Source organism: Toxotes jaculatrix, chromosome 6 (assembly GCF_017976425.1).
Source record: "Toxotes jaculatrix isolate fToxJac2 chromosome 6, fToxJac2.pri, whole genome shotgun sequence".
Lineage (NCBI taxonomy): Eukaryota > Metazoa > Chordata > Actinopteri > Toxotidae > Toxotes > Toxotes jaculatrix.
Window position 1 is genome coordinate 4,228,232 of NC_054399.1, and position 141,431 is coordinate 4,369,662.

Below are 141,431 nucleotides of genomic sequence, written 5' to 3' on the forward strand. Positions count from 1 at the left end.
ATTGACCTCAAAATGTCATAAAAAACGTCATAGTATAGTATGGCGTTTTTTTCGGCCAAAAAAAGTCAAAATTTTTTTCGACCTCAAAATGTCATAAAAAACGTCATAGTATAGTATGCCGTTTTTTTCGGCCAAAAAAAGTCAAAAAAAAAATTGACCTCAAAATGTCATAAAAAACGTCATAGTATAGTGTGCCGTTTTTTTCGGCCAAAAAAAGTCAAAAAAAAAATTGACCTCAAAATGTCATAAAAAACGTCATAGTATAGTATGGCGTTTTTTTCGGCTAAAAAAAGTCAAAATTTTTTTCGACCTCAGAATATCAAAAAAACGTCATAGTATAGTATAGCGTTTTTTTCGGGCAAAAAAGGTCAAAATTTTTTTCGACCTCAAAATGTCATAAGAAAAGTCATAGTATAGTATGGCGTTTTTTTTGGCCAAAAAAAGTCAAAAAAAAAATTGACCTCAAAATGTCATAAAAAACGTCATAGTATAGTATGACGTTTTTTTCGGCTAAAAAAAGTCAAAATTTTTTTCGACCTCAAAATGTCATAAAAAACGTCATAGTATAGTATGGCGTTTTTTTCGGCCAAAAAAAGTCAAAAAAAAAATTGACCTCAAAATGTCATAAAAAACGTCATAGTATAGTATGGCGTTTTTTTCGGCCAAAAAAAGTCAAAAAAAAAATTGACCTCAAAATGTCATAAAAAACGTCATAGTATAGTATGGCGTTTTTTTCGGCCAAAAAAAGTAAAAAAAAAATTGACCTCAAAATATCATAAAAAACGTCATAGTATAGTATGGCGTTTTTTTCGGCCAAAAAAAGTCAAAATTTTTTTCGACCTCAAAATGTCATAAAAAACATCATAGTATAGTATGGTGTTTTTTTCGGCCAAAAAAAGTCAAAAAAAAAATTGACCTCAAAATGTCATAAAAAACGTCATAGTATAGTATGGCGTTTTTTTCGGCCAAAAAAAGTCAAAAAAAAAATTGACCTCAAAATGTCATAAAAAACGTCATAGTATAGTATGGCGTTTTTTTCGGCCAAAAAAAGTCAAAATTTTTTTTGACCTCAAAATGTCATAAAAAACGTCATAGTATAGTATGGCGTTTTTTTCGGCCAAAAAAAGTTAAAAAAAAAATTGACCTCAAAATGTCATAAAAAACGTCATAGTATAGTATGGCGTTTTTTTCGGCCAAAAAAAGTCAAAAAAAAAATTGACCTCAAAATGTCATAAAAAACGTCATAGTATAGTATGGCGTTTTTTTCGGCCAAAAAAAGTCAAAATTTTTTTCGACCTCAAAATGTCATAAAAAACGTCATAGTATAGTATGGTGTTTTTTTCGGCCAAAAAAAGTCAAAAAAAAAATTGACCTCAAAATGTCATAAAAAACGTCATAGTATAGTATGGCGTTTTTTTCGGCCAAAAAAAGTCAAAAAAAAAATTGACCTCAAAATATCATAAAAAACGTCATAGTATAGTATGGCGTTTTTTTCGGCCAAAAAAAGTCAAAAAAAAAATTGACCTCAAAATATCATAAAAAACGTCATAGTATAGTATGCCGTTTTTTTCGGCCAAAAAAAGTCAAAAAAAAAATTGACCTCAAAATGTCATAAAAAACGTCATAGTATAGTATCCCGTTTTTTTCGGCCAAAAAAAGTCAAAAAAAAAATTGACCTCAAAATGTCATAAAAAACGTCATAGTATAGTATGGCGTTTTTTTCGGCCAAAAAAAGTCAAAATTTTTTTCGACCTCAAAATGTCATAAAAAACATCATAGTATAGTATGGTGTTTTTTTCGGCCAAAAAAAGTCAAAAAAAAAATTGACCTCAAAATGTCATAAAAAACGTCATAGTATAGTATGGCGTTTTTTTCGGCCAAAAAAAGTCAAAAAAAAAATTGACCTCAAAATGTCATAAAAAACGTCATAGTATAGTATGGCGTTTTTTTCGGCTAAAAAAAGTCAAAATTTTTTTCGACCTCAAAATGTCATAAAAAACGTCATAGTATAGTATGGCGTTTTTTTCGGCCAAAAAAAGTCAAAAAAAAAATTGACCTCAAAATGTCATAAAAAACGTCATAGTATAGTATGGCGTTTTTTTCGGCCAAAAAAAGTCAAAATTTTTTTTGACCTCAAAATGTCATAAAAAACGTCATAGTATAGTATGGCGTTTTTTTCGGCCAAAAAAGTAAAAAAAAAAATTGACCTCAAAATGTCATAAAAAACGTCATAGTATAGTATGGCGTTTTTTTCGGCCAAAAAAAGTCAAAATTTTTTTCGACCTCAAAATGTCATAAAAAACGTCATAGTATAGTATGCCGTTTTTTTCGGCCAAAAAAAGTCAAAAAAAAAATTGACCTCAAAATGTCATAAAAAACGTCATAGTATAGTATGGCGTTTTTTTCGGCTAAAAAAAGTCAAAATTTTTTTCGACCTCAAAATATCATAAAAAAACGTCATAGTATAGTATAGCGTTTTTTTCGGGCAAAAAAGGTCAAAATTTTTTTCGACCTCAAAATGTCATAAAAAACGTCATAGTATAGTATGGCGTTTTTTTCGGCCAAAAAAAGTCAAAATTTTTTTCGACCTCAAAATATCATAAAAAAACGTCATAGTATAGTATAGCGTTTTTTTCGGGCAAAAAAGGTCAAAAATTTTTTCGACCTCAAAATGTCATAAAAAACGTCATAGTATAGTATGGCGTTTTTTTCGGCCAAAAAAAGTCAAAAAAAAAATTGACCTCAAAATATCATAAAAAACGTCATAGTATAGTATGCCGTTTTTTTCGGCCAAAAAAAGTCAAAAAAAAAATTGACCTCAAAATGTCATAAAAAACGTCATAGTATAGTATGGCGTTTTTTTCGGCTAAAAAAAGTCAAAATTTTTTTCGACCTCAAAATATCATAAAAAAACGTCATAGTATAGTATAGCGTTTTTTTCGGGCAAAAAAGGTCAAAATTTTTTTCGACCTCAAAATGTCATAAGAAAAGTCATAGTATAGTATGGCGTTTTTTTCGGCCAAAAAAAGTCAAAAAAAAAATTGACCTCAAAATGTCATAAAAAACGTCATAGTATAGTATGGCGTTTTTTTCGGCTAAAAAAAGTCAAAATTTTTTTCGACCTCAAAATGTCATAAAAAACGTCATAGTATAGTATGGCGTTTTTTTCGGCCAAAAAAAGTCAAAAAAAAAATTGACCTCAAAATGTCATAAAAAACGTCATAGTATAGTATGGCCTTTTTTTCGGCCAAAAAAAGTCAAAAAAAAAATTGACCTCAAAATATCATAAAAAACGTCATAGTATAGTATGCCGTTTTTTTCGGCCAAAAAAAGTCAAAAAAAAAATTGACCTCAAAATGTCATAAAAAACGTCATAGTATAGTATGGCGTTTTTTTCGGCCAAAAAAAGTCAAAATTTTTTTCGACCTCAAAATGTCATAAAAAACATCATAGTATAGTATAGCGTTTTTTTCGGGCAAAAAAGGTCAAAATTTTTTTCGACCTCAAAATGTCATAAGAAACGTCATAGTATAGTATGGCGTTTTTTTCGGCCAAAAAAAGTCAAAAAAAAAATTGACCTCAAAATGTCATAAAAAACGTCATAGTATAGTATGGCGTTTTTTTCGGCTAAAAAAAGTCAAAATTTTTTTCGACCTCAAAATGTCATAAAAAACGTCATAGTATAGTATGGCGTTTTTTTCGGCCAAAAAAAGTCAAAAAAAAAATTGACCTCAAAATGTCATAAAAAACGTCATAGTATAGTATGGCGTTTTTTTCGGCCAAAAAAAGTCAAAATTTTTTTCGACCTCAAAATGTCATAAAAAACGTCATAGTATAGTATGGCGTTTTTTTCGGCCAAAAAAAGTCAAAATTTTTTTCGACCTCAAAATGTCATAAAAAACGTCATAGTATAGTATGGCCTTTTTTTCGGCCAAAAAAAGTCAAAAAAAAAATTGACCTCAAAATGTCATAAAAAACGTCATAGTATAGTATGGCGTTTTTTTCGGCCAAAAAAAGTCAAAAAAAAAATTGACCTCAAAATATCATAAAAAACGTCATAGTATAGTATGCCGTTTTTTTCGGCTAAAAAAAGTCAAAAAAAAAATTGACCTCAAAATGTCATAAAAAACGTCATAGTATAGTATGCCGTTTTTTTCGGCTAAAAAAAGTCAAAATTTTTTTCGACCTCAAAATATCATAAAAAAACGTCATAGTATAGTATAGCGTTTTTTTCGGGCAAAAAAGGTCAACATTTTTTTCGACCTCAAAATGTCATAAGAAACGTCATAGTATAGTATGGCGTTTTTTTCGGCCAAAAAAAGTCAAAAAAAAAATTGACCTCAAAATGTCATAAAAAACGTCATAGTATAGTATGGCGTTTTTTTCGGCCAAAAAAAGTCAAAAAAAAAATTGACCTCAAAATATCATAAAAAACGTCATAGTATAGTATGGCGTTTTTTTCGGCCAAAAAAAGTCAAAATTTTTTTCGACCTCAAAATGTCATAAAAAACATCATAGTATAGTATGGCGTTTTTTTCAGCCAAAAAAAGTCAAAATTTTTTTCGACCTCAAAATGTCATAAAAAACGTCATAGTATAGTATGCCGTTTTTTTCGGCCAAAAAAAGTCAAAAAAAAAATTGACCTCAAAATGTCATAAAAAACGTCATAGTATAGTATGGCGTTTTTTTCGGCTAAAAAAAGTCAAAATTTTTTTCGACCTCAAAATGTCATAAAAAACGTCATAGTATAGTATGGCGTTTTTTTCGGCCAAAAAAAGTCAAAAAAAAAATTGACCTCAAAATGTCATAAAAAACGTCATAGTATAGTATGGCCTTTTTTTCGGCCAAAAAAAGTCAAAAAAAAAATTGACCTCAAAATATCATAAAAAACGTCATAGTATAGTATGCCGTTTTTTTCGGCCAAAAAAAGTCAAAAAAAAAATTGACCTCAAAATATCATAAAAAACGTCATAGTATAGTATGCCGTTTTTTTCGGCCAAAAAAAGTCAAAAAAAAAATTGACCTCAAAATGTCATAAAAAACGTCATAGTATAGTATGGCGTTTTTTTCGGCCAAAAAAAGTCAAAAAAAAAATTGACCTCAAAATATCATAAAAAACGTCATAGTATAGTATGCCGTTTTTTTCGGCCAAAAAAAGTCAAAAAAAAAATTGACCTCAAAATATCATAAAAAACGTCATAGTATAGTATGCCGTTTTTTTCGGCCAAAAAAAGTCAAAAAAAAAATTGACCTCAAAATGTCATAAAAAACGTCATAGTATAGTATGGCGTTTTTTTCGGCCAAAAAAAGTCAAAAAAAAAATTGACCTCAAAATATCATAAAAAACGTCATAGTATAGTATGGCGTTTTTTTTCGGCCAAAAAAAGTCAAAATTTTTTTCGACCTCAAAATGTCATAAAAAAACATCATAGTATAGTATGGTGTTTTTTTCGGCCAAAAAAAGTCAAAAAAAAAATTGACCTCAAAATGTCATAAAAAACGTCATAGTATAGTATGGTGTTTTTTTCGGCCAAAAAAAGTCAAAATTTTTTTCGACCTCAAAATGTCATAAAAAACATCATAGTATAGTATAGCGTTTTTTTCGGGCAAAAAAGGTCAAAATTTTTTTCGACCTCAAAATGTCATAAGAAACGTCATAGTATAGTATGGCGTTTTTTTCGGCCAAAAAAAGTCAAAAAAAAAATTGACCTCAAAATGTCATAAAAAACGTCATAGTATAGTATGGCGTTTTTTTCGGCCAAAAAAAGTCAAAATTTTTTTCGACCTCAAAATGTCATAAAAAACGTCATAGTATAGTATGGCGTTTTTTTCGGCCAAAAAAAGTCAAAAAAAAAATTGACCTCAAAATGTCATAAAAAACGTCATAGTATAGTATGGCGTTTTTTTCGGCCAAAAAAAGTCAAAAAAAAAATTGACCTCAAAATATCATAAAAAACGTCATAGTATAGTATGGCGTTTTTTTCGGCCAAAAAAAGTCAAAATTTTTTTCGACCTCAAAATGTCATAAAAAACATCATAGTATAGTATGGCGTTTTTTTTGGCCAAAAAAAGTCAAAAAAAAAATTGACCTCAAAATGTCATAAAAAACGTCATAGTATAGTATGGCGTTTTTTTCGGCCAAAAAAAGTCAAAAAAAAAATTGACCTCAAAATATCATAAAAAACGTCATAGTATAGTATGGCGTTTTTTTCGGCCAAAAAAAGTAAAAAAAAAAATTGACCTCAAAATGTCATAAAAAACGTCATAGTATAGTATGGCGTTTTTTTCGGCCAAAAAAAGTCAAAAAAAAAATTGACCTCAAAATGTCATAAAAAACGTCATAGTATAGTATGGCGTTTTTTTCGGCCAAAAAAAGTCAAAAAAAAAATTGACCTCAAAATGTCATAAAAAACGTCATAGTATAGTATGGCGTTTTTTTCGGCCAAAAAAAGTCAAAATTTTTTTCGACCTCAAAATGTCATAAAAAACATCATAGTATAGTATGGCGTTTTTTTCAGCCAAAAAAAGTCAAAATTTTTTTCGACCTCAAAATGTCATAAAAAACGTCATAGTATAGTATGCCGTTTTTTTCGGCCAAAAAAAGTCAAAAAAAAAATTGACCTCAAAATGTCATAAAAAACGTCATAGTATAGTATGGCGTTTTTTTCGGCTAAAAAAAGTCAAAATTTTTTTCGACCTCAAAATGTCATAAAAAACGTCATAGTATAGTATGGCGTTTTTTTCGGCCAAAAAAAGTCAAAAAAAAAATTGACCTCAAAATGTCATAAAAAACGTCATAGTATAGTATGGCCTTTTTTTCGGCCAAAAAAAGTCAAAAAAAAAATTGACCTCAAAATATCATAAAAAACGTCATAGTATAGTATGCCGTTTTTTTCGGCCAAAAAAAGTCAAAAAAAAAATTGACCTCAAAATATCATAAAAAACGTCATAGTATAGTATGCCGTTTTTTTCGGCCAAAAAAAGTCAAAAAAAAAATTGACCTCAAAATGTCATAAAAAACGTCATAGTATAGTATGGCGTTTTTTTCGGCCAAAAAAAGTCAAAAAAAAAATTGACCTCAAAATATCATAAAAAACGTCATAGTATAGTATGCCGTTTTTTTCGGCCAAAAAAAGTCAAAAAAAAAATTGACCTCAAAATATCATAAAAAACGTCATAGTATAGTATGCCGTTTTTTTCGGCCAAAAAAAGTCAAAAAAAAAATTGACCTCAAAATGTCATAAAAAACGTCATAGTATAGTATGGCGTTTTTTTCGGCCAAAAAAAGTCAAAAAAAAAATTGACCTCAAAATATCATAAAAAACGTCATAGTATAGTATGGCGTTTTTTTTCGGCCAAAAAAAGTCAAAATTTTTTTCGACCTCAAAATGTCATAAAAAAACATCATAGTATAGTATGGTGTTTTTTTCGGCCAAAAAAAGTCAAAAAAAAAATTGACCTCAAAATGTCATAAAAAACGTCATAGTATAGTATGGTGTTTTTTTCGGCCAAAAAAAGTCAAAATTTTTTTCGACCTCAAAATGTCATAAAAAACATCATAGTATAGTATAGCGTTTTTTTCGGGCAAAAAAGGTCAAAATTTTTTTCGACCTCAAAATGTCATAAGAAACGTCATAGTATAGTATGGCGTTTTTTTCGGCCAAAAAAAGTCAAAAAAAAAATTGACCTCAAAATGTCATAAAAAACGTCATAGTATAGTATGGCGTTTTTTTCGGCCAAAAAAAGTCAAAATTTTTTTCGACCTCAAAATGTCATAAAAAACGTCATAGTATAGTATGGCGTTTTTTTCGGCCAAAAAAAGTCAAAAAAAAAATTGACCTCAAAATGTCATAAAAAACGTCATAGTATAGTATGGCGTTTTTTTCGGCCAAAAAAAGTCAAAAAAAAAATTGACCTCAAAATATCATAAAAAACGTCATAGTATAGTATGGCGTTTTTTTCGGCCAAAAAAAGTCAAAATTTTTTTCGACCTCAAAATGTCATAAAAAACATCATAGTATAGTATGGCGTTTTTTTTGGCCAAAAAAAGTCAAAAAAAAAATTGACCTCAAAATGTCATAAAAAACGTCATAGTATAGTATGGCGTTTTTTTCGGCCAAAAAAAGTCAAAAAAAAAATTGACCTCAAAATATCATAAAAAACGTCATAGTATAGTATGGCGTTTTTTTCGGCCAAAAAAAGTAAAAAAAAAAATTGACCTCAAAATGTCATAAAAAACGTCATAGTATAGTATGGCGTTTTTTTCGGCCAAAAAAAGTCAAAAAAAAAATTGACCTCAAAATGTCATAAAAAACGTCATAGTATAGTATGGCGTTTTTTTCGGCCAAAAAAAGTCAAAAAAAAAATTGACCTCAAAATGTCATAAAAAACGTCATAGTATAGTATGGCGTTTTTTTCGGACAAAAAAAGTCAAAATTTTTTTCGACCTCAAAATGTCATAAAAAACGTCATAGTATAGTATGGCGTTTTTTTCGGCCAAAAAAAGTCAAAAAAAAAATTGACCTCAAAATGTCATAAAAAACGTCATAGTATAGTATGGCGTTTTTTTCGGCCAAAAAAAGTCAAAAAAAAAATTGACCTCAAAATGTCATAAAAAACATCATAGTATAGTATGGCGTTTTTTTCGGCCAAAAAAAGTCAAAAAAAAAATTGACCTCAAAATATCATAAAAAACGTCATAGTATAGTATGCCGTTTTTTTCGGCCAAAAAAAGTCAAAATTTTTTTCGACCTCAAAATGTCATAAAAAACGTCATAGTATAGTATGGCGTTTTTTTCGGCCAAAAAAACTCAAAAAAAAAATTGACCTCAAAATGTCATAAAAAACGTCATAGTATAGTATGGCGTTTTTTTCGGCCAAAAAAAGTCAAAAAAAAAATTGACCTCAAAATGTCATAAAAAACGTCATAGTATAGTATGGCGTTTTTTTCGGCCAAAAAAAGTCAAAATTTTTTTTGACCTCAAAATGTCATAAAAAACGTCATAGTATAGTATGCCGTTTTTTTCGGCCAAAAAAAGTCAAAAAAAAAATTGACCTCAAAATGTCATAAAAAACGTCATAGTATAGTATGGCGTTTTTTTCGGCCAAAAAAAGTCAAAAAAAAAATTGACCTCAAAATATCATAAAAAACGTCATAGTATAGTATGGCGTTTTTTTCGGCCAAAAAAAGTCAAAATTTTTTTCGACCTCAAAATGTCATAAAAAACATCATAGTATAGTATGGTGTTTTTTTCGGCCAAAAAAAGTCAAAAAAAAAATTGACCTCAAAATGTCATAAAAAACGTCATAGTATAGTATGGCGTTTTTTTCGGCCAAAAAAAGTCAAAAAAAAAATTGACCTCAAAATATCATAAAAAACGTCATAGTATAGTATGCCGTTTTTTTCGGCCAAAAAAAGTCAAAAAAAAAATTGACCTCAAAATGTCATAAAAAACGTCATAGTATAGTATGGCGTTTTTTTCGGCTAAAAAAAGTCAAAATTTTTTTCGACCTCAAAATGTCATAAAAAACGTCATAGTATAGTATGGCATTTTTTTCGGCCAAAAAAAGTCAAAAAAAAAATTGACCTCAAATATCATAAAAAACGTCATAGTATAGTATGGCGTTTTTTTCAGCCAAAAAAAGTCAAAAAAAAAATTGACCTCAAAATATCATAAAAAACGTCATAGTATAGTATGCCGTTTTTTTCGGCCAAAAAAAGTCAAAAAAAAAATTGACCTCAAAATGTCATAAAAAACGTCATAGTATAGTATGGCGTTTTTTTCGGCTAAAAAAAGTCAAAATTTTTTTCGACCTCAAAATATCATAAAAAAACGTCATAGTATAGTATAGCGTTTTTTTCGGGCAAAAAAGGTCAAAATTTTTTTCGACCTCAAAATGTCATAAGAAAAGTCATAGTATAGTATGGCGTTTTTTTCGGCCAAAAAAAGTCAAAAAAAAAATTGACCTCAAAATGTCATAAAAAACGTCATAGTATAGTATGGCGTTTTTTTCGGCTAAAAAAAGTCAAAATTTTTTTCGACCTCAAAATGTCATAAAAAACGTCATAGTATAGTATGGCGTTTTTTTCGGCCAAAAAAAGTCAAAATTTTTTTCGACCTCAAAATGTCATAAAAAAACATCATAGTATAGTATGGTGTTTTTTTCGGCCAAAAAAACTCAAAAAAAAAATTGACCTCAAAATGTCATAAAAAACGTCATAGTATAGTATGGCGTTTTTTTCGGCCAAAAAAAGTCAAAAAAAAAATTGACCTCAAAATGTCATAAAAAACATCATAGTATAGTATGGCGTTTTTTTCGGCCAAAAAAAGTCAAAAAAAAAATTGACCTCAAAATGTCATAAAAAACGTCATAGTATAGTATGGCGTTTTTTTCGGCCAAAAAAAGTCAAAAAAAAAATTGACCTCAAAATGTCATAAAAAACGTCATAGTATAGTATGGCGTTTTTTTCGGCCAAAAAAAGTCAAAAAAAAAATTGACCTCAAAATGTCATAAAAAACGTCATAGTATAGTATGGCGTTTTTTTCGGCCAAAAAAAGTCAAAATTTTTTTCGACCTCAAAATGTCATAAAAAACATCATAGTATAGTATGGCGTTTTTTTCGGCCAAAAAAAGTCAAAAAAAAAATTGACCTCAAAATGTCATAAAAAACGTCATAGTATAGTATGGCGTTTTTTTCGGCCAAAAAAAGTCAAAAAAAAAAATGACCTCAAAATATCATAAAAAACGTCATAGTATAGTATGGCGTTTTTTTCGGCCAAAAAAAGTCAAAATTTTTTTCGACCTCAAAATGTCATAAAAAACATCATAGTATAGTATGGCGTTTTTTTCGGCCAAAAAAACTCAAAAAAAAAATTGACCTCAAAATGTCATAAAAAACGTCATAGTATAGTATGGCGTTTTTTTCGGCCAAAAAAAGTCAAAAAAAAAATTGACCTCAAAATATCATAAAAAACGTCATAGTATAGTATGCCGTTTTTTTCGGCCAAAAAAAGTCAAAATTTTTTTCGACCTCAAAATGTCATAAAAAACGTCATAGTATAGTATGGCGTTTTTTTTCGGCCAAAAAAAGTCAAAATTTTTTTCGACCTCAAAATGTCATAAAAAACGTCATAGTATAGTATGGCGTTTTTTTCGGCCAAAAAAAGTAAAAAAAAAAAATTGACCTCAAAATGTCATAAAAAACATCATAGTATAGTATGGCGTTTTTTTCGGCCAAAAAAAGTCAAAATTTTTTTCGACCTCAAAATGTCATAAAAAACGTCATAGTATAGTATGGCGTTTTTTTCGGCCAAAAAAAGTCAAAAAAAAAATTGACCTCAAAATGTCATAAAAAACGTCATAGTATAGTATGGCGTTTTTTTCGGCCAAAAAAAGTCAAAAAAAAAATTGACCTCAAAATATCATAAAAAACGTCATAGTATAGTATGCCGTTTTTTTCGGCCAAAAAAAGTCAAAATTTTTTTCGACCTCAAAATGTCATAAAAAACGTCATAGTATAGTATGGCGTTTTTTTCGGCCAAAAAAAGTCAAAATTTTTTTCGACCTCAAAATGTCATAAAAAACGTCATAGTATAGTATGGCGTTTTTTTCGGCCAAAAAAAGTAAAAAAAAAAAATTGACCTCAAAATGTCATAAAAAACATCATAGTATAGTATGGCGTTTTTTTCGGCCAAAAAAAGTCAAAATTTTTTTCGACCTCAAAATGTCATAAAAAACGTCATAGTATAGTATGGCGTTTTTTTCGGCCAAAAAAAGTCAAAATTTTTTTTGACCTCAAAATATCATAAAAAACGTCATAGTATAGTATGCCGTTTTTTTCGGCCAAAAAAAGTCAAAAAAAAAATTGACCTCAAAATGTCATAAAAAACGTCATAGTATAGTATGGCGTTTTTTTCGGCCAAAAAAAGTCAAAATTTTTTTTGACCTCAAAATATCATAAAAAACGTCATAGTATAGTATGCCGTTTTTTTCGGCCAAAAAAAGTCAAAAAAAAAATTGACCTCAAAATGTCATAAAAAACGTCATAGTATAGTATGGCGTTTTTTTCGGCCAAAAAAAGTAAAAAAAAAAATTGACCTCAAAATATCATAAAAAACGTCATAGTATAGTATGCCGTTTTTTTCGGCCAAAAAAAGTCAAAAAAAAAATTGACCTCAAAATGTCATAAAAAACGTCATAGTATAGTATGGCGTTTTTTTCGGCCAAAAAAAGTCAAAAAAAAAATTGACCTCAAAATATCATAAAAAACGTCATAGTATAGTATGCCGTTTTTTTCGGCCAAAAAAAGTCAAAAAAAAAATTGACCTCAAAATGTCATAAAAAACGTCATAGTATAGTATGGCGTTTTTTTCGGCTAAAAAAAGTCAAAATTTTTTTCGACCTCAAAATGTCATAAAAAACGTCATAGTATAGTATGGCGTTTTTTTCGGCCAAAAAAAGTCAAAAAAAAAATTGACCTCAAAATATCATAAAAAACGTCATAGTATAGTATGCCGTTTTTTTCGGCCAAAAAAAGTCAAAAAAAAAATTGACCTCAAAATGTCATAAAAAACGTCATAGTATAGTATGCCGTTTTTTTCGGCCAAAAAAAGTCAAAAAAAAAATTGACCTCAAAATGTCATAAAAAACGTCATAGTATAGTATGGCGTTTTTTTCGGCCAAAAAAAGTCAAAAAAAAAATTGACCTCAAAATATCATAAAAAACGTCATAGTATAGTATGGCGTTTTTTTCGGCCAAAAAAAGTCAAAATTTTTTTCGACCTCAAAATGTCATAAAAAAACATCATAGTATAGTATGGTGTTTTTTTCGGCCAAAAAAAGTCAAAAAAAAAATTGACCTCAAAATGTCATAAAAAACGTCATAGTATAGTATGGCGTTTTTTTCGGCCAAAAAAAGTCAAAATTTTTTTCGACCTCAAAATGTCATAAAAAACATCATAGTATAGTATAGCGTTTTTTTCGGGCAAAAAAGGTCAAAATTTTTTTCGACCTCAAAATGTCATAAAAAACGTCATAGTATAGTATGGCGTTTTTTTCGGCCAAAAAAACTCAAAAAAAAAATTGACCTCAAAATGTCATAAAAAACGTCATAGTATAGTATGGCGTTTTTTTCGGCTAAAAAAAGTCAAAATTTTTTTCGACCTCAAAATGTCATAAAAAACGTCATAGTATAGTATGGCGTTTTTTTCGGCCAAAAAAAGTCAAAAAAAAAATTGACCTCAAAATGTCATAAAAAACGTCATAGTATAGTATGGCGTTTTTTTCGGCTAAAAAAAGTCAAAATTTTTTTCGACCTCAAAATGTCATAAAAAACGTCATAGTATAGTATGGCGTTTTTTTCGGCCAAAAAAAGTCAAAAAAAAAATTGACCTCAAAATATCATAAAAAACGTCATAGTATAGTATGGCGTTTTTTTCGGCCAAAAAAAGTCAAAAAAAAAATTGACCTCAAAATATCATAAAAAACGTCATAGTATAGTATGGCGTTTTTTTCGGCCAAAAAAAGTCAAAAAAAAAATTGACCTCAAAATGTCATAAAAAACGTCATAGTATAGTATGCCGTTTTTTTCGGCCAAAAAAAGTCAAAAAAAAAATTGACCTCAAAATGTCATAAAAAACGTCATAGTATAGTATGGCGTTTTTTTCGGCCAAAAAAAGTCAAAAAAAAAATTGACCTCAAAATATCATAAAAAACGTCATAGTATAGTATGGCGTTTTTTTCGGCCAAAAAAAGTCAAAATTTTTTTCGACCTCAAAATGTCATAAAAAAACATCATAGTATAGTATGGTGTTTTTTTCGGCCAAAAAAAGTCAAAATTTTTTTCGACCTCAAAATGTCATAAAAAACGTCATAGTATAGTATGGCGTTTTTTTCGGCCAAAAAAAGTCAAAATTTTTTTCGACCTCAAAATGTCATAAAAAACATCATAGTATAGTATAGCGTTTTTTTCGGGCAAAAAAGGTCAAAATTTTTTTCGACCTCAAAATGTCATAAAAAACGTCATAGTATAGTATGGCGTTTTTTTCGGCCAAAAAAACTCAAAAAAAAAATTGACCTCAAAATATCATAAAAAACGTCATAGTATAGTATGCCGTTTTTTTCGGCCAAAAAAAGTCAAAAAAAAAATTGACCTCAAAATGTCATAAAAAACGTCATAGTATAGTATGCCGTTTTTTTCGGCCAAAAAAAGTCAAAAAAAAAATTGACCTCAAAATATCATAAAAAACGTCATAGTATAGTATGCCGTTTTTTTCGGCCAAAAAAAGTCAAAAAAAAAATTGACCTCAAAATGTCATAAAAAACGTCATAGTATAGTATGGCGTTTTTTTCGGCCAAAAAAAGTCAAAAAAAAAATTGACCTCAAAATATCATAAAAAACGTCATAGTATAGTATGCCGTTTTTTTCGGCCAAAAAAAGTCAAAATTTTTTTCGACCTCAAAATGTCATAAAAAACATCATAGTATAGTATGGTGTTTTTTTCGGCCAAAAAAAGTCCAAAAAAAAATTGACCTCAAAATGTCATAAAAAACGTCATAGTATAGTATGGCGTTTTTTTCGGCCAAAAAAAGTCAAAATTTTTTTTGACCTCAAAATATCATAAAAAACGTCATAGTATAGTATGGCGTTTTTTTCGGCCAAAAAAAGTCAAAAAAAAAATTGACCTCAAAATGTCATAAAAAACGTCATAGTATAGTATGGCGTTTTTTTTGGCCAAAAAAAGTCAAAATTTTTTTTGACCTCAAAATATCATAAAAAACGTCATAGTATAGTATGCCGTTTTTTTCGGCCAAAAAAAGTCAAAAAAAAAATTGACCTCAAAATGTCATAAAAAACGTCATAGTATAGTATGGCGTTTTTTTCGGCCAAAAAAAGTCAAAAAAAAAATTGACCTCAAAATATCATAAAAAACGTCATAGTATAGTATGCCGTTTTTTTCGGCCAAAAAAAGTCAAAAAAAAAATTGACCTCAAAATGTCATAAAAAACGTCATAGTATAGTATGGCGTTTTTTTCGGCCAAAAAAAGTCAAAAAAAAAATTGACCTCAAAATATCATAAAAAACGTCATAGTATAGTATGCCGTTTTTTTCGGCCAAAAAAAGTCAAAAAAAAAATTGACCTCAAAATGTCATAAAAAACGTCATAGTATAGTATGGCGTTTTTTTCGGCTAAAAAAAGTCAAAATTTTTTTCGACCTCAAAATGTCATAAAAAACGTCATAGTATAGTATGGCGTTTTTTTCGGCCAAAAAAAGTCAAAAAAAAAATTGACCTCAAAATGTCATAAAAAACGTCATAGTATAGTATGGCGTTTTTTTCGGCCAAAAAAAGTCAAAAAAAAAATTGACCTCAAAATATCATAAAAAACGTCATAGTATAGTATGCCGTTTTTTTCGGCCAAAAAAAGTCAAAAAAAAAATTGACCTCAAAATGTCATAAAAAACGTCATAGTATAGTATGCCGTTTTTTTCGGCCAAAAAAAGTCAAAAAAAAAATTGACCTCAAAATGTCATAAAAAACGTCATAGTATAGTATGGCGTTTTTTTCGGCCAAAAAAAGTCAAAAAAAAAATTGACCTCAAAATATCATAAAAAACGTCATAGTATAGTATGGCGTTTTTTTCGGCCAAAAAAAGTCAAAATTTTTTTCGACCTCAAAATATCATAAAAAAACATCATAGTATAGTATGGTGTTTTTTTCGGCCAAAAAAAGTCAAAAAAAAAATTGACCTCAAAATGTCATAAAAAACGTCATAGTATAGTATGGCGTTTTTTTCGGCCAAAAAAAGTCAAAAAAAAAATTGACCTCAAAATGTCATAAAAAACATCATAGTATAGTATAGCGTTTTTTTCGGGCAAAAAAGGTCAAAATTTTTTTCGACCTCAAAATGTCATAAAAAACGTCATAGTATAGTATGGCGTTTTTTTCGGCCAAAAAAAGTCAAAAAAAAAATTGACCTCAAAATATCATAAAAAACGTCATAGTATAGTATGCCGTTTTTTTCGGCCAAAAAAAGTCAAAATTTTTTTCGACCTCAAAATGTCATAAAAAACATCATAGTATAGTATGGTGTTTTTTTCGGCCAAAAAAAGTCAAAAAAAAAATTGACCTCAAAATGTCATAAAAAACGTCATAGTATAGTATGGCGTTTTTTTCGGCCAAAAAAAGTCAAAAAAAAAATTGACCTCAAAATGTCATAAAAAACGTCATAGTATAGTATGGCGTTTTTTTCGGCCAAAAAAAGTCAAAAAAAAAATTGACCTCAAAATATCATAAAAAACGTCATAGTATAGTATGCCGTTTTTTTCGGCCAAAAAAAGTCAAAAAAAAAATTGACCTCAAAATGTCATAAAAAACGTCATAGTATAGTATGGCGTTTTTTTCGGCTAAAAAAAGTCAAAATTTTTTTCGACCTCAAAATGTCATAAAAAACGTCATAGTATAGTATGGCGTTTTTTTCGGCTAAAAAAAGTCAAAATTTTTTTCGACCTCAAAATATCATAAAAAAACGTCATAGTATAGTATAGCGTTTTTTTCGGGCAAAAAAGGTCAAAATTTTTTTCGACCTCAAAATGTCATAAGAAACGTCATAGTATAGTATGGCGTTTTTTTCGGCTAAAAAAAGTCAAAATTTTTTTCGACCTCAAAATGTCATAAAAAACGTCATAGTATAGTATGGCGTTTTTTTCGGCCAAAAAAAGTCAAAAAAAAAATTGACCTCAAAATGTCATAAAAAACATCATAGTATAGTATGGCGTTTTTTTCGGCCAAAAAAAGTCAAAAAAAAAATTGACCTCAAAATATCATAAAAAACGTCATAGTATAGTATGCCGTTTTTTTCGGCCAAAAAAAGTCAAAATTTTTTTCGACCTCAAAATGTCATAAAAAACGTCATAGTATAGTATGGCGTTTTTTTCGGCCAAAAAAAGTCAAAAAAAAAATTGACCTCAAAATGTCATAAAAAACGTCATAGTATAGTATGGCGTTTTTTTCGGCCAAAAAAAGTCAAAATTTTTTTTGACCTCAAAATATCATAAAAAACGTCATAGTATAGTATGCCGTTTTTTTCGGCCAAAAAAAGTCAAAAAAAAAATTGACCTCAAAATGTCATAAAAAACGTCATAGTATAGTATGGCGTTTTTTTCGGCCAAAAAAAGTCAAAAAAAAAATTGACCTCAAAATATCATAAAAAACGTCATAGTATAGTATGGCGTTTTTTTCGGCTAAAAAAAGTCAAAATTTTTTTCGACCTCAAAATGTCATAAAAAACATCATAGTATAGTATAGCGTTTTTTTCGGGCAAAAAAGGTCAAAATTTTTTTCGACCTCAAAATGTCATAAGAAACGTCATAGTATAGTATGGCGTTTTTTTCGGCCAAAAAAAGTCAAAAAAAAAATTGACCTCAAAATGTCATAAAAAACGTCATAGTATAGTATGGCGTTTTTTTCGGCCAAAAAAAGTCAAAATTTTTTTCGACCTCAAAATGTCATAAAAAACGTCATAGTATAGTATGGCGTTTTTTTCGGCTAAAAAAAGTCAAAATTTTTTTCGACCTCAAAATGTCATAAAAAACGTCATAGTATAGTATGGCGTTTTTTTCGGCCAAAAAAAGTCAAAAAAAAAATTGACCTCAAAATATCATAAAAAACGTCATAGTATAGTATGCCGTTTTTTTCGGCCAAAAAAAGTCAAAAAAAAAATTGACCTCAAAATGTCATAAAAAACGTCATAGTATAGTATGGCGTTTCTTTCGGCTAAAAAAAGTCAAAATTTTTTTCGACCTCAAAATATCATAAAAAAACGTCATAGTATAGTATAGCGTTTTTTTCGGGCAAAAAAGGTCAAAATTTTTTTCGACCTCAAAATGTCATAAGAAACGTCATAGTATAGTATGGCGTTTTTTTCGGCCAAAAAAAGTCAAAAAAAAAATTGACCTCAAAATGTCATAAAAAACGTCATAGTATAGTATGGCGTTTTTTTCGGCCAAAAAAAGTCAAAAAAAAAATTGACCTCAAAATATCATAAAAAACGTCATAGTATAGTATGGCGTTTTTTTCGGCCAAAAAAAGTCAAAATTTTTTTCGACCTCAAAATGTCATAAAAAACGTCATAGTATAGTATGGTGTTTTTTTCGGCCAAAAAAACTCAAAAAAAAAATTGACCTCAAAATGTCATAAAAAACGTCATAGTATAGTATGGCGTTTTTTTCGGCCAAAAAAAGTCAAAAAAAAAATTGACCTCAAAATGTCATAAAAAACATCATAGTATAGTATGGCGTTTTTTTCGGCCAAAAAAAGTCAAAAAAAAAATTGACCTCAAAATATCATAAAAAACGTCATAGTATAGTATGCCGTTTTTTTCGGCCAAAAAAAGTCAAAAAAAAAATTGACCTCAAAATGTCATAAAAAACGTCATAGTATAGTATGCCGTTTTTTTCGGCCAAAAAAAGTCAAAAAAAAAATTGACCTCAAAATATCATAAAAAACGTCATAGTATAGTATGCCGTTTTTTTCGGCCAAAAAAAGTCAAAAAAAAAATTGACCTCAAAATGTCATAAAAAACGTCATAGTATAGTATGGCGTTTTTTTCGGCCAAAAAAAGTCAAAAAAAAAATTGACCTCAAAATGTCATAAAAAACGTCATAGTATAGTATGCCGTTTTTTTCGGCCAAAAAAAGTCAAAATTTTTTTCGACCTCAAAATGTCATAAAAAACGTCATAGTATAGTATGGCGTTTTTTTCGGCCAAAAAAAGTCAAAATTTTTTTCGACCTCAAAATGTCATAAAAAACGTCATAGTATAGTATGGCGTTTTTTTCGGCTAAAAAAAGTCAAAATTTTTTTCGACCTCAAAATGTCATAAAAAACGTCATAGTATAGTATGGCGTTTTTTTCGGCCAAAAAAAGTCAAAATTTTTTTCGACCTCAAAATGTCATAAAAAACATCATAGTATAGTATAGCGTTTTTTTCGGGCAAAAAAGGTCAAAATTTTTTTCGACCTCAAAATGTCATAAGAAACGTCATAGTATAGTATGGCGTTTTTTTCGGCCAAAAAAAGTCAAAATTTTTTTCGACCTCAAAATGTCATAAAAAACGTCATAGTATAGTATGGCGTTTTTTTCGGCCAAAAAAAGTCAAAAAAAAAATTGACCTCAAAATGTCATAAAAAACGTCATAGTATAGTATGCCGTTTTTTTCGGCTAAAAAAAGTCAAACATTTTTTTCGACCTCAAAATGTCATAAAAAACGTCATAGTATAGTATGGCGTTTTTTTCGGCCAAAAAAAGTCAAAATTTTTTTCGACCTCAAAATGTCATAAAAAACGTCATAGTATAGTATGGCGTTTTTTTCGGCCAAAAAAAGTCAAAAAAAAAATTGACCTCAAAATGTCATAAAAAACGTCATAGTATAGTATGGCGTTTTTTTCGGCCAAAAAAAGTCAAAAAAAAAATTGACCTCAAAATGTCATAAAAAAACATCATAGTATAGTATGGCGTTTTTTTCGGCCAAAAAAAGTCAAAAAAAAAAATGGACCTCAAAATGTCATAAAAAACGTCATAGTATAGTATGGCGTTTTTTTCGGCCAAAAAAAGTCAAAATTTTTTTCGACCTCAAAATGTCATAAAAAACGTCATAGTATGGCGTTTTTTTCGGCCAAAAAAAGTAAAAAAAAAAATTGACCTCAAAATGTCATAAAAAACGTCATAGTATAGTATGGCGTTTTTTTCGGCCAAAAAAAGTCAAAAAAAAAATTGACCTCAAAATGTCATAAAAAACGTCATAGTATAGTATGGCGTTTTTTTCGGCTAAAAAAAGTCAAAATTTTTTTCGACCTCAAAATGTCATAAAAAACGTCATAGTATAGTATGGCGTTTTTTTCGGCCAAAAAAAGTCAAAAAAAAAATTGACCTCAAAATGTCATAAAAAACGTCATAGTATAGTATGGCGTTTTTTTCGGCCAAAAAAAGTCAAAAAAAAAATTGACCTCAAAATGTCATAAAAAAACATCATAGTATAGTATGGCGTTTTTTTCGGCCAAAAAAAGTCAAAAAAAAAAATGGACCTCAAAATGTCATAAAAAACGTCATAGTATAGTATGGCGTTTTTTTCGGCCAAAAAAAGTCAAAATTTTTTTCGACCTCAAAATGTCATAAAAAACGTCATAGTATAGTATGGCGTTTTTTTCGGCCAAAAAAAGTCAAAAAAAAAATTGACCTCAAAATGTCATAAAAAACGTCATAGTATAGTATGGCGTTTTTTTCGGCCAAAAAAAGTCAAAAAAAAAATTGACCTCAAAATGTCATAAAAAACGTCATAGTATAGTATGGCGTTTTTTTCGGCTAAAAAAAGTCAAAATTTTTTTCGACCTCAAAATGTCATAAAAAACGTCATAGTATAGTATGGCGTTTTTTTCGGCCAAAAAAAGTCAAAAAAAAAATTGACCTCAAAATGTCATAAAAAACGTCATAGTATAGTATGGCGTTTTTTTCGGCCAAAAAAAGTCAAAAAAAAAATTGACCTCAAAATGTCATAAAAAAACGTCATAGTATAGTATGGCGTTTTTTTCGGCCAAAAAAAGTCAAAAAAAAAAATGGACCTCAAAATGTCATAAAAAACGTCATAGTATAGTATGGCGTTTTTTTCGGCCAAAAAAAGTCAAAATTTTTTTCGACCTCAAAATGTCATAAAAAACGTCATAGTATAGTATGGCGTTTTTTTCGGCTAAAAAAAGTCAAAATTTTTTTCGACCTCAAAATGTCATAAAAAACGTCATAGTATAGTATGGCGTTTTTTTCGGCCAAAAAAAGTCAAAAAAAAAATTGACCTCAAAATATCATAAAAAACGTCATAGTATAGTATGCCGTTTTTTTCGGCCCAAAAAAGTCAAAAAAAAAATTGACCTCAAAATGTCATAAAAAACGTCATAGTATAGTATGGCGTTTTTTTCGGCTAAAAAAAGTCAAAATTTTTTTCGACCTCAAAATATCATAAAAAAACGTCATAGTATAGTATAGCGTTTTTTTCGGGCAAAAAAGGTCAAAATTTTTTTCGACCTCAAAATGTCATAAGAAACGTCATAGTATAGTATGGCGTTTTTTTCGGCCAAAAAAAGTCAAAAAAAAAATTGACCTCAAAATGTCATAAAAAACGTCATAGTATAGTATGGCGTTTTTTTCGGCCAAAAAAAGTCAAAAAAAAAATTGACCTCAAAATATCATAAAAAATGTCATAGTATAGTATGGCGTTTTTTTCGGCCAAAAAAAGTCAAAATTTTTTTCGACCTCAAAATGTCATAAAAAACGTCATAGTATAGTATGGTGTTTTTTTCGGCCAAAAAAACTCAAAAAAAAAATTGACCTCAAAATGTCATAAAAAACGTCATAGTATAGTATGGCGTTTTTTTCGGCCAAAAAAAGTCAAAAAAAAAATTGACCTCAAAATGTCATAAAAAACGTCATAGTATAGTATGGCGTTTTTTTCGGCCAAAAAAAGTCAAAATTTTTTTCGACCTCAAAATGTCATAAAAAACGTCATAGTATAGTATGCCGTTTTTTTCGGCCAAAAAAAGTCAAAAAAAAAATTGACCTCAAAATGTCATAAAAAACGTCATAGTATAGTATGGCGTTTTTTTCGTCCAAAAAAAGTCAAAATTTTTTTCGACCTCAAAATATCATAAAAAACGTCATAGTATAGTATGGCGTTTTTTACGGGCAAAAAAAGTCAAAATTTTTTTCGACCTCAAAATGTCATAAAAAACGTCATAGTATAGTATGGCGTTTTTTACGGACAAAAAAAGTCAAAAAAAATTTTGACCTCCAAAAGTCATAAAAAACGACATAGTATAGTAAGGCGTTTTTTTCGGACAAAAAAGTCAAACAAATTTTTGACCTCCAAAAGTCATAAAAAAACGTCATAGTATAGTAAGGCCTTTTTTTCTGACAAATAAAGTCAAAAAAATTTTTGACCTCCAAAAGTCATAAAAAACGTCATAGTATATTAAGGCATTTTTTTTCGGACAAAAAAAGTCAAAAAAATTTTTGACCTCCAAAAGTCATCAAAAACGTCATAGTATAGTAAGGCGTCAAAATCTGACAAAAAAAAGTCAAACTTTTTTTTGACCTCCAAAAGTCATAAAAAACGTCATAGTATAGTAAGGCGTCAAAATCGGACAAAAAAAGTCAACAAAAATTTTGACCTCCAAAAGTCATAAAAAATGTCATAGTATAGTAAGGCGTTTTTTTCGGACAAAAAAAGTCAAAAAAATTTTTGACCTCCAAAAGTCATAAAAAACGTCATAGTATAGTAAGGCGTCAAAATCGGACAAAAAAAGTCAAAATTTTTTTTGACCTCCAAAAGTCATAAAAAATGTCATAGTATAGTAAGGCGTCAAAATCGGACAAAAAAAGTCAAAAAAAATTTTAACCTCCAAAAGTCATAAAAAATGTCATAGTATAGTAAGGCGTTTTATTCGGACAAAAAAAGTCAAAAAAATTTTTGACCTAAAAATGTCATAGTATAGTAAGGCGTTTTTTTCGGACAAAAAAAGTCAAAAAAAATTTTGACCTCCAAAAGTCGTAAAAAACATCATAGTATAGTAAGGTGTCAAAATCGGACAAAAAAAGTCAACAAATATTTTGACCGCCAAAAGTCATAAAAAATGTCATATTATAGTAAGCCGTTTTTTTCGGACAAAAAAAGTCAAATTTTTTTTTGACCTCCAAAAGTCATAAAAAACGTCATAGTATAGTAAGGCGTCAAAATCGGACAAAAAAAGTCAAAAAAATTTTTGACCTCCAAAAGTCATAAAAAACGTCATAGTATAGTAAGGCGTTTTTTTCGGACAAAAAAAGTCAAAAAAAATTTTAACCTCCAAAAGTCATAAAAAATGTCATAGTATAGTAAGGCGTTTTTTTCGGACAAAAAAAGTCAAAAAAATTTTTGACCTAAAAATGTCATAGTATAGTAAGGCGTTTTTTTCGGACAAAAAAAGTCAAAAAAAATTTTGACCTCCAAAAGTCGTAAAAAACATCATAGTATAGTAAGGTGTCAAAATCGGACAAAAAAAGTCAACAAAAATTTTGACCTCCAAAAGTCATAAAAAATGTCATAGTATAGTAAGGCGTTTTTTTCGGACAAAAAAAGTCAAAAATTTTTTTGACCTCCAAAAGTCATAAAAAACGTCATAGTATAGTAAGGCGTTTTTTTCAGACAAAAAAAGTCAAAAAAATTTTTGACCTCCAAAAGTCATAAAAAACATCATAGTATAGTAAGGCGTCAAAATCGGACAAAAAAAGTCAAATTTTTTTGACCTCAAAATGTCATAAAAAACGTCATAGTATAGTAAGGCGTCAAAATCGGACAAAAAAAGTCAACAAAAATTTTGACCTCCAAAAGTCATAAAAAATGTCATAGTATAGTAAGGCGTTTTTTTCGGACAAAAAAAGTCAAAAAAATTTTTGACCTCCAAAAGTCATCAAAAACGTCATAGTATAGTAAGGCGTCAAAATCGGACAAAAAAAGTCAAAATTTTTTTTGACCTCCAAAAGTCATAAAAAATGTCATAGTATAGTAAGGCGTCAAAATCGGACAAAAAAAGTCAAAAAAAATTTTAACCTCCAAAAGTCATAAAAAATGTCATAGTATAGTAAGCCGTTTTTTTCGGACAAAAAAAGTCAAATTTTTTTTTGACCTCCAAAAGTCATAAAAAACGTCATAGTATAGTAAGGCGTCAAAATCGGACAAAAAAAGTCAAAAAAATTTTTGACCTCCAAAAGTCATAAAAAACGTCATAGTATAGTAAGGCGTTTTTTTCGGACAAAAAAAGTCAAAAAAAATTTTAACCTCCAAAAGTCATAAAAAATGTCATAGTATAGTAAGGCGTTTTTTTCGGACAAAAAAAGTCAAAAAAATTTTTGACCTAAAAATGTCATAGTATAGTAAGGCGTTTTTTTCGGACAAAAAAAGTCAAAAAAAATTTTGACCTCCAAAAGTCGTAAAAAACATCATAGTATAGTAAGGTGTCAAAATCGGACAAAAAAAGTCAACAAAAATTTTGACCTCCAAAAGTCATAAAAAATGTCATAGTATAGTAAGGCGTTTTTTTCGGACAAAAAAAGTCAAAATTTTTTTTGACCTCCAAAAGTCATAAAAAACGTCATAGTATAGTAAGGCGTTTTTTTCAGACAAAAAAAGTCAAAAAAATTTTTGACCTCCAAAAGTCATAAAAAACATCATAGTATAGTAAGGCGTCAAAATCGGACAAAAAAAGTCAAATTTTTTTGACCTCAAAATGTCATAAAAAACGTCATAGTATAGTAAGGCGTCAAAATCGGACAAAAAAAGTCAACAAAAATTTTGACCTCCAAAAGTCATAAAAAATGTCATAGTATAGTAAGGCGTTTTTTTCGGACAAAAAAAGTCAAAAAAATTTTTGACCTCCAAAAGTCATCAAAAACGTCATAGTATAGTAAGGCGTCAAAATCGGACAAAAAAAGTCAAAAAAATTTTTGACCTCCAAAAGTCATAAAAAACGTCATAGTATAGTAAGGCGTCAAAATCGGACAAAAAAAGTCAAATTTTTTTTTGACCTCCAAAAGTCATAAAAAACGTCATAGTATAGTAAGGCGTCAAAATCGGACAAAAAAAGTCAAAAAAATTTTTGACCTCCAAAAGTCATAAAAAACGTCATAGTATAGTAGTAATGTCAGGTATTTATGTAGATTAATTATGTGGGAGAAACACCCACTCATACATCCATTTCCTGTGTTTTGGCGAAGGGTCAACTTCTTGTTGCTACCCCACCCACACCGTTTAACTTTGATGAAAGCTTTTGATAACTTTTACTCATCATATTCTGAACCATGACAAAACATTTCAAATGTATCAGATTATGTCCTCACCTCTCTCCTGCTCTTCTCCCCAGAGAAGCACAGCAGTACAGAGCAACAGAAAAGACATGGGCCCCTCCCTGCAGGGGGCACTATGAGTGTATCATCAAATGAGCATATAAATCAGTTGAGAGTTTGAAGGTCATCCTGACTGTAAATTTGGTCAACACTGGATGAAGTATGTGGGAGATACAGGCACAAATACATCAATTTCCTTTCTGTTGGCGAAGCGTCAATTTCATGGCGGTGCCACAGCCACACCATGTAACTTTTATGAGAGCTTATGATAACTACTCATCAGTGTCTTCTGAACCATGAGACAACATTTCAAATGTATCAGATTATGTCCCTAAGAGAACTTCATTAAAATACAATGTGTGGAATGTGGAAAATAGGACTATAAATAATGCATACATCCAGTAGGTGGCGCTATGACTGTATCATCATATTAGCCTATCAATATGTTCAGAATCACATGCTCATCATGCCTGATTTTGTTTGTGTGAGATACAGCCAAAAATACATACATTTCCTGTGTGTTGGCGAAGGGTCATTTTTGCGGCAGCGCCACGGGCAGACCGTGTAACCCACATCAAAACATTTGATAACTTTTTGTCCCTAATGCCTTCTGAGCAATCAGACAATTCCCTAAGAGGAGTTCGTCAAAGTACAGCGAGTGCGAAAGATATTTTCACTGTCGCCATCTTGCGGTTGAATAGTAAAAATGACACACTGTTCTGTCGCTTACGGTCCACATTAAACAACTGCGGCAATGCCAGCCTTATTTTTTTTTTTTTTTTTTTTTTTTTTTGATATGACAAATAACGTACACAACGTGTACAGTAAACAAGAGGCACATGAAAGGTAAAACACCAGGGAATGCTGCTGTTGTCAACATGTCCATGGAAGGTAAGATGCAGAAAAGAAAAAGTTTCCAGCCGACATATAACAAATCAGCAGAGTGTGGTTGGTCTTTTCAGCTTGGTGAGGTATGAACGCTAGACTCGTGTTAGCAAAACCTACGGCGAAAATTTCAGAGAATAAAATAACCAATGCTCTGTGGTGTTCTGACTTGACGCGGCGGAAGTTGTGTTGTGAAACGCGTGCGTGCGTGCGTGCGTATGCGTGTGTATGTGTGTGTGTGTGTGTGTGTGTGTGTAAAGCGGTGCAGTGATGGCAGGGGAAGAGCCGACACTGCTCACAGAGGAATGAGAACTTGTCGGGGATGGCGGACAAACCTCTGTCAGTGTTCGTGAAGCTCTTCGCCGCTGTGTTTTACGGCCTGAGCTCGTTTCTCATTGTCGTGGTGAATAAGAGCGTCCTCACCAACTACAGGTAACGGTTTTCGGTGACGCCTCTGACGGCTGTAGTGGAAAAGCTATCGTGTTAGCTAACCTAGCTACTGGAAGTTGTGTTGGCCCCAATAGCGGAGCCAAACACGGTGCAGCTAATTGGCTAACGGCAACTTAACGGCAACTTAACGGCTAGCGAGTGCACCTTGGTGAACAGAGTTAACACAGAAGGGCTTCACTTATATTAGCATTTTAGCGAGGAGGCTACATTTTAACCAGCCAGTGTTTAGTGCGAGGTTACAGTGTGCTCAGCCTATAACGTTCACTGGAACTAACGGGGACTCAACTCTTTCAGGTTCCCTTCTTCAATATGTGTCGGAATTGGACAAGTAAGTTGAATGATTTTCCTTTTTTTTTAACTTTACCAAATACCATCCTGCAAACGGGTAGAGCTAAAATTAATCTTCAATTGAATGTGTGTGTGTGTGTGTGTGTGTGTAGATGTTGGCCACGGTGATTGTGCTGTGGGTGGGCAAGGCTGCGAGGGTGATCAGCTTCCCGGACTTTGATGAGAGCATACCTCGCAAGGTGAGACCGCCTTTCGTCCTGTTTCGGATTGAAAATTGTCCATCGCAGGCTTCCAGAGTCCCTGTCTCAGGTGTCTTGTTCTGCTGGACAAATAGTTCAAAACACATTCAGTTTACTGTCATTTAATCTTTGGGGTGTTTTGCTTGAAAACAGATTTTATGGAGAATTATTTTCTGCTTATCAGTTTTCTGTTCATGGGTTCATCTGCTGTTTTGGTTCTAAAATAATTTGCAGTGTGGTTCTTTCTGATTACTATACCTATTATGTTTACCTTGCTTTCCAGACATTTCCTCTACCTCTTCTTTATGTGGGAAATCAAATCACTGGTCTGTTTGGAACCAAAAGGCTCAAGTAAGTCCCCCATAGCAAAACTGTCCAGGCTTAATGATGGTTAAAGGGAAGTTCATACAGTTTCATCATGAGCTCACAGGGCATGGCTGTTAATGTTTTTGCCAAGTTAAAGTTTAATCCTTGACTATTTACCATCACAATTTATGTCCTCTTCCACCAGTCTGCCGATGTTTACTGTCCTCAGGAGGTTCTCCATTTTATTCACAATGCTGGCTGAGGGATTTCTGCTCAAGTAAGATTGCACAAAACAGATAACCCACTTTTCTTGTCATTTACTTGGGAAATAGTTAAGAAAACCAAGCCTTTCTCTTTGTGCTGTATTGGTCGCTTTTATTTGCAGCTCAAAGCACTCAGATTGAATTTCATTGCTCCACTGTCTTTGACCTTTGGCAGGAAGAAGTTCTCCAGGCCAGTCCAGCTGACAGTATTTACAATGATCCTCGGGGCGTTTATAGCCGCAAGGTTAGTTTTCCTACATCCAGATGTCCTGGCTGTTAAGCAAAGCAGAATTACCCTGACTACAAAGGGTTGTCCTGTCCTGATATATGCACCCACTTAAGTGATATTGTCTTCAGGGTCAATAAACACATGTTGTACAGCTGTAGTTAAAGGAGCTCTGCTGAAACAGAGCATGCCCACAGCTAAATTGTTAGCGACAGAACGCTTATTTGCCTCCTTGACACTTTCTATCATTTTCTCTCATTTCCCTTCGTAGTGCCGACATGTCTTTTGACCTGCAAGGCTACGTGTTCATTCTCCTGAACGATGTACTGACTGCTGCCAACGGAGCCTATGTGAAGCAAAAATTAGATGCAAAGGTATGAGGCAGCACCATCTGATGAATAGTTACCATTGTTGGGTAGCAGCTGTTTTTGGCCTTGAGCTGATGTTGATGAATTTAGAGAATCCAAACCATCCTTCAGCGTCTGGCTCAAAGGAACTCGGTGTACACAAACACCATGAGTTGGTTCCTTTCACTCTCCACTAACTGGTGTTAATTATCACTCACTGTTAAAACCTGCTCTGCAGTTGTGCTGCTGTATTATCATGCTTTTAAACATTTTCTTGCATTATTTTTAGCAGTCTAGTTAATAACCATTTGACTGTTGAGTCAGAAATAGCTTGTAGCTTGTTTTAGTCCGTTTTTTTTTTTGTCACAGAAGCAGACTGCTCGGCTCTCGCATTACAGAAGCAGAACTGGATCCAGATTTAGTCTGTGATGTCTGTTGAGCACCACCTGCTAGCACTGTGCTAGACAGAGTGGTGTGTGAGAGGGACATTGTGAGGAAGTGAAAGATGGACAGATGAATGCAAACAAGAGGTTCTAGGTAGTGCAGTGGGCTGGCCGTGCATGACATCTGTATGCTAGTTAGTGAGGAATGCACTGAAAGACTTGTGAATAACCCTCTCTGTTCTGGCTCTGCTTATTTTTCGTGTTCCTGTTGCTGCCTGCCCATCTATTTCTGTGCTCTCTCTCACAGGAGTTGGGGAAATATGGATTATTGTATTACAATGCATTATTTATGATAATTCCCACTCTGCTGTTGGCCCATGTGACAGGAGATATGCAGAAGGTAAGCAGTTTGACTCTTCAGTTGTTTGGTCTGCCCCCTGTGTGAGTTCTAGTTCCTGTTATCTTCATTAAAAAAATCAAACATGAAACATCAAATTAAACACCAGCTAAACTATCAAGTTAGGTCCTTGTAGTGAGTTCGCAGCCTTGGTACTAATCAGTTATTACAAGGTTTAATCCAAAATTGAAGTGAGTGCACGTATGTGAAGGCATGGGCGTGTGCTGTAAATATGAGCTGTCTGTTTGTTGGTCAGTGTTGGCAGAGACCTTCTGGTTTGCCCAGCTGGGGCCCAGCAGCCAGAGAGGCACAAAGCTGCTATTATACACCTAGTAGAGTTATTACAGCAGCGCCTACTACTCCCCTTGACTGAATAACCACAGTAGAGATTCAGACTACTGCCTTATAAAGCTTTTGGAGAATTGCTGTTGAATTTGAAAGTACGTAAGTGTTAGTTGCGACAGTGACCTGGCCATCGACTCCCAAAAATGTGATTAACAACTCCTCAGTGCTCAGTCAGTCTTAATTTTCTTTCCTCCACTGAATGCCAGACACATGACATAAGCACCGACTTGAATTTACTATCTAGTTTTAATCCTGTTTTTTTGTATTTTTTATGTGTCTCTGTTTTCACTTGTGATTTTTGCTGTTTCTCGTGATGTTCCTCTCTCATCAGGCAGTGGAATACGACGGTTGGTCTGATGCGTTTTTCCTCACCCAGTTCGTCCTCTCGTGTATCATGGGGTAAGACAGAGGCCAGAGCTTACGTGTGACGTGCATGCTGGCGCACAAGCAAGCAGGGTTGTGTTTAGTGCCAGAATTGAACATCTGGATTATACCAAATTACTGTGCCATTGCAATTATATCATTGGGTGAAATCTAGACTCTAGGCCAAGCGCTTGACTGAGTGTGAAGCTCACAATGACCCTTTGTCTGCTATGTTGTATTAACATTGTGAAATCTGATTTCATGCTTGAACAAATGTCGAGTCATGAGTACATAAGTTGACATTTTGTTTTACAGGTTTGTTCTGATGTATTCCACTGTGCTCTGCACACAGTACAACTCTGCTTTAACAACTACAATCGTGGGCTGCATCAAGGTGAGCTGCATGACCACGTGAAGTAAATGCACTAAAAACGCTAAAACACAAACTTATTTCATATTTTCTCCATTTTGCAGAACGTCCTGGTGACATACATTGGGATGGTGTTCAGTGGAGACTACGTTTTCTCTTGGACTAACTTCATAGGTTTGAATATCAGGTAGGAAATAACAGGGTTTATTTTCAATAACAATAACTGAGTCAGACTGATCCTCCTCCTGTCTGTCAACATGATCTGGTGAATCTCTGGTGAAAAAAGGAAAAGGGTTCATGATGGCACAGATATATTAGCTGTTAATGTGTCACACGGCTGCAGGAATTCATATGTGCTTGCTGAAACCTGTTGAGAAATATAACCAGTTTTATGACTGGTGATGTGCTGCAACATGCTCACTTCAGCGCTGATGTGACACAAATAACAACATGATTTTGTATTTCTCATTTTGCTTGCAACCATCATAAATGTTTATAATAGCCTTCTTTTGAAAACCATATAAACTCATATTGTTCAGTGTTTTACAAAGGAAAAAAAATGTTACCTTACCTTATCAGATGGTTAAATACTTCTTTTCACTTGCATTTTGCCTTGTTTGTCGTCATGTTTGTGTAATACAGTTGATCTCTCTGTGTTGTTGCAGTATCGCGGGCAGCCTGGTGTACTCCTACATCACGTTCACAGAGGAGCAGACCAGCAAAACAAATGACAACAACAAGCTGGACATCAAGGGCAAGGTGGTTGTATGACAGAGACACTGGATTTAATTATTTTTATTCTGAAGAACAGGAAAACTCTATTTTTAGTACGACTTTTATTTATGGAGTATTTTAGTAGCAACGGTGAGAAATGATGATGGGAATGGCTTCATAGAGAAAGCCATGCCTTCACCATTACTCTGCGGCTGCTGCCATGGTTACGAAACCCTCCAGAGGGATTGTGGGTTGATTTTTAGATGGTGTTTTCTTTTTAAACATTTGTATTTTGATACTGTACTCGTGAGCATTGAGGAGAAGGGAAACACAGAACCAATGATATTTATATCACAACATTTCCCGACATTGAGACAAACTGAGCATTAAATGTTGGGATGATGTCATGTTTCCTGAACACAGGAGTGAACAGCTGGGATGATCAGTTGTTTTAAGCTTGGGTGTTTACTGACAAATCATGGGACTATTACTTAATGGTTATTTCAAAGGCACAATCCTTATTTTTTATTGCCTTTTCTGTTTTGCTGTTTACAAGGAATGTAACTTTAGCTGCCTTCTAAGCACAGTGAGATGCACTGGCACTGTCATTATCTGTTATTTCAGTCTTTAGTACAGTTCTTTTGATTGCGCATACACTGTTTTAAGCTTGGTACAGAGAGACGGTAAAGTGATCTAACCTCATCCTTTAAACAACCAAAGTGGATGGGCAGTGGGCTGTCAAGGATTGTGGCTTTAAATGATGTTGCTGCCTATTTTTGGGAGATAATTTAAAGTTAACAGTTTACATTTAGCTCCCTCAGTATTACAGAATGTTTGTTGTGGATACTTAAAGGCTGTAGCTGGTTCTCTCTATGCAGAATTAACAAACAAGGGGAGCCATGTCTTTGACAGTTTTCTCGCACTTTTAACTGAGGTAGCTCCTGCGAAAGGGTGAAACTGAATTGCCTCCTGTTACATTCATATCTTGAATATGAGATTATTGTACCTTCCTGAAACGTACATTTCAGTTTTTTTTTAAGTATTACAAGAGAAACGTGGTTATCTAAGCCTTTTATAGTCAGGTACATTTTTATCTACATCATTTTATATTTATTACTGTTTTTTTAGACTAATATTCATTTTGTAGATGGCGTGGCTTGTGAATTGTTGATGCTGATCTCATTTCAGACAGTAACAAAGGATTTGTAGCTGAAACAGTGATGTATTTTTACATTAAAAAAACCTCTGTTGACACGATGGAGTCCTGGATTTGTTGGTTAGTTTTAAGGTTTGAGTACTTTCATTATAACTATCTACTTCCTCCAATTCCCTGTAATATCAAAATTCTGTCTCATTCCAACTAGTGATACTATGAATATTTAGTAATTATTCAGTTATTTACAGACTTTCTAATGCAGCGCAGTGCTGGATAATTCAGCACAGACCTGAGTCTCTGGGTTTGCAGTGAATCATAAACTACAGTAAAGCAATGGTTCCCCCTTCTGTCATATCTGGAAAAACATGAAATCACATAGGACCAACAGAACTGAATTAGATTTTGGAGTCACTCTGGCTTGTACACCTAAGGCTCCATTCAGGCTTGGATAAAAACTGTCCAACTCTTTCCCGACTCTATTTGTTTCAAAACAAAAATCATTTTATCATCTTTCAGAGTATTCAGAAACTGTTGCAGCAAAATGTGGCTGCTTTTCAGCTCATTCATTCTTTTTTCTATTTCTACCACTAGGAGTCACTGAACTCCAACATTTTCAAATATTACACATAGGTGATTACTGCATACTGACTCACTCTATACAAGCAGACATACACCCCGAGGGCTGTATAAGGCTGCAAAACATGTAAGAAAAAAAAAAAAAGCTAAAAGTCAATTCAGTCTCAGTTGCCGGAGCCAAAACAACAGAAAATAGGTTAAGAAATAACACCTGCACTTTCTGAGTGATTTCTTATTGATCAAAATTTAATAAAATGGGCAGAAGATGGCATGGAGAATTAAGAAAGAAAATTCTTTTATACAAAAAAAATAAACCATACATGACAAAACATACAGACCCACTACCACAAACAGCTCATGACCTCTGACCTCACTGGTCTTCAGGCAATAATAATTATATTCCATTATCTCAAACATTATCATTAAGAAATGAAATCATGTATAAAGATCTGCTAAACATTATATCCAAATACTTTTATGTCAATAAGCAAAACTGTCAAATGACTTGCATTCAAATTTTTTATTAATTTAAACTGGCCGAGCAAACGGGCGACATCATAGAAAAACTGTGTGGACTTCAAAACAGCCACCAAGTAATATTGCATTGTTTTTGCCAGTAACGGGCTCATAAAGCACCTTCATCAGTCCAGTTAGAACAAACAAATACAAAGAAGAAGAAAGGAGTTTCAGAACCCACGTTCTGCTGCCACTGCTCTGCTTAAGGACATGCTTTTTTTTTTAAACTTTGGTGTCATGGATAGAGAAGTTTCACCTAAGAGGGGGTCGATTAGCATAATTTCAACGTGCAAAACGACAACACAGACCACAGATTCAGCGATGTACAACGATGCACTATTTCCAAACAAAGCTCTGACACCTAAGCACTGTACTGCAAGGCCACTCTAGCATGAGTACAACTCAGAAATAACTTCAATTCTAATCATGGCTGCATATTTAGTCTTTCAGCCAGATCATAATCCAGCACATTCAGATTGATGTACAGCACGTGACGAATTCAAGCCACAGACCTGATGTCTTCTTAAAATCGTTCAACAAAATATACAAGATCTGATGGGATTTTCCTGCATGGCAAAATGAAAGGTAGCAACATATATGGAAATCGTCATGGGATGTTAAGGACTCAGTACAGAGACGTCATTCATGTCCTCAAATAGACTTTTTACAGAGCCGGTGAAAGGTCACACAGCTGATATGAGGATAATGAGGCTAGTTACCTTCATATCAACACTGTACTATGACCACCTGCTGCCGTGGCTGTGATTGAACAGTTGTAGCTGTTGTCATGGCTGTATGGGACGGCTACAGCTCTGGCTGTTATAGTGTTGGTTGTTAAGATTCCTATGAAGCCATCCTTAAACACCTGTGCGTGATTTGGCATCTCATATGTCATATATGATAGAAGCACAGGGGTGAAACAAGTGTCTGGCTTCACGATGTTTTCTCGGCCAATGTTAATATATATATTTTATAAAGACTAGCCACAGAACATATACCGCCACAGCTACGTCCATAGCATTAGCCATGCCCACATCACAGCCCCAAGCCCAGCTACAGCTGTGGTCACAGCAGTGGCCGCAAACTGTCAGAGCTCAGGCTTTTGCAATTAATGCTCAAAATAAAGTGTTGCATCATAATGTAAAAGTTATTGTGAGGTAATGTAAAAGTGGTTCAGAAAAAAAAACATTCAACTGTGATTTTCAAGGGGCTCAAAACAGACCCAACTCATCTCACAACAACCATCAAACCTGCTCAGCAAAACTGTCCCCACCACAGGTTTAGGCTCACCGACAGAAGAGTAACAGTGACTTCATTAAACTAAAGCAAAGGTCTACCTGTTGAACAACTCTCACAACTACACCAACCTGCTGTGCAACAACAAATCTAACATCTGCCCATATACATATGAGTACACTGGAACTATTTACAAACACCAATACAACAATCAAATCAGTGGTGCAAGTGTGTTTTGGATGGACTAAAAGCTCTACTGATTGTATGCCATGTAGTGAAAGTGTTCAAACTTTTCCAGGAGAGCCAAAAACAGCACAACCTTTCACTCTGAAAGGAAATGGAGCACAGCCCCACAGGTGCTCTTAAGGTAACATAAGGTAAGCCTGACTAACCTGTGGCACTACACTGTGAACAAGGTATAAAAACTCCACCCAGAACAGGAAGAGCAGGATTGAGCAGCAGTGTCCTTACTAAAGGTACCTCGCTGTTGCTTACAAATAAAAAAAGGTGAAGTGCACTGGGCCACTTTCTGCTTGTGATGCCTCTGATATTACAAACACGAAGATTTTAAAAACATTCACTCACGTTTTAGGTTCCTGTAAGGTACCATGCTGTAATGGTAAAAGTGAAGGGAAATCTCAAGGCACCAGCACGAGGCAGCCACCAGCTCCAGCCACACTGGGTGAAAGGTGAGGCATTACTCACACAGCAGGAACTGATTTGCCTCCCTACAATGTTTAAGAGAGAAGTTCAGTTTTACTGACCACAGCTGTCTCAAAACTGACCAAGAACTGGGGCTGAAATCTATGCATGTGATTATGTCCTTTCATTATTCCCCAACACAAAAGAACATCAGGGCTTACCTGACTTTTTAATCTGATTTCTTATGAAGGCAGAGACGGAAAGAAAGACATTGCGTATTAAATATATAACTTACTGGTTTGATACAAAAAGTTTCTAGATTTGTAAGGGACTGACTATTTTTTAACAATCTGACAGTCCAGCTGCTGTGTGTCAGTATTACAGTGTGACGAGGTTCTCAGCCATGTAACACAGGCTGTAGAAATTGCAGCCTATGCAGCAGAGATTACAAAGGGAGGACAGCAGTCTGTACAGCCACAGGCGACTGCTGAGGTGTCTGTATTTGACATCTGTCTCACACAGCTTGGCGTACGCTTCACGGTTAGACGACAGGCCGATGTCCTGACCCAATCCGCACGCCTGCTCGATGAGGTGCATGTCTGCCATGATCTCCGATGTCATCTGGCCAAACCACTGAGCGTTGACAGCTGCCACCGTCACCGACACAAAGAAGATGAAGATCTGGTCGGGGGGAGCAGAAGCAGAGGTTGAGATGATACTCAAAAACACTGTTTTATTCAGTATGATGATGTGGAACTAACGGCCCACCTGAAAGGCTTCTCTGTCGTTCAGCATGTCGCTGGGGTGATACACAGCGTAGATAGTGAGGTTAAAGAAGGCACAAGCTGAACCCAGGTGGAGGTAGAAAGGGACAAGACGACTCTGAATAAACCCGTATGTGTGTCTATTCAGGTGGTTGTTCATCACAAAGCCTGTGCAGAAATCACAACAACTCATTAGCACTGTCAGAAAACTCACAAAACACTAATTTATTATGCTCTAAGAGTTACTACATTTATATGGACAACAGCATTCTGAAAATAACAAGATAAAGTGGACATTAAGACACTGATGATCTCTTGATCTCTGAATTAAGTCATATACATATACTCAAATGAAGGTGTACCAGTAAGTATTATAATTGTAGTACACACATCTCAATCACACTATGATTATCAAACATATCATGAACAAACAGCAATAAAACTGCTTGGTGCAAGCTATCCTTTGCTTGTTCCCACAAACGCAGCTACAGTGGTGCAACCCAGAAGCAACGTGACAGATATAAGGTTTGTGGTTTAACATCTGAACTTCCTGTTAGTGTTAAACCACAAACCTTATATCTGTCACGTTGCTTCTGTGTTGCACCATTGTAACTGCAACACAGAAGCAACGTGACAAGATATAAGGTTTGTGGTTTAACACTAACAGGAAGTTCAGATGCTGTCAATGTAATGAAGGTTAAGAGGTCATTTTCAGGAAATTATAAAACTGCTGCATGGTGTGTAGGTAAAAATGTGAATGGCATAGTTCTATAAGAAACACAAGCGGACACACGTCCGTAGGTGTAATGGTGGTCATGAAAAAACTGCTTAGAGATCATACAAAGGTGCTTCACCATGATCCTGTTCACATCGGATGTGAAACGGCATTCTGGGTGATTGAGTCATAAGTGGACAAATCTAAATACAGATGCGGTTGCCAAGAAACGCTGAATATCCACTGTGAACTGACCACTTAAGCCACATTCAGTGGTGGCAGGGGACTTCAGTGAAGGACCACTTCAGGCATGATTGTGTTGTACATAACAACAAACTTCCTTACACACATTCTGTACACTACACAAGTTACCAGCCTCTCCCACTCTCTCTCTCTCTCGGCCTGTTAACTCTCACTTGTGTTTCCAAATTTTCTGTATATGTTTTGTACCGGTGCATGTGTGGTACCCACTTGAAATGAAGGTGACCCAAATTTGCATTCCCCAGTAGGTGGAGAGCAGCAGCAGCTGAAACAGCTTGACGGTGAACGTGGGCTCCTGGTCGGTGGGCATGCTTCCTCCTCAGCCTCTCTCTTCTCCAGGTAGGACTCCACTGCAGTCTGCAGCAATGCTTTTAGCCCGGCTGGCCTTGCCTTTTTGACGGGGCTTGATGCGTCACTTCAGAGCCACTGTAAACATAATCAGTATGGCCAACAAGGATGTGACAACATGCGACATATTATAAGCAAACTGGAAAAAAACAAAGTGAGCTAGATCTTTCTGTCCCTGTCACGGCAGTTGTAGATTTCTGATATGCAGACTGAAATTTAAAAGTGTTCTCATCCACACCTTTAGATAAGAACAGCACACCTTTAGTTCCTGGGACAAGGACAGCTTATCAAACCAGCTTCCAAAATAAATTAAACTACCAAAAAGGCTGTTTTTTCTATATCAGTACAGGACAGCGTACGCGAAGTGTTTCTAGATGTTAGACATGTGCCCTAACTGGGCCAGAAACTTCCGCATTGTTGTCAAGGAAACTAGGCTGCTGTCTTGACCTTACCCCGCTGCGCAGACCTCTCTCAGCCCAACAGGAAAATAAAACTGCAGGAGCGAACATCCCACTAACAAGTATCCACAGCACACACGGCTAACTTCAGCTAATTACACTCAAACTCAAGAGTCTTCAGGCTAAAAAAAAACAAAAAAACACACACACACACACACAGCAGTGCTGAATGATGTCCCTCCCAAACAACAACCGACAGCAGCTAACGACTGACCGACGAGACGCCACCAAATCTTCAAAGTCACCTTTTGAAATCGTAACGCCGGCTGTTAGCCGGTCAGGGCTGGGGTACCACCGTGTAAGCACAGTGCGGCTGACAAAGCAGCTATCAGCTAGCTAAAGTTAACTTCGCGTAAAGTTAGCTTCACTTACAGAACTATCCCTGTGGTTCCGCTCCACTGTCCTCTGAGTCAGCCACCGTCGGCCTTATAATCTAAAGCGCTAGCACGGAGTCAGTGCTACAACTACAACCGTGAGAAATCCGAGTTCAGCCTACCTGTGCTGCCCAAGAAAAACTACGAGCAGGTTGTAGCAGATGTCTGACAGTAAACTTGCCCAACCTGCTGACAGCCGCTGCGCCGTCTGCTCACCCTGCGCGTCAGAGAGGAGGAGAAGGCGGAGCGGCAAGTGTCGGGATGTGCACAGGGAAAAATCCCCCCTACAACTCTCAGCAGCAGATACTACTGGTTCCCCCCCAGCCCCAACAGCTTACAGGTAAAACCTGTAGTAGAACACCTGGTCGCTGTATGGAACTGTACGTGAATGAGGAGACTGTAAGCTCAGGGGGTGTTTGGGGGGGTGAGGTGCAGTGGTATGCAGGCTGAGAAGAGGTCAACATGTAGGCACAGTGTAGAAATGCTCTGGTACAAGTCCTGTATTCAAAACTTTAGGTTTAAGTATGAAAATGTCAAAATATATAATCAAAATATAACTTAAGTTTCAAATGTAGAAGTACTCACATTGTTCAGAATGACCCATTTCTAAATGTAAATAATGTTTATCACTGAATTATATTTACTGATTTTGCAGCTGGTAAAGATGGAGTTATTTAAACTAATGTACTAACTGATGTACTGCACTTAATCAATAGTAACATATCAAATTAGGTTATTTACATTTTGTATTAATTATCACTAAAGCTGTGAAATAAATGTTCTCCAATATGAATATATATACAATACACAATGCAATATATATATAATATTCAGAGTCTTAGTCAGACAGGGACAAACAAAAGAGCCAACATTAGGTTTACACTGGGAAGATATTCAAATAAAGTCAAATAATTGTTCAGAGCAGACCAGTTTGCTTTGACTGTGTGCCAACACATTTAAAAAAGAAAGAGAGGGACACACAAGGACAAACAGAAGAAAGTAAAATATTAGGTTTACATTGTGCTGTCATTCATAGACAGTCAAATAAATCTGCTCAGAGCAAATAAATTAGCTTTGACTATGTGTGTGTGTGTGTGTGTGTGTGTGTGTGTGTGTGACAGCTGTGGACCCTTATTGCTATATTGCAGCCCGGTGTTTTAATTTCCTACAACTTTATCATCTATATTTTAAAAAGCAAGAGACTGGCATTATTTGCAGAATAGAGTTTTTAATTAAGTCACCCAACCTTCTCACAGTCCAGGTGATATTTTGTCATCTGGATACCAAAACAGTAGTTATAAGAATAGCAGTATAAGTTACAATATTGTTGTTTGTTTTTCTTGGACTTAAAATTCACTGAAATTTATCAAAAAAGTATGAATTTTAAAATATCTGTGTGACACTGGAGGTTATATGTTCAAAGTTTATGGCACTTGTGTAGTTAAACAGGGAAAAGTTGCCTAACACATCTTTTTTAAAAAGACAGACATTTGGTGCAATATGCTCTCAACAAGTACACGTTCCACATAAGGTTCTGAGTCAAGCTGCACAAGAAATCAGCACATGAATGTAAAAAAAAAAACTGTGTACAGAAGAAGGGAAAAGAGAATACATTCATGTGCTCCTGTTTCACATTGATAGGAGGGCCCTCTGACGACACAGTCTGACTGCCAAAAATAAGTGTTTTAGCTTGTTTTAGCATGTGTGCATAGCTTAATTCCACCATAGAAAATTCTGAGCTGCATCTTTATGTAAAACATTTTTTTGTTTTCGTAGAAACATCCCAAAACTAGTATCTGTCACCAAACGTGATATGCAGACAGTGCCTCTGTGTATCTGTGACACAGGGCTCAGGGCAGGTACCAGCGATGGGCGTCAGTGTCGAGCAGATTTACAGATTTTGTCATAAACCTCGGGAAAGGCCTCCTTACAGCCCAGTTCCTCTCTCAGTCTATGATACAACTGTCCATCAAACATCTCCCAAAACTCCTCTCGGTCCATGTACACATCTGCATACAGCATCTGGAACCTGAGGGAGGCAGATGGCAAACAGATGGTAAATGTGTTGATGAATGTAAATGCAAAAAGAGGGAATGCAGCGTGACTGTCACTGAGAGACTGTCATAAATTGAATGTATCATTAGAGACTTACCCATGCACATCTCTGACAAACTTCTCCAGCTGACGTGTTGATGCTTTAGCTTCAAAGTGTTTGACCTTGGGCTCTCCATAAGCCCCAATATCCACATACAGCTCCTCCTCTTGACCTTTGGGATGAACCATCCCTCTGCCTGGTGGCAACAGGAATGGACACAGCCACAGAGGGTAAACCTGAAATAACACACCACATATGAAGAATTCAATCAGTTCCTGCTATAAACAGAGAGCATCTAGTGGGTTTATCCATAGCTGAGTCTTACATCGATGTCCTGGTGAAAGCACGTGATGGCGTCCTTCAGATGCTTCATGGGTACCAGCATGTCCTGAACCACGTGGTGCTGTTCGTAAAGCCGCCTAATGGTTTCTCCCTGTGTGAGCTTCAACAGAGAGATCTTAGGAGGAACCATCCATCCAAAAAGCCAGCGGAACACCGGGTTGTTGCCGAATGGGATGATGTCCTGAAGAAAAGACACAAATATACACACCCATTTGTACAAACAGGGTAGAAGAAGATGCCTAAGTGACCTTCTGTGATACAATGTGCTTTGTAGTTAGTTGCTGACCTATTAACTGAAACAGATGTAAATGTGTGTATGGATGTATATAACTTCCATAATAGCTGAAATTTTATAAGCAACTGAATATGTAACCGTTAAAATAAATCACTGCTGAATACCACTGAATTTATAGCATTATATGTGCAGAAGATAATTTCAAGTGGAGTAATTTCATAAACTTTTGTGTTCAAAAAGAAAATAGAAAATTTAAGTGGGCAGGGGTTTAAATTGCTCATCTGATCTTGGATCTTCTTGAATCATGTGACTGACAGACTCGATCAATTATCCTGTCTGAATTTCTCTATTCCAGTTTGAGCGACGATTGAGTTTTTTGGCTTCACTTGAATTCTTAGATAAGAATTCAGCTAAATTAATTTAATGAACTTGAAAAATATTTTAATTAATCACATTACCTAAACTAAAACAAAAGCTTTTTTTTTAACTGCACCACCTAAGATGTCCTTCTAGAAAGCCTGTACATTTACTGTTACAATTGCATGACTGATTTAAATCCACTAGAGGGCAGCCACAGCTCAACAATCACTGCCAAACACTTTCTCTCATTGCCATGAATAACACATCAATGATGTCTACGACAAATTGTCGATTAATGGTTAGTCCTACTTCTGCCTGACTTTCCTCTGCACTGTCTGCAAAAACAAAATCCTTTCAAAAGCCCAGAGCTAGCTCCTTTAGATATCTGTCAAACCAATACCATGCATAATTCATCACAACATTTACTGTCACAGACAACAAAGGATGCCAAGCCCTTCTCACTAATGGCTAATGGTGTGTGTATATATGTGGGTACAAAATGTGTGTGTGAGACAGACAGAGCATTAGAGTGTCATAAAGAGAAGTGAGCAAGCAGTTGGTAAGATGATGACAAGCTAAAATGTGGCAGATATACGTCGTCCTTTAATGTAATATTAAAGCTCATGGAAACACAGCCTCTGTAAGTGTGTGTGTTTTGTGCGTACCTGAAGCTCCCAGAAGATGCTGCGTGTGTGTCTGTGGTAGTACTGTCTCAGAGGAATGTACTCTACTCCAGTGTGGTCTCCTTTCAGGTAGCCCTCCACGTGTTTAAAGAACCAGGGTTTGAAGTGCAGGCCGATTCTGTTAATCTGATGTCAGAGGGAAAAGTGAGGTTAAATTTGATAAAACGTCCAATAGTTATACCGCTTATCCTTCAGAGCAGAGGTCTTCAACAGGGGGTCCGTGACCCTTAGGGGGTCCACGGAGGTACTGCAGGGCGGTTGTGAAATTTTTGGTTGATTAGGCAAGTTTTTATATATGGGTATTTTATTTTTCCCCCATTTTTTCCCACAAATTTAAATGTCTTTAAAAACACATTCACACAAATCCAACATATTAGCAAATGGATAAATGGAAGCAGAAGTTGTTATCTTAGATAGATGTTATCTATCTAACATGTGCAAGGTACAGTGAGTAGGATGGCCGTGTCACTGCCGCCCTACTCACTGTAGTGTAGTCCATCACTCGGCTGATGTATAGAGACAAACCGGTGGGAAATTTAGAGTCGCCAGTTAGTATGTATGTCTTTGGACTGTGGGAGTAAGCTGGAGTACCTGGGAGAACCCCACACAGGCACAAGGAAAACCTGCACAGAAAGGCCCAGACCAGCTGCTTACTGCGAAGCAACAGTGCTAAGCATTACACCACCGTGTCGCCCTTGATTAAACATGTGAAACCAAATCTACATACACGCTAACACACACACGCCTTACCTTATCAGGCTCTGCGTGGTCAGTCATGGTTCCCGTCATGATGACAGCGGTGTCCAGGCTGTACTGGATGCCCTCGACAAATGTGTTCTGCTTGTTCTCTGATGCTTCACTGAAGCGTTTACAGATGTTCTCCAGGCCTCTGACCGGCTCGTAGCGCAGCTTCACCCATGGCTTAGCGGGGACTATTTTGATCTCTGCTGCAACCAGGAATCCCAGAGTACCACAGGACCACGGGACGGCGTGGAACAGATCTGAGTTTTCCTCCTGTGTGACAGAAAAATGTTTTTTTCCTGTTTGAACAAGAACAAACAGCTCTGCAGCACACTTGTGGTGATGACTGTGGTCTCTGTTGTCTAATGTTGGGTTATTTGTCTTGCATGATAGCTTTTACAACTAAACCATTAGCAAACCTCACAGCACCAACCACTTTATCTTCTCACTAGGTGGCCACTCCTTTTACTTTACTTGGTGTGAGAACTGTACATGTTACTGTCAAAAACCACACATTTTTCATGCCCGTGTACATACAAACAAACATCACAGTAATTACATCAAAAACAAGCCTCTTTTTGGGCACCATGGATTGTAAAAATCAGTTTAGCCATGATTGTAGAGGAAAACAATCATGTCTCTGTATCAGGGCTTTATTTTCTACTTGCTAGTAGAAAGATTACTAACAACAGTATGTACAGTATTGGGAAACAGTAGATGTGGATTATTATAGTTAGAAGGGGACTGAACACCATCTGTCTAAAGTGCTTGACATTTGTTTTCTCTGGCCAACAGCCGCCTTCGGCTGCCAAGGGGTAAAGTACAGATATTTTGTGAAGATGGTGTTGATAATGTTATCATGGTGATCCCTGCTGTCAGCTTTGTGATGCCAGAAGACCTGAGTCAAGCCAAAAGATAGCTGGCAACCCACTTATCTGACTTCATGCTACAGGCCCGTGGACTCAGAGACACACTACACACACTCAGTACTTGCCTCTGTGCAGCGTACTAAACTGCCATCAGCTAGGACCAGTTCATATGCGACACAGATGTGCTGAAACAGCCCGTAAATATGAGAGGACGACTCGATTCCCGTACCCATCACCAAACCACCTGAGAGAGGAGAGAGTATAAAAGATCTCTTGTTAGTAATTTGATTTCTTTACAGGTGAGACCACCAGAAAACAAACACATGAGCAAAAAGCAGTGTTTGCCTACTGGGAGTGAGTATATCGGAGCCTGTGTGGACATCAGGATAAATGAATGTACTGTGGCCTGATGGAAAAACATTAGATTGTTGATGCACAGTTTATGGCATCAGGAAATCCATTATGAAACCTGATCCAGGGGTGCTTCCAACACTGCAGCCATTTCCTCCCAGTTTCATCTTTTTAGCTACAACATCAATCTTCTAACACAATTAGAGAAGTTGCTGAGGCTCTAAACAGGATACAGTGATTGATGGAAGAGATGCAAGATCACTGAACAACGAGCTGTGGAAATCATCAGTACATGGCTCTATTTCTAGAAACCAGATGATGCCAATCTAGGATGATTCCCCAGAAGATAATGTGCATTGATTGTAATATGGACAACATACCCACGGTGAGATCATCCAGCTCAGGTAGCACTGGCAGTGTCCAGCCAATAGAATTGAGGAGGGCAGTCACCTGACCCATGTTGGCCAGCGGCTCAACTCTCACCACCTAAAAAACAAGGATCACTGTGAGTTAAGATCTGCCACCAGGTGGAGAATATAAAAAAAAATACTTACTAATTACAATTTTTAGTCTTATTTGTGTCACTCCTGTTGGTTAATTGGTAAACTGTAACCACTAGGTTAAATGCTGAGATCTGAGAACACAGCTTTTTTTAGCACAGAACTTTGCTAAAAAGAAGTACAATGGGGCCAGAAACACAGGCAGTCAGATCTTCACACACGTATTAAAAAGCCCATAGGTTATCCATGGAAAAAACAAGTGAATGGAAAAATTATTAACTAATGTGGCCCTTAAAATAAAGTAGTTTAAAAAGGCTGTTTGTTGACTTGTTTTAGGACCTGTATATTCTTCTGTCTTCTGCCCTGTTGAAACAATGTCCCTGTGTGTCCAGATGACAGCAGTGATGTTGGTCAGTATGGCGATATCATAGTCATAAATCAAAGTACTGGACTAATTAAAGAGGAAAAGGGAGAAGTCAAGGGATCACTAACATTATTAAGATTCATCCTCTGTGAACCGTGGATATCTGCACCAAATTTTGTGCCAATCCATGTTTTACAATTTTGACCTGCTGGTGGCACTAGATGTAAAGTCAGGGGATCATCAAGTCAGCAGGGTTCCTCCTCTGGGGGACAATGAATGTCTGCACAACATTTGATGGCAATCCAGCTAATAGTTGTATATCTAGATATTACAGTCTGGACTAAAGTGATGAACCTACAAACCAACAATACCATCCCTAGAGCCTTGCTACTAGCATGACTAAAAAAATAAGACCCCAGTTGTATTAAACCAGAATCATTCTTTCAGTTAAAACTACAAAGCTCATGTTTTTGGAGTCTACTTTTTTTACAGTATAAATTTTGCAATGCCATAGCAGTAAATTCACAGGCACAACTAATAGCACTGGCTAACAATGGCTACATTCCCTTTAGGTTTTACAATTTCACGGCCATGGTGTTGTGCATGATGGCTCACGGTAATGGCTTACTAGGACACTTAATGGAACTGAGCAATTGTTAATGTTATTAATTACGTGTCTGCTTTTCTTACTATGATGAGTGGAAATGTCTGTCAGGAAAAAAGGTCCATGAGCAAAGCTGAGTAGAGATGGTTGAGTGGTTAAGCAGATGGGAGTATGCCTTATTCATATTTAAACATTTGACACATTTGCAAAACATCTGGTAACACAACCCGTGGGCCTCCTCCTACCTGCCTCTTAGTGTCCACCTCCAGGATATCCATCATATTGATCATGATGTTTTTGTGGGTTTTCTTGTATTTCCCCACCCTGAGAGACACAGTGAGCCAGCCGGGTCGACCCGTGCACATGTAGGTCTTAGCCCCCTCCTTCTTCCACTCACGCACCTGAAATGTGTCAGATATGATACAGGGAAGAACATTAAGTATTATTGTCTATTAAGGAACACAGCATACCTGGCTCTTTACCTATACCACTCAGCCATCATCAAGGCTAGCTGTCAATGACTTTCCTGGTATAAAAGACTCAGGTAACGGGACTTGACAGCTCATTTGAACTGTTCAAAGTATGCTGAGTGAACACTAATAACTAATAAACTTGACAAATCCTTCATCCCATTGTGGAGAGCTTGTGTCTTTCCTTCACTGTTTTCTTAGAGTCCAAATAATGGGCTCTCAGGCCTGTGGCTAGATTTATTTACCCATACTTCATGTCAAATCCCTCTCTCCTGACCAAATCCTTTTGGGAAGCAAAGTATTAGGTATCTGACTTGGATGTTCTCACCCCACTGTGTTCCCTGTGGTCTCTCTCTCTTTCAAAGTCAGAATATTATCAGACCTCAAAAAGATGTAAGCTATAAACTGAGCTACATTCAGACTGTCAGTAAACTAAACCTTTACCAACATTTTAACTTTGTTCCAGAGAACATTTAATCGTGTGTCCAGCCTGGAAGCTCAGAGGTCTTGGTTAAATGAAGCAGAACCTTCCTGGGTTTCACACTGTTATAGTTTTAAATGACACAGACACACACCTGTGCACAGAGACACAGTCAGAGGACGGTTTCCTCACCTGTCGCTGGATGTCTCGCACGCGCTGGTCGTGCAGTTTGGGCGCAGAGCACATCTTGAAAATGAGCCATGCCCGCACATAGTAATACACATCAAATATAACGGAGAGCGGCAGCAGGAACAAACAGACAAATATCCACCTCTGATGGACGATCACGTAATCTAGACCTTTAACTTTGATCCACAGCAGGAACATAACGACCAAGCCTCCTAAATACAGCAGCGGATCCATCGCGTCTGGACAGATCAGATCCAAATGTGCACGGACTGTAAACTAAGAGAATCTGGTACAGTTTTTAGTTAAGCTACCTCTGACCACTGGTACATTCTTGTGGGTAAACTCCGCATTGATTATTCCAACCCCAAAACCCGACTCCCGATCACCCCTTCGCTGCGATAGGTGAGTGGGGCTAGGTGGTCGGTCGGCCACTCCCCTGCTCCATACTGACTGGTCAAAACGGCCAAAGGGGAGGGCTCGGGCGCCGGAGCTTCACGTTGATTGGCTTAGCATGTGACTGAAGGGAATTCTAGAGCTGTAGCCTTTCTGTTGTTTAACCAATCATAAAGCAGAGAGGCTGTCACACCATGTGCGCTGGCTCATGGTTCTGTTACAACACTATATCCATATCAGCCACTGAGAAAGAGAAGGGGAGAATAGAGCAAGAGATTATCTCAGGTTTTCTTGAGAGCAAGAAGTGGCATAAGAACTTAAACTTTATCCAACTCAGTGCATGAATATAAGCAAGTTACACATACTCGCAGTCTAGATTCCATCAATCGACTGCCATGAAATCTGATCGCCATTCATGGTTCCCAGAGGATGAATCCTGCTGACTTCTGGTGATCCCCAGACTTTTCATTTATCACCACCATCAGATCAAAATGTTCACGTGTCCAGAACTTTGGTTCATGACTTAATACCTGCAAAACGAAATTCCCATCAGCCTCAGGTGTACCTTGACTAGCAAATGTTAGAATACAAATATATTAAACTACAGAAGTGAACACAGTAAAAATTACAATTTCAGCAAGTAATTGTGAACCAGTTAGCGTGCTGGTGTTAGCATTTAGCTCAAAGCACACTGTATAAATACAACCTTACAAAGCCACTAGACTGCTGAAAACTGAGCCTCCTCAGTCACTCAACTTACCAAGGATCTTAGGTTGCAATGAGGGTTGTTTCAAGACAAAACCGGCCAACACTGAACTCTTATAATTCTGTGACCTAACACAATGATGTTACCAAACATCTTATTTTGGTAAAGGATGGAGGCCTAAATTTTGCTCTGTTTCATGTAGAACATGATGTTTGCAAGGTCCTGATCTGTCACACACACACACACACAGGCATAGGGCTAAAGTGGTACCCTTCAGATACATTAGACAGAGGGAGGGTGGGGCACCAGTAAAGATTTCTTAATGGGCTCTGCCGTCCTCTCGTCCATCTGCCCTGATGATAAACACACAGCTACTCTACATTAGCCTGATGCGCATCAAAGCCTTCACTGTTTTCTTTTTCTTTCTTTTCCAACAAACCATCAATTTTAACACTTTCCCAGAGGAAATCTACAGAGTAAGGACTAACACATGGACCATACGATCATCACTTTTTATCAATAGAGGAGATGGAAACGATGGGAACAAATAAGTAAGATTCAGTGACCTATTCCTTGCCGCATCAGGATTTCTGTAACTGCAGAGTAAATAATTTGGATGTCTGGTCAGTGTTAGAGTGCGTGGGGAGTGCACTCTGTGGGACTATTGGTGTGTGAGTGACTTTATCCAGCCGGTCACAGCCTGCACAGTAACCTCAGGAACAGTTACAGTCCTGGAGGAGGATGCCTTCCCTGCACCACGGAGCTATCTTCATCGGAGCCTTCCTCATTGTGACCGGTGGGTCCACAGCCTTCTTGGCCTCGGCCCAGAGCCGCCTGCAGGCTTTCTCCCTCTGCTGTGTGGTGCTGGGGGTGGTTCTGCTCATCCTGGGGCTCTTCTGGGCAATGAACAGAAAAAATGCCGCAAACTACAACCATGGGGAGTTTGACCCAGACTGCCAACATTATCCGTACGACTTCTTCGTACCCCCGGGGAGCCACTTCCCAGAGTCCCAGTCAGTGTTTCTTCCCAGGTGGGTGAAGTAAAAAAGGCAGTCATTTAAGATATTTGTATAGCTGCTTTGCACAGTTGAAGATGTGTTTGTAAGTACGATCGGTTTTACCCTGAAGCCAGACTCCACCAACTGATGTTACAGAATTACATATATTTTTATACAAACAATAAAAAAATAAAAAATAAGTCAACCCAAGAAATATATTTTAGTCTGCTCTTCCATGTCATCCAATTAATTCTTCCTGACATTGCTCTGTATCTGATCACATCATGGTTCATCACAGTTTTCAGGGTGCTTTTGGGTTAGAGCTGTACATGCACACAAATAACTGTACCAGGGTCTTGCACACAGACCACAACAACTGCACCTTTTCCAAGACTAATTCCTTTCCTTTTATTAAGACTCTTATTCATTTTGACAAATATACATATGAACCTTTAAACTTTAAGCCCTGCCCTTTAAAACCTCCCATAAAAAATGTTCAGGAAAGTTAAATGAGAAGATGGATACCACTCTTATCTGTAGGCTAAATATGAAGGTACAGGTAGGAGTCAATTAGCTAAGCTTAGCATAAAGACTGGAAACACAGATAGGCCTACACAGCTAGCCTGCCTCTGTCCGCAGGAAACAAAAGCTACCTGCTAGCTCTTCAAAAGCAAATTAGCATATCTAATTTGTTTAACATGCTAAGCTAACAGGCTGCAGGCTCCAGTTTTAGTGCACAGGCATGAAAATGGTAATCAATCTTCTCATTTAACTCTCAGCAACAAAGAGTATTCCCCAACTATTCATTTAACTGAGTAGGTAAAGGAGCGCAGTACTCTTGCAGCCTTCATTTTAACCAAATCAGCTGATTAGCTTCTGCTGTCTGGTTAGACACATGCTAGTTAATAAAATAAACTAATAAAGTATTTGGAAAGTAGCCCTGCATATGGCTCATGGTTACAGAGCATGGCTGTAATTCAAAAAAATTTTAGCATCCCACACAGCCAGGACATCCACTGCACCTTCATGAAACTCAATTCCAGTATTTGGCAAGAAATACGACAACTGACATAAAAGTCCATCTGCTATTTAGTATGTGATCTCTACAACTGCTGACACGTGAATTTGTGTTTCTACATGACTGTTTTTACCTGATTTCTTGCTGCCACTTTTTCGGGAGTGTAGGACAATGGAGCGCCACAGGCATGGTGCACGTGGTGAGGAATTTGACTACCCTCCCATGGACTCCGGTGGTTTTAGTCCAACGCCTCATCCTCCTCCTTGGCTGGGACCTCCGCCGCCGTACGAGGTTGCCATCAAGTCCACGTGCAGCTCTACACACCTGCGGCGTGCATACTCAGACACACACCTGGCAACAGAGCCCCTGTTTGGACAGTCAAGAGAGATCAGCTTTGAGGTGTGATGCTGGACGATGTAGATACCCCGCCTCTCTGGGGCTCACTCATACTCTACTGTAGCTGCCTTTTGACAGCAACAAACTTTATCAAACAATTGAAGCATGCTTCTTTCTTGGGTCCTCGCATGATTTCTGTAATTACAATGCAGGGGTTAGCAAATACTCAAAATATATGGTGAACTCAGCCTTATCAGACCAAAGTAAAGTAATGAAACACTTTTTTCTTCTTCTTCATGAAATGCACGGCCACTACAATCCACCATTTCACTGTGTATTCATGAACATTATATACGTGTTTTAAACTATCTTGAAGGGACAGAATATCACGCACAAATTTTGGTTGAGATCAACCTGGTATTCCAAACAGGAAGTTTAAGAAAGAGAGCCTAGGTCAGTCCAAAGGTGACAAAATCCACCTACCAGCACCTCTATAGCTCATTAAATAACACACTGCATCTGGTTTCTTTAATCTGTTCAAACCTTGACGTGTAAAACAACAGGTCATGGTTTTACAGGGGGTTACATGCTGGATAATAAAGACTTTCAGCCCTTATGCTAAGCTAAGCTAACACACAGCAGACATATCAAGCACAGATCACATCTACACACACACAAACACACACACACACACACACACACACACACACACACACACACACACACACACACACACACACACAATTTTTGTTCTTGAACATCTTATTTGCCTGGCAAGACAGTTGGTAGGTGACAGTTACCTCCATGTGGTGGAAATAGTGTTTAAATATCCCTCAGGTTTGCCTCCTTAAACATTTGCTCAAAGAACACAATTATGTTTAATGAACTCTTCTAATTCTTTTATCTTATTTTGACCTACATGATATTTGCAATGAGAGATAATGATGTAAAAGTCAAAATGTACCTACAGGCTGCCATAAATATAAAAGCTAATAAATTCTTGTTTTCTAGTGCAGTGACTAAAGTGTTTTGCAAAGACTCTACCAATACAAATCTGAACTTTATACTAAATTGGTGGTTTCAACTGGAGCTTAAAAACCAGGCAAGGTTCAAGATCACGTTAATCTGCTATATGCAGGATACTTTAAGGGATCAGTTGCCATGACAACAGATGCACACAGGAAATCCAGGATTTCCGTAAAGTTCAGGTCAAAAGATCTGGTTAACTGGATAATCGTCCTTTCTGGGATTCCCCTGGTGATGGCAGAGGAGTGTTTTCTCTATTTTCTAGCCAGGATGTTGTGACCCTTGGGAATCCTCTGGGAAAGGCGAAAACGTCATTCAGAAAAAATGCTTTCCCCATAAGGACTAACATGCTCCACCACAAGACAGATGTGATAATTCATTCGGGGAAACTGGCACCCAGGCCTGCAGAGGTCTTTTAGTTTGTGTGCCACACATGTACTCATCAGCTTGTTGAAGGCAGGGGAACGATGACTCATCTGACCATATGTTTTTCCACTGCTCACCACTAAGTTTTAAATATTACAACTTGACCTATTGCAACCATAGAATCTGTCTGTTTAAAAGGATCACATCAGTGTTTTTCCTTGTTTGTACATTTTTAATATGTTTTTCCTTCTTTCCAGATGTCTGTTGATATCCATGCATGTTGGTGCGATGTGGCAATCAGCCTGTAGAGATTTAAACTTGTTTGGGGAAGGCAATTAAGCACATTAAAAGCATTAGCTGTTTGTAAAACTCCTTTGCCGTGAGATATTCAGGTGCTGGTGGGAGTCCATGATTTTAAAGATTAGAGAAGTGACCACTCCAAATGCATTCCTATGTTGTTTTAAAATCAAATGTTAAAAGTCAAACATGGAAGTTGTGGGGGAAAAAAAGAAGCTGTTTAGCAGCCATCTCTAAAATCTTTTATACTGAAGAACTCACAGCAGGGTATGAATGGACCAACAAGGAAGAATTAAAAAAGTAAATGTCTTTAACTAAAACATGCTCCAAATCAATGTAACTAAAAAAAAAAGTATATTATTCATTGTAAATTATGTAAAAGGTGAAATTTTATTCTTTTTTTCATTATCAACTACCAAGCATTAGATTTTGTTTCACTTATTTTTCAGTTAGAAAATACTGGTGTATGAGGTTTGTTTTGAACACAACAGTGGATGGTGTGGAGGAAGAGGAGGAGTCCCACAGCCTTCATGACCTCTAAAATAAGATGCTGCACTACACTGAACTGAACTGATGACCAGAAGTACACTGTTGTGATCTTTGACAGCACAAGGACAACTGACTTCAGCTGCTCTGATGGACTTGCACGCATGCGCGCGCGCACAAACACGTACACGCACACACACACTACCTACAACATGAGAACTGATAGGAATCACAATTACAAACAGTCCACCCTGTTCCTTTTAAATGAATGAATGTGCATGCTTCTATGACTGATATGTTTTATTCTTGAAAATCTTTTCAAATCTCTTCACGTTTTCAAACCCTGTATGTGTGTATTTAACTTTATTTAATAAAATAGTCACGAGGGAGACGATCTCAGGCGCCTTGTTGTCTCATTCATGGGCTTGTTTTCTAGTCTCACAACACACTTTGAATATTATCTGACAGTGTAGACAGTTTTTCCCTAAATTTAAAGAATCTTAATCCTCTCATCGCTTTGAGAAAGGCTTTTTGTCCCCACACCCTCCCGTTTACACATATTGTAATTTTTACGTGTTATAATGTTTGATAACATGTCTCTGATTAATCAAATGAAAAGCCGAGGTGGCCATGATGGTGCATTTTGGGGTGGGAACACAGAAAATGTGCTGCCCATCTCTGTTTTCACAACCAAGATCAACCTGAAGATCCACGCAGAATGAGAAACCAGACTATGAAGACCGGAGCCACCAGAGACTTATACCCCGGGGCAACCGAAAAATATCCAGGTGAGGGTGGTGGGGTGATCAATTTTAATTATCAGAGGATCTCTGATCAGAAAAGAGAGGAGTAGGAGCAGTAGAGGGTGAATTCATGGGGAGAATTTCCGAGTTGAAGAAGTTAAAAGATACCGGGCAACAAGTTAAAGGCGCATTAAATCCATATTAGAAATCGAGAAATCACGAACTTCCTCGTAAAGCGTTGTGATAATAGATGATAACCACCGCTTCAGTTTATTTCTAATCAATACAGTCTCATCAAGCCAGTTTCCATTTCCTCTTAGAGCCCCCCTCCCATCCCAGGCCAGTAAGGATCATCCCGCTCCACCCCCAGCAGAGCTCCACCTCAGGCAATGGGTGTGTTTTGTTTTGTTTTTGTTTTTTTTGTTTTGTTTTTTTACTTATCAGTTCATATTGAACTGGGACTGTAATTCCGTTCTTGTGCAAATAGCTTGTCCAAACAGCGACAAAGTGACAGTGTAGAGACGGTGCAGCCCGCCCTGCCCTCCATTCCTCGTCACTGAAAAACCCTTCCTCATAAAAAAACACTTCCTCACACCGCACGGATCCTCCTGCTGCCGCTGCTGCTACTGCGCTGCTGTGGGCAGATGAAAACCGAACAGTGCCCGGCCCACATGCGACATCAACTCCTATCCTACTGATTTTCGGTGCCGTAATCAACCCAAACCCGGATCCGCTTCTCCTGCGGGGAGAGAAAAGCAAAGCTTCAGATCAGCAGATAATGAGAGAGGCGCGGCGGGGTCGCAGGATACACGGACTGAAGCGGAGGGACTGTTTTTCCCGGAGTTTTTCAGAGCTCGGGAGGAAGCCACGGGGTCATCATGAGGAGAGCTAAAGTTGGTGAAAAGGAGAAAAGAGATGGTTAAGCTTTCAGCCCACGCATCTGCTGAACAGCTCCTCACCGCGACTTCCTACCAGGTAGAGAGAGGATCGATGTTTATGGCAGCGCGCACACACGCGCAGAGATCGTTTACATGTTGCATGCGTGCGTTGTTGTTTCCCCCTGAAGTCACTTTCCTTCTGTCCCCTTTCTCCATCTATCACTCACCTCCACACACCCAGACACACACTCCCATTCCCAGCCGTAGTCTTGGATGCTGTGTATGAGCCCCCGCCTCTCTCTCCTACAGACTGGCTGCTCCTGAAGTGGAGGTGCAGCTGTACCTGGAAGAGGTGAATTCCTAGAGGGCTCCGGACATGCCGCTTCCCAAGGGATTACTGCTCTGTCTGGGCATTCTGCTGATGACTGCTGGGGGGGTCATAGTCCTGGTCGTGGGCCTGCCCTATAACTCTGCCCCCCTGTTTGGAGTCGGGTTGTTCCTGGGCCTGGGGGGCATGGGCCTGCTGGTCAGTGGACTCTGCATGGCCATGAAGAATCTGCAGGCGGCGGTGCCCGGACACTTCCTACTGCGTCCTCGCACGGGAACTCGCTTCAGCCCACAGCAGGCCCTGGCCATACAAAGGTACTCAAGTAGGGGCGAACACATGCACTGTATAACATAAGAAACACCAAAGTTAAACCAAAGATAAACCAAAGTTGGACAAATTAAAATTCTGATCTGAAGACAGGGCTAGATATAAAATTAGGGCGTTAAAATGCATCCGGAGGGGGGCAAGAAGAAGGTTGGAAACCCCTTGCACAGCGGACAGCAGACTTAGAAAACTCCCTTTTTATTGTTAACAAACCAACCCTGCCTCCTCTTTAAACATTCAAAGCAAATAACTTTTCAGGCCTCCCTTGTGTTGTTCAGGATAAATAAAGGCGTACGGATAAATGCCAGAGCACACCATGCAGGGAGATGAGCTGACAAATGGTGCTGTTGTTGAACAGATCTCTTGGACACATCACCATGTATTAGTTCTTGTGCAAAGTTTGACAAAGAGCAGTGAAGCGCTTCAGCAACTTGAAAACACTGGACCTGTGACACCAAGAATGGGAAAGCACCAGATTTTGTGATTATGGACTGATTATAGAAGTAGGTCATGGAGCAAACAGCAGACACATATGAATGTGGCTGACAGACTGCCCCTGGCATTGTCTGAAGCAATCTCCGATAGCCTGTGAATTTAAACAAGACATGCTCTGCTCATTGTCCAGCCCCATGGAAGAGAGACGCCAGGAGCACTGTTTCCATCATCAGGGCTTTTTCAACCTCGACTCACTGAGCCGACTAAACTCAGAGCGATCAGTATTTGTAATCCTGAACTGTCTTTTAAACGTGAGACTCAGACCGCTGACAAACGATTTACAGATTTGTTTTAGGGATTTGAATGATGAAATAAACCCATCGACGGGATTATAAAATTTGTAAACTAGAGACTGCATATTCAGAGGCAAATGCTGTGAGCGAAGGAGCAGCTGAAGGAGTGAGGACTGTAGGAAGAGGTGTTTTGAAATGAACGAAGGATGGAAGAAACGAGGAAGCACCAAAGCGAGCTGATGTTTAAGCAGCCTGATAATCGGACTGAGTTGCCATTTTGTTTCCCTTCCTTTATTCGAGCTGTGGCAGTTGCTAGGAGCAGTTAATGCTTTTCACATTGAATATTTAAATGATGTTATTACTGTATGTGGATTTAAAACATGTACAGTTGTGTCAGTCTTATAAACACTTGTCGCCATTTTTCTACTGCTACTTTTCATAAATGTGTGGAACCAGCTGATAAGCAGGCAAGAACCGAATTTTTAATTGTGTTAACACTGAAAGGAGCTGAAGTGTAAAATAAACTGTAATTACTGAAACGAGGTGTCTATGTGCTGAAGTATTAGTGCCGAAAGGACTTGAGGTGTAAGATAAAGTGCAGTCACTAAAAGGAGTTGACAATCAATTTAAGGACTAATGTGCAGTTAGTTGAAGTGTTGGTTGAACTGAAATCACTGAAAGAAGCTGTCTGTCAGTTGAAGTGTGAGCACTGAAAGCAATTGGAGTTTTAGGTGAAAAGTAATCCATGAAAGGAGACAGCTGCCAGTGGTAAAAGGAGCAGAAGTGAAAGTTATCGCTAAAAAGTGTCAACACTGAAAGCAGTTGAAGTGTTAGGTGAAATGTAATCACTGAAAGGAGCTGACTGTCAATTGAAGAGTAGGTGCTGGAAAGATTTGAGGTGTAAGTTAGAGTGTAATCGCTAAAAACAGACGACTGTCAGCTGAAGTGTCCGCTAAACTCCTTTTAGTAATTGGTTCTCTTGCGTTCTCTCTTCAGGAGGTTGGACCGAATTCGTCGGGAGATGTCGACGGATTCTGTCAGCCAGAGACCGGAGCCTGAAGCCTCCCTCCCATCCACCCCGCCGCCCTGGACTATGGAGCCGCCTCCGTCCTACGACACGGTGATGAAAAGCCAGGAGGACAACGAGCAGATTTAACCTCTGGCGGACATCTTTACTTCGTGTCAGTGCCTTTTATCTTCGATTCTCAGAGGGAACCTTTAACGAACAGTCGGTGCTATTGGCGATATATTGGTGGCGTATGCGCTGCAGTGGGGCCTCTTGTGTGCCTTAGGAGAGCCATGCCGATCCAAAACACGAGCCAAGGAGCAAGAAGAGACTGCAGCTGGTTAAAGACTTACACACTGAGCCCCAGTGTCGCCACCGTGTGTGTGTGTTGTGATTGATTTTAAACGGAATTGAAATGATCACTGCAACTGCTTCACTCTACATTAAGGGGCCTTTCTCGAGACCAGCAACATGTAACTTTTACAACAAACTTATGGGAATCGTGTCAGCAGATTGGCTGCGGGGCTCCTGTAGACACATAATTAGGATACTTTATTGGCCTGCTTGAATTTATGTGACCTACTACTGTGGATGCATAGCACTCTTCTTCAAACACAATAAAAACTTTCCTCAAGGCTTCTCTTTGGATCTTCGCTCTTTGCCGTCGTGACTTTGCACAAGATTAATTGACGGCTCACTCCGATGCAAAGTGCCTTTAGCAGTGACAGCAGAATGTAAACAGTACAGTGTTATTCATCTTTCAGCTTTGTATCCAGTGTTTGCAGAGTGTCCACTGTTCATTCTGTGTTGTGATGTTTCTATAAACTTGAGTTAATGAATAGCTACAGAGCTCTCTGTGGGTGGTGTTGCTCTTAGAAATAATGGATTGTTGATTTAAAAGAAGGAAGCTCCGGAAAGGTGGGAAAGGGAAACGCAGGCTTATTTACAATCATGTCCAAACCAAGCAAACACAAACAGTCAGCTCAGTGCTGTTCAAAAGCTGAGTTGCGAGTCTCCTTTGTTGCTAGCAGCTCAAGGCAAGGTGACCTATCAGGTACACACACACCTGCAATTTTATACCTGACCTGAGCAGGCTGTCTGCAGGCTGTAATGAGCAGCAGAGTGGAACCCTGACTCCGTTTTCTCCACCCTCACCTTCAAGCCCTGACACACAAAAACACCAGATTGTTTCTCACTGAACTACAGGTGCCTCAGTTCCAAGTTTACATTATCAGGCAGCGATGGCAGAGGGGAAACCGTACCGGTATGGGCTGATAACGGCCGGGTTGTGTGTGGTGGCGGTCGGCCTCTTCATCATGACTCAGGAGCGACCGCACATCTACGGCACAATGGTTGCTCTGGGCATCGCCATGGTGTGTGTTGGGACTGTGTGGAGCCTGTGCCAGTGCTATCCCAAGGTAGATACAGACTGTGTGTGTTGGAAAGAAAGACGGGAAATGGTTAGTATGATTGCTGTCTTGCAAGAATGGATTTGTTAATGGAGACATTGTGTTTGCTAGGTTATTGTGGCTGCACCAATTCAGAGGAAAGGTCTAGAGGATCTAGTGTGCACTTCTGCTGATGGAAAAGATGAAAGGTAATGTCACACACACACACACACACACACACACACACACACTCACAAACACACACACACACACTCACAAACACACACAATGTCCTAATGGCCTACAGACAAGTGGGTGTTCATCAAGGCCTTAATTATCCCCTGTGGTCCCTCTGTGGTGTATCTCAGCATGCTAAGTGACCATCATGTAGTGGGCAAACATGGCGACAGCAGCAGCATAATGTGAAGGGGGGAGTCTCTACTAATGAACTGTAGATCCTAATTTTATCATCTTTATTTGAAAATGAATGGCGATGTAAAGGCAGCAGAGCAGTGGAGCAAGATAAATGAGCGTGTTGACGAAAGAAGAAGTGGAATAGAACAAAAAGGAGCGATAGTGGCCTGAAGGTTGCAGCCGGAAAGGGCAGATTACTTGGAAACATAAGGGTGGAGACCGTTAATAAGTAATGCCCCCCCCCTCCCTTAACAAGGACAGTTAATGTTCCTTTGATTAAAGCACTTAAGCCTCAGTTAGTGAAGTGGCCAGCGGGTGAAAAAGGAGGTTGGACCATGCAGCTCCTACATTTGAGTGTTTGTAATTACATGAACATTCAGCAGTAGGATAAAGACGTGCATGCTCAGCAAAACGCTGCCTCAGATTACCCAAAAAAAAAAAAAAAAAAAGAAAGTAAGGAAATGAGGACAAAATGCTAGAACAACACTTCTATTTCTGTCTCCCCACACCCCAATTCTTTTGATGTAATTTTAGGCATCCTGAGGCTCTGCCAGGTTTCTGTGGCCAAAAGTCGAGTAGCAGCAGACTTCTCCCCCAGGCCCTGAAGAGCCAGTGTCACAGCTGTCCCACGCTGCACCTGGTCTGAGGCACTCGGGAAAGAGACGAGGGTCCTCTGTTTGATGCTTCTCTATGACCTGTTACTGAACGACAGCCTCCCTCAGGCTTCATGCTGTTTGAGTTTGTACAAATAACGGAAGTGACTGATTCTCTATGAACAGTTTTGCACCACTTGCATCATTGTGAAGTGCCTAGAGATTCCCCTGAGACATAAAAAATTCTCTGCTTTGAATAATTGGTCTAGTACTGTATTGTATTTTGACAAAAAAGTTTAATGAACTACTTGTAGATTGTCAAAAGCATATCTGCTCCTTTTGCCTCATTGAAAAATGAATCTGTGAGTTTGCAAACGTCTTTCATTTCAAATCACGAACTCAGACTACCCCCACCCCACCCCACCCCCCTCCGTTCGGCAGATGAATGCGAAAACAAACATACATCAGTCTGCAAAGTGAAGCTCAAACAGCACAGTGAAGTCACACGAAGAAGAACAATGTCTGAGTTCACAAGGAATTAAATAAATGCTGCATGGTAGTTCCAGAAGATGGCACTATTTACTATATGAAGGAAAGACAAAGAAAGAGTAAAGGCACATGCACACGCACGCACACACACACAGATGTATGTATTAGTCAGGAAGACACTGCACTGACAGACACTTTAAGTCCATTAAAACACATTTTTGTGCCCATGATTTCTAGCAACAAAGTATTTCACTTCCATAAGGCTGGAGGACTTGCAAAAAAGAACTGATGCACCAGATATCCTGAAATATCTATCATGGCTTTTAGCCTGTAGTATGGGTCAAGCTCCAAAAATGACTGGATCTACAATTCCCATAATGCAACTCAGCCACATCTTTCATTACACTCTCCCTGCCTGGTAAATGCCCATAACTTTCGAACTTCATGCCACCAGCTTAACTCAGGATTCCTGTTATAATCTAAAGCATTTCACATTAAAGGAGGAATAGTAAAGTACACAGTCCTATAACATGGCTGAAATCACATTCATTTTCTAACCCAGTAAACCCCATCCTCTGTTATATATTCTTCCATGCTTGATATTTTGTTGTCAGGCACCTGTCAGATCAGACAGTGCAGGTACATGAGATCACAATGCACCAAATTAATCTCCTACTATTCCTCTCCACAGTGACAGACCAGAGTCCTGTGTGCTGCAGAGGTCAGATGTTTGGTTTTTGAAGTCTGATTTAGTTGAACTTCAGCTGCAGAACCAGGGGGACAGCAGTGCAGCGTGTGTGTCTGTGCTTGTGCGGCCGTCCCACACACACGAACCACCCTTTGCATTGGAAATACGGTCTTTCCTCTTCACAATGTTGCACTTGCACATTTGATGTGAACCTCATCCAGCTCAATCCAAGGTAACCCCGATGACCCAGAGGACATTATCTGTCCGTTTTCTCAGGGCGAGTAAACTGATCTGCATGTGTAAAATTCGTGGACTGTCCCTTTAAATCCGCTGCATATCTTCACAACAATGCGTTTTATGCAGGTTTTTTTATTCTAACCGTGTTAGTAATAGTTTGAAATGAGTTAAGCTGACAGAGAGCGACGCCATGTAGATGTAGTTTTATACGTCTGAGCGCACCTCAGCCCTGAGACTGATTAATTAAACTATTAGAGATTAAAAAAAAATAACTTACACAGATAAGATCCCTCTCTGACAGCTTGTCTGCGCGCAACCACGCAGCATAATGTGCGTTTGGGAATACACAAGTACTTGCACTTGCATGCATAACTCACACTGTTGACATTAAGTGCGCGTTAAAACAGCATCAACAAATCAACTTGAACTGAGAGGACGTGTTGTCTCAGACTGACATGCGATCATTACAGGGTGGTTTTTGGGGGCGAGCATGAAACATGACTCCTCCACAGTAAGAGGTGTTTTTAACGGAGGAGAATCATTCGATACAAAAGCGGTGGCGTGAGCCCCGGAGACGTCACCAGTCCCCGCCTTGAATTATAAGAATCAATTGTTCGATTTTTTTTCTCCCCCCCTCAAAAAAAAAAAAAAAAAAAAAAAAAAAATCAGAATCGATGGTTGGAGGGTTATCGGGCTGTCAGAAGCAGAGGGCGCGCGGCTGTCGGAGACACCAAAACATCTGGACATCTGTCTCAGACTGAAATAAAAACTCTCCACTTGAGGGTTTGTGTCATTTAGTACTTACCCTGATAATTTTACTGGAAACGGTCCAAGAGGTGTGAAGAATGCGTCGCACCTCAGCTTGGATTGGCTGGGCGCTGTGTCTGTGCGCATCTTTGGCCATGGGCGCGCAGGACTACCCCGAGGACGACGAGATGATCCTGGATCTGATCCGTGAGGACGGGACTCAGCCTGAATCCGGAGCCGAGCCCGCTGCTGAGTTTCTCAGGTGCAACAAGGTAAGAATGGCTGTGTCAGAGGCGCTGGAGCGCACCGTCTCCGGACCTCCAACAGCCTGTCACCGCCTGTTTCTACCTGAGTTTGAGCATCAGACAAGTTTTAAGACTTTATTTGTTTATTGTAAAGATTTCACTCTTTATTAATGAAGGATCTCGGCCTTATAGTAAGCCATTACGGCTGCAATTCTATGTGATCTTTTTTACGTAGGCTACCTAACCTTTTGAAAGAATTAGTCATTTCCCCTGTAAATGCGCTGGGACAGAGCACCTGTACCCTATTCCCTGTGCTGTGCTCCAGGCAGCATGGCGCATGCCCGGTCAGTACCTGGTCATACTGCGACAGGGGACTCACGAGTCTCACGTCCAGAGGACCATCCGGAGGCTGAGAGCCAAAGCGGCCAGGAGAGGCTACCTGCTGGAGATCCTGCAGACCTACTCCGGAGCTCTGCATGGCTTCCTGGTCAAGATGAGCAGTGACGTCCTTCACCTGGTAACTGCTTCACCTGTCAGCAGGCTGCTGCTCACCACAGAAACCTAAGATGTGGCAGTGAATTTAAAAAATATATAATCAATCAATCAATAAATCAATCAATCAATCACTGCCATTTGGAATCATTCAAATGTTGGAATATTAATGTTGCTATAACACCTAAAAGACACATGAGTATCAGGTAAAAAGTCCAAGTTACAAAGGTGGACAGACAGGTTCATCCTTTTACACTCAGCCTCCTGTCTGTGCAGCCTTTTGTGTCTTTGTTTCAGACCCACAATAAAAATGTGATTGTGTGTTCCTGTCAGGCCGTGAAGCTCCCTCACGTCCACTACATAGAGGAGGACTCGTCCGTCTTTGCTCAGAGCGCCCCCTGGAACCTTCAGAGGCTACTGCAGCCTCACGGCAGCACCTCTGAAAATGGAACGTACCAACCTCCCAGTGAGTCCGTGTCTGTTTCTTACACACACACACACAGACAGACACACGCACGGACACGCACCTTAAGTAATTATGATCCAAATCCACACATTGTCTGTCCTCTGCAGATGATGGACGGATGGCGGAGGTGTATCTGATGGATGGCAGTGTTCAGATGTCTCACAGGGAGGTTGAAGGACGAGTACTCATCACAGACTTCAACAATGTCCCTGAGGAGGACGGAGTCAGGGTTCATAGACAGGTCTCTCTCTCTCTCTCTCACACACACACACACACACACGCACACACACACACGCACACGCACGCACACACACACGCACACACACAGGTTCCATCATTTTGTCCAACCCTCTCTCCTCTACAGGCCAGTCAGTGTGACAGTCACGGCACACACGTTGCTGGGGTTGTGAGTGGCTCGGACTCTGGTGTCGCTCGAGGTGCTGGTGTTAACCTGGTCCGTGTGCTCAACTGTCAGGGGAAAGGGACCGTATCAGGAGCTCTGGCAGGTAGGACTCCCTCTGAACTCCTGTACTGTGGACAGGTTGTTGTGCGTAATGACCAGTGCCACGCAGCGCTGTCCACCGGGTGCAGACACATGCCTTCAGTAAGCCCTGCAGCTCTTTGCATTCATGCCGTGAATCCATTCAGAGAAGTCCTTTCGCATGAGAAGCAGGTGTGGAAGTGGAGCTGCTGCTGCTGCATGTAATCATTGTCATTACGCAACAGACGGTGTTTCCATTTTTCTGGACTGTGTCCTGTCCCGTTCAGGTATGGAGTATATCCGAGCAGCTTTACTGGCCCGTCCGGTGGGTGCAGTGGTTGTTCTGCTGCCTTTCGTCGGAGGCTTCAGTCGCTCATTAAACACAGCCTGTCGGGACATGGTGGCTAACGGTGCTGTGGTCATCGCTGCTGCTGGGAATTACAGAGACGATGCCTGCCTCTACTCGCCAGCTTCAGAGCCTGAGGTTACAGAACACTGTAAATAACCCAGGGCCGCCATTTACACACTATCTGACCCACACACAAACTTTATACCTCAACTGTTTGTGTGTGCAGGTCATCACAGTAGGGGCAGTTAACGCAGCCGACCAGCTGATGTCACAGGGAGCAGGTGGCACTAACTTCGGCCGCTGCGTTGATTTGTTCGCGCCTGGCGATGACATCGTTAGTGCCAGCAGCGACTGCAGCACCTGTTTTACCACCAGAGGTGGAACCTCCCAAGCTGCTGCTCATGCTGCAGGTACACACACACAATGTGAAAACAAACAAATAAATAAATCACACTAAAAAGAAAGCAATCCATTCGTGTAGCTGCAGTAAGTGCTTCACCTTTTGGTTTGTACGTGTGCAGGTGTAGCAGCAGTGATGCTGTCGTCCAATCAGAACATGTCACCGGTGCAGGTGCTGCAGATGATGCTGCGTTACTCCGTCAGCAACACAATCAACCTCCTCTCTCTGTCTGACACACATCGTCTCACTACTCCAAACCTGGTAGCAGCCATGCCTCCTGCCAACAGCACAACAGGTCAGTGAACCACAAACCGAAACGCGAAACACGCAGAAATAAACACACGCGTATGTATTATGGACAGTATTATAATGTGTGTGCAGATGAGGAGCTGCTGTGCAGGTCCGTGTGGTCAGAGAGGTCAGGAGCGGCGAGCACCGACAGGGCTGCCAGTCGCTGTCGCCGAGGAGAGGAGATGATGGGCTGCAGCAGCTACGCTCCTGGTGGTGTTCCTGCGGGAGAAACCATCACTGTGAGTTCAAACACATCTGTTATTATCTGAAACCTAACTGTATGAAACACCTGAGCTAAAGTCTAATAACACCAAAGGTTGATAAACCTCCATCTCGGTGTGTTTAAGACGAACAGCGAGCAGATGGAGTGTGTTGCCTATAACGGCCCGGGGGTCAAAGGTGTGTACGCTGTGGCCCGCTGCTGTGCGGTAAGCAGTCTGCAGTGCCGGGCCCATGCGAGTCCTGAGCCCGGGCAAGACCCCGAGTGTGTCAGCCCACAGTATCACCTGAGCGGTAAGTCACGCCTTCATGCTTCAGTCTGGCTGGAGATGCTATTTTTTTTGTGAGTGGAGTTTATAGGTATAGTTTGACATGAAATATTCATATTCTTTCTGAAACGCTATGCTAAATATGGAACTAGTGGTTAGCTTAGCACAGCACAAAGACTGGAAACAGGTGGAAACAGTTAGCATGGCTCTGACAAACCCCAGGAAAAGATTTAAGAGATATCACTGCTCCCGTCCAGGAAATAGTCCCCCACCATAAAACCACAACTTCTTTGTTGTTACTGTTTGTTTTTGTATTAAACACACAACATGTCCATCAGTGACTTTTACAGGTTCTGGTATGTAAACTCTGTAACTCCTGGACAGAGCCCAGCTAAGATGTTTGCCTGTTTCCAGTCTTTATGCTAAGCTAGGCTAACTGTGGCCTGCCTTCAGCTTTAGTTGCATCAGGCTTCTCACCCAGCAGTCACATTAGTACTGTATATAAATTGCCCTCCAAAGCAAGTACAAGCCTCTGATGTGGCTGCATTGCGAACATCATGGTGAACTATGCCAGTTACCATGGAAATCACTCTGAAAGGAAAATGTACTCCTGCTTGTCTAAATACCAGCTGCTGCCTGTGTGTGGTATAGAGCATCACTTAAATGGTTTCTAACTTGACATTATATCCCTCATGTGTCGCCTTCATGATGACTCAAGTGTGGAGGACGGATCAGTGCTTGCCTGAGACTCACAAATGGACAATATTTGAAAAATGAGTTGTTTAAACCCACGTAAACACGCAGCTCCCTCCTCTCCTCTCCTCTCTAGGGTGCACGTCTTGGTCCGCTGCTCAGGTCTCGTCGAACTCCCGGCCACATCATGGTGATCGGAGACGCTGCGTTGTGAAAGAGGGGGTGACATCTCATGCCCTGTGCTGCCATGCTCCATCTCTGGAGTGCCACCTGTTGGAGAACACATCAGCTGATAAAGACCAGGTGAGTAATTTAAACATGAACACCAGAGAAATGCCTTCGATGCCTCTCTCAGATATTTTTAAAGTTTTATACCATTTAAAGTTGGTGTTCTTCTCCTGCAGGTCGAGGTGTCCTGTCCCTCCGGCTGGACTCTGACAGACTGTAACGCCGTCTCTCAGGGCTCTGCTATCTTGGAGCCTGTTGCTAAGGGCAACAGTTGCCGTGTCCACGGTGCCACAGGAGCTGATGGGGCAGCAGGCATCGCAGTCTGCTGTCGTGTCAGACCACCGGAGCAGCCCGCCATGGCTCCTCAGTGATCTGGTCTCACACCACCTTGATGTCCCACACCCTGAGAACAGCTCTGACATCTCTCTAACACAGTGTTGGTGTCTTTGTCTTTCATCAGCTTTGACGTCCTGAATACCAAACATTCATGTGTGACTGAAAGCACTTCTGCTAAGCTCTTGGTGTGTGTTTCAGACGTAGGATTAGGTCAAAATATCAGTCTTATAAATGTTGTGTCCTCTAGTACAACTTGTATACCATATCACACAGTAAAATGTCATACATATTTTTGTATCTTTTTACAAAACAAGAATAATAATAAAAAAAACAGGCTTGTGATTTTTTTTTAAATAATGGCCCAGTTATATTTATCCTATAGTGTCTGTTTGCTTTTTTTACAAACTGATGAGCTGAATCTAAATGAAATTAAAATGTAATAATTCACTTAACAATCTATAAAAACAGATTATGACAGTTCTTTAAAACTTGGGTATGAGTATAGGCTGTGTATATGACCCAGTGAGGAGAGCTTCAACACATAAAACACAGCTCCTAACCACAGGATGTCCAAATAATCAACCCCCGTCACAGCAGACATTTTGACTCATCGTTGTAGGAGAAGCACAGATGTTAGTAATAACATTAACAATGGCTCTGTTATGTTCAAGTGTCACAGTAAACCCTGACAGTGTGACAGTGTGCCAGCCTGAATAATACCAGTACCCCGAGAGAGAAGCAGCTAAATGGAACTCAACCTTTCAAATATTATTAACACCTGTGCTCCTTTTCGGACAAGTCAAAATGTCCTCTGTGAAAAAGGCCTTTGAAAAGACAGCACAGATCATAAGGCAGAGGAGTGTGTTTTCAGCTCTGACTGTGGGTCGAGGACGAGGACGGCTCAGTCAGGGAGCAGCACAGCTCTGTGTAATCAGCCTGATGAGCAGCCTGCTTAATAAACCCTGCGGTCGCTTTGTTTCGCATTTGGTTTGGAACGGCAGGTGCACACGCACACAACACGTTAAAGAACTGACTTCAAGGAAAACCTTCCACTCCCTGCCTGAGTACAACACATTTGTCTGTACTTGTCTGCCTAATCAAAATAAATGGACTTTTAAAAAAAAAATTGACAAAAAAGAAAATAGTCTGTGTCATGACAACCAAGCACGCACGCTGGGCTTCAATCCTGGTCGTTACTGATTCATAAAGATGGATGGCTTCAGTGTGGGGAGCACCAGGGGGATATCCACCTAGCGCTGCCAGCTGTGGTGCGCTGATGAGTGGAACGAAGTTTGATTGCGACGGGAAACCTGATCTCATTAAAGCTCCAGTAATGTAACTGCTTCATGACAGATGCCTTATCAGTGAACGGATTATTTTTTAACAAGAATATAAACAGGAATTGTACAAGAGTGGAGGATGTGGAGCTCACTTGTGTGTCTTCGCTCAGTCCAATTAGTCCGTTACCTGCAGACAGATGTGGGATGAGGTGCTGAGGGGGAATCTTGTGACTGTCAACATATAAAAGGTACAAAGGAAAACGAACATGCACCAATATTATTTAAGGCATTAAGAAATAAAGCAGTGAATAGTGTGAATAAGTATGTCTGTAAACATACATAAAAACAATGTTTACAAAAGGTTGTGCATTCCAGTTTATTTTATATCAAATTTCCCCTTAATCAAACTCTGATGTACAAATTAAAACTGAGTTTTAACATGCATTACAGAATCCTGCGATGGCAGAAGTGAATTTTCAAAGTTGAATGACAGTAAAAACCCGTATAGATGCCAATCCCCACCCACGCGCTGACCCATCCCTCCCTGCATCCCAGGATTAAAACAAAAAAACTGTTCTGAAGTTTTTTTTTTTCTCTTTTTTTAAGTAGCTATGGTGATGGAGAAAAAAAAAAGGGGGGGGGGGGGGGGGGGGGGGGCGGCAAACCTAGAACAGACTCTTGGCTGAATGCAACTCATGTTGCCATGGCCATGTATCACTTGGCACAGACTGCATGCAGCTCCATCAGACAGCACGTAACCAGCCACAGAGAGGAAGGGGCGTGTGTTGGTGACAGGAAGTGCTTATGACCAAGTTACACAGCAAACAACACAGGGGGCTGTTTTTTTTTTTCCTTTCTCTGTCACACAGAAAAGACAAACTTCACCGCCACTTACTGCCACACATGCAAATGTGCCGGAGAGCACGACGTGACATTCACATCTAGTGAGATGGAGATGAAAAATGGAGTGGAGTCGGGGGGGGGGGGGGCAAAACAACGTCTTCCCTCACCTCAGGCTCTGAGGACACAGAGGAGCCTCTGTGGACTGATCACATGAGGACTCCTGACAGAAAACCATTTTGCATGATTGCTTCATAGGTCCTCACACTGTAAACATTGACCTGTTAAAGCTGAGAGCTAGTCTGCTGAGCTAACGCAGGCTCATGTCTTCAGAATGTCTGAATGAAAAAGAGGCTTCCTTAAAACTATCTAGCACAAATCAGTATCTACAAAGTGTCTCCGCTTGCGTGCAGAGTGAAAAGAAGCAGCATATTTCCGTCACCAAAACTCTGTCCTGTCACCTAAACCCTGTTTTATTGGGGTGAAACTTACAGCCCCACCCTCCCCCCTTTACACACACAGAATCAACAACCCACAGTTACATTCCTACAATCCTTTGTCACAACACACAGAGGAAATTTTCCCTGTATTATTTTGGGTCTAATGAAGATGAAGAAGCCCTGTTGCACTCCTACAGCGAGACTATTTGGTGTCACGGTGAGGACAGGTGGAGCAGACGTTAACACACCACGGGGGAGGAGAGCGATCGGGAGGTTAAGGCACTTCAAGTCTCCCGATGACCGGGGTGGGGGACGATGGACACGCAAGTGTTGTTTGTGAGTGAAACTAGAGCTACATTTGGGTTCAGCTCCTCTGTGTGTGTGTGTGTGTGTGTGTTTCCAAATGCAGACAAAAGCAAAAAAAAAAAAAAAAAAAAGGCAAAGCAAAAAGAAAACTCCACTGGAACAAAAAAAAAAAAAATCAAACCTGATAAAGCAGAGGTAACAGTGAGGCGAGGAGGACCTGTTCCTTGTGTTTCTGAGCAAAGTGAGTGAGTGACACACGCAAGTTCTATCATAGTGTGTTATTCTTTGTGTGTGTGTGTGTGTAACCTTGGCACCTAAAAATAAAACATGCTCCTGAGCTCCCCTTCAGTTGGCACTGATGGCCCACCACGGCTGATCTGTGCACTTCCAGGTCAGCTTTTCTCGCATAAGGCTTGAGTCCCTAAACATCCTCTCCAATATTCAATCCATCCAGAGTTCAAGAAAAGTGGCAAAGAGGAAATAAAACACAGCAATGAAAAGAATAAAATCCAGCGCAATGAGGCTGCCTGTCAGCGAGAAGAAGAAGTAGAGGGAGAGTGCTGACCGTGGCACTGCTGCATGTTTCAGATCTGCTGAGGGCCTGGATCTGTCCTGTTTCTAGGACAGCGCCGGCCCCATACTGCGTCCCCATGGCCCCACTGTGGTCGCCATGGGTCAAAGGTTAAGTCACAGGCAGAGTGGCTTGCTATCAGGTCTTCAATGTGTCTGCGTAAGTGGCACTGAAACTAGAACTTGTTAAAAGCAAAAGAAGAGGAGCACGTGAGCGTGAGGAGGCTCTGGAGGAACTGACCAGCACTGCTGAACGCCACAATACACTGGGCTGGACTATAAAGTGCATGCTGAACCCCCACCCCCTCCCAAGTGCTCCTGCGTGGAGGTGTTCCTGTACAGGTGCACGTGTGTGTCTGTTAAGTTCCTCTAGAGCAGCTAACGTGACCTCTTGCTGTTTGCATGGCTGTGGAGAAGAGCACAGGAGACTTTAAAATATTATTTTACACTGGAAATTACACCTATGGAACAAATCTTTACAATATGAATATGTCTACGTAGATACATTGGCAAATATGAGCAGAAAATTGTTAAAACACAACCCAAACCCATCCTCCAGCTCGCTGTCATTCTGAGTGAATGAATGAATAAAAGGATAAACTCAAGTCATCCGTGATTGTGGAGGGGTTTTTGCACTTCCCACCGTAATCAACTCTGCTGCCCTTAATGATAATGCATCTCCATCATCGCCTTGGCTGCTCTGAAAGGAAGTAATTTATGATTTATTCATAGCTCCTTCGTTGCCGTAGCGACCGAGAGAAAGAGTGTTCTGATTGGCTTGTTGTGGAGTCCTAAATGTCCCGACCAATCAGAGGCGAAGTGCAGCCCTTTCGACTGGCTGCCCGGAGCTGTGCCGCCTCTCCTTCGGAGGGATCCTGCTGGTTGGAGGAGCTAGGGGTCAACATCTTCTAGATCGCTCTTCGACTCGCCGAGCATCATGGGAGACTCGGACCCCTGGGACAGAGACAAAAGTGCACACTCAATATGAGCCGAGAGGAACAAATGTGGAACATCTTTGTGCTAGGCAGTGACAGTGGGATTATAATTTCAATACAACACACTCATTATCTGCAGCGTTCACGCCTGTGCCAAAACAAGTCTGACAGCCCTGTGTGGTGTGGGCATCCTGACAGGCGCAGCAGGAGTCAGAGAAGAATGGAGCAAACGTGGGAGGCAACAAACTGCCTTTACAGCTCTTGACAGAAACCAGCGAGATGTTCCATTTTCGATCCATTCTTCTCTGGCTGGCTGCGTGAACTGACGCAGTGAGTCACGTACAAAGCCCACTCTGCCGAGCAGCGAGCGGCGCTGTGTCTGAGGGCTACCTGTCGGAGGCTGCGGTCGGCGTTTTCATTTGCTGGGCTGCCGTCAGAGCCGTTACTGCTGCCAGACTGCTCCTTCTCGTTTAACAACGCTGTGGCATAGGCCAAGGTATCCTGCAGAGTGACACACACACACAGACACACACACACACACACACACAGAGGGGAAAAACAAACAGCACATACAACTGAGTGTGCGTATGTGATTGACTGGTGGTGTTGGTGGAACTGGAGGGGGGTCACATCATGCTGATATCCAGTGTTATTACAGTATTTCTGTGTGTGTGTGTGTACCTGTGCAGAGATCGTGCGCTGGAAGGTTTTGTTGGTGGATGTCTCATTGGAGACGTTGCTCTGTGGAGTCCAGTAATGTTCTGTCATCTGAGGGCAGAGGGAATATGATCAAAAATACAATGAGCGTACAGGATTTAATAAAAACTATTTAATCACAGTGTATGAAATGCTAATTCTCGAGGTCTAAGGCAGTGATTCCCAAGAAAGAAAAAAGAAAAAGAAATTACGATTAAAAAACAGAGTCGGCTGTAAACCTGAACGTCATGTGACTGAGATTGTGAGAGTGAATAAACAGCTGGATAAATGTCTGAAATAGTTTGTTAAAAGTAACTGAAAGGAAGCAGTGTGAGTTAACCAAACAGACGCTTTGACTGTATGAAAACAATCCTGTAACAACTTCTGTATAATGAACAGTATTAAAATCTATTCAACCGACCACAACAATGACCTCGGTTTGACTTCGGCTACGGATCTTCATTATGCATCACCCCCGATCTCGCTATTCCCTCGTTTCCTGCCACCTATCTACAGTCAATCTTATATATACATGAAAACGCTAAAAAACAAACAACCAAAACCAAAATGTAATACCCTGATCCATGTAGTGACACAGTGTTTTATATACTTGCCTTTTTCTGTAGCCACTGCACTGCCCAGCTCCAGTGACCAGACAAGTCCTTGAAGTAATCCTTGGCTGGAGGACACCTGGTGGGAAAATTGAAATTATGTTACCCTGCTCATCTGTCAAAACAAAATAAAAATCAGGAAAGAATCACCCACAATTTACATGACATACATGCACAATTCTTATTCCTATACAACCACGACCTCTGACTCTTATATGTACTCACTTCTGGGCTAATGTAACCAGGAACTTCACACACTGGTAGCAGCGCCTGCTGTCCATATTGTTGCTCTGGTGCATTAAAGCTGTAAGAAAGAGAGAGAGAGTGCTCGGTTAGGATTTTATATATTCATTAAATCCTTTTAATATGCACAAAATCTGAGGATGTTGCCAACCGGCATGGCAGTCTACCAACAGAGTTAATAAGAAAAACATTACGGTGCAGATGACTGTAAAGGGGCTACGAGATGGATGTTCTCTCTGTTTTAGTCCACTGCTGTGGGCATTAGAGTAAAAACAACAAAAACAAAAACAACAACGTCAGGCATACCTAACAGGCCTTTGTCTGACTCAAAAGCATACTTGAGTCTCTGGGTTTGCAGAGGGTCTTCCACAACCTGAGGTAAAAGATTTACCTGAGGTTAGCAACAAAGATCATGGCGGCGATTAAACAGTTCTAAAAAGATCAAGAAGTGAAGGGTCACTGATGACTGACGACTGATGGCTGTCACTCACTAGTAGCTCCTGCAGCATCTGAAAAATGTTCTTCAGTTCATGAGGTGGAGCCGTCTCCAGCTGGGTCTGTAACACACCAAGCATGCAGGAAAATTTCAAACAAAGAACACTTCTCGTTTACTAAACGTCTGTCAGCTCTGGCAGCCGGTTCTCTGAGGTTTTCAGAGTCGTCCTTTTACCTTGAGTAGCTGCAGCACACCCAGGGAGAAGGGCTCGTTACAGTACGAGCAGTAGGTCACCATCTCTATCAGGAGGGACAGTGGACCTGACAACTCACGCATGGCAAACATCACCTGGTAGATATTCACAAAGAAGAACACAAAAGAGAACATCAGTCAAGCCTTCTGATGTTTGTCCAGATCTCACAGCCCATGAGCCCAAATGGACTGCCTGATTCTTCTCCTGTATGTTTCCCGTGTCATTAGTGAAAACGTACATTTCAGTTTGAAATCATCTTTGTTGTTGGTTTGTATGTTACCTCGAGAAGGTAAGGCTGTCCCTCTGGAGTGAAGAGTGAGGTCAGGATATCCGAGTGGAGGGGGAGGAGTGGGGTGGAGGATGGGACGTTACTCACACGCAGTTTAAACCCTCCTGGAGCTACAAGGGACACCAGGCGAAAAGTTAAAAGTCAGAAAACATTAGCCGTGCCTTGTGTGTCTTTACGTGAGTGTGAGAAAAAAAGATGTGACGTAAGCGTCTCACCATGTGTCCGCTGCGGGCTGAGGTCAGAGTGCAGAGTGATGAGGGCCAGAGTGCTATGGAGGTGAAGGAACTCTCGAGCCTGAGCCGGACTCCACCGCCGGTTCTGTTAAAACACACACCGGTAAAATTTGACAACAATCAAACTTTGGGCAATAAAAGCTATTAATCTGCCCTTCTTGCATCTTAAATCATTATTTCACTTTTTTTTAAAAATGCAGAACAAATTAACAATTCAAAACTACATTTACATTTTAAGCATTTTTGGATCTTCTTGTTTAAGTGACACACAGTGAGCAAAAAGGTAGAATATAAAAGCTCTTAAGGCTGAGAGTGAAATCGCGTAGGCACCAAACAGAGATTATCATTGTGTTTCAAGGAACCAAGACATAGGTCTATACACTTTATATTACTGTATGCAGCTCTACCTGGTTATTCTGCCTATTGGGCCCCAACAGGAAGATGAGCATCCGGCGATAAGCTGAATGTTTCAACAACAACTGACAAGAACCACAACCCTGAGAGAGAACAGAAGGACAAAACAGTCAGTCATCTATTTGTGGAGTAGATTTAATGTTTATACTTGCCACACTAAAGAGTGTAGAAACATCGCAATCTGCTTGTCTGTTGCCGTTTTATTACCCTCTGAGCGAAGTTACTGAAGAGGCTGAAGTACTGCGCACAGTTTTTCACATTCTCAGGAACGTCTTTGTCCAATAAGGACAGCAGGGCGTCGGTCAAACTGTCCAATCCAGGGTCTCCGAAGTGAAGAGCGCTCTCCAGGGTCTTTTGGAGGATGGATGCGACCACCACCCTCACCTCCCTCACGCTGCACTCCAACAGACAAACCCTGAGAAACGATGAGCGGAATGAATGGAAGGGATGAAACACCTGGTGTCTCCCGTTTATTACCTGAATTATGGTGGTCTAATTTGTCCCACCACAGTTATATAATGTTATATAATGAAACAATAATCAGCATTTCCGCTACAATATCAACAACCGCAATATATTGATTTTCTGCTTATTTTTTAAACTATTTCAAATGGGTAAAATCTTATTTCATTGTAGAGCTGTGTGCAGTGCATTGACCCAGCCTTTCTTGCTCTCCACTCTCTCTTTCTCTCTCTCACACGGACAATGTGATAATGATGTGTAAAAATCCTAAACTGTCTTTTGTGAAAAGGCGGTGATAATCCAGAGAATAAGGCCGAAGAAAGACAGCAGCTTGATTGCGTGCAGGAAAAAAAAAAACACTTGTGGGTTTGCCCTTGAGACACACAGCTGAGTGCGACACTGTGCGCCTCCTTTCTGTGGGAAGGGCCGTGTGGTATGTAAAGGGGGCTGGGATGAGCTGCTGCCTAAACGTCCGATGCTTGACAACCAATCGTAGCCTTAGAAGCATATGATCACCCCATGCTCTAAACACAGAGCAGTGTGAGACAACACCTTTCTCCAAAACACACTTTTTGGGAAACTATCCTCTGACTCTACATGCTTACATTCCACAGACTGACCTGCTCTTTCAGCCAATCAGCATCCAGGGAGTGAGCAACACGCACACAGGTGTTTTTAATACCCCTGCTGTCAGTGCAGACGCGATTATGAAGAGTGCTCCAGAGGCTTGAATGGTTTTTGTGTTTGTTTTTGTAATTAACCCATGTTATATTCCCAGGTAAAGCTCCTACGTGTGTTAGCATGTGTGCCTGAGTGAGAATGAAGCTTCAGCAGCTGCGGCTGCATTAGCAGGGTGGAATTATTTGACCCTGGCCAGAGAGTTCAGCGTGTATTGATTAGAATGAAGGAGCAATGCTTGGAGCTGCCAAGTCTGGAGTATCATATATCATGAGGACAAAAATGCTGCAGTGATTAAACCCAGGCCAAAGCCCTACAGTGTCTATGCTTAACTTCAGGAACTGCATAAAGCTTTAGTGATTGTGTTCTGTTGTTTCTGCTGCTGTGTTCATAAAATGCAATATGACTAATTTTACAGACAAATTTTAGAGAAACCTTTCCTGCGCCCTGTCTATTTTAATACTCTTAATCAGATGTACATGTGTTTTGTTATTAATTCCTATCTAACCTCTACTATGATATGATCACATATCACGTCAAACAGGAAAACACAATGTACCTGGTGATCTCTCGTCCTTCTGGTCCGACCAGGTACTGCACCATCCACTGGCACGCCTCGCTGCTCTTAGACAGCAGCACCTCTACTGTGGCCATCCACTCCTCTGTGTCCACCCTGTAGGAGACGGAGATGTAATGCAGGTTTAATATCGCAACTTCTGAGGGACTGTTCACAGATGTGGATGCATGTATGTGTGTGTGTACGCACCGGAGTTTCTTTTTGGTGTGCAGGTAGGTGTGGAAGAGAAAGTGAACAGCCAGCTGGAGACTCTCTTTGGCCATCGGCTGGTAGTCTGGATGCTTCAGCTTTGTCTGTAACATGCACGTTTTTTTGTTTTTTTTTAATATTTTAATAAAAAACTGATCACTGATAATTAGACTGTAGGTGCACTGTATGATGTAAATGTGGACGGAAATGCGTGCTTCCTGAGATGAGATAAACATTTCGGACTAATTGTTACACTATCTGTAATATAAATAAATCTTAATTATCAGAGTACAGTTCTACTTTGTATTTATACATAATCGGTTAAGCAAACAGACACATACAGCATTGACAGAGGCCAGAGAGAGGGTGAAGTTGAAGTAGTCGCTGTTGTAGACGTCTCTGTTCCTCATAAACTTCAGATTCTCGTCTCGCACCATCTACACGAAAGACAAATGGAGGTTAGATTCGACCGTGATTAGTCAGCATTTGTCCAGATGTTGTGGTGGTGGTGGTGGTGGTGGTGGAGACAGACAGGCACTTTAATGCTACTTTACCTGATAGATGCTGGCAGGCATCTTCTCTACAAACAGGCCCTTCTTCTCTCCCTTTCGAACCAGGCGGGTGAGGAGGGTGAGACGGTCATTGTTGGCCCTTGGGGGACGGGGAGAGGACTGCGGGGAAACATCAGGAGAGGACGGGGCAGACCTAGAAATGAAAACCATACAGCTGTGTGATGAGTGTGATGAAGAGCAGCGTTTAGGTTTTCTAATGACATGTACTAAATAAATGACTACAGCTGAGACACTTTTGAAAACATCAGCAAAGGTCCCGACTGTTGTCCGATGTATTAAAGTGGTTCTAAATTCAACATCAGGCAGAAGCTGTCAATGGCAGAAAGACGCCCTACAGCCTACAACTCTGTTATCCTGCTGACTGATGCACGTTGGTGTGGGAAGTGGTGACTGATGAACGATCGATGACCCACTGAGAACGTTCCTGAGGTAAATATTGCACTTGTTGCAGAAACTGACTCACAGCGTAAGGTCCTCAGCTTCCTGCCTCATGATGCTGACTCGGCTTTTTTTGGGCAGGACGGGGGAGTTCTGGTCGCTGATCTTCTGATAGAACAGCATGTAGGCGTTCCAGTATCTCCTCCGCACATCGGGGTATGGGTTGGCTGCGCACACACACACACACACACAAATACACGGCTTAGTGACAGAACCAACGTCGTTACACGAATGTCACAGTTTGTGTATGTTACTTACACTGGTCATAGACTTTGGGGCGGTACTCTCCTCCAAAGCACTCGTACTCCAGAGTTTCATCGTTCATGTCAAACTCCTCCACCACATTGTCATTGAACTTGTACCATCGTCCACGGGCACTTCCACTGTGAGACAAAGACAAAGGTGGACAGAGGAGAATGTCAGATTTAGATTCAAATTTACCACAATCTCCTGCCTCAGAACTGGAAACTCAGCACACACTTAAATAGGAAACCAAGACTAAAACACTAAAACTAATAAAACAAAAATGTATGAAGTGTTTCGACTCTGTTGCAGATAAATCCGGGTCTTTTCTCTTATTTCTGTATTTCTGAATTATGAAGTAGTTTGCAGTTGGATATGGCAGAAGAGATGATACAGCATACCACAAAGGACTACTGCATACAGTACACCTGATGGTGTTGTTTTCTTTGTTATTGTCTACAGGTCTTAAACCTACATAGATGTCTAATTGATATGAGGGACAACTGAATCGAGAATGTGTCTAATTTCCTGGAAAACGATCAACATCCCGAGAACAAACTTTCTTTGTTGTAATCTTAAGCAGGGATAGGAACGGGCCAGTGAGCGAGAGCAGGGTGCCAAAAATTAGCTCCTGTGGTCTCTTTACATTCCACTTCTGCAGTGAGCATTCCTGCCTTCCAGAGCCAGACATCTGGAGATGCTTACAAACTAAACCAGGAGCCCACACAAAGTCTGACGCTGTGCTCGTGTGCCCCACGGAGGTCCTCTAAATTCTGCCTGGAAAACTAAAGCAACAGATTAATGTGTTCCACTAATCACCGGTTATGTGCCTCTTACGTAAAGTAGGAACAGGAGCTGGAAAATACAGTCCACCACGTAGCTCCACCAGGCACACGAAACCATAAATGTTTTTGATTTTCAGAGAACATTAGCCATTTAAATAAGGAACTGCTGACTAGAGCGCCTCTCTTACCGCCTATCTTTAATGAAGGAGTAGTAGTGTCCGGCATGTGCCTGACCACTATGGACAACAACTCCCACAAGTTCGTAGTTCTCAGAAATGGTGACTTTCTTCCTGGGCGACCCTCCTGATGTCCCATCGCCTCGGCCCTCGCCGCCCTCTCCGCTGCAGTCTTGACGTGCCATCCCAGAGACGGTGTACGGCTCCATGTTCAACACCCAGGGGAACTGCACACCAACAATAAATCATACAGACTTGCTGTTAATCATATTCATTTTTCAATTCTGGAGTTTGGGGCGCTGTAACAAAATCAGGAAGCATATCTCAGTAAGCAGAAGTATTAGATTAGAAATATTTTGTACCCTAATCTGTTCATCATATTTGATGGAGCGTCCGCTTTCCCAGTCGAAGCCGAAGCGCATGAGGTGAATACAGAGAACACTGGGCAGGGATTTGATGCACGTTCTCTTCACTGTGGTTCTCTGTGCAGAGGAACAAATAAAGACACGTGTTAGAAACACATAAAACCAGTGTGGCAGAGTGAAAGCCACGCAGAGCAGCATACAGACCTTCTCTTTGCATTTCTCACAGTAGTAGGCGTTGCTGCCCTCCAGCACCTCGCCTCTGACAAACTGGTCTAATGAGATCTCTAAACTTTGACAGGAAGTCACTCCAAGGTTCAACGCCATGAACGTTTCTTCACGCTCGTACCTGTACATCGAAAGGTCAAAGGTCAAAGATATTGTGTGACGTGTGTGTCAAAATCAGACAACAAGCGTGTGGAAAGAAATTCTTGCTGACCTGTGAGGACAGTCTTTACAAATCTTCTGGTCAGAGAAGATTCCCTGAAATGTGTTTTTGAAGATCTGCTCTCGACCCATTTTCTGGTGGAAAGAAATTCATTATAACCAATTATAACCAAGTACTTACATATAAGGTATATATGTATAAGGTGTGTGTGAATTTTACCTTGAGGTGTTCATCAAGCTGGTCCACGAGGCTAGTGAAGAACTCATAAGCATCCTGCTGTTCTCTTACATACAGTTCTTTGTTCCACATCTTGAAGATCTGCACCAGACATAAAAAATTTACACAAGGAAAACAGATGTCTTTACACTGTCATCACAGAGACGACGTGGATGTTTTGGTGATTTGTTTTTCTTTTTTTCTGTTTGATTTTAATGTTGAGAGAGAAAAAAGTTGAAAACAGTGAGAGTTACAGCTGAGAAGATTTATGAATGTGCAGTGCAGACCATGCAGGCATAATGAGAAAACAAACAGCACAACATACTGAATAATCAACGCTCTGCTTAGGACAAATAACAGGCATTCATTTCTCTGTTTTTGTTTTCTGGTGACTGCTTTAGAGTCAGAGCACACTGCTGAACTCCCTCTCTGGTTACTAGAAAAACGATTCAGTCTGTTACCTTCCAGAAGTTCTCAGGCACGTAGTACTGCAGTTTGCTCTCCATTAGATGTCCAAACAAAGACTGGACCTGGTAGAAGACACTCTCCTCCGGCTGGTCTGTGTCATCCTCAATGGACAGGAAAGCCTTACACCAAACACACACAGTCGCTGATTTTAGATTCACTGTATGAAACCGAGTCTGAACTCAAAGAGCAGATGCCCTCTGGTGAATACAGAAGGTAAACAACATGCAGGAAATGTGCACCTCTGGCAGGCCTGGCTGCATGTAGAGCTGCTGGAACACAGCGTTCATGTAACATGTGGCTCCTCCGTTCTTCAGTCCAACAAAACCCGACACCGATCGGCTCTCAACCGGGGGCAGATACTGACAGAGAGACGGGAGTTAGTTTCACATCCGAGCTATTATTAAACTATAGGTGACTGCAAAAATGAATGTAAGAAATATTGTTTTTAACAGTGTCTTACGTCAAACTCCTTGCAGAGGGAAGGATCAGACTGGTGGTGCATAGACAGTAACTCTCTGGTGATGAGTCGGAGGTTTGAGAGAGAGCTGTCTGCCAGCATCACCAGCACCTCGTAGGCCGCCAGTCTGCTGCTGGCTGTGCTGCACCTGACCAGACACACACATGACAATAGATTAAGGCAGTGATTTGAAATGACAACAATCGACACCAATGAATTGCAAAAGCTTTTTCAAATTACTCACATTTTTTTTAAAATGATTTCAGAAGATAAATAAAATCTAGCTTATGGAAACGTGTAACACGACATACTTGGGATGGAAGTCATGACTGGGAGCTGGGGAAGGCGTGGGGTTCGAACTGTTAATGATGATGCGCGAGGCTCGAAACAGGAAGTCATCCAACAACTGCTGGATCAGAGATGGACCTGGAAAAGAAAAAAGTTACACATGGTCAAATTTTATGTATATATGTAAGCATTCTCATCTTATTAGCTTCCAAAAAGTTTTTAATACATGCATGGCGAGCACATATTTGTGTGTGCTCACCAAGATGTTCCTTCTCGTTGCCACAGAGCGAGAGCAAGGTCTTGATGAGTCGGAGGTGTCCTGCCAAGAGGATGTTGTCAGCCTCGCTGGTCTCCATCTCAGAGCTCCAGCTGGGCTCAAAGTTGTCGAGCCAAGAGATCTCGTCCTCCAGCATGGTGGCTGCGCTCACTTTTAACACCTCCATCTCTGACGCTGGAGGAGGTAAGGCAGGTGTAGAGACGGAGGGTGAATATAAGGCAGAGAGAAAAAGAAAATATAGGACACAGTCACCTTTGTTTTCTGAAACAAGAGGCTATATGTTCTGTATTATAACAATTCTTTCATCTGGGACAATACTTCATATCTAAGTACAAGATAACAGTGACTGAAGAGAAATTTATTGGCTTACTGGTCAGGTCATCCAGAAGCTGACATCTCAGGTCAAAGTACTCAGTGCACTGGGAAAGCAACCTGAGGAGAAAAAGCACCATCAACAAAAAAAAAGCCCTGTAAAAGCTTCTGTGGTGTATATCTTGCGTTCGCGTTGCTTGAATACCTCTGGTTGACTCCTCTCATGACAGACGTGGGACTCCACAGTGGCAGCTGAGCAGTGAGAATGACCGAGAGGAGGAACAAGTTGGGTTTCTGGACTTCAGGGAAGGCTGAAGTGTCAGACTGGCTGAGAGTGTAGAGCTGATCGCAAGCCACTCGGCGGATCTGACAGAGGAAGTGATAAAGAAAACGCAATGCAATGTCAGGCATAAGCAGCATTTCATCTGTGCAGTCTACCGAGCAAAAAAAAAAAAAAGAAAGGGTGTTGTTTACCTCTCCGCTGGGAGATCCCAGCAGGATATCGATGATAAAATCATTGACGGAGGGAAGGTTGTAAAAAGAACCTGGAGAGAGAAACCAAGCACAGGATTAAGTGTCAGTGTAAATGTCTGGCAAACAATGTGTATACTAAAGAAAATGTACATGCTATTGTATTATGCCATGGAACACAGGACAACAATGGCAATGTATAATGATAATTAAAAAAAAACATGACAATCAGTGCTGGGGAAGTATCTTTGTAGTGTGTTTGTGCTCCTGTGTGAGTCTTACATAGCTGCTGACAGCGTAACTGCAGACAGGTAACCAGCAGTGACAGAGCCTCGCGGGCGATGATGGCATCTTTGATGGAGACATTCTGCTGTCTGACACATATCCCTGCATGCAAAGCTGTCGGCATGGTCTCGCCCTCACTGCTGGAGCTGCAGTTACTTCCTGCAAAAGTACACAGAAAATTTGTTTTACTAACATTTCTTTATTTTTTGTGTGTAGCACTGGGAATGCCTCGACCCCAACAAAGCATTAAACAAAGCTGTAGGTGACAAATCAGGAATGAAGTTGTAAAGACTGATTACATCAATTGCCGACTGTGAAGATGCGCTGTTGCCACAACAAGCTCTCTGCCTTTACGTATGTGGGAACGTTACGGAGAAGAAGAACTGGCATGTAAGACGATAATGAAAAGCATTCACTGTGTGTTTTCTGTCTCACCTGTACTGCTGACTCTGGTGCGTACTCCCTGCGGCAGAAGCGAACCGTGGGTCTCTCTGATTGGCTGCGGGCTGCCAACCAGATCCAATCTGCCTGCTGCAGCCGCCCAGGTCAGACGCATGAAACAGGCCACAGTGGAGGTGAAGTCACCCACTTCCATGGTCTAGACAAGAGACAGAACAAACAGCGTACTCAAAGGTATTCTCCACTTACAAGAACAGTCTGGTTGCAGAATTGCGGGAGGATTTGTGATGGAAACAACTTGATACTGAAAGTGAAAGTGTGTTTCTGTGTGTGTGTGTTAGTCCAGTACCTGAATAGCTACTCGAGCAGCAGGTATGATCTCCTCCACTCTTATGGACGAGCGCTCAGACAAAGACATTTGCCTGTAGGATGACTTCTCCGGAGTTCCACAAAGAGACAGCTGTCGCCCGCTCCTTCCCGCGTTACGGAACGGACGGGATGACAGCGCCTCGCCATCTCTGATGACATCATCATCCAGCGCTGCAGGCATGCTCTGACCAACCAGAAGGAACCTGCAAATACAGCCGATTGAGTGCGGACGTCTAACTTGGTACATTGCCCAGAATATCCACTCGTGTGTGTGTGTGGTCATGAGGCATTTTGTACCTGGCCAGCTGAAGACAGATGGAGTAGACTCCTTGTCTGGTCTCGTAGTCCACCTCTGATGGGATGGAGTCCCTCTGCATAACATTCACCACCAGACTGCAGAGGTAAACACAGAGAAACACCACTGTCAGGACTAAAAATAAAAACACATTGTGACGCATTTTAGATAAACACCAGACAGTGATGGTGCTTTTCTTTTAAAAGGTCTGTTCTTTGTGCTCTTACCTGAGACCTCCTGCTTTAAGGAAGTTCTCACAGAAGGACTTGCTGCTGGTTTTGGCCATCTCATCATCAGATGTGGGCATGAGCTTTGAACTCAACACCTAACAAACAAATAAGAAGAGACAAAGATGAGAGAGAAGAGGGAGGAAAACAGATGTCAAAGTCAATGATCTACCTTTAAAGTAAATGGTTATTGGAAAATGGTGTTTGATGAGGTGTATGCAACATCACATGTGTGCATACCTCCAGGTTATATAGCACTCTGAAGGTGGACATGCCAGGTGCAGAGGATCTGAACAGGGACTCCAAGATGGATGCAGCGGTGGGCTGGTGTTGCTGCTTGGAGGCCATGGACGGAGACCGAGAGCCTGTACCCTGTCCGAGGGTGAACAGCGTCTTCTACAGAAAAGAGACACAGAGGGAGTTTAGAAAATAACAGAGACAGATGAAGGGCAAGGGGAGAACTTGTAAAGCAAAGATAAATGGAAACGGACAAGTTCAGCGTTCGGTCATGGGAGCTGCCGACTGAACCGGAAAAGGTCACAACATCCGAGCAGACAGTCTGATGTACCTGGTGGCTCCAGACGCTGGATTCTTTGGGAACAAAGTTGTCGAGAGCGTCCTGCACTTCTGGGTCCGTCGGGATCAGCAGCAGCAGCTTCCTGACGCGCAGGGTGATCCTGAGGGCAACAAAAACACATACGGCATGAGCACACTGAATGAATGAACGCATGAGTGTTTACTTGTTTTCAATGACAGCTTGGTAGCGTGAATATGAATCTTAATTAAGTTATAGCATTAGGTTTGAGACAGTTATGTTAGTCCCTGGGGAAAATCACTTCTCACCTGGATTCATCGAGGTTAGCCAGCTGGTAAAGCATCTCAAACACATTACACACCAAAGCCATCACCACCCCGGGCAGGGACTTCTCCTGAAAGTGGAAAAACATGGACACAGCGCATCAGAACCTATGTACACACCACCGTGTATTCTAAAGTCTAAAATCATGTACGAGATGGTACCTGCTCCAAAGCATAGGCAGAGTTGAAGACGGCGGAGCTGGAACTGCTTGAGGCGGAAGCCGAAGACTCGGAGCTGCCAGAAGGAGTGCCCGTGCCCGAGCTCTTCACAGTCAGGGTCTGCTCATCGCTGAAGCCGAGCTGGGACAGTAGCTTCTGGTCCCGATTCATGGTCAACTAACAGATGGTGGAGGGGCAGTGAAGGGACGGGGTGAGAGAAAAAAAAAAGGGATGAAGGTTGTTGAAGGGTGTGTTTCCCCTGCCATACAGTAGATGCAGCGGGCCAACCCACCAGCAAAGAGGAGATGGCACCCTGCCTAGAAGAATTAACTGAGCATTGATTTGTAGTTTGTTGTGTGTACTGGCTTCAGGGGAAACACGTGATTGGGAGAGGAGTAAAACACTTTGATGAGGGATTGACAGATTAAACAGAACATATAAAATAAAAGAGGGACACGGAGTCCCTGTCACTTGCAGAGTCATCAACACTTACCACACTATCATTGGCAAAGATCTGGACATTATCCACTGGACAGCTCAAGTGCTCAGATATCTTCCACCGGATACTTCCTATTGTCTCATTACTGTGGGTCTGCAGGACACACACACACACACACACACACACACACACAGTGAGAAGAGCTATTTCTTCTGTAGATGTAACTCTATACAATAAATGTGCTACAGGACACATGGGAAAGTCTCCCAATACCTCTAAGGTGAAAGTGTCTTTGGTTGACTCATAGGTGATGTGAAGAGTGACAGGGTGCCCATTGAACGAGGCCCCGTGAGGTAGAATAGTGCGAGGAACCGAGTACATATCCTACAGGGAAACACACAAAAACATTCAGTTACACAAAAGCTTTAAACATGTGAAGATCTTGATGTTTTAGCGGATATGAAGTGCCACGTGGATGCTGAAAATAACTCACTGGCAATGAACTGCTAGAATTATTTAGCACGATTTATTGTGTATGACTGTTTATGCCCTTGTTTCTCTCTCTCTCTCTGTCACACACTAACTGTCAGACTAACAATGAGACCCTCAGGGTGAAGATCGCATGGCCTACCTCTATAGTGATGACGTAGCGTTCAGCCAATAGCAGCAGTCTTTCGATTATTACCAGCTTGGTGGATCTGGAGATGAACATACAAAGAAGAGCTTCAATAGGACGAAAAAAAAAATAGCAAACTTATCATCAAAACAACTGTGTTTTTAAGTAGTAAAATAAAAAAATGACCCAACACAGACATGTTCTAATAGGTTTAGTAACTATGTTCTTACCCAAACCCCCCTCTGTACCTGGATGGTGATTGTACAGATGTGGCCACAGTCGGCATGGCGGTGGCGGTCAGCATCTTGGTTGCCCTAGTAACAGCGTGTGTCAAAGTAGGCCCACCCAGGGCAGAACTTGCTGCCTGAACAGAAAAAGAAACAGAAGTGTGCTATCAGGCGTTGATTACCGAGAAATAGCGCAATCACTTCTGCCAGCAGCATACTTGCCTACTTACCTCTAGTCTCTTGTAACAATCAGCAATGAACTTCTTGTGCAAAGATACAGAGTCCTGAAATGAATGAAATGTTAACATTACACGTGGTTTCAAGTTTCAAAAAGGGACAGAAAACACCTTTTTTTTGGTAAGACTCTTTCATCTTAGAGGTATTGTAAGACTCCCTAAAATAAGTTAAAGCTTAAATGGTTCAGTTATATGCTGTATTACTTATTTTCCGTCACTGCTCATCACAATACACCCCTGTCTCTGTATCACACAAGCTGCCACTTTTACTGGGTTTAAACACAATGGCAGCATCTTAAGTTGCACTGTTATTCTCAGAGTGAAACACACGAAGGGACTGCTTGAAGACTGGGCCACAGTACATGTGCACACACACACACATACACTGACCTTCTTCATCTTGGGATTGAGGTTGGTGTAGCTGTATGTGATAATGAGCTGGATTGCTTCATTGGCTATCTCTTCATCAGGGGTTTCCATGGCGATGCGCCAGATAAAATCCATCCCTGCCAGGTCAAGGCGCTCCACACACTGAAATCAGACAATGTAATATGACCATGAAGGTGTCTTTGACTGCATACTAATAGTTTCTATGCTTTTTAGCTGTCACTGGCCAAAGACTCCACTATGCATACAAGTTGTAAAACAACAACATGAAGATAAACATGAGTAAGGACTGACCAGCTGAGTTCCTTGGCGTTTCAGGCGATGATCACACAGGTTAACGTTCTCAAAGAAGGTCTTAAACAGATTAAAACCTGCAAGACACATAACACGTAAGTATCACGTACTTGTTTATAAACAGATTCGGAAAGGTTGTTGGTAAATAGTGTACCTCCTTCACCCACCATTCATAGTGATCTCATAGGGCTCAAGTTTTAAAATCTTCTCCTTGAAGAGCTGCTGCTGAACATCGCTCTCGAGGTCGTGCTGTCCTTTGGTGAACCACTCAAAACACATCTGCACACATTCAAACACATGTTATGTTTAAGCTGGATTAAACTGAATTGTGGATGCAAGAGAAGCTGTTGCAGATGCTACTGTACTTTTTAATTTGTTAATTAAAATGTAAACATGTATATGGAACTAAACAAAGACAAGACTCCACATTGGGACAGAGGAAGGGTGCTAATGAAATGTAATAAAACATAAATTGTGCCATAATTTGCTAAAAAGTTTAATTTTTGTGCGAGCCTTGAACACTTTTCAAAAAGAAATTAAAGAATGGAGCAAAGGGCTTATGTTTCCTGAGATTCTGCCTTTGTTCCTCCAGAGAAGTCATCCAGAAAAAAAGGTACTTGCAATAACAAACAAACGGCCAAGGACAAGGGTTGCATATGCAATAACTGTTTGCATACCTCACGGTCAAGTTCACAGACATCCGGCCCCGACACCAGACACTCCCAGAGCTCTTTGGCCCTGTTCCATACCAGGTAGAGGCTGGCCTCTTGGAGGAAGAAGGCCAGGAAGCGCAGGTGGCTGTCCAGATACTAATAACAAAGAGTCACAGAGCCACATGTCATCTTAATCCTCAAACACACATTGTCCACATGTAACACTGTGCTGTTTGAGTTTAACTATGGTCTGTGTAACATATAAACCCATATAAAATTACTTATATCAATATCATATTATAAATTGTATCATCCGATGTTTGCATTAGGACAAATACAGATCCGTAGAACAATAAAGATAATCAATTTTTAAAAAAGAAAAGAAAACAACCTCCTGGTAGGTGTATCGTCCATCCACCAGGGTCGAGCCTGAGAGTCCACAGTTTCCCGCAGCGGTCACAGCGAGTCGATGGCAGCACACGAGGGATCCCGTGATCAGTTTGACGATCTCGAAGTTCTTCTTCAGGTCCTGGATGATGCTCTGTGGGGACGCAGGAGAAAGGTTACCATAGCAACATTCCACTCACTGTACACCAGGTCACTTTGATGAGGTGTGTGTGCGTGTGTGTTTGTGTTACCTTATCTTGTTTTTGATAGGTCTGCTTGATGAAAGAACGCGTGATCTCGTGCAGCTGACGGAGAGCAGGAACAACCCAGACTGCCTGAGGACTGCTCTGCTGAGAAGCCTGTTGTGACACACATACAAACACACACATGCACACCATATAACAACATCAGCTACAGTAGAATAAGCACACAAAAATGTGCTAGAAAATGTAATGGTCGTTACTGATCAGATTTCATTATACGTCACTGCTTGGTCATTGCAGAGGCAACATTTTTGTAGTAAGGGCTTTATGGAAACATAAAGAAGAAAAAAGAAATCAGAGCCAGGGATGTAAGGCAATCTCACAACTGCCAAACACGCAAGATCAAATCCATTTTTGTACAACTGCGTAGATCGAAAATCAAACACGTGCTTCCTTTGTAAAACTTTGATATCCATGGCTCTGATTAGATTCCTCTTTGCTTCAGTCACAGTGCTAGCACTTCCACCAAAGCAGAGCACTCATCCAGCAGCTAAATCACTCGTTTCATTCAGCCAGCTCTCACCCAGGACAAGATCAACACCACTGTGTGAATCATTAGTCAGTGCCAAAGCAGAAGATTAACATACACCTGGTTAAACTACCTCATGTCACAATCAAGTGTGAAATTATCAACCTGTGACCAATGAAACCCCTTCGTGGTCAAGCCCTCCTCCACAATTGGCTGGCAGGCATGAAGCAGCGAGATTGGATACAGATTGCTCAGCAGAGTGATAAACTGAATGGGCTTCTTCTCTTACTTTGGCCAAAGAGTTAGCTTTCTTCTTGCCCCAAGTGCCAGTAAGAAATGAGCTTTGAGTGTCGCTGCCTTTATTGTCCTCCTGAGTGTAAGTCTAGAGACATACATCGTATTTGAGGTGGGGACAGATTGTGAGGCTGAGAGGCATATTTAGTTCAGTATGTGTGGCTAAAGTCAAACACACAGGCATTTTTCATGGCAGATAAGGCAGGATGGACTCGATCAGCCAAGAGAGGAGATCAGAACTTTTTCTTGGCTTTCAAAGAATAAAATTAAACATATTATTAACTCCTGACAGACAGACATCAGTTGTGTGAAAAGGGGGCCAGAGGATGGCCCCAAATCCGTAACCCCACCGCTGTTCCAAGGATGTTGGACTGGGGGGCACACTCCGATGACAGAGGTAAACAAACTGAACTAACAAGGACATGCTAACTTTAGACCAAAACTGTCACAGCAGGAAGACAAATGTAGAGGCCCAACAAAGCACGTGCTTTAAACTTGTTGAGCTGCAGTTTTGAGCTGCACAGTAAACAGTCCCTGTTTTCCTATGTGATTGCAAAATATACAATAAATATTCTCGACTTTTTGAGCAGTGGCCCAGTGAAACACTAATGAAATTTTATTCTAGCCCAACATCAACACAGATAAAACTGAGCATCTGGTTCAGGTCTGTCTCACCTTCTTAATGTCCTCAATACATTTAATGATGTAACTGCGCTTCACGGTCTCCTTGACAGCATAGGCATCGCTCAGGATTCCCAGGTGCTCCTCCAGCGCCTGCTGAACTAGACTGGTAGGCAGGGTGGGGAGATGAGCCAACTCCCACAGCACCTCCAGCACCTGAACGGACACAAACAAACCAACAAACAAACAAACACGAGATGCTTCAGACTCAAGGCAACAGTTTAATAATGAAACCTAACGTACTACAGATATTCTCATCTATTTTTCTGTATTACTTCTGCATGTCCTCAGCCTTGACAGAATGGCAGATGCACCAACATACCTTTCCAGTTGTGGTTTCAGAGCGAGCTTCTCTGCCGATCCTCCCGATCAGACTGAGCAGCTTCTGCCTCACACGGTCGCTCTCAACCTCCCAGCTCTAAATTACATCCAAACACATAATTATTAACACTGTGGACACACACACACACAGGTTTATTTTTCCTCCGTAGCACTGACCTTCTGTATGAGCACAAAGAGGTGGGTGAGTTGATCAAAGCTGAACTTCACAGCAGCAGCAGCGATGATTGTATGAATGTTTTCTATCACAGTTGATGACTGGCCCGCCTGAAAACGCCAACACAAGAATCAACACATCCAGTGAAGCAGGGGAGACATTTGTGATCTTTGGCATTTGCCACACTCTCACAGATATGTGCGTACATGTGAATACAGACAATTCATTTCACTGTTTTTTTTTTTTAACAAATAAACAGACAAACCTGTCAAATGTGCTTAATGAAAACATAATAATAACACAGGTGCAGAGTTACTGTGATGTGTTCACTGGTGCTGACCTGTATTCTCCAGATCTTAGAGAGTTCGTCCAGTGACAGTTTGCTCCCAAGCAGCTCAATGATTCCCTTAATCCTCTCACAGTACTGAGCCTGATCAATGTTACCTGGTACAGAGAAACATTTAATGCACCACAGTGAATACAGCAAACCTTGGACCAAAAAAAAAGTATATTTATTTAATTATTATTACATATATTATATTTTTTTATTCTAATATTTTTATGTAAATAAAAAATAAGTGATAGTCTGTCCAGGCATATGTATTTCCTTACCCTCCAGTGCTATTGACAGGACTGAATTCTCTACGAGCCAGTCTAGAAGTTTATCTGTGTCAATGGCGTTTTTCACAGTCTTAGACACCGTGCTCTCTTCTATTAACTTTGTCACCTGAAAGACAAATGGGTATAAAAACTGTGAGATGAGATCAAAAACTGATTGAAGCGCCTGGAGTAAAAAAAAAAAAAAAAAACGTTGACAGAGCTGACCTCTTTGAGTGAATTCATCTTGGTGGAGAAGTGGGGGGTTTTGAGCATACGCAGCAGCGTGTCTAGCCTCAGATCATCCACCACGGCAACCAGTTCCCTCTGGAACCTCATACACAACAGCTTGATGGCCGACAGCAGGTCTGGGATGCTTACCAGACGCTAGAGTTACAAGACAAACAAAGAATGACTAAGCGATAACTTCTTCACAATCAACAAAAACAAGTTCTATAAGACACAATAAAATAAAAAATACTTTTGTTCAAGTTCTACTCCTGTGTCCCTCTGTGAGCTGTTCAAATATCTTTTGTTGAATATATGTGAAAACAAACAAATAAACAAAAAACAGACAAATACATAAATTTGTCTGATCAAATGTAATTTGGGGCAACTAGCTAACCCCGTCCATCTTGTAAAACTGTGGAAAGAGTGGAAGATTCATACTGTCCACTTGATCTGTGCCTTTTTTCAATGAAATAAGTAAAAGCCTAAAAGCAGGGTGACAATTACGCAAAACCAACCTTGTCCTTAAGATCCTTTTCCTCCAGGTTCTGTACATAAGTGATCATCTTGTGGATGACTGGATCAAGCATGGGCTAGGAAAAACAATATGAAACTTTGTTGATCCCTGTGGGGAAAATGGGCCACTGCAGCAGCAAAACAACAGGAGGATATAGCGAATAAAAAATAAACTATAAATCAGAACGGAGCACGAGGGTCATATTAACGAACAACACTGATCATTTTAACAGTGCAACAGGTCAGATAGAAAAAAAATACACACTTATAGAGTCTGCAGACATACAATTACAGTCTAACAAAGGAAGAACAGAAAATCAAATAGGGTACAACTAAGTGTGTGTGTGAGCAGATAAGAAAGCTCACCTGGACAAGGCTGGAGTTTAGGTATTCTGCACAAACCCCAAGAGGCTGAACCAGAGCTGATACACACTGTGTGGGCAGATGGAGACAGACAGAATAATTCAGCTGTGACACAAACCAAAAAGGAAATAAACTTATTAGTAGTAGCATGACTAGCTATCGTAAGAATTGTTTATTCCACCTTGCCGTTTTTGTGGGTGTCAACATAATCTGTCTTGCATAGTTAAGAGAACGACTCAGGAAAGAAAACATACACAATAAAAACATTCTACCGCAGTTTTTAGATCAAAATGTAAATGTGAAACCACGCTGTGTTAAAACTGATACTGTGTTTTCACTATTGTATGTGTGCCTGTGAGTAAAAGGGAGGGAGTGTAACCAGATGTGTGGGTGAGTTTCCAGCACTGGAGCCCAGCTGTCATTTGTCATTCAGTGCTAAATCACAGGAGCTTAGTGAACGGTCCCCATGTTCCTGTCTTATTTTTTTCTGACTATCTTCCATCTCTGCCTCTGGGCCCCCTCAGAGCAGCTCCTTCACCTTCCTCCTTTATTCACTCTATAAATCCCAACCCTTGCACTTGACTTCCTGCTCAAAGCAGGCGAATGAGTCACCCCTGGGACTTAGTAGAGGAGAGAGCACTCCTCCCATTATCTTTTTTTTCTTTCACTTTCACAGTCTCTCTGTCCTGTGCCTGGAGCATGTTAGTATCTGACAGCTTACACAATCTACTGAGCTCCCACTGCAACTGAAGACCACAACAGTGGTCCACAACTAGTCTCTACCTTATTAATATGCTAATTAGAGGGAGCGTGTGTGCACACACACACTGAATCAATGGCTACGCCACTGCTGTGTTTCCGGCCAGGTTCCCAGAAGGAAGCATCAGCACAAGGATGCCTCAGAACACACAACACAACAGAGCATTTCAACCGTCACACAGCGGCAGGATCAGAGTGTGTTTGTGTGTAAGTGAGTATATCTGAGAAGGGGAAAGAGAGAGACATTCAGCACCCTGCAGCTGAGAGCAGTGGGGGTAAACATGGTGACCTTTTGCCTGTATATGCTGTGTCAAAAGTCTGTCGACAGTCCCTCTCTCAACCCATCACCAGGGTGGGAAGTATTTCACCACTCTTTAGATATATCAGGCTGTTTGTAAAGAAGGCAAAAAGACAAGGAGGTAACGAAAATCAGTCTTACAGCAATCTCAATTTCCTCAGTGTTGAGCTTGGTCTGGATGGCAGTGAATCCTCCCAACTCGCCAAACTTAAAAAAATAAACAAACAAACAAACAAAAATAAAACATACACATATGAGCCAAAACTGGTACAAGTGTGAAATAATGCATATTATGGATCTGATATCTGGGTGACTGCTTGTTACTCACTCGATTCACCAAATCAACCAGCCAACCATGAGGCTCCTGAAACAGATAATTATGTTTTCAGTGGGTTTATTCAGCAATGAATTTGAAATAGAGACTACACACACGCATACACACATGCATACACACACACACACACACATTTTCAGTTTTCTGACAGCTGTTGTGTGTCAGTCACACATGTTCTGCTGAGCCCCTGTGGCTCAGTTACGCAACACCAGGGCTGAAGAACTCATGTGTCTGTCATGACTATGAATCGTAAACAAAGGCTAATAAGGATGTGTGTATATAAATACCAGCACAGCTTTACATACTTGCAAGTTCATCTGGATAAACTGGATAAACACACATACTCTAATAACACGTCACAATGATGATAGTAAAGGGTGAGTCCAGACGAGAGGGGAGTCCCTTACTTTCTGATAGGTGTTGCTGGGAGAGACAGCAAACATGTTGGCCTCTTCTCCAAAAACTTCAGCCCAGTTCCTCTGGCAGGCCTTCATCCGATTCTTAAAATGGTACTCATTATCAGGGTTGAAGGCCTGGACAAAACAACAAAGATACAAAGCATAAATACACGCCTAAGACACATTTCAAACACATTGTGTCACATGTGTTTATCACATGCGTCACATCTCTCTCTTGGTATGATTACAAAAACAAAGTGAATGGCTGAGAAGTAACGAGGAGCTTTACTGTCACTGACTATGATCTAATTTAGTACCGATGCAATGAGAAAGCACAATTGAAGTGATCTCTTTAATTGATCGACTGACATAATATAATCAATAACTTATTTATCAATAAAATTTGGCTGAAATAATTAAGAGATTGCTTGATTATTAGTTTCCCAGGTGTTCTACTGTTTTCAATGACAATTTAGTCACTTATAAGTTAAAATATTTACAAAAACAAAACAAAAGATAGTAGAAAGGCATCAAAAGACAAATATTAAGAGAGACGGAGTGAGAGAGAACACACCATAGTCAGGACTCCCATCAGGTTTACAGGTACGGGATCTTGCTTCACCCTCTCTGCTACCAGCTCCACCAGCAACATAAGCATGTTGTAGATCCCCTCGTGAATCTCTGTGCCCCATTTGTGTACTGCACTGCTTGTCAGCAACTGGGGACAGTGAGCAAATGGACAAACGGGAGGCAAGTTAGTGAAAATAAATGTTAATTAATCAAGTACTACACAGTCACTTAGAGCTCTGTTTCTTTACTGCTCACCTTTTTAAAGGCCTCCGGCATGCAGCGATCCATAAACCGCTTGCAGTTCTCATCAGCATCCGCGAGACCTGACAGAGAGGGAGATGCTGGAATCACATATTTAAACCACATCTAAACTTGGAAAAAAGTTGGCTGTGATGAAATAGATACAGATTGAGCCATGTAACACAAGTGTTCAAAATAACAACATGTGAAAAACGCCCGACTGGCCAAACAAAACATGCCTCCCACACAGAAACGCAGATGGAGAGCATTTAGTTTATTGCAGACCTAAAAAAACAAAGACTGGAACACAATCTTACCGTGCCTGGCGAGGCAGGTGGACGCAATGAGGCACTTGCCCAGGGACTCCTCTCTCTTGTAAGGTATTGACCAGTGATCAGTAAAGACTCGACTCTCCAGCTCATACAGGTTGGTGGTGGGGAACTCCATACTTCCCCCAGAGCAGTTCCCATTCTCATCATTGCTCCTCTGTAACACACAAACGTGACAAAATTACAGTCTGATACCGTGGGTGACTTTATCTCACACAGCTGATCTCATTGTTTTATAATGACACCGCAACTGTCCTCTGTGCCATTCTAGGATAATCCAAATGGCCTCCAGCAATGATAAAGTCAGACGGGATGATTCTTGATCCGTGTCTTCCCTCTGGGAGAAGAGCGATAGCAGTCATTTGCAAAGTGTGTACAATCTGCCCTTCATCTCCGCATTATTTTCTCTCAAGCAGCTTTCAGAACAAATTCGGGCAGGTGCCTGTTTTCAAGTACTTTGTCAAAAGGGTTGCAGTGTGTATGACAGGGCGTGAGAGCTTAAGTCAAGAGTAATGAACACGCTACCATGTGACTACCATGTGCTGTCTGATATGACGGTACCCGCGATGACATGTTTTTCTGCATATCTGAGTGGGTTATGAAAAGCAAGTTAAAATTCAACTGACTCAAAGTCAGCTTTCATACCTTGTGCGTTTACGGCTCAAAATGCCAAGTCCAGGCTCGGCATTCTGCCGCTATGACAAAACAAAATGGCCAGTGGCAGTAACGTCTGTGAGTATGAGTAGTGAAAGCAACAGCAGACAAAGGATTTTTGAATTATTTACATGATAAAGTTGCTTACGTATTCATGAAGTCAACTGAATATTCATGATCAAACTGCAGAACTCCCTCCTCTGAAACAGTGCGGCCCAGTGGATATTTCTCAGCACACTAAAGCATGTCATGTTTGAAAGCAAATAAAGATATATGTTTGCACTGTAATTGTGCTATTTAACCAAGCATAATACTCTATGGATGCTTTACCTGCTGTCTTGAATGAAAAAGCATCTTTAACTTTGACTGAGCCCTGGGATTTAGCTTTCACTACATTATCAATCACCAAAACTACTACAACCCATTTTGCCTGGGGGGCACTATGCAGAATAAATACTAATAAAGCAAAGTACAGTTAGGTCAAGTCTTACTTTTTTTGAATTTATCTCCACATATTAGCATACACAATGGTCAGTGTGTTCAGTCCATGTTTTACTGAGCTGCATACTGATAGATATACAATATAAATTGATGTACTGGACATTAAGTAGAGGAGAACAGTAGGGAGGGAAGGAGAGGAGAAAGCAACAGTGAAGCATCATATTTCATTCCTTCCCTTTCTAAGAAAATTAGAAATGACAGATAGATGGATGAGAGGAAGGAAACAGAGGGAGAGCGAGAAAGAGAAAGACAGAGAGAGAGAGAGAGAGAGAGAGAGAGAGAGAGAGAGAGAGAGAGAGAGAGAGAGAGAGAGACTAACCTAACCCCACTCTTAGAAAACGCTATATTCAAAGAGTAACCAGGAAGAAACATGCCATTGCTGGCTGAGTTATAAGTTAACGTTAGTGTAAAAATGTAATCCTTTGATTTAAATATGAATAGCAGCATAAAGTAAAAAAGGAAACTTACTTTCTTTTACAATATACAGAATCAATCACCATCAGAAATTAAAACAAACATGCAGATAAGCTGCAAAGCTCTCTGCTCAAGACTTCTGGGGAAAGGTTCAAGTCTCAAAGGCACAATATGCATGTATATGGTTGCGCAGGACCGTGAGGTAATTCAGTGCCACTCTGTTACTATGCTCCCCGCAACCCTCCCGGGAACCCTGCACAAACTGCAATGTGTTTGTGTGTATCAGGGAGACTACAGAGCTATATTTAGGACCATGACATGAGGCCAAGACCTGTGACATGCCTCATGAGCACAAATACAGCAGACAGAAAGAAGGAAATAAAGCACTTTCATCTTTGGAGTTCATTCATGGACAGCGCATTTCAAAACTTAGAATGTCATGTGAAAGTGAAACTTTCAAAAATGTGCATGAGAGGACAAAGCCATTACACTAAGGGCTAACACTTGCGTAAATTATTCATTTGACAGGTTGGTCTAGATGGAAAAGCGGTTCAAATTAGACTTCCTTAGCATGTAAACATGCAGAAAAAAAATAACTTTGACAGTGCTTAGAGACACTTAATGAACAGAGAGAGTGAGTGAGTAGTTAAAAACAACACTGTTATTAGCATATTTTCCAAAATAGGGTTATCATTTACACTGACCTGCAAGTTTGTGCTAATTTCTGAATTCTCCCACTGTAAATGCCCTGTAAATAGTTGTTTATACTACGCATACTAAAACAGCCTGTATCAAACAGTGACAGCGATGATGAGAGAGCAGAGAAAGGAGATGTAAGGGAAACGGCAAACAGGTATTGGGTCCAGAGTAGTTTCTTTGTACCTGTTCTGCAGAGCCACACACAGCACTGATCACAGCAGCTCAAGCATCACTATCAAAGAGATACAGCAAGGGGTTGAAAAGTCTGAATCAATAAACTTACAAATGCCTTGTGACTTTCTAAAAGAGCTTTGCTGTCATTTTCAATTCAGTTCAATTTTATTTATATACTACCTTCCTCAATCAAAACTGTCTCAAGGCGCTTTACAGAGACCCAGGGCCTGACCCCAGAGCAAGCACTTGAGGCGACAGTGGCAAGGAAAAACTGCCTTTTTGACCCACCTGACAGCACCTCTAAGGTTTTTTTTTTTTTTTTTGAGATTTAAGAAAGCAACAGGTTTGAGGTTAAGTTGCTGAAGGCAAACAGCCTCGAGCTCCTCAAAGTGCCAGTCAAAGCAATCCTGCCATGTCTTCTGTATACAGGTATTTACGAGCAGCCAGTGGAGTTTACGGTTACAACACCACATAAACTCAGTAAAGCAAAACGAGGTGATAGGATCTGCAGGTAAATTACTGACAAGTGTCAAATGGCTGTCAAAGAACCGGTGACTGGCCTAGAAGCATCAAAAACGAGGGTCACGCTCAGTACAAGTAATCACTCAAAGACACAAGAGCCTGGCACTTTGACAGCTGAGAGTGTGGACAGAAGACCGATCAAAATGGCCATGTATGCCAAAGAAGTTGCGAAATCGGTTCGAGTGGACTGCAATCTCGGCATGGTTTGAGCACGGTTGACGCTGTCAGCCAACCTGCTAGCTAATGTTAGCTAGCCTATGCAAAGCAGGCTGAACAGATTCACAGCCAAATGTCCACGGGCTAACTCACACAACTGATTATCACTGCCAGGGTATACCCAGTTAAAATCTGCGACTGCAGTTCTCCAGAGTGATACCTCTGTGCTGCTCCTCCTGGTCCAGTTACTGGCGGGTTCAACTCTCCACTGACGCTAGCTAGCCAGCTACTAGCTAGCTAGGTTAGCTTGCAAGTTTAGAAATGCTATTTAGCGCCATTATTTAGGTAGCTCGGTTTCATGTTAACATAAAATTCTCCAGTCACAATGAGCCAGTGACATACCTTATCTCATAGGACTGAAGAGTATTTCACCCCCTGCTTTGACAGCTCACGTTGGGCTCGGCTTCGGCTGCTAAGTTTAGCTAGTTAAATGGGCGAGCCCAGTCTCTCCCAGTAAGTTGCAGAAAGCCATTTTTTCCTCCCTCGCTCCCCCAACTGATGCCTCCTCTTACCTCGCTATCCACCACATCGTGGTATGCCGGCGGGGGATCAAACCCTCCAGTCCCAGTCCGCCCGCTATTTTCCCCGTCTCCACTCGAGCCCAAGCCGGGGGCAGGCCCACTCTCCATCGGCTCATATCCATACCCGAGTCCGGGGCTTTCGTTGGTCAAGAGCGCCACTGCCTCGTTGATGTCGTTCTTTGCCAGCCGGAGCGCTTTCCGTATCACGTCGGGGTCTGGGAAACCCATGCAGAGGAGCGTCGTTATGTGCTGCTCCTCTTCGGTCTCCATTTTCGGGGTGTCTCCGTCTCTCAGACTAATAGTAACGGGGTGTTCGGCACAGCCCTGTAGCTGTGCACGCCGCCATGTTTACAGTCCGCTGCTGCTAGCCTGTCACGATCTGGCTTCCCCCACAACAGCGCCGACACAGGTGTTATGCCGAGTTCTGCCTGCCAAGAACCGCATGCTCATCGCGGGAGCGCGCACAGTGGAAAAGTCCTAGACGTTGTAATCATTTCTAAGGTTAATTACTATTTAACAGCATTATCGTTTTCACTTTCTCATGAACATTAATGATGTCGGGAAGCCTATTTGGGGGAAAGAAGAAAAGCAGATGAAAAGTCATCGAGCAAATAAATCTAAATTATGTAATCTCCAAATTTGTGAGTAACGATGAGCATTTTTTATAATGTCTTAATCTTTCTTTCTTTCTTTTTTTCTTATTTATTTATTTTATTTTATTTATTTATTAATTACCCTGGTGGAAATTGGCTTCCCTAATGGTGGGGGGAAAACATCCAAGAAATGGATCTCCCTCTATTCACTCTGTCGGGCCAAAGTCACTCAAAAATATATGCTGGTAAAACCACTTGTGTCCATAAGTGTCAGTACAGTAACTGGTGGATATTCTGTATTGCATTAATCTACTGTAGCTACAATCCACCCCCTGTTCTTTCAGATCAGATGAGTATCGCACTGATTTGAGTAGGGGTAATCGGTGCCGTTCTTGCATTGAAATTGCTTATACTTATCGACTGTAAAATTATAATAGGCTATAGTTAGGAAGACAGAACTCTGATGAATGCCAAAAGTAAAAGTTGTAAAAGTTAACATGGATCACTTATCAAATACGATGTACTTATTGTTATTGCGGAACAATAATAATTTGTATGATACATTAACAATGAACTAATGTAGTTACTACTACTACTACTACTAATAATAATAATAATAATAAATTTAGAGTGATATCTGTAAAAAACAACAACTGGCTGAGAAATGCAACGAATTATAATGTAATTTAAATTCTATTAGGGACTGAACCTTTACATGTTCATGTTATTGACTTAGCCTTTTCTAAATAATATCGACAGTAATTACAAAGCATAAAGTTAAGATGCTGCACGTTACAACCTCAGACAACATATAAGGGCGTGGCAATGCGCGCGAGTAGGGAGGTTGTCCGTGGTGGCGGGCGAATGTCACGTGAACACTCAGCTCATGTGACAAGGGAAAGTCAAAACAGGAACAAAATGGCTGCAACTGGAGACGACGCCAGTGCCATGGACAGCATCTCCAGGACACCAGCGGTCCATTCAGCGACTCCGAACCCGGCTGCAGGCACCAGCAGTCACGCAGAGGGCCCGGAGGTTGCAGCGGACAGCCCGGCGGCCGCTCCCAAAAAGCCCCACACCAACAGTGAGTCATGTCTCCTTGCAGCTTCCGTAGCTTTCTGATGCTAATAGAACACAGCAATCAGTTCATTTTTCTTTAAAGCGTAGGTCACATTGAATGCCGGCTTCATTAATTTTCTGTTTTTCTGAAATGTGGCTTTGTTATCTTTTGCTGTGGTTATGTAGTGTTTGAACTGGACTGACAAGCTGCGTTCTGTGTTGCATTTATCCTGCTCCTTATGTTTGTGTTCAGGTGATGGCGGTGTGGAGACAGCAGAGGAGGCTGTGGAGCCTGCAGAGCCCGATATCAACGAGCTGTGCACGGATATGTTTGAAAAGATGGCCATCTTCCTGCAAGGAGAACTCACAGGTCTATCTTTTTTTTTTTCCTTTACACTTCTCTCCTTTTCATTTTCCACAGACACAGAAACAGCTACAGTATAATGGAGTAGTTTCTTACGCTCATGTATTTTCTCCCCATCTCCTCAACTTTTCAGCCACCTGTGAGGATTACCGTCTGTTGGAGAACATGAACAAGCTAACCAGTCTGAAGTACATGGAAATGAAGGACATTAGCATCAATATCAGCCGAAACCTGCAGGACCTCAACAACAAGTGTGAGCGAAATATTCTGAATCAGCACATAAACCCAGAAAAACACAATCATTAAATACTTCCTTGTATTCCTAGTTCATAGGTTATTCCTGCTACTGTGTCATTAACTCCTAAAGGGGGTGTGTTTTTGCTTTAGATGCTAGCCTACAGCCCTACTTGGACCAAATAAATCAGATAGAGGAGCAAGTGTCTGCACTTGAACAAGCAGCTTACAAACTGGACGCATACTCCAAGAAGCTGGGTAAGACATTTAATGTACAGAAGTGCAGAACTTTGCAATGTTTATTTGCAGTATAATTAATGAGACTGATCCCATTTAAGTTCAACATTGAATGGTATAAGTGGAAATTAAATATCATTCTTATTAACTAATCAATAGCTGTTTTTGTGAAATTAAACAATGTGATTCCTTTAATTTACTACGCTTGCTGAACATCTTGTCTTCCTGTGTGATTGAGAGCACACTCCCTGCATGACACTTAGAACACTGAGATCTCTTTATTTATGTGCTGGCTGTCTATTCTGGTATGTGATGCCCAATCCAATAATAGTTCAGCCACATCCATCATATCATATTGCAAGCCATAATGAAGTCCACCAGCAGATGGTGCTGTGATGCCACAGATAAATCCCTATCTAATTATTTATATATTACAGCCTACAAAGACAGCCAAGCGTTACCTGATCATGTTGCATTTGGGCCATTAGCTATAGAGTAATCAAGTCCCTGACTGTCTGCATCTTTACAGAGGCCAGATTCAAAAAACTGGAGAAGCGATGAGGGGAGAAGAAGAGGCAGACGGAAAGTTATGGAGCCTTCTCACCTTCTTTCACCCTGCCTTGGTCTTTCCATGCCAGCGGAACCAGGAGCTGTGGGCAGGATGTGAGACTGAGACTGAAACAACAAACAGACGGAGCCACTCTGACACCTAGAATCTACCAAGAAGGAAGCAGCTGAAGGCACATGAATAATTTCTGCAGTGCTTGGCTTAGATTTAACTCCAGTATCATTGTTTTTGGCAGCTGTCCTGCAGCCAAGATTATACCGTGTATATCCATGTTTTTTTGCAGATACACTTTATGCTAAAGAAATCTGCCTAACGACCAGTGTATCCCAATTGATTGGTGGAATCACAATGTACTAATCTAATGCTAAACTAAGACTGGCAGGTACTTGTACCAGTGGAGAATATAAAGTCACTTATGTCATGTTTAGATAGGCTAATTAATGTTAGGCATGTTCATAAATTTGATTTTAATAATGTGCCAGCCCCCTTACTCCGATCACTCAAGGCAGCCAATCTCCTGAGCAGAAGACTTTGTCTTGGTAATAATATCCTGAAATCTACATTGGGAGGTTACATCCTGTATTGTTACAGATTTACTTGCCTGGGCAGTGTGAACAGAACCACATTCTGTTAGAGTTATTGAGAGTTTATTAGCTACTGTGTAGAGAGCAACTGAAAAATCACACTAGCTTTAATGTAATTTAAAAAGACATTTGATATGAGTGAACTATTGTTTTATGTGTATTTAGAGATACTGACACTGAAAACTGGATCCTTTTTAAATAAATAAAATGTGCACAACATTGGCTGATTTCTTCCTTATTAAATGTACCTACTGCCGTCAGCAGATGGCAGACCTGCACCATGATAAGGACTTGAATCGATGCATAGTTGATGTATTAAATATTGTATATCTTTGGAAAACCTGGCCGACTGCTGAAGGAGGTTTGAGTTTCAGGTTTCTTAGAAGAGGGAAAAGCTCCGGTGAGATTGAGACCAACAGTGGGGAAACAGATGACACATACTGTACATGACAATTCAAAGGAAAAGGTTAATGGGTGACTAAAGATGTGTGTGCTGCCCTCTGCCCCCTTTGTTTCCTCCTTTATATTGGCTGTCCCAGAGCAGAACCCAGAGCTCTTTTTGCCATGGGCAACAGCTTATCAAGGCTGATAGGACCGCTCTCCTGAGTGTGTGTGGATTTTTGTGTGTTGGTTCACGCACATGTGTACGTGTGTGCGTGCATACGCTTGTGGGAGACCTAATCTAAAACAGGTCTCTGTCATTAGTCCAGTTGAGGCCCTGGCACAGAGGGAGCTCATTATTCATACTGTAACATTATTTACTGTTGCACTGTGATCCTTCCATCTCTCCGTTTCCCTTCCTTTTTCCAGGGCCCTGGGGTATAAATTCAGCTCCCCTCCCAAAGGCTCTAAAATCAGGTCTATTAAATGATTTTGGGTTGTTTTCTAAACGCTAAATGTGAGAGCCAGGAGGCAGTCAGGCATGGAGGAGAAGGTAACATACTAATCATAGGTAAACCTTTCTTATATTATTCAGTTTGGAAAGTACAGCAAAGCTAAACTAAGCAGTAGCAACATTGCTTAGTTGTGGAAACTTATTCTGTTATGTTCTAAATGTGTATTTGCGGTCTTCAGAACAGGGATGGAAAGTATAGATGCAGAAATCTGTAGGATGCTGATTTTAAGCAAAACATGTACTGTAGGTGTAATTAATTTTAACTGAAAGAAATGATGCTGTTATTCTAAGGTGTTGCCGATGTAGAAAAGGAAGTAGTGAAACAAAAGAAATGTAAGAATGATCGTCATCGCAACAGCATTTCTTTTTTTCCCCATATATTTCCAGCTGAGACCTAATAAGCAAAGTGTTCCCATGTGCTACCGTGTATCTGCTTGGAGATTTAACTCTGAGGGATCATGCAGCAGACATGGTCGTGGCGGGAACAATTAAGTCAATGTAGGATGATTTCATGCTTTTGATTATTGAAAATGTCTTCCACTGATTGGAACTATTTGCTTGTGTAAGTATACTGTAGATATGCAGTGTGTTCCGTTTTGCACAGTGCTAAATAAAGGGGAAAAAAAAATGTTTCTACTTTTCAGGGAAGTCCTTTGAAAAATTTTATGCTCACATAGGAATCTGTTGTCATGTATTTGGGTTAATTGCTGTTTATGTGGTGGTTAAGTGGAGAAGAAAGAATATTTCAGTAAGAAAAATTTTGTCAGACCCAGTAGAACCATTTGGTACCACCTGGTCTATCATTCTGGTAATGTGAAATGATCATGTTTGATCCTGTAGTTCTGAGTAAGGATCTTGTACTGCACTCAGGGATCAACAAAGCTCATTACTGTAAAATCAAGAAAACATGCTTTTCATCTGGTCCTCAGAAAATACATCTCTTTTCACTCCCCTTCTCTTTTCTGACTCCTATCCAAAATGTACGTGCTGGTTCCCAGGCTTGAAATACACCACAAACAGCAGGGGACTTAAAGCAGACAAAGAGTCCTCTGCAAATATAAAATGATCTTGCAAACCACAACCCCTTGTCCAGCATGTACTACTGTACACACTCACACAGAGCAAACGCTGAGGCAATGCATGTCTTAACATATGTCACGTACAATGCCAGGTTATGTATCAGTTACAAAGGGATGATTCTGATTGAATCACATACACCGTGGCTTCAATTTATCAATATAATCAACTTAAAATACAGATTAAGCAAAATGGGCCAAATAGGCCTAACTCCACAAAGGAATTATTCCAATTCAGATCTTTTGAAATGATACGGCTTCAGTTTGATTTGGCCTGACAGACCTCAGGAGATTCCCAGAATTGTGACTGAGAAACTATCAAACACATGTCCGTCATCAACTGCAGCAAACGAGATGTTTTCCCCATAAGTCTAAAGTGGAGACTGGGCCAGTTAACAATAACAAGGCAGCATGCCACACCACACTGTTGTGTAACAAGCAAGCAAGCAAAAAGTTTGGGAAAATTTCGCCTGTGTTCATGAATGAGAGCGAACAAAGACAATCAAAAAGTGATTTTCAAACCACATTTGTTCTGTGTTTTTCAGCCTCGCTCAAAGTTAGCATTTCACTTAATTGGGCAATGTCAACAAATTTAGCAGTATTGCAAAATCTCTCTTCATCCCATTGTCTTTCACTCACTTTCACACACACACACAGATCATGATGGGATAAACAGCCCCCCATAAGTGCTTTCCAAGACGTTTAAATACCCTCCCATGCCCCAGTAAAGCAGTGACACTGTAAAGACAGCCAAATGGCCTGAGATAAATGGCAAAGAGGTTCATGTTTACATCAATTTCAAAGCAGCCAATAGATCTGGGAGGTATTTCAGCACAAATACGAGCCACATGTGAGATCTGAGGAACTGAGTCAAACTTCAAATGCCTTCTACCAGAGGGGCATGAAAAGCCACATGAGGTCAACTTTTGGCGCCACAATCATTCACCTCACTCTGCTGCTCACACCTTCATCATGCAACTGCGCACACATGTGAGGATGCAAGAACACGAACAAAACCTACGTGTCACACTGACCCCTTTGAAACCCTAACCCAAAAGCCAGTGTCCATCAGGTATGTACGTCTTGGAACACTTTGAACAACGCTAGATGAATGCAATCCATTTTGATTATAGCGAAATGTCCACACCGTCACTCCGTTATTACAAATATAAAACGAGACCAGATGGGATTGTGGCACTAAAGCGTAGGCGCAGCGTTATTTTGGATGTGAGACAGAGCCCAGCCGTTCTCAGCAGGTAGGAGAGTCAGGGTGTCAGACTCTGGCTCCAGCCTCAGATCCAGCTCCGCTCCCAGGGTAGAAATGAGGACCGAGGATACTCGCTCTGCAGGGAGTCGTAACCAGCAACACCGGAGAACTGTCCTGTGCAATCCTGGTTAAAATGTAATATTGGTTTAGCCCCGGTCTCCCTGTGTGCCCCTGTTGTTTGTGTTCCCTTTTTGACTTTCTGTGAAAAGCCTTGCTTTCATGTTCAGTCTGTCCAGTACCATGTCTAAATGGACTCAGCATCTCTTACACCCCCTATTAGAACCCCTTTCAGACTCTTTGGCACCAGAGCCATCAGCGTCCTGTCATCTATGTCTAGCTGGGAGGACATTTCACCCGCAAAACACTTCAAATCTCTGTCATAGTGATGTACAGTGTCATGATAGTGTCCCATTCAAAAAATGTCAGTGTAACAAAGCAAGGGCAGCCTTTACATGCACATCTTTCACCTCTTGACTGAGACATGTGAGACCACCATGTTTGGGTAACAAAGGGGATTTATGGCAGGGACAGTGGCTTTTTCAACAAGTCACATCCTGTTTATGAGGAGTAAAATGTCAGTAGTTCATAGCTAGATCACAATTTTGAATTTTGAGGCTTTTGAGCTGTGCATGGTGTGTGTGTGTGTGTGTGTGCGCGCATGTTTGTGTTTTCCTTTCAGCATGTGTGCATTAGTTCATCCAAATGAGTAATAAGTACCCAGAAGCCATGAAAGGACAGAGCTGACTCATCTCGGTGGGCCCCGGCCGTCCCAAAATGAGATGAGACATTCAAAAGCAGAACAGAAGAGAACAGAACAACACAACGCCACCTCAGCTGGGTTCTTAGTAATTAGGCAGGCACGAAATAAAATGAACTCACTATATGCTCTTGTTTCTTTAACATCTATCAAGATTTACTGATTTGGCAGTGAACCGTGAACCGTGAACCTACAACTTCTGTATAACTTTGAACTGCACTTCCATGGCTCTCATCGTCCAATAGGACGCATGCTGTATTTTGAACTGATGAATCCTCATTGCCAAAAAGCCAAGCCTCGATGGCAGAAAAATAAAGTTGTGCATGGTTGTTTAAGACAGAGCTTATGCTTGTACAACCACAGAGTTAAGGACATGAGCATTAGCTCCTTATTTCTTTGAACTGATTTCTAATTAGACAGCTGATCGGCTGGTTAACCACACTGTCCCTCCTGTTACTGTTCCCACTCTGACAAAAAGTTATACTTGTTTTTCCGTAAAAATCATCCGTTGGGTTTCCAATATTTAGGAAATTATGACTGTACTGAGCCATTTTAACCATTCGTTTCTAAAAATGTTATATATTGCATGTGTAGACATTATCCAGGCTATTATAGCTCTTTTTCAGACATTAAAATGATCCTACCCAAGCCTGCATTCATTTGCAAACAGCTCTCTTATTATCATGTTGAAAGAAAAAAAAAAAAAAACTATTTAGATCACTGAAAAAAACGCGGTCTGGGCCAAGCTGTACCTGGAACTGCACATACATAAACTAAATCTTATCTGTGGAGTAGAAGATTCTACATCCCTTTGCATTTGTGAACAGTTTTTATTATTCATTGTCGTCCTCACTTTCGCTATTGTCCCTCCATGTTAGTACTTTGGCCACAGATCTGTTTTCCTCTGAATATCCCATCACGTTACATATTCTGGTGGGTATGTGCCCATTTTTTTCACCTTGGCTGCCTCCCTCCCATTTTCTCTCATTTCCTATAATTCCTCTTTCACCCACTTTCTAACTTCTCTTTCTGAAAGTGCAACACAGTGTTTACCTCACTTGTAACGTAACCAGCTCAAAGCTGGTCTCCATGTATCACCGAAACTGAGACAACTGAAGACATAAAAACGAAAATGTTCTGCTTTGTGTTACCAGTGAGTGCATGCGAGCTCAGTGTGAGAGAAATTCAACAGAACATTGAATTAGCCATGCTTTTATTTCCCCTCTGCTTATGGGCAATATGAGCAGTAAGAGAGGGGAAAAAGCCAAGGGACAAGCTGTACTAAGGCACAGAGACTTGGAGGAGGGACTTTTAAAGTATACTACTTCAGTATTTGAATCACGTGGAGCGAATCATCTGGAACTGCTGTGATCTCCGTCTCTCTTTCTCAACTGGTCCCACTCTGTGTGAATGAGCTTTGGCCAGTTGTCCAAGCTAAGCGCACCAGCAGAGCAGAGTCAGGGGCGGCAGGCTGCAATAATATTTGCCCTAATTACCCAGAGAACATAAACATAACTGCACCTGGCTCAGCTGGGCTACCTGGTCAGTTGTGCTGAGTGTGTTAGTCTGTAACTGGTGGTGCTACAGTAACTGTGTGCTCGGGTCACGATGGGGTCAGTCCCAGTCTGCCAAAAGTATCAGGTGGTCCTTTTGTCTCCTTGTGGTCTCCCACAACAACTCTCCCAATGTATTTATAACGATTTTGAAACAATTTCATTTTTGAAGAGTCAGCATCGTGTAGAAATGGTCAGAGTGGGAGTGCATGACCAAAATGAAACAAATAAAATCAGCCTGCATGTGAGTCACTGTCATTCAAAGCATGAACCACGCATTGGGTCATTTTAACTTTGAATCCAGATGAGTTCAGATGAGTTCAGGTGTGGGTTCAAAGGTCAGAATTTCAAAGTCGTTATCAACATGCACACATTGTGACACAACTTACTCAACAAAGTTGAGTAAGCATTTCCCTGGAAGCCAGGTATTAATGCATCATGAGTCTCTGACAGATAACTCTTAAGTTAAGATAAGTCTTCACTCCTGACCTATGGGATCTACATGGTCCACACTGGCTGGCCAGCTTGATGGACAGTTTCTTCTGAATGCCACAAACGTCTCAGTTGTCCATGTGTGATCCCTTTTTATCCATCACCATAACTATTTGCCACTGGTTGCACCAGAAACTATTCACACCTTTCTCTGACCTAACAGACCTTTAATCTGTCCTTGAACCCTACCCTCTCCCAAATGCAGAGCAGAGGCTCAGCTGCTTAATCGGGTCTTGTATCTTGTGAATGCTTAGGCTAGCAGCAACGGCTGGTCCAACTGGCTTGACGGGCAGTTTCAGCTGAATGCCACGGCTCAGTCAGTTATCCAGCCACTCTCAATATGTTTGGACAGTCAACATCATCAAGCACATTTTGCCCAGTGAGCAGGCTTTACACAGTGATGGACGTGATAAAGACATGACTTTGACATCCTGATCATAAGTGTGAATCCTTGTTTTTCTCTCTCCTGCAGCTTGGAGCTGTTTATTACATTTTACACCCTCGCTCCCTCCCTCCCTGTCTCCAAACCCATCAAAGCAGTGTCTACCATTACATAGTTCACATATTAAATTAGGAGGAGTATGGTCTTACATCTGGATTAATGAGAAAATGTTGTTAGCTCTGTGTGTGTGTGTGTGTCTGTGTGAGGTAGTGCAGCGGCTACACATTTTCCACAGAAGCAGTTATATTGTCCTTTGCAAATCATATGTAACTGAATCTCCTTATTTACCCTTCAGACTAGAGTCCAGCTTACCCTGATTATCTCAGGTTATGCTGTTGACGATGACAGTCGCTTAATGTGATTTAGAACCTTGTGTGTGACTAACCAGCGTGCAGCGCCCCTGTTTGTTCTATTTTGAGCTAAAACAGGATTTTTAAAAAAAGCATCGTCTCTACCTTCACTGTAACAGTAAACAGAAATAATAAGTTTCCCCCCTTGTAGCCTCAAGCGTCGTGAAGGAAGAGAAAAGTGAAAAGGGGGAGGCATGATTGATGGCTTTACCCCCTCTGGTTTTGAGATTCATACAGTCTGTAACAGATCTAACCTACACCAGATGTGTGAGGTGTGTGTGTGTGTGTCCCATACAAACGTGAAAGTGGTATCAATCTTCTTGTCTAACTTTAGAAAAGCAAACATGTGATAAGCCTGTTCCTCAGAATGTTGAACTATTGCTTTAAGTAGTGTGTAGTGTGAGTTTTGCATTACTACACCTTTAAGCTTCTATTGTATTCTATTCTTGGGCATTAGCGCTGTCCAGTGCTATGTTTAGATGCAAAGGAAGTGGGTCGGTTGTTTGGTAAACACTTCCTGTAAACACAACAGTATCCCATTTGAAGTGGAACATGTTGCAATGAGTCTGCAGCTCATGTGAGAAACCAGACCACGACCAAAGGCATTATAATAATTTCCAGGTTAATAAAATCCAGCAGTACCACATCACTTGAGTCTGGTCTGCTGAGAGGGAATTTACATAATGTTCCCTCCATGTTACATCATCGCTTATCACAGATTTACAGGTGGATCAGGGCAGATAATCAAAACATCCCTTGATAAAACACAGTGGATATCTTGTGGACTCTGCTGAAGGAAAGAGAATGTGGATACAAAACATCCTTATGATTCTAATATCAGCAAATAAGTAGGGAGACGAGGAAATGGCTATTTTGAGAACAGCGCAATGGACCTTGACTGTGTTTATTACTTGACTGCGTGAGTGTGTGTGTGTGTGTGTGAAATAAGAATATGTATGTGTGAGACTGCTCCATAGGCGTGTCTGTCATGCCACCGGTGACCCTCAGATTCCCTCCTGTGCGACGTCATGTCACTTCCCCCCTTTGTTTCGCCGCTTAAGAGGACCTTGCTAAAAATGTCTTTTTGTTTAAAAGTTCTCAACAGCCCTCCTTCCTCCTCTGCTTGGCAGTGCTGTGCATGTTGTGTGTGTGTGAGTGTGTGTGTGTTTGTACAGTAGTGATACCCTATATAGTTGGTCCCAAAAACAGGAACTGTTGAGATGCAGATGAGGATGCTGAAGGGTGTGTATTTTCCTCCCTGGTTTGTACCTATATACAGTCAAGGATCCTGTTTCATAACACACCCTGGATGTGGTGAGGTGCAGATGGCGGGGACCTGTATGTCACCACACACTTTATTTGAAGTGACGTACACACTCTCTCAAACATAATGTACCTCCCATGCTGTAGGATTCATCTCTGCACAGAGTGACCTCTGGTCTTGACCGCAGCAGTGCTGGGACACACAGTGTCTCCTGAGGCTCTTTAGGAACTGCCAATTATATTTTGACAGGCATGATGTAATGCACTCTCTGGGTCACCACGACTATGCTGAGGTGTTGCAGCAAGAACACTGTGTAATTGTGTTATAATACATAGATCCTCAAAGTGCACACACACACACACACACACTTATCTGAAGTCAAAGAGAGGCACACATGCTTTTCTCCTCAGTGAAAAGTGGCCTTTGTCCAGATACATAAGTCACCTCCAAACTTCCAGCACTTCCAAAGCGTTCCTCGCCGTAGCAGCACAACAATAAGAATCTGTAGTGGCTATTCAGAGGCCGAGGTATAGGATGCACCAGGCGGGCGAGCTGATAAGCTGAACCTCAGGGGACCAACACCAGCCCAGACCAGGCCCTGCCCTGTCCATTTGATGGAAACCACGAAGGGAGGAAAAGTGATGATTACAAAAACAGACTGAAGGTGTGTAGTGTACAGCTGTGTGTGCAGGTTTGTTAATAATCTATTTTATAATATAGATGTTTTATAATAGGCATCCATCACCAGCAGTCAGCTTCAAAATAACCTCTGATAAACCCACCTACACCACCTGCCCAGCACCAAATGCGCCATCCAGCACTAAAAAATGTTTGCAGTGCTATAATGTCACGCTGTGACTGTGGCATTATGTCCATTCAGGGTCATTAGTCAGGGAAAAACTGACTAGTCAGTGAGGAAACTGTCCTCACTGTCCTGGTGAGGACAGTTTCTGCTCATCAGTGTAGTTTTTGGCATCTTCATAAGTTAGCAGTACAATATATATTTTGCAATATATATATTTCAGACAAAAAAAAACAAATAAATGCATAAATAAATAAAAAGGAGAAATGCACAATCAAAAAATGTTCCTAAATGTACTGTAAATTATGTCTCTTGTCCTCTTCTGCCCTCTATTTCCCTTCCTCTACCTCTTCATCAAGTCATTTCCATACACTCAACAGGGGATCCTGTCTTGGATCAGGTCCGGAAATTCTATCCCCACTGAGTGGCTTCTTAAAGGGCATCGCAGTCCGCTGCTCTATTTACAGGCCTGTGAGTGAGTGTGTGTGTTTTCCGGTATCACAGCTCTGAAATAGCTCTGTCAAAGAGAGCGCCAGCAGCCAGGGAGGCACCAGACTGCGCTCTCACACGGATGTCCACCTCAGTACTGAGGGACAGCCCCACAAACGACTATCACACAGAATGAGATTTCCATATGCTCAGAAGCAGGGGATGGAGGGAAGGAAGAAGCACAGAGACAGTAGGAGAGGAAGAGGATAAGTCGAAAGGAGAGCTAAATGGTGCACAGCTTCTGCTGTTTGGAGTCTTTGTGAAGTGGACGGGCAGAAGTCTCAGGCCTGCTTTGAAGAGACTCCTCGGGGGTTTGGAGCACAGATTAAAGGGAGAGAAGAGGAAAGGAAACTTATTCTTATTCTGTGTGTGTTTGTTGTTTGAAGATCTGTTTAGAAAGACAATTTCAGACACATCGCTGAGGCTGTGCAGCACTTGGCATTTGAATAAAATACTGATTCTCAAGGTCAGAGCCCAGAGGAACCTCGACCAACAAACTGACTTCTTGATCAAACCGTTTGCTACCACCCACTGAACTCAGATCAGTTACTTGAGACCCCCACTAGGCCTCTTCTAGCCAGATAGGACTGTTTTATTCCTTGGCAATGCGCTGTTTTACCCCCCAGTCCAAACTAAACACATTTCAAAAGCACGACCCTGCACACACACATGCACATGTACATGCACTGTCACACGGCTCACACACACACACACACACACATACACACACTGCTTGTTTGTGTGCCTGGCTGTGGATCAGAGGACATCAATACTGCAGCACTAACACAAACCTTTGGAAAAAAACAGCATCCTGTGGGAGCATTGAGTCAAGTCCATCCATCCACAGCAGTGTGATAACACTGGGCTCAAACCCAGATGTACACAAAAAGACACACAACATGTTTGCACACAACACACACACACATGCACATAAAGCTTGCAACTGGCTACCATAACCCCCAACTCTCATAAATACACAGGGCCCCTGGGCTTTGATCATTCTTGGCCAACAAAAGACTGACTAATGACTTAACAACAGAAACATGCGTTAACGACTTTTTCTCACTCTTTCATATTGTTTGCCAGGTCCTGCTAGTCATTGTGCTGTTTAAAGGGGGGGAACACAACCAGCACACTCCTTTAGCAAGATTTCTGTCCACAGTTTTGCCACATGCAACAAAATCTAGAAACAGTGACTTTGATGATGCTCTGACTTTCCCTACAACACCACCAGCAGGTCAGTGTTTTCACTTATTCTGTCAGATGTCTCAGCATCTACATGATGGACAGGGACAATCCTACTGACATTGCTGAGCTACCATTTGTGGGTTTGGGTTTTTGTTTTTTTGTTTTTTGGTGAAATATCTTTGCCATTAAATTCCACACAAACATCAAACATTCATGTTCCCGTCAGGATTGATTGTAATCATGTTAGTAAACCCCTAACCTTTCATCGAGCTGCATTATAAGGTAATTTGGTTCCTAGATATCAGAGGCTGGTATCTAAAAACCCTGTGGCACACAGATAGTAACAGATTTTCTTCTGATTTTGGGTGAACTAACTCTTTAAACTACAAAGTTTGTTGAAGTTGCATAAAATTGCATGAAAAATGGCCAAAACTCAAAGGAAATGGAATGTGTGTGTGTGTGTGTGTGTGTGTGTACGTGCCACTCTCTGTGATGGGGTGGATGGGTGGGTCAGGGGGTGGGAGGAGGGCTGGGGGGTGCTGACTCTAGGGTCAGGAGTCTGACGTCACGGTCTTGCTGGTGTTTGACAGAGAGGATTTCCTGTCAGCAGGTTGTTTACCTGGTGTCCTGTGTGTCCAAGGGGGTGGGGGGGGAGACCAGCACGTGACCCTCGGCGATAATCACCCTACCCAGGCCACCTGCTATGTGGCTGTCCCAGCTCCAGAGCCACCAGGATGAGGACCTATACTGGATAACGTACTGTTTCTAGTCATGAATCTAAACACAGTTTGCTGTCTGTGCTACTGTTCAGTAAATTGTTCAGTATCAGGGTTCAGTAAATTGTTGTCCGTGTAATCCACACTGAAGGGCAACGTCTGGATAGGAAACACATGGACAGGCATGTGTCCTGTTTGAAGGAAGAGAGAGTTGAAAACTAGAAGACAGACTCCCCACCATCAGCCCTGTGGTACCAGGACCAGTTCAGACCTGTCACTCAGCATGGGCAGGGGTCCTCCATGCACACAAACACGTTCATGCGCCCCCCCCCCCCCCCCCCCCCCCCCTCCTTCTGTGCTCACACCACACACACACACCTGGTTTAGTTTTGTGGGGTCAGAGGTGAGGCATAGATGGATCATTATCATAGGTCATACATGAGGCAGGCGCAGAGAGTGGATGGCTGATATTTAACAGAAACACACACAGCGGATCTCACAGCTGTTATTCTAGGCTTTGGGTACGGCCGCTCCTTTGATTGACGCTTCTCATTTGGCCAAGTCTCAGCATGAATTTATTACTTATCCTTTCCTATCATCAACTGATAAGAAACCTCCCCCTGGGTAGGGTAGGGGGGTGGAGTGCTCGTTCGTGGAAATATTGGAGTACAGTGCGTATTCCCCGTCCCCTCCCTGGTGACTAAACTCTTGGCTTCGAGTTTTTCCTGCTGGAGTGGGCAACAATGTCCCAAGTTGGCATTCACATTACAACATGCATTGACAACTGTAATCAGACACGAACGCACACACCCACGTGGACTACCTCACAATATCACAGATTACTCATGACTGTGAACGAGGAAATAAGAGTTGACGTTTATTTCCTCTGTCTTTTGGTTTTGGTTTGTTATATTTTATTTGTTAAAAGGTTTGTTCACTGATTGAAGCGTATCCTGGCCGCGGTACCACAGCCTGCTCCGTCTCTTTGTTAGAAAAGTCTGGCTGGGCAATTTCCATTCCCCGATTACTGAGGGATGTTTCAGGTTAAGCAGATCAGGCTCAGTGGATCACTTCTTGTCAGTGTGACCTCATAAAGAAAGCACCATTTCACATTTCTGTGTGTATTAGGTTATGTAACTGCTATTGTTTTAGTCCTACTCCCTCACCCGGGACACACGTGTGTGATTTTTTTTTTGTCTGTGTATTATTACAAATGTAATTCAACTCCCTTGAGCAGGGCTGTGGGATCAATCCCCAGTTCCAGGGTAAAGCCTAATGACAGCACCACAGCACTGCAGGAACTCCATCACCGACTTGGCTCTCTCAGAGGGCTGTCATTAGGGCACGGAGATTTTTCAAGATACTGCAGTGCTAACGAGAAGTCGGTTAGTGTCGAATCACGCGGGGCCACACACCCTTAGCAACACGTACACAGGTCGAAAACAAAGTTCAATTTTGAAATTATGAAGTTGCATTCGGCCAAACTACCTCCAGACTTGTAAACAGAGAAACTGCACGGATGCATGAGAGTTTTCATCTGGTTAAATGAGCATCGACATTTGCATCACGTCACAAAAACAATATGTCTGCCATGTCCATCTGTATACAAATATAGATGTAAATGCAGTGTTACCGGTTTCATATTTCTCAGTAAAGTGTCAAAGATTTGAAGGGACTGCATTACTGGGAAGGCTGGTTTGAGTAATCCATCCATAAATCTGAAGCCTTATCAAACGTCAAAACACTGAACACAGCGTTTTACAATACTATAGTAGAGGATTACCATGGCGACCACCAGGTAAACAGCAGAAATAGAGTCAGGTTCAGTTTTCTGGGGTCTGAGTGGTCTTTTAGAACAACTATAGACACTTTTGGCAGCCGATGTGATTGGACAACCTGTCGTACAATATGAGTTCTTCTCTGACATATCCCGACCCTTAGTTTGGTATAGTAAGTCAAAAACATCAGACATGAAAACATACAGATACATAACCGTCCCGACACACTGACCCACTAACTTTTGACCTCCAGCTGGATCCAGTGTCCGGTCCAAATTATACTGACCTCATCCCAACCTCATCTAGGGTTCCAGGGTTTCCATTCAGCCCTCACTCTGACCTCAGGCTCCCCTGAGGTGGCGGGTCTTATCTCATGTTTATAGGTTCTCTTCATTTTACATTTATCAGTCACCTACAGGCATTATTACATGGCAGGATTGTGTTACTGAGACCACAATGGAAGAACAACAGTGTGTATATTAACGTGTGTGTGTGTGTGTCCAGTGAATGGATGGATACATCGGAGATGAGTGTAAAATAAATGAACAGCAGATGTGAGCTTTGCTTGACTAGCAGGGGTTTTACACACACACACACACACACACACACACACACACACACACACACAGGTGTGCAAACTTCATAAAACAAATCCTACTTATAACAGACATATCTTTCACGATTCACACTCTTGCCTCTCTGCATCTGAAAGCGATCACCCTCCCTTCTTCTCACTCCATTGAGTTCAACAAAAAAACTATAAACATAAAACATGTCGGGTCTGTATGAGTGTGTAATGTGTGTGTATGGCACTCCTAAGCACATGGCACATTTAAGAACGAGCAAAGAGAGAGGCGAGATGGAGGAAACGGAGGAGTTACAGGAGTAAATCACCAAAGACGGAGAATGTAGGAATGTTAGAAATGAAAAAAATGGAGAAAAACAGATGACGGGGGGGAGGTAAACGACGCGTGGAGGAGAGGGTGAGGAGGAGTGGAGCTGGCATCATCACAGGACACAGGTGTGTTTACATTACAAGGCCGTGTTTCTGTGCGATTAGCACACTTTGGCAAACTATATCACCAACAAAGCCCTCCACATCACTCACAGTGCTAACCCGTGACTGGCTGACACCTCCTCTGGGACCGCACTGTTGAGAAATCCAAGTCCAAGACAATTGCTAAGCCCCTGAGCTGTGCATGTGTGCGCGCTGACCTGGAGATAGCGAGAAAAGATTATAGAACAACATATGAGATCACCCTGACTCCCTCACTGACAAGTGTTTTATCACTCAGAGCCTGAGGCCAGTAACACACCAGCTCTCTGCGAAGGAGGCTGCGAAGAAGGTAACACTTAGTTTGATTTACATTAATGTGACATAAGAATAGGCCCATTAGGTTTAACAGCCTCAGTATGTGGTGTGAAAGACAAGGTGTGAGTGTGACTGTGTGTGTGTGCGGCTTGCATCTGAGTGTGATTTTTGCATGTGTGGTAGGATGGTGGTTTTGTGTTAAGTGCCTTGTCTGTCACCATGGGGCACGATCGTGTTAAAAATCCAGGACATCATTGTGAAGGGCCACATCTGATTGTGGTTATGGCGCACACAGTCGTAATCATCCCAACATCATGATGACAGCATCACCAGATCAATTATGTACAAAGTACTGCTCTGCACTTTGGTTTCTGAAACCTTAAACTTGTGCTCCAACACGTCCTCCAGATTCAAACAGATTGTTTGTCCACGTCCTCAAAAACAACACATGGAAGTGTTTCTTGATCTGATGCGGCTGTAAGATGATTACCGTCCTACGAAATAATAAGAAAAACACACAGAATTCTGTTATATTGTGGACTTTCTGATTTTGAACTCAACTCCGTGTTTTTTTCCTCTGTGAAATTCTGTTTAACGTTCCCTCCCCAGGCCTCAACAAGTGTTCTATCGGAACAATGAAATTAAAAGAAAGAAAACTCCCTTTAAATAAAATAATCACTTCAAGTAAAATAACTGAGAAAGTTTTAGCTGGTCGGTAGCACATGGGCTTGCTAAAATGTACTTCACACTAGCCGCGACGGCAATGTGAGAGAAGTGTTTGGCAAAACAGGTGAACTACGCAAGATTTATTCAGTATGTTTAACTGCGTGATCCCATCACAAGAAGGTCCGCAGTTTTATCTCAGTGGATGTGAGTGACTGAAACTGGGATACAGTGAAATCTGTCCACAGACAGAGGGACGTAACAACACCTGCCAAAGTACTGAAAACCACCTGTGTGGTTGTTCCCACTGCGGTAGGTGTCCCCTGATTTTTTTTTTTTTTTTTTTTTAACCTATGAATAGAAAGCAGGAAAGTTGTTTCCCCTTGTTTTCAGTCAAGCTGCTTAACAGACAGGCATGAAAATGATATTGTCTCATCTAACTCTTGGCAAGAAAGCAACAAAACTTGTTTCCCAAATGGTTGAACTGCTCCTTTAATAGGTGAAAGGAACATTTTTATTTTTACTTCTTTGACAAAATGTTGCTATTTTCTTTTTGCATTTGTTTGAAGTCCAGAAAATTTAAGTGAAAGCATCCAGTCTCCTTGAAAGTATTTTCTGGTTTTCATTACCGTACACATCTGCAATTGCAAAAAGCACTTTTCAACTTCCAGTCTGGCATGTGATGATAAATAAAGATGAATGAAAAGGTCTCTGCCACACAGAGGGAGGCAGAGTAAGCAGGGAATACAGGCCCACTTCTCCAGCTGTAGTTTCTACCTTACATATTTCTTTAACCACACAGCTACCTTTGAAGTACAGCGGGAAATTTACAGGAAACAGTGATACCACCTGCAAAAAAAATATACAGCACAAGATTACAGAGACCCTTGAAGTCATTTACAGAAACGATTCTACCATTGAGAAATACCCCTGCTGACAGAGGAATGTGTCCGCTATAGAGACAATTGACTGATCTTTGATTGATTTTGAAATACCGGTGCCTGGTAGCTCACTTGGTTTGCAGTGGGAAACATGAAGGGTAGAAAAGGGGGCGACACACCAGACCTGCCAGTGAACTCTCTGCATCCTGAGTAAAACTGTCAAGTCTTTTATTTTAACAGCAGGAAAGCAACATGAGAGTGGGAGAGAGTTTGTCCCACAGAGAGAGAACAGTCAGCAGTTTGTGTTAAAAATCAATGGAGAGTCCTTTCCTTTCCCCGAGTCAGTGCCCCCGAGAGGTGACGATAGGCCACATGTACACTTCCCTGTTTCTTCAAAAGCCGGAAGACTTTTAACATCAGAGATGACTTCTGAAATCACAAAATCACGCACAAATGTTTACATTTAAAAAAAAAAAATCTCTGTTTCATGCTCAACAGTACACGCCATGCCAAAGCTTCACATAGCAGTGATCAACACAGATAGGATGATAAGACGGAGCGAACTCTCTGTAGTTACTTCGTTTTGCTTGCTGCTGAGAGTTAATGGCAGATTTAGACAAATCTGTTAGAAAAAAAAATTAATGATGTGATCAATGTGTTGTGGCTCTTATCTTCTAAGATTGTGAAAATTTTAAAATTAGTCACAGTGAAGGAGTTCAGTCAAATACTCCATAGCTGTACAGTCCATACAGTCAACATGCTGCATTCCTTTAATTACTATAAGACACAGTCCACTGATGTAGTAATCTCTGTATACCAGTCGAATATACAGTGTTTGCTCTCATACCACAAACTCTGTCTCTGCTGATGGTTACATAATGAGCAGCTCCTTCTATAGGCAGACCAAAACAGTAGCTGCTGTGTTATTCCTTTTGGGGTTACACTAAGGCTGCATGTGCCTCAGAAAAGCACATTCATACTACAGGATGTTTACAGTGTGTGTGTGTGTGTGTGTGTGTGTGTCTAATGTGCTGTGTGAAAATCCAGCTGACTTAGATACTATTCACTACTTAGTTCTTTGTCATGTGCTGCAGTGAGCCTGTCCATCCTGTCAGATGTTTTGGACCTGAACCTGGGAATGTACTGGATGCTTAAGACACACATACAGCACGAAGGCCGACAGCTTCACACGCCTTTGTGCATGTAAACACGTGCACACACAAATGTTTTCACCCTGACACTAGACTGCAGACTCATTCTCTCTGTTACACATGTACATTAAGGTGGATAAGCAAAGACTCAAACACACATCTACACCCTCAAAGCACACACACACACGTCCAGGCCTTTGAGGCAGCAGGATATGACCTCTCCAGGTCTAAAGCCTGTGCTGTTTTTCTGGGCACTGGACACAGCAATGCCTGCTGGGAGATCTTGCAGCAGCTCACTGGTCAAACAGAGCTGGCCCTACCCTCAGTAACGAACACACACAAATACACAAAGGGCACTTTGCAATCCATCTTAATTTTCTGAAACGCCGAATTAGAATGCGACGCAGCGCTGATGTGTGGTTGGAGTATGAAGAGGAAGGATACCGCATGCACAAGGCCACCTAAACTGTCTGGACTGAATGCCCTTGGCTGTTGGCAGAGGTTAATCCCAGTCCCATCAGCACAACTCTGTCTGACAGATAACTGCATGATGGTAGGAAACATATGGTGAGTAGGACAATAGACAGCGGCAAACAAAACTCTCTTCTGCTGGCATGAGGAAAAAAGAAGGAAAAGGCCTCTCTACTTCCTCACACTCCCCGTTCCTCCTATGTAGAACTATAGAATACACTATGTATATACTATAGTACATTATGCTCTCTTTCTTCTGTTATACCTGCTGTGCATGACACTGTGTATCTGCTGTATAACAGAGGCTGTTTAAGTTTATCTGTGGATACCAGATGTCTGAGAGCCTCAGCTTAATAACAGGACCTTCTCCTCCCCTGGTCATCTGTAAACCACAGAATGTGTGTGTATTATGTTTCTGTTATTAGTGCTGTCAGATATGTGTGTGTGTATGCGTTATTCATTGCAGCTGACTTTGGATGACTGTGTGCATGCCTGTGTGTGCATGGGCCGAATTGTGTGTGTCTGTGTCAGTGTCTGCGTTGTGAACAGAGAGTTATATAGCAGGGGATGTGTGCAGGCTGCGACACCACTCGTTAGTTTCCGACTCAGACATACTGCTGCTATCCTTTATATTTTATCAGTATTACAAAACATACAGGGTGTTGGCATGTAGCCACGGTTTAGTCATTTGTTATTATATATATTTTTTATTATACATTTTTCAAATCTAAAATGTAGTTATTTTAGAGGATTTGCCAGGTCAGTGACCCTAGTGGACGTCCGGGGACAAGTGAGGAGGAGTGTTTGTAGGTGGCCTGTGCAAAAAGTAGGTGTATTTGCTGGAATCTCTTTGTTTCAGTACATGTTGAAGTGTTTGTGTATTATCTTGTGACACAACTGTGTCTTATTCTTCTGGAATCTGAGTAATTTTGTGGGGTCAGTTCACCAGTTCACAGCCATTTAGATAGTTTCAGTTCTAAGTTTTTTACTGTTCCACCTCTGAAACATCTTCTTCCCAATGCTTAATTTAAGTTGTGCTGCTCAAGGTAATTTCGGCACTACATTTACAAAACAACAACAAAACAACACTGCGTCTCACCAGAGGCAACGTCCCAGTCACTCAGGATGAACCACAGACCTCGCCGCCCATAGTTTTCATAAGCACTATGTCTTTGAAAGGACATCCAATGAAAACTGTTTAAAGTGAGGTCTGTGTCTGTGGTCTCTGAGTGATGGGGACATTGTTTCTGTTAAGACACATCGCAGCTGAGTTTTCATTGTCTGTTTTTTCAAAAACTTTTCTGTCCAGACTGATATATGTCAACAGCTATTGGACGGTTTTCCACAAAATGTATCAAGACGTTCATGATTGCCAGTGGTTCAACTCTATTTTCTCTGACTCTGAATTCTAATGGCGATCTTTTTTTACTTATCCTGTTAAATATAAGCTCTCGCTGTAAAGAGGCAAAAGTACAGGTGAAACAAATGACCCAAGAAGATAATGGGACAAGACTCCACTCAACTAACATCACGTTAGCCAATGTTACTTGCAGCTGTTTCATTAGAAGGAAATTACATAACGTGAATGTACGTGAGAAAATGTTATTGTCAGCGCAACTTTAATACGTTACCTCATCTGTGAACATGATTTCTGCCTGAGTCACGTCAGACAGATTTTCATTGGCAATGGTGGTGAAGACTACAACTCCCATGATCCCATTCTACTTCACAACATCATTAAACTAACTTGTTATTGTTTGAGAGAGCCCGCGCCAGAAATTACGTACTGTGTACTTAACCATGCAACGTGTCAGTGTGGAGGAGTGGAACTTTTCTTGAACCTTTGGTGGAGCTGACACCAAGTAACAAGTAGTGTAATGCATTACTTTTGTGACTGACTAATTAGTAATGTGGTGTGAGTGTGTGCGTGTGTGGTTGCCTGTCTTTGTGTGTCAGCCCTGCGATTGACTGGCGACCAGTCCAGGGTGTACCCCGCCTCTCGCCCATAGGCAGCTGGGATAGGCTCCAGTAGTGAAAAGCAGTTGGTGAATGGGTGAATATGACACAGCCTATCCTCTGTGTTCACTGAACCATGAGGAACACATATGCTCTTGTTTTGAGCTTCAGCTTCTGTTCCAACCTCGCACGCTCGCCTGTCAAACAGCGGGTGCGTGTTAACAAGTGTTTGGTGCTCAAACAGTGAAATGATTAAAAGAAAGTTGCTTCCACAATTCATAGTTCACTTCCTCCTCTTTATCTGTCCGTGAACATCGTGCAGAGATGAAGTTGCAGACAACTCACTCACTTAGCTCTGAAACACGCTGACTTCACTGGCAACAGGTTACTTGGCATCCAGACTAAACGCAGACCCTCAGCACAGACATGTTCCGCTGGAGGAAGCCTTTGAAGTGCTAACCGTGGTTTGTAAATTGATGAAAACTTTAATGCCAGCAATGAAGCCGGCGAAGAGCAAAACAAATGTGTGATTCATCTTCAAGGGCTCTAAAGTAATTGTTTCAGAATGGTTTGTCCTTGAGCCAGTAAACTCAGGTTGAAGCTATAAAAGAGGCAAGGTCTTTGTGGAACAAACAAACAAAGCGTGCAGTAAACATACAATATGTCATACAGAAATACAACAGCAACCTGTACTGCTGCATGTGACTAAAACAGTCTCAATGCACCTTAAATGCATGTCTACATTTTTTAATTTTTCTGCATCTCAGTCAGTGTGAGGCTGCAGGGTGTAAGAAAGCTCTTTTAATGACTAACAGGCCCGTGTAGCTCGTGGCCATCGAGAAAATGTTTATTTTGATGGATAAGCCAAGAGCAGCCAGCTGGTTTGAGTTGGGAACAATACTGGAGATTCAGCCTGCATATGGTTTTGATTTAGCCCTCCCTCCTCCTCTGATTCTCAATCCCCTTTCTCCATCATCCTCCTTTCCCTCTCCACAGGCCACTATTGCCTGTGTCTTCATTTCCTGGGAACCTTGCTATCCCTCTTATCCCTCACCTCATGATCACTCTTGTATTTTTTTTTTTTTCTGTCACCCTCCCTTACTCCCCTACAAGCCCCTGATGATTGGAGCTGATAAAGTAATAAATGACTCATAGAAGTGCATCATGTTTTATCATTAAAGATTAATAGAACAGAAAAAGTTGGGTAATCCCTGAATTATTGGCCCCTCTGCTCCGTTGTACACTCTCTGGGAGAGCAGAGGTGCTTACTGACCTCTGTAGCATATCAGTCCTGGTTTTATCTGCATGAGAGTTAATGAAACACAAAATTAAAATGCATACATAAAGTTTAGTAGAACAGAATAGCTTGTATCTGCACAGGCTGCTGTGTTTGATTGTGTGCAAACAAGAGGGCATGTGTCAGCCAGATGAGAACTGAGGACGTTTGCATGCATGGATGAATGTGTGTGTGTGTGTGTGTGTATGCATTGCCCATGCTATCCATCCTGTTTCACCATGCAGTCTGTGGTCTAGCTCCTCTCACTCTGTGGTCAGTCTGTGGTCAATGGCCTCCTCACACAGGACCCACTAAAGTGCCCCCCCCCCCCCCCCCCCCCTCAGTTTCCTGTTTCAAACCTACATACACACATAGACACAAACATCTAAACTCAAGCCATCATGTGGTTATGCATACATGCACATCACATACGGGAAGTGAAGAAATTTGGTTCTGTGTTGACGTTGGGTTTATGAAATGGTCTTTATCAGACATTATGGTGGTGCATGGGCATTTCCCTGGCACTGCGGCAGCATTCTCACTGATGTGAGTGCTCCAAGATTTTCACCTTTAGATTTGAGGCAGCGTCAGTCAGTTCATAAGCTGGTTGGTCTGTCAATCACAATTAAATTTTATACAGACATTCATGGTGCCAGCAGGATGAATCTCTATGACTTTTTCCTCCAACAGCAGTTTCATATTTATGGATCTGAGTGAAACGCCTCAACAGCTATTGGATGGATTGCCATAAAATCTGGTAGAGACATTAATGCCCCCCCCGCCCCCCCAAAATGGATCATTTGTAATATATTTCCATCCAGCGCCATCATCAGGCCAGTCCTGGAACACGCACGCACAACAATCTCATGGATTTTTTTTGACAGTGACATTGGCCCACTGATACAGGGGCCCAGCAGGATTTGTGTGCAGTACACCACCACATTTAACGCAGTGAGCCCCTAGCATGGCTATAGATGCTCTTGTAGACTTGTAATGTTAAGTCCAGCCTTCATTTCCCCCTGTAAGTAGGATTCAATTGGACAGATCCTACTACAGTAACGGTACTTGGATGTGGACAAAAAACAGCCGCCCCAAGACCCTTTAGGAAGTGGTCGCAGTCCAGTCACAAATATCTGAGGTCATATCCAGCCTCGATCTAACCCAGTTGCAAGTTACACTGCAAAATTTGAGCTGAACAACTCCTCTAACTGAGCGTGCTTTGCGTAATGGGATGTGGATGAGTGAAAAATATATATATATAATATATATTGCTCTCCTGATATTTGGGCTGACAGGAACCTTCCTCCCGTGTTTACTGTCTTGCTCCAACCCCAGAAACATCTAACCAATGAGTGGGCTGAACATCCTTACATGGCTTGTAATGACGCATTTTGCTTTGCTTGAATTTTTTTTCTTCGCGAGGTGAAATCGTTTGTCGACTCATCCGCTGACTAGGTCCAGAGCAAATGAACTATAGAATTGAAAATACCCTTAGTCCGGAATGACCAATTCCCCATTTACTAAACCCCTCACCGCTGTTAGCCCCCTCTGTGGTGCTGCACGGTCTGTAGACAACCATGTGTCTTCACCAACAGCTGGTTCTTTTCATCAAGAGCAGCTTCTCCAGGAGGCCATTACGTGAGTGGAGGGTCACGCTACGCCCTCCAGATCCCACCTCATTCTGCACAGGCTCTCCAGCCAACCAGCAGGAGTCACTACTACTGCAGCAACAAACATGGCAGCTTTGGCAGGCCGGTCACAGGACTTCTGCCTGTAACCCCAGTAGGCTCCGTAATTGCGCAACAGGGCAGTTTGACATTAAAGTTTGTGTCGACTGAGACTTTTTGACAGTTACACGATGAGCAGAAAAAGCTCTGGCAAGTCTGCCCCGTAATCTGCAACACCCATACATATGTGTGTGTTTCTGTGTGTGTGTGTGTGCGTGCATGCTTGCATGAACGCTCTGGTGAAGGTTCAGCTCAACTGTACTGTTACCTTAGGGATTAGAGAATTAGGTTTCATTGGAGCCATATTTGTGTCCTGACAGAGTGAATGTTTTGAATTACATTTCTTTTTGGGTCAGCATCGTGATAGAGTGAAGTCAGACAAACAGCCCCTGGGTCCCCGCAACACACCCAAACACACACGCACAAAATAAAGTGTAAAAAAAATAAATAAAAATTAAATGCTGCTCATGTTGCTCAATCTGTGTCGAATTAGCTGAGCGTTCATTACTGCATCAAGAGTCCAAAAACGAGAGCAAGTGAGTTTAGAGAGGGAAGAAAAGGGGAAGGGAGTGGGGTGAGTGCACCTCTGGTAATGATGGTGGTCTATTTCATGAGAACTTATTATTTGACGGGGAAAAAAAAACCCATCAACCCCCCCCCTCAGTATTTGTTTATGTTCTTGGCTTTGTCTTGAAATCTTTGCTGAGCCAACTTGAAATCTGCGTCCCAACAAGGATAGCACGGGCACACACGCACACGCACCCACACACACACGCACACACACACTCTCTTTGTTTGAACACATGACAACGTGTATTAATAATCAATCAGACGGAGGTTTGATTCATTCTCTTTCGGTGTGCAAACAAGCCAGAGTTAGATTCTGATTGAGTCCAGATCCCATGTGGATCTCATTTCTCTGACAAATATCTTCCAATAATGTTTTCTATTCTGTGGCTTTCATTACAATACTGAGCAAGATATCAGAGTGCAGCTGAATAACACAGGACATCTGTAAAGCATACACAGCACTCTCCATTTCACATACATGTTGAGAATCACACAGTGAAATGCTGAGGATGCCTCCTTTAAACAGGATTCATCTTTCACAGCTGAAACAGCCCAGTCTGTCTGAACAGACATATTCACATCAATTCAAATGTTCTGTTGAGCATTCCTCCTTTAACATACGAATGCTCCGCTGTTTACGTGTATGTGTTTGTCTGTATTTGTGTATATGTGTTAGCTGAACCACAAATGTTCAATTAAGCCACTTAGGGGTTCAGCTATAAAATGAATACAGTTGGCCTCTGCTTGGCCTCTATATGGAGATCACACACGATGTACTGTGGGCAGCAGTAAAATGAATTCCACAGGTATGATTCATCATGTAAAGTCTCCTTTATGAAAATGTTCATATTTACTGAATTATGCTCTATTTTTTTATTTTTTTTACTCCTGTTTGCTTGCATGTCAGTGTGTTCATGTATATGAACTTGATGGACACTGGTGCAAAGTTAATAACATAGACCAGTTTGGCATTTTGGGAAACAAGCTTATTTTCTCTCTTGCCGAGAGTTAGACGAGAAGTCAACGCCACTCTCGTATCTGTTTGCACGCTATGAAGAGGACTGAGGCTGTATTTTTTCCTTCCGAGAAAATTATCTGTAGACATTTATTCATGTGCACAGAATGACAACCAAGGCTTTTAAGCTCGCCCAAGTCAGATAATCCATCATGTTCAACATGAAGCTTCAGTTTCTGTTCTATTGTTTCACTACATCCAAGTTCTTTTTTACTGCATGTGTCACATGATCCTCGGCTTACTGTCAATCCCAGGCAACCAAAGCAATAGTGTGTTCAATAAGGAATACAATACACCCTCCACACCCTCATTACTGCTTTATAAAACCTGACAGCCATGTATTTATTTAGCAGCTCTCTGCTAACAACTGGGTTCTAATTTTGAGCTAAATTTTGAGCGTGAAGTTTGTTGTTAATGTGGCACACAAGGACTGAAGATCATGTAAACTGGGCAAAAAGCCATTGGACTGCGACTACTCTTCTGAAGCTTTGGTTATCTTTAATGGAAGTTACGAAGCAGAGAAAACCTCTTTCTGCAGCTCAGATGACACTGTGGCCTCCGCCTCATCGGTGATCTTCATGTCACTGCTCTGCTTTCAATCATGCAAGAGTTTTTCTCCGCATGTATCACTTATTCTCTGTTTAACCCTGTCTGTTTTCTTTCAGCACTCATCACTCTGTTCTCTCTGTCTCTGCCGTGTGGACAGGGAAAGTCGAGCTGAAGAGTAAAACAGGACAGAACGTTCCTGATCGTCCTGCCAGCTCTCTGACAGGCCTCACACCTCTCTGTGGGGGACACGCTACGTGATTTGTGAGCCTGGGTGTCCTTACTTTACCGTACGCATGCGGCGGTATGTATTTTAAGTGATTTTTACTCTACCCCTGATCTCTGCATGAGTGCACATTCCTAAAATGGCTAAGGGTGCTTTCCAGAAACGCTGCCCAAATCATTCTTGGCCCTTTCTTTAGCCTGTTTAAATCAGTGGGATTTATTGCTCCACGGCAAGTATGTTCAGGTGCCAGGGGTCAATCATACCAATGTACACCTAACTGAAAACTTAAATACATTCCAGTGGCTCTTTAAATGCCCTTAAATTTGTGATAGTCATTTGCTGCATATCCCACCTATTTGGTGACTAACAACGCCAAATCAAATTTTGAAAAATATCGCCAAGTGCTGTTTCACCAAGACTGTGCGGCTTTCCTGGAAACCAGGCTAAAGCAATAACACAATCATCGTGAAAGTGTGTGCGGGCGAACTCGGTGCTGACCCAACCAAAACACAGCCATTTGTTGTCGGGGGCAAAGTTTATATGTGAAGAAATTAGGTTTTTCTCTCTCTCTCGTCTGAAACTCCCACAAACAGAAAAACCTAATAAAATAAGTCAACAAGGGAAGTGAAGTCCATAGGGAATAAAGAATAAGGACCATATTTTGCCCTTGAGGTTAAGTTAGAAACTTGAGCGGTGCGAATGAACTCCTAATCTGTCAGTTTGGTAAACGTTCAAGGTTAAATCAAATTTAGTGCCTTTGCTTGGATCTGAATGAAGGGGGCACCTTAGTGTATGTTTCATGATGGTAAAGCTGCATTTGGAACATTTACTTTCTCTCTGTTGCCTCAAAACAGAAAAATATGACTGACAGACTCTTGCACTTCTCAGTATAAGTTGTTTTGCTGGTGACAAAACTTAGAATCGAGTCATCTTTTTGAGAAATGACACGGAAAAAATGACAATCCCTCTAAAATACTGATGTTTTGGCAGGGAGTAAATGATATATATCGGAGCTGAGAGCCTTCAGGCTCAGCGTGGCCATAACCCAGTAATGAAAAACAATTCTTCTGAGAGGTAAGTTAGGGAGGCGATGAAACATTGCAGCTGTGAGACACCAAGTACAAGAACTCCACAAAGACAGAGTGGAAAGAGACGCAGAGAGGACAGGAGGGGTGTATCTGGGGAATAATAAAGCTTCTCTTAATTAAAAGTAACATGAAACTCAGAGTCATTATCCTTTGGCTGCTTTTCATTCCGTTCTATCATCTGAAAGTCAGTGGATTTTTCAGAGAAAGACTGTAAACACTCGGCTGTATGGTTTTTTTTTTTCACAGTATTTACTGTTTTGTTTTTTTGTTGTTGTTGCAGTTTGTTTGGGGTTAACATTTTCTTCTTCTGCTGGCCGTGTCATGCCAACAGTTTTCGTAGCTTCAGGCTGGATGACTGTTGTCTGATCAAAGCCTGCTCCACAGTGATCACACTGGAGAGAGTCCCATTCTCAGTCTCCCATGAATCACACGAGCCTGTAGGGGACAATAATTATGCTCGTGTGTAAATATTGGAGAAAAAAATGGCAAAAAGAACGAGACATAAGGAATTTTATAGCGTTTCAAACCTTACTGTTTAGAAACGCTGTGGAAAAATGCTTTGTGCAGCCTGGCGTGATGTCATTGTTTCAAAAAAGCCTTTTAAGTATGTATGGCTTTATTTTTTAAGACAGCAAAGTAATCTAATTTAAATAAAGCACGCTTGAATTGAAAGAAAACGAGGAAGAAAACTTAAACTTCATAAATTTACAACAGGTTACAGAAAAATAACGTGAACACTAACAATACAGTAATTGCCATACTCCCACCCACACGCTGGGACACAGCTAAATTCTGTGTGAACTGAAACAGATCTTTGCCTCGTCACTGCAGATGCTGTCATCTCTAATCAGCTCCACCCTGCATCCTGCAGACTGCCAAAGCTGCTTGGTCCTGGATGGTACTGTAGTTGTGCCAGGTCAAGGGTGATTCATGAGAACAGGTTTTAAAAACCATGACTTGACTTTTCTGTTCTTCCCATGTTTCTCACCTTCTCGGCCCTTAATCGTTTTTCTAAACTTCCTCTGATTCAAAGCACTTTCCACCTTTCACCTCTTTACTCTCTGCTGAAATTAGGTCACCCCTACAAGGGGAAAACTCCTCAAGCCAGCATACGTTTATCGCACACATTTATATTTCCTGTTTTACTCACTAAATCTGGCTTCACATGTGACACTCACAATAACCCTTTCAAAACTCATTAATTCTCTTTTCTTTATCGCCTTCTCTTGCTCTCCCTTGTGCTTTTTTTTTGTCGTGCTTTGCCATAAACAAAGAGAAAGTTCCACTGGAGAAATAAAACAACGCTTGTAAACCTACTGAACTTATACTGAGTAAGTGCTCCTCTCACCCACTGGGACCATGCAAACATAGACTCATGAAAGTGTGCAGAGCCACCTACACACTTACTTTACACTCACAGGCATTTACAACCTACACTATCGCATAAAAGAGACATGAGGAAAATTTTCTTTGACTACTTAACTGTCATTTTTCAGCTAAAAGTGATTGTTTTCATATTATTGTTTTACACTCTCAAGAAAAAAAAAAATTACACCTGTATCCCAAGACAGGTGCATCAGAGCACACGCAGCACGGTCACGCGTTTTTGACAAAGTTAAGGTTAAAGCCGACGACCAAAACGACCCAGATGTGAAACTGATGGCAAGAAAAACTTTCTCATGAAATAATTTGCGTATTTGAGCCCACTTCCTAAAGCTACAACCAGAATAATCCAACACCTCAGGCTCAATTAAACAGTTAGATCCCTGCTGCTAGGGGTTGGGGATGTGAGGCAGTGATCCATGGCCTGCGTATAGCTGTGTTAGGCGTGTGCGTCTACGAGTGCGTGTGAGACAGAGAGAGAGAGAGAGAGAGAGAGAGAGAGAGAGAGAGAGAGAGAGTTGTGACTAAAGTGGGTGACAAACACTCATTTTCCGCCCTGATAGCCAGAGCAGTGGGAACTTCCTGTGGCCAGCACACTCACAGAGCGGCTAAAGCCCAGGCCCAGCCGTCACACAGGGAAACTTAGTACCAGTGTAACAACATGCAGCAAAGTCTCCCATCAACAGGTTTGCACTGAGATAACACTTGATTTATGACGTGTCGCAAACATAGTATGTCAGTATTAGAAGATCAGAAACACATCTGACTTTAATGCAGAGCAGTATCACACCACCACTAATAACCTCAACGCTAAAACATATAATTAACACCTCTGTAAGAGTTTGAAAGGGTGTACCTATAGTGGCCACTGAGTGTATTTCATGTTGGAATCAAATGAAGGTTTTCACCTGGTAAAAGGTTGAACCAGTAATAGATACAGTAAATAAGACAGTGACAGACAATCGCTTGTTTCAACTTGATGACTTGAAGAGAAACTGAAACATGAAAAACTGAAAACTGGTGAATGAAAAAAAAAAATCATTTCAGGCGGTTTTTGCATGAAACCCATTTACCAGGAAGGAAGAGTCTGGAGACAGTATCAAGTTGAATTATGGGATGTGTTTTTGGAGACTGACGTACACGAGGGGACTTCTTAGTATTCTGACCATTACTGTTTTTCTTTCTCTGTCAAGAGACATCAGACTTGACTTGACTTGGACATGTCCCGAAAGGCTTAAAACATCTCTGCCAACAGCAGTGTGGAAAAACAACTCTTAGTGAGGGGGGGGGTTGGATGACACAGTTACCAAACCGCAGAAAGAAAGAAGGTGAAAGGGGCTGAAGTTACCAAATCACGTACAATTCCAATAACACTCAACCATCTAAACTGCTGTGGACACTATTTTGCAAGCTTGACTTGAGTGAGAGAATATAAGAGCACATAGTGTCATTATATCACGAGCTGTCAGAGTGTGTTGGGTGGTGGTGGTGGTGGTAGGTGCTGATGCCATCCTGGGTGTAGACAGGGGAGTTGAGAAAGGAGGATAATCTAACCCTGCTGTGTAAAACTGAGATGTCCAAAGAACTAAAAAAAATTTAAAAAAAAATACACACAAAAATAACTAAAAAAAAACTGGCTCTGATTTGATCTTCTCTGTGAAAGGAGCTATATGGTACAACACACACACACACACATTCACACACTCCACTGCAAAGCCATGCTCTTAACTGTTCCAGGTCCATGGGGACGAATCGGGGGAAATAAACATCAACTCATGATGATGATCACCAGCTTCCAAGTCGTCCCGTGTAAGGACTCACTGCTGGCTTTCTGATGTTCCCTCCGTCGTCCTTCACATGGTTCCAACTCTGTGTTTAGGTGACATCATACAGTTACACACACCGATCATGTTGTTGTGACTCCATAGAGACAGTGTAGGAACATTGTAAGGTATGGAAAAACTCTCCAGCATGACAGAAAACTTGACATGATTTACTCGTGTTAGCTCTAAAAGTCTGAGAGTGTGTGTGTGTGTGTGAGTCAACAGAAATGAAATCTGAAAATCTATTTAAAAGGATGGAAGCACTCCAGTACTGACTTAAGTGCCTTCAATGCACAGATCCAACTAAACTTGTAACTGAAAACAAAGAACAAACTATAAATGACAAGTTATTGTAATATAGTTCAATCACCTTTCCACATCTGGTTGTACTGAGAGTGCAGTTCTGCACTGGAGATGTCAAATCAAAGAGAAAACACAGTGTCCTACCTGAATCCTGTTGCTCAGGGGACATTTGTCAGATTGCAATTTCTGCTTATTTGCTCTCTTGTTCAGATCTACCTGAGAAGTTTGATGCCACTCTTATGCCTTTCCTTTAGATATGAGCCTACAGCTATCAAACAGTTAGCTTTGCCTCGCATAGATATGGAAACACAGGGGAACAGCTAACCTGGCTCTGTTATTTATTTAAAAAAAAAAGACTTTTTTTTCTTTTCTTCCATGGATTTCATCCCTTCAGATCTGATGCTGCTGCTGAATCACCAGCTGTTCCTCTGGTTCCAGATTCTCCACTTCCCCAGTCCTCCTGCTCTCTCAGGGGAACTCAGAGCCTTATATATCATACCTGCATCTATATGAGTACGCTGGGAGCCATGTTCCCCTTTCAAAATGTACAGACACTCAGATGATCTTCTGTCAGGCTGAGCTCTGGCTTCATACTTTACTCCACTGGGACCAAAGTCTGTATTTCTGTCTGTGTGTGTGTGTGCATGCACGTGCATGGGCACAGGCGCACACACATGCACACACAAATATAAGTCAGCCTAAGAGAACTAGGTGTTGGGGGGGTGAGTTTGGAGAAGCTTACAGGGACATGGTAAATCCATCACGTGTATTTTTCAGACTGGTAGTGCATGCTCTCTCACCACACACACACACACACACACACACACGTGCAAGTTTGCGCAGCCATTCTTGTTAGGACATTGCATTGACTTCTATTCGTTGTGGACAGACTAAGCCTAACCTTAACCTAACCTCAGTTCACACCTTACTCCTCTAACCTTAACCAGGACCTCCGAAATTATATTTTGCCTCATTAGGACAAGCTCCCCATTAGGACTACTGGTCCCAACAAGGTCAGTGTTTATACCAGACAAGATACCAAAGAAGAAATAAAAATGCATGTATACACACACACACACACACACACACACAGTTTTAAACCAGTCCAAAAATGGCAAATGGCTTTTTGTTGTGGAGAGAGAGTAGCAGGTATTTTCCACTCCAGCTCCAGACTGATCCAGCTCTGTCTCCTGGATCGGCTGATAAAAGCCTTGTGACCTACTTAGAAATAACTGATGGCAGTTGACTCCATGTCACTGAAGTCCCTGACTCCATGCCTGCTGTACAGAACGCACACTGTAGCTGCAAATTCTTTGGATGCCCACAATTATTCTGGCAAGTGTTCCTGTCTTGCTCAGTCTAAGAGCAATGTGGCCAAGATCCTGAATTAGCAGTTTGGTAATCAAACCACCAACTTCTCTCAATGAGACGACCACCTGCTACTGGTTAAACTTGGCTGCTCCACTTCTTGCCAAACATGACCAGAACACACTGTATTATTTTATATTATTACTAGCATTGGAAGAGCTCGTGTTTGACTCAATCACATTTTGGAACAGCTTTAGAATTTTTGAAAAAGCACATTTCAGTAAATCACTGTTATTCTACTTGAAGAGATATAATTTACAGGCCACACAGTCACTTATTTCCTGGCACAACAGTCATCCCTCATAGCTATGTGTTATATTCACAAAGACATATATTTGGGAATATGTGGTAACGCAGGTCCGTAAATTTCAGTTTATTTCCAAATAATCTCCCAAGAAGTTTCCTAAAATGTCAAACTGTTGATTTAATGTTTGTCCAGGTAACCCTCGGAGTGGGGTTATCTATGAATGACCAGTGTCCACATAACCCTCAAATACTCCAACTCCAATTAATGCCCCTTCTGAAATCTTACACCAACCTATGAACTTCACCTTGCAGCTGAACTGTGTTTATTTCTTCTCTATTAAAAAAATGCCACTCCCATTTCTCTCTCCATTTGCTTGCTTCATTGATTTGGCAAAGACTTTTTTACCCACAATGCCAACAAAATTTCACGGAGAAACAAAAGTCCTGCTGCTGAGAGCCTGCACTTGAAATCACATCTAACCCTCACATTTACACTCCCAACATTTGCTTCATGGCAAGTTAACACTGAGGACATTTTTCCCTCAGAGTCTGCGGATTAAATCAACATATGGCATCTTCTGTTACTTCCTCCAGGTTTTCTCCTCAATTCCTCTCCTGTTCTCCAAGTTTGGAGCAAATGTGTTTGGATGTAATGTCAGTACATGGAGAGTAAACAACTCTCTTGGCTTAAATTTACAATTTCTGGATGTCTGAGGTCTGAGCTGGGGCCATCTTCTGACCAATATATACTGGAGCTGTGTTAATTTGCCAAATTCATTGCCTCAATGACTACTCCACATAACACCCTTAATTAGCCAACTGCAGCTCCATCTAAAATTAACACACTTACACACATGAACATGCACAAAATAACTTGGCTTCCCCAAAGATAAATACCTATCTAGTCATCCACTAGTCACTCCAAACAATTTAGACAAGAATACCAGCTCTGTTTTGAGAGCAGTGTACTCAACGTCCAGCGCTGGAGAGGAGAGAGCTATGTAAAATAATAACTCATGACCACCCCGGTCACAGAGTCACAGAGGAGCAGTTATATTCGCGCTTAGACATACCTTAGGAAATGTGATTTAGAGCTAATGGTTAATGTGTATCATGGGACGTGCCAAAATGTGCTATGAATGTGCTACGCAGTGAGTCAAGCGAGGTTATAAGTAGAAAAATCACATGAAGCCGAGTATCATGGCTTATCGGAGGGAATTAGGGGAAGTCCAACTTGTTCCGCTTCTCTCCCCCTCCCTTCTCTTTTTCTGTCAGCATCCACAGCTCAGAGTTACAGCCTGGCAAAATATTTTCAAAGGAATCAGACGTTAGATTTCAGGCACTACGTAGTCTGGTTTGTGTATTGCTTATGTGCGGTGTGTGTGTGTGTCACACTGTACAGTTCCCACCTGCAGGCCCGGGAACACTTTGTTGTCCAAGTTTTTGTAATGTGCCTTTTCCTAACAGGCTACGGAGGAGTGAAGTCATTACATGTGGCTGGAGGTCGTTGTGTGAAGTCCGGACCCTGAGAGGAAATATCAGCACCTCTGTCTGTCTCTCTCTCACACACACACATTTATTGCTCTTAGAAACCTTTGAAGAAATGCCTGTGCGAGCCTTGCAGAGGAAAGTCTCATATCTTTATAACCTTTGAAGATTACAGTCAGAGTTTTGGTTGGTCAGCTGTGTGTGTGTGTGTGTGTGTGTGTGTGTGTGTGTGTGTGTGTGTGTGAGAGAGAGAGACAACTGATGGAGGATAAACATAGAAGGGGAGATATAGCTTCAGGGTGTAAGGGAAACCACTTACTCAGCAGTCTTCCCAACTTCAGTCCCGCACTCTCATCCTGACCCTCCATGCAGGAAGGACCATTAGACATGGACTGGCCTGCACTTATTATTATGTATATATTATACTTACACACACACAGACAGACGGACAAACAGACAGACACACACACACACACACACACACACACACACACACAGACACTGGGACACAAAGATTCACAGGTCTGGCTTATGGGAAAGATAACAATCATCAGGTCCAGAGTAAGAAAACAGACTTTTCTGTCTGGATCAGTTGCATAATGGCACTCAATAACCCGTCGTCTGCAGAATATCCAGTCCACTGGAGAAATGGAACAATGGAACATGAGGACTCATAAAAACATCTTAGGTATGATCGTCAGAAAATATTTTCTCCTCTCCTCTCTTTATTCTCCTCACAAAGATCCTATTTGTATCTCCTCATCAGAGAGCGATCACTACATTCCTGCTGGCTTGGGCCCCATGCTGCTGCCCACCCCCCCACCTCCACAACAGTCCACACATTATTGAGCCATTAACCACTGACCTCCAGCTTTATGGACAGACTGGACCTCTGATAGGCCAGAGGAGAGCTCAGAGGATGAGAGTGCAGAGATAGCACAGTGGGGGCTTTGTGAGATGAAACAAAAGCTGCGTTCAATTAAAAATCCGTGCAGAGTCTTTGCTGCGTGAACCAAAGCAGTGCTGTGAAACCTAGAAACCGCCCGGTTGACTCTCTTGGATTTTTGTTTCAGAGATTGCCAGAGTTGTTTTGTGTCTGCAACAGACGTGACTCTTTTTTTCTTGCCAAGTATGAAAATGAGTCCCTTGATTTGCCAGTGCAGAAGTGTTGACAGGCAACAAAGTGCCTGAAAAGTGAGTGTTTGCTTCTTACATTTCTCTAATTAAATCACAGATGATGATGGTGTCCTCGCCGTGACTCTGCCTTTGAGGAAAATAAAACCTGTCATTTCTTTATCATGTGTCAGTGCAGCTAAACACAAATGAGAATGTGTGAATTTATAATGTGTTTGCTGATTTGTGCTACTCTCGCGCAAACTTCACATCCTGATGGTATCATATGGGTGAAAGGGCATTCAGGTCAGAGGTGAAAGGTGATGGGGTCCCAACCTCTGGTATGGGAACTGTAGAACCCCATGGGCTGAGTGACTTCCTGTTGGCTTGTGTCTAAAAAGACTGGACTGATATTATTTTCTTAATCTCTTATTTTCCGTGTGCGACAGGAGCTGGATCAGCCAATCAGCTGACACTCGGATCTGCACATCACGTTGGTGAGACTTAAGATGCGTGTGCGTTGGCTCCTCTGCAACCCACCCTTTTCTTTGTGGACCCTTAGCAAAGATAGATATGTGCTTCTCTGGGGACCGTAATTTTAGCCTAAAACAGCAAGAGGGCGTAAAGCAGCGAGTCAAAAATGGATCCACAAAAAGGAGCTGAGCTCAACCGATCATCTGTCACTCTCAGACACTCCCATTTCTCACCGCCAATAAATCCATAATTCACATGCAAGATTTAGTTATAAATGAATGTTGCCGTTTTCCACAGACCAAGACCTTTAGTGTATTTTGTGTGGAGATTTGGTTTGAAGTGACGATAAGGAAGCCCTCTTCTTTAGCTCTGTTTCTGCTGGAAGGCACTTGGATACTTGAGAAGCAGATTGAGAACGAAGCTTTCCAGAACTGATGGGACATTCGACTGCATTCCTGCATAAGTATGTCCATTTTTCTTCTTATACCCCAAGGAAGAATTGATTGGGGGTGTATTTGTGTGTGTGTGTGTGTGTTCATATTTGTGCATGTGTGCGGTATTCCCCTGTCATCATGTCAGGGAGAGTTGCACACTTCTCTCCTGCTTTGTCAGCGGTTACTTCCCACGGGAGGCGATACAAGTGAAAAGCTGTCGAGGTGCTGATTCCGAATAATTGAGGCTGCGCAGCACAGTCATAATTTCTGAGTGTACGCATCTATGTTTCTCATTATAATCTCACAGGCCTGGAGGATTGTCAAAGGAAAATTAATGGAACCAGAAACGGTGACACATATGCTTTCAAGGAGCCTAGAAGTCAGAAGTGGTGGCTGGCTGGATGTGCAAAATATCCACACTGCTAAATGCATTAAGACAACCAGTTCCACTTCATGTCAAAACAGCCTGCACGTTTACAGCAATGAAAAAACTACAACTTGCACTTAGGAGCTGATTTAGCTGCAGCACTGAGTAATGCTGACAATGAGCAGGACTCCATCCCATCATCAAGTACGGACTGAACACACGGTAAGCAAGCATCCCCCTGCTTTGATTTGGTTTATACATTCTGTGTTTTTGTGTTGGGAGAGCGAGGAGAACATTTGTTTTTTTTTTTTAGTGTGAGTCACAGGGAAAAAAGGATAATCAAACACAAAACCTCAGTGAGGAAGTCTTAAGAGGCAAATGAGGCATTCCAGCGTAGGTTGTTTAATTGCACATTCTCATTTCACTGCACTGCTGTTGCCAAATGTTCTGAGATGTTTTGCAACAACAATGATGGATTTCCTGACCAATGGCTGGTGTTGCTGCATATTCTTCCATGACTGTGTTTAGAAAGCAGAGTCATTGTGAAACTGGGAAAAATTCTGAACATGGTGCTCTGTCGCCAAAGTCTCAAAACACTAAAAAAAAAAAAAAAAAAAAAAGGAAGAGACAAAAACACACTGAGCCAAATTAGTGCCAACCTGATCCTAAAATTTCTGCATTCCCTTGTTGGTGCTGTTGCCTCACGGTGTGATCCTTGTTTGAACTCCGTCAGGCCCAAAAGGGGCCTTTTTGAGGTGAATCTGCAGGATCTCTGAAAACACACATCACATAATTAGGACTGCTCCTCCCCTGGCTTCAAAACCAAAGAACTGGTCCTTAGGTAGGGTGAGAATGGGTCAAATATGGAGAGGACATGTTAACTTTACATGCACACGTGACTACATGTCTATATGCGAATATATGGGCACATAAGTGTTTGTGGATGAGTGCAAGCATGACTTTCCTCTTTGCCAGGCTTACCCAACACGAACCTCCCTTATTTTAACATGATTGTTCACAGATGCCAAAGAGATAGAACAGAAATGAAACAGCTTATGTAAGTTTCAGATGTGCCTGTGTATTGTTCCTATTTGTCAAAAATGTATGACTTCTGGCAACTCAGGTGGCTCAAGAAAAACCTTCTGAAACATTACTATTCCCTCACCTATTTAATTCATTAATGCCAGATGGCAGATCTGAAAAATATGCAAGTTTAAGAAATTAAGTAGTTAAGTAATTTAACTTTTCTCTGGGTAAAAGGAGTCTCAGCTTGTTTAAATATTCAAAGCACTCATCTCTAAGCTATGTTACAAACTCTGCATTACGCAGAAGCAGCCATGCCAGACACATTAATGTTAACATGATGCGGATGGCATCAATACTAATTATTTCAAGACAACGTAAAGAACTTATTGATGTCCCATACCAAGACTAATGGACTGAGTTAGTCTTTAAAGGGCCACTATATATTTATGAGGTTTAAATGAGGACACAAGGCAAACTGCGCTCATTTTCTGCAGACGCCGCTCTGATTCACACACCAGCGTTCCACTAATGCTGCTTCCTGTGCTCATTGACAGGTGCAGAGACACACACACACACGCTTGACCGATAGGGCGAGCTCAGCTGTTGCAGACTGGCCAGAAAGCAGAGGCGTGTCAGTCAACACAGACTGCAAGCGAACAGATTCAGTGAAGGCATTCTGATCCTTCAAGTCACTCTTGGATCGCCCTCCTCAGAGTCTTTAGTCAGCCTCTCCACCAAACTCCAGTCTGACCCGGGTGGAAGTGGGTCATCAATAATCGCAAATCCCCCCGTCACTGAGGGGAATGCGGGGTCCATGCATGCGTAATGAAGAGCGTCAGACACACCCATTTCCCTCATCTGCTCCCTGTGTGTCATGAGTGTAATGACAACAACGTGTGCCTGAATGGGAGGAGGGGCGCTGCTGGACTTGGGGTCAGGCCTACAGGAACAGAACTTGACTCCTCAGTGAGTCATCCCATAAAAAAAAAAAAAATAAAGAAAAAAAAAAGATCAGACTGGGACTGTTTTGTTTAAATGCATTAGGCTATAAAAATGTCACAAACACATCAGCAGATCAGTGGCTGGTATTCGGAGGCTGATTTTAAATCCGGTGTGGCTGGTGTGATATTGTATCCAGGTGGATTGATTCTGACAGCAGTAAACGGAGACAGTACAGCTCCAGGATAGCACGGCTACGTGTGCCAGGCATGCACACTTTCTCCTCTTACTGCTGGGCCCAGGTTCAATAACGCAGGAAATGCTTTGATGCTCAAGCGCCGTCGCTATAAATGATCCTGACGAGTTCTCCAAATCCTGCCACCCACCAGCGTTAGCAGGTACAAGCAGCAACTACAGTACAGTATCGTTACACACTTGTCCCTCTGCTCATTGACTGAAAGAGGATAATGCAGTGTGGTTAACCGCTGAACGGCCAAACTTGGTAGGATCTATTTTTACAGAGGGAGAGACCGAAAATGTGCACATGAAAACTGAGAGGTTTGGATTTTCAGAGAGAGAGATACTGTATGTAGGGCAGCCAGCCTACAGGTACACTGTATGTCTTCTCCCTCTGTGTTTCACACTATATTTGTGTTCATGCAGGTACCTGCACTGTGTGTTGGGTGTTGGAGGGATCACATGTATAAAATGCACACAATTTGTGCACCAAAACAACAATGGGTTCACTAGATCATGGACCCATGAATAGAAGACCCAAGACAAAGGTTTTGTTTTGACTCAGATTAAGTGTAATTTTTTTTTCTTTATATTATTGATGGATTATTTACCAAAACTACAATATAGTGTTACTGGTTCTGATTTTAATTTGTAGCTCTTTTTAAACCTTGTGGCAGCTTTAAAGTAAAACTTAACCTCCTATTGCCTTGGTACTAAATTGACCCTAACTCAAGAAGGTCCAAAACGATTCCTGTGTCTTGGACAAAGACTGTCCAGAAACATTCTGCAGCATCCAAAATGTCCATGTGATTGCGTTGGACATTGTGAAGTGTTATTTATTTGCAGTTCTTTCTGGTAAATGCGAAGACATACAGTAAAAATCTGCCTAAAAGCAACAACTCATCCGCAGCATCAAACCAAAGGATTTGGCTCAGTTTTATCCTTAAGCAAGCTGTGCTTTGGCAGTGAAGAGCTCCTATAACAGCATTTTCCCACTTCAGCACATTTACAAGCACAGTATCATATGCAAAGTACAAATACAAGTACCATATGTAAAGAAATGTGCTTTACCACAATGTGTTTTACCACAAAGACATGAAAAGGTGAGAAGTCCATGACCCAGTTTTCCACAACTGGGAAGGGAAGGACAAAGACGCCAACAGTTTGACTAGAGCCAAGCAAAGTCATGCCTAAATTCCTCTGGCGTGAAATCCAGCCTGTGGATAGGTTTCAATTCAGGCATCACAAATGTCACCATGTCTGTGTTTTTCATCCGAGTTGAGCCCATCCATTCATCTATGCATTATTTAATACCCACTTATCCTGTTCAAGGTCACCAGGGGTGCTGGAGTCACTCCTAGGCTGGATACATCCAGTCTAGCACAGGGTGAAAATATGGACAGACAAGCCATGTCTCAGTGCTGGGCCCCAGTTGGACTTTCTGTGCGGAGTTTGCATGTTCTCTGCATGTTTGCCTGGGTTTTTGTGGGTGCTCTGATTTCCTCCCAAACGTACATTCATTGAGCTGGTAACTCCCTAAATTTCCCATAGGTGTGAATGCGGGGGTGAATCAAGCCCCTGAAGATCACATGTGAAAGGTTAAACCAGGTTGGTAGCGGTTGCTTTTCTCAGAACTTCATACCATGATCTAATTTACGCAAACATTAGTGACCCAAGTTTGTCAGCAATGTGGCCTTGGTGAGGGAACGACTATGATTCCAGTAAGTGTGTTGAAACCACCTGCTGCTGCCAGATATCCTACCTCCAGAGACAGCTGTGCTAGTGTGTGCGTGTGTGTTTGCCCTTATCCATTCAAGTTTGCATGCATGCATTTGCACTAGTGTGTACTTTTGTCTGTCTGTGCGTGTGTGCATGTGTCCAAGCATCCAACTCACGCATTCCTCCTGGATGGAGTCAGTGCTCTGGAGGAGACCTTGCTGCCTGGACTATTGAGTGTGTCAGGACAGTGAGGGCAACAAGAGAAGAGTAAGAGAAAGTGAGCGAGGTTTTCTTTTAGAGGAACACTTGGTATAATGCCACACACACGCAAAAAGTAACCCAACCCTCCCCCACCCCCCCTGCAAAGCTTTACTGGATCCCGGAGGCAATTTTCTCCTGTGGTTCACAGAAATCTCTTTATAACTGAGGGACAGCTTGTTGTTCGCCTCTGACACATGTGCAGGTGTACACCCCCACCGAGGACCCCCAGCCCCGAACCCTCAGGACGTCTCTTGGAAGCCTCTTGCTGACTGTGGTTCTCCAACCAGCGTTGGTCTTCCTCTTGTCCAGACAGCCTCTGCCTGAGAGGCCTGATTACACAGGAGCTCCAGGTGGATAAAGGAGTCGGATCTCTGCTCTGTGTGTCTGTGTGTGTGTGTGGTAAACCACTACGCTGGTCTCCACATGCGTTTAGAAAGAAAAATTCAGCTGGTTGTGCAGCATTTGTTACGTCTAGCTCACCATTCGTTGTTGTTATTGCTGGTTTAATCCAACCAGTTCTGTCTGGGAGACTGGTCATACTGATGTTGTTCTGGCAAAGGTATTATTTTTCACCCAGTCACATTGTCTTCACGTTGCCATTTTATACATTATTTTAGAAAATATCAACCATATCTGCTTTAAAATTGAAATTCAGTTGTATGTATGAAAATGCAATCTATTCTTCATTTACAGTTAAGTGAAGAATATATATGATACATTTGTGATAATCAAACTTATCAAGATATGTAGATTTCATAGGTAATCTCAAACCAGTGGAGTTTTAAATGGAAACGTCTGCCTCTGGTCTCTGGAGTGTGCTCTCTAGTGTTTAAGTTGCTCAGAGCAGTGTAGCCTGTTCCTGAACCCAGTGGCATTAGCATAATGTTGGACACTTACAGCATATCTGAAAAGTCAACAGTGATTTTTCAGCATTAAGGGAACTCGTGAACTCTTGTCATTTTAAGTTTGTTCCACTAAATTTTCTCCTTCTCCACTTCTCCACCTCTCCACACACACACACACACACACACACACACACACACACACACACACACACACACACACACACACACACACACACACACACCCTCCCTCTCTGGCTTCCTACCTGGCGGTTGACTCTCCAACATCAAATCAAAGGGCCAAGCCACAGCACAGCAACAAATCCTCCACCCAGGAGTGCCGGTCTTTGATCTGCATGTTGTCGCAGCTCACGGGGAACATGCACGCAGACAGAACCCAGAGCAGTACTCTGCTTCATGTTTTTACAACCCTGTGAGAGCTTACAACATCGGTCTGCAGCTCTGCATAATTCTGCTATAAAGTATATGAGTGTTTCACTCTATGTATAACACCAAAATGAATTCCAGTTAAGTGAGAAAACATCACAGAACTGCATGTAAAAGCACTACGTCATATTATTTTACATAGTTATTTCACATGTAAAGCCAGTATTCAGACTTATCGCATTTATTTGCTTTTATCCTGTTTTATTGATTAAACTGGAGACGTAAATCAACAGTTAACTGGAACATGTTGATTTTTTTACTTTACCCTTGTGGATGAACCTTATGACCTTTGGTCACAAAGCAGAGCCCAATGGAGGAAGATGAATGACATCAATTTATGTAGTCTGAATAGTTTAAGTGCAGCTTAATGGTTCTAGGCTTGAGGTTCCTATGCTGTACATTACATCACCTAATTAATGTGGGCTTAACTATGCTGTGTGCTCGCTAATGTGACAGCTTCATGACTGTTTTCATGTATGAGAGCCAAGCAGCACTGGGTGTGGTGGGTAGACCGGCTTCAGCTGAATCTGTGTCCAGAGTCAAGAGACTGTCACTGCAACAATTTACTGTATACACTGTCATGAAACCCACAATGGTGCTAATGCTGTTATTTGCATCAGAGATTTGCTCAAGTGTACAGTTTCATTTGAAAATCAAATAAAAAGCATGAGTGTCCTAACCCAATAAAGAGCAGGAATCATGACACTCACATGAGGGATTTTCACTTTGCATGATTTACGCCGCAAAAATGTTTTATAAAGCTCATCTTAAAGTTGCTGTTAAATTCAAAACAACTTCTATTTGGATGGAAAACAGATTTCTTTTCGGAACTGAATTACCTTCTACCCCTTTCCCCACCATTTTCTATCTACCCCCCAAGTATCCTTTTACCCTCTGAGCCTCCTTCTTCTCCCACTCCACGTCCTTTGACTTCCACTTTCCCCCCCTCTCTTCCCTTTCTGGAAAGATTGCCACCATATGTTTTAGAAAGGGATTCTACAAACATGCCTGGCTACAGCACCTCTGGCTAAGATACATGCTGGGCCTCTCTGGGCTCAGTAACCTTGGCAGTTCCCACCAGTCGGTCCTTTGCCTTTACATCAACATGGCACAAGGCCCATATCGCCTGAGGACCTCTGCCTTCTGTCTCTTCACTTCATCCATCCACCCCTCTCTAACCTCCGAGTCTTCTTCTCTCTATACCTGGGAACGCCTCCGTCCCTCTCCACATCCCTCCCTCATTGTGTTCTGCTCCAAACAACAAAGAAATTCTAAACCATAATCTGGATCCAAATGTTTCTCATTTTCAAGAGTTGACCTTACATCAAGCTAACTGCACGTGCTCTTTTGCTGACAGTAAAGGAGAGAAAACAATCCTGTGACAGGCTAGAGTTACAGTAAATGAATTTGTTCCATCTAAAGCTGTGACAGGAGATGCTGGAACTCTGGCTGTGAAGCAGACTGGCGAGTATAAACAATAGCAGACTGTGTAAAAGACTCCTCATGTGGGACTCAGGTATGCGGTCCTCTCACTGAGTAGCATAGTCTGTATGCAAGAAACTCCTGATTTTTTTTCCTTTTTTACCGTAATGTTCACTGGGCAACAGATTTTTTTCTTTCGACTGACGGTGTCAGCACAGTAATTTAATGGGTTCAATGTGAGTCTGT

At 40.8% G+C, this 141,431-nt stretch overlaps 8 protein-coding genes across 14 annotated transcripts; 5 read left to right on the forward strand and 3 right to left on the reverse strand.

Moving 5' to 3' along the window:
* Positions 1–26,072: 26,072 nt before the first annotated feature.
* Positions 26,073–31,755, forward strand: LOC121183815 (UDP-N-acetylglucosamine/UDP-glucose/GDP-mannose transporter-like). Its single transcript, XM_041041079.1, has 12 exons — positions 26,073–26,244; positions 26,557–26,590; positions 26,703–26,789; positions 27,073–27,140; positions 27,301–27,372; positions 27,534–27,602; positions 27,856–27,958; positions 28,622–28,714; positions 29,388–29,455; positions 29,735–29,813; positions 29,894–29,976; positions 30,455–31,755. The coding sequence occupies exons 1-12, from the start codon at positions 26,135–26,137 to the stop codon at positions 30,558–30,560; spliced, it is 972 nt and encodes a 323-aa protein (XP_040897013.1). The 5' UTR covers positions 26,073–26,134; the 3' UTR covers positions 30,561–31,755.
* A 705-nt stretch (positions 31,756–32,460) lies between these two features.
* si:ch211-121a2.4 (transmembrane protein 205) lies at positions 32,461–37,769 on the reverse strand. Of its 3 annotated transcripts, none has more exons than XM_041040841.1 (4): positions 37,672–37,769; positions 36,580–36,795; positions 35,398–35,561; positions 32,461–35,310 (listed from the first exon to the last, which is right to left on the reverse strand). In XM_041040841.1, the coding sequence occupies exons 2-4, from the start codon at positions 36,677–36,679 to the stop codon at positions 35,008–35,010; spliced, it is 567 nt and encodes a 188-aa protein (XP_040896775.1). In that variant the 5' UTR covers positions 36,680–36,795; positions 37,672–37,769; the 3' UTR covers positions 32,461–35,007. The 3 variants fall into 3 exon arrangements, with proteins under 3 accessions (XP_040896775.1, XP_040896776.1, XP_040896774.1); XM_041040842.1 differs by having other exon boundaries at positions 37,736–37,758; XM_041040840.1 differs by having other exon boundaries at positions 37,548–37,685.
* A 1,047-nt stretch (positions 37,770–38,816) lies between these two features.
* Positions 38,817–46,125, reverse strand: dhcr24 (24-dehydrocholesterol reductase). Its single transcript, XM_041040612.1, has 9 exons — positions 45,777–46,125; positions 44,939–45,094; positions 43,606–43,711; positions 43,000–43,118; positions 42,015–42,278; positions 41,247–41,390; positions 39,970–40,167; positions 39,702–39,880; positions 38,817–39,578 (listed from the first exon to the last, which is right to left on the reverse strand). The coding sequence occupies exons 1-9, from the start codon at positions 46,005–46,007 to the stop codon at positions 39,425–39,427; spliced, it is 1,551 nt and encodes a 516-aa protein (XP_040896546.1). The 5' UTR covers positions 46,008–46,125; the 3' UTR covers positions 38,817–39,424.
* A 1,488-nt stretch (positions 46,126–47,613) lies between these two features.
* si:dkeyp-51f12.2 (uncharacterized protein LOC100151460 homolog) lies at positions 47,614–49,363 on the forward strand. Its single transcript, XM_041041046.1, has 2 exons — positions 47,614–47,903; positions 49,056–49,363. The coding sequence occupies exons 1-2, from the start codon at positions 47,614–47,616 to the stop codon at positions 49,291–49,293; spliced, it is 528 nt and encodes a 175-aa protein (XP_040896980.1). The 3' UTR covers positions 49,294–49,363.
* Positions 49,364–52,604: 3,241 nt separating this feature from the next.
* On the forward strand, positions 52,605–56,219 carry si:dkeyp-51f12.3 (uncharacterized protein LOC107988041 homolog). Of its 2 annotated transcripts, none has more exons than XM_041040646.1 (3): positions 52,605–53,117; positions 53,262–53,662; positions 55,397–56,219. In XM_041040646.1, the coding sequence occupies exons 2-3, from the start codon at positions 53,397–53,399 to the stop codon at positions 55,554–55,556; spliced, it is 426 nt and encodes a 141-aa protein (XP_040896580.1). In that variant the 5' UTR covers positions 52,605–53,117; positions 53,262–53,396; the 3' UTR covers positions 55,557–56,219. The 2 variants fall into 2 exon arrangements, with proteins under 2 accessions (XP_040896580.1, XP_040896579.1); XM_041040645.1 differs by having other exon boundaries at positions 53,330–53,662.
* A 3,710-nt stretch (positions 56,220–59,929) lies between these two features.
* On the forward strand, positions 59,930–64,707 carry pcsk9 (proprotein convertase subtilisin/kexin type 9). Of its 2 annotated transcripts, none has more exons than XM_041039803.1 (12): positions 59,930–60,234; positions 60,533–60,724; positions 61,033–61,165; positions 61,273–61,406; positions 61,530–61,671; positions 61,934–62,130; positions 62,222–62,405; positions 62,517–62,690; positions 62,777–62,925; positions 63,034–63,199; positions 64,004–64,170; positions 64,272–64,707. In XM_041039803.1, the coding sequence occupies exons 1-12, from the start codon at positions 60,061–60,063 to the stop codon at positions 64,464–64,466; spliced, it is 2,007 nt and encodes a 668-aa protein (XP_040895737.1). In that variant the 5' UTR covers positions 59,930–60,060; the 3' UTR covers positions 64,467–64,707. The 2 variants fall into 2 exon arrangements, with proteins under 2 accessions (XP_040895737.1, XP_040895738.1); XM_041039804.1 differs by having other exon boundaries at positions 64,252–64,384.
* A 1,616-nt stretch (positions 64,708–66,323) lies between these two features.
* Positions 66,324–96,087, reverse strand: usp24 (ubiquitin specific peptidase 24). 3 transcript variants are annotated; one of them, XM_041039801.1, is made up of 67 exons: positions 95,695–96,087; positions 91,991–92,159; positions 91,689–91,756; positions 91,438–91,581; positions 90,873–90,998; positions 90,460–90,495; positions 90,273–90,338; positions 89,078–89,143; positions 88,714–88,788; positions 88,196–88,354; positions 87,983–88,097; positions 87,711–87,814; positions 87,373–87,480; positions 87,197–87,292; positions 86,869–87,030; positions 86,189–86,281; positions 85,419–85,526; positions 85,172–85,321; positions 84,805–84,936; positions 84,295–84,406; positions 84,128–84,204; positions 83,837–83,977; positions 83,441–83,494; positions 83,232–83,347; positions 82,999–83,065; positions 82,641–82,751; positions 82,422–82,520; positions 81,932–82,105; positions 81,755–81,840; positions 81,480–81,588; positions 81,152–81,307; positions 80,912–81,009; positions 80,687–80,782; positions 80,370–80,592; positions 80,057–80,219; positions 79,619–79,780; positions 79,340–79,410; positions 79,071–79,231; positions 78,924–78,985; positions 78,536–78,727; positions 78,300–78,414; positions 77,992–78,136; positions 77,771–77,890; positions 77,525–77,650; positions 77,067–77,165; positions 76,899–76,981; positions 76,667–76,808; positions 76,460–76,579; positions 76,110–76,324; positions 75,152–75,276; positions 74,919–75,060; positions 74,438–74,588; positions 74,225–74,320; positions 73,884–73,987; positions 73,677–73,790; positions 72,185–72,392; positions 71,971–72,060; positions 71,546–71,648; positions 71,322–71,440; positions 71,023–71,136; positions 70,844–70,909; positions 70,659–70,725; positions 70,335–70,413; positions 70,113–70,188; positions 69,484–69,570; positions 69,193–69,303; positions 66,324–68,821 (listed from the first exon to the last, which is right to left on the reverse strand). In XM_041039801.1, exons 1-67 carry the CDS (start codon positions 95,971–95,973, stop codon positions 68,759–68,761), a joined length of 7,866 nt encoding a protein of 2,621 aa, XP_040895735.1. In that variant the 5' UTR covers positions 95,974–96,087; the 3' UTR covers positions 66,324–68,758. The 3 variants fall into 3 exon arrangements, with proteins under 3 accessions (XP_040895735.1, XP_040895734.1, XP_040895736.1); XM_041039800.1 differs by having other exon boundaries at positions 83,214–83,347; XM_041039802.1 differs by lacking the exon at positions 86,189–86,281 and having other exon boundaries at positions 83,214–83,347.
* A 1,110-nt stretch (positions 96,088–97,197) lies between these two features.
* Positions 97,198–99,559, forward strand: bloc1s2 (biogenesis of lysosomal organelles complex-1, subunit 2). The gene is made up of 5 exons (XM_041039527.1): positions 97,198–97,380; positions 97,609–97,725; positions 97,853–97,972; positions 98,107–98,211; positions 98,720–99,559. Exons 1-5 carry the CDS (start codon positions 97,215–97,217, stop codon positions 98,749–98,751), a joined length of 540 nt encoding a protein of 179 aa, XP_040895461.1. The 5' UTR covers positions 97,198–97,214; the 3' UTR covers positions 98,752–99,559.
* The last annotated feature ends 41,872 nt before the right edge of the window (positions 99,560–141,431 follow it).

Excerpts from the sequence above, each read along its gene's own strand:
- pcsk9 (XM_041039803.1), top strand. The coding sequence starts at position 60,061 with ATGCGTCGCACCTCAGCTTGGATTGGCTGGGCGCTGTGTCTGTGCGCA. Across the intron at positions 61,407-61,529 it reads GAGTCAGGGTTCATAGACAG|GCCAGTCAGTGTGACAGTCA; the intron begins GTCTCTCTCTCT and ends TCTCCTCTACAG. Across the intron at positions 64,171-64,271 it reads CATCAGCTGATAAAGACCAG|GTCGAGGTGTCCTGTCCCTC; the intron begins GTGAGTAATTTA and ends CTTCTCCTGCAG.
- si:dkeyp-51f12.3 (XM_041040646.1), top strand. The coding sequence starts at position 53,397 with ATGCCGCTTCCCAAGGGATTACTGCTCTGTCTGGGCATTCTGCTGATG. Across the intron at positions 53,663-55,396 it reads CAGGCCCTGGCCATACAAAG|GAGGTTGGACCGAATTCGTC; the intron begins GTACTCAAGTAG and ends TTCTCTCTTCAG.
- bloc1s2 (XM_041039527.1), top strand. The coding sequence starts at position 97,215 with ATGGCTGCAACTGGAGACGACGCCAGTGCCATGGACAGCATCTCCAGG. Across the intron at positions 97,381-97,608 it reads CAAAAAGCCCCACACCAACA|GTGATGGCGGTGTGGAGACA; the intron begins GTGAGTCATGTC and ends GTTTGTGTTCAG. Across the intron at positions 97,973-98,106 it reads GCAGGACCTCAACAACAAGT|ATGCTAGCCTACAGCCCTAC; the intron begins GTGAGCGAAATA and ends TTTTTGCTTTAG.
- si:ch211-121a2.4 (XM_041040841.1), bottom strand. The coding sequence starts at position 36,679 with ATGCCCACCGACCAGGAGCCCACGTTCACCGTCAAGCTGTTTCAGCTG. Across the intron at positions 35,562-36,579 it reads TTGGGTCACCTTCATTTCAA|GCTTTGTGATGAACAACCAC; the intron begins GTGGGTACCACA and ends ATTTCTGCACAG. Across the intron at positions 35,311-35,397 it reads ACGACAGAGAAGCCTTTCAG|ATCTTCATCTTCTTTGTGTC; the intron begins GTGGGCCGTTAG and ends CCCCCCGACCAG.
- si:dkeyp-51f12.2 (XM_041041046.1), top strand. The coding sequence starts at position 47,614 with ATGCCTTCCCTGCACCACGGAGCTATCTTCATCGGAGCCTTCCTCATT. Across the intron at positions 47,904-49,055 it reads CAGTCAGTGTTTCTTCCCAG|GACAATGGAGCGCCACAGGC; the intron begins GTGGGTGAAGTA and ends TCGGGAGTGTAG.
- dhcr24 (XM_041040612.1), bottom strand. The coding sequence starts at position 46,007 with ATGGATCCGCTGCTGTATTTAGGAGGCTTGGTCGTTATGTTCCTGCTG. Across the intron at positions 45,095-45,776 it reads TGCGAGACATCCAGCGACAG|GTGCGTGAGTGGAAGAAGGA; the intron begins GTGAGGAAACCG and ends GACACATTTCAG. Across the intron at positions 43,712-44,938 it reads AGGTGGACACTAAGAGGCAG|GTGGTGAGAGTTGAGCCGCT; the intron begins GTAGGAGGAGGC and ends CTTGTTTTTTAG.
- usp24 (XM_041039800.1), bottom strand. The coding sequence starts at position 95,973 with ATGGAGACCGAAGAGGAGCAGCACATAACGACGCTCCTCTGCATGGGT. Across the intron at positions 81,589-81,754 it reads GCTAACCTCGATGAATCCAG|GATCACCCTGCGCGTCAGGA; the intron begins GTGAGAAGTGAT and ends TGTTGCCCTCAG. Across the intron at positions 81,010-81,151 it reads GAGTGCTATATAACCTGGAG|GTGTTGAGTTCAAAGCTCAT; the intron begins GTATGCACACAT and ends TTTGTTTGTTAG.
- LOC121183815 (XM_041041079.1), top strand. The coding sequence starts at position 26,135 with ATGGCGGACAAACCTCTGTCAGTGTTCGTGAAGCTCTTCGCCGCTGTG. Across the intron at positions 26,591-26,702 it reads TATGTGTCGGAATTGGACAA|ATGTTGGCCACGGTGATTGT; the intron begins GTAAGTTGAATG and ends GTGTGTGTGTAG. Across the intron at positions 28,715-29,387 it reads TGACAGGAGATATGCAGAAG|GCAGTGGAATACGACGGTTG; the intron begins GTAAGCAGTTTG and ends CTCTCTCATCAG.